The sequence below is a fragment of the Misgurnus anguillicaudatus genome, chromosome 15, assembly GCF_027580225.2.
Source record: "Misgurnus anguillicaudatus chromosome 15, ASM2758022v2, whole genome shotgun sequence".
In the NCBI taxonomy this organism is placed as follows: Eukaryota; Metazoa; Chordata; class Actinopteri; order Cypriniformes; family Cobitidae; genus Misgurnus; species Misgurnus anguillicaudatus.
The window spans coordinates 4,263,453-4,385,664 of NC_073351.2; the positions used below are offsets into that span (position 1 = coordinate 4,263,453).

The 122,212-nt window shown below is 36.9% G+C and overlaps 1 protein-coding gene and 1 long non-coding RNA gene across 3 annotated transcripts; one reads left to right on the forward strand and one right to left on the reverse strand.

The window, feature by feature from the left end:
• Nucleotides 1-16,289: 16,289 nt before the first annotated feature.
• On the reverse strand, nt 16,290-114,946 carry kiaa1549lb (KIAA1549-like b). Of its 2 annotated transcripts, XM_055174222.2 has the most exons (23): nt 114,441-114,946; nt 88,551-88,901; nt 82,661-83,089; nt 81,725-81,840; nt 78,506-78,725; nt 77,970-78,103; nt 75,736-75,904; nt 73,417-73,476; nt 73,010-73,161; nt 68,300-68,471; nt 62,260-62,423; nt 62,016-62,051; nt 58,790-58,980; nt 57,844-57,974; nt 53,709-53,833; nt 52,160-52,392; nt 47,409-47,541; nt 23,167-23,544; nt 22,542-22,639; nt 21,802-21,938; nt 18,652-18,803; nt 18,302-18,378; nt 16,517-16,657 (listed from the first exon to the last, which is right to left on the reverse strand). In XM_055174222.2, exons 1-22 carry the CDS (start codon nt 114,619-114,621, stop codon nt 18,349-18,351), a joined length of 3,792 nt encoding a protein of 1,263 aa, XP_055030197.2. In that variant the 5' UTR covers nt 114,622-114,946; the 3' UTR covers nt 16,517-16,657; nt 18,302-18,348. The 2 variants fall into 2 exon arrangements, with proteins under 2 accessions (XP_055030196.2, XP_055030197.2); XM_055174221.2 differs by lacking the exon at nt 18,302-18,378 and having other exon boundaries at nt 16,290-16,657; nt 114,441-114,944.
• Nucleotides 23,963-36,255, forward strand: LOC141349672 (uncharacterized). The gene is made up of 3 exons (XR_012357618.1): nt 23,963-24,182; nt 34,865-34,929; nt 35,241-36,255. It is a non-coding gene; the product is annotated as an uncharacterized lncRNA (long non-coding RNA).
• Nucleotides 114,947-122,212: the final 7,266 nt, after the last annotated feature.

Sequence of the window (122,212 nt, forward strand, 5' to 3'; positions counted from 1 at the left end):
TGTAGTGTTTTACATATATTGTCACACTTCACAAATCAAGTATTGCAAATAGCCATATATAAGAAGCAATATTTAATGAAAAATATGAAAGAATATACAGATTAAATAATAGGAAGTGTAATTTTTTTGTCATTTAAGGGGTATTTTTTACAAGAGTGTCACCGGTAAGCTGCCTGACCTTTCAGTCCTCCAAGTAGCCCCTTTGGTCACCACTATCAGGATGTCACATGTTTGGTGGATTCTGCCTTTGGCAAAGTTTAGTACATTTCACACTTTCTGTCTGTTTTTGTATATAAGCACTTCCTGTACACCTGTTCCTGGCTGAATATTATACACTAGTAAGCCCAGCCTGTTAGTTAGCCTGTTACCTGTCTGTACCTGTTTACCTGCATCCTGTTATCTGTTACCTGTTAATCTGTATCTGCCTGTGTTTGACCTGTGCCTGTTGTTGGATTTTGCCTGTGTTGCCACCTGCCCTGAACATTTGCATGTATTTGGAATACGATTGTGGATTTGCCCTACTGGATTTGTTTGCTGGCCCTTTTTTGGGATTTTACATCAATAAAACCTTTAGCACATGGATTCACCTCTCACTCGCTTTCTTTAAGCAACCCGTTACACTAGTTCTGTTAACCCTGTTTATTGTTATTTGTTGCGTTTGTTGTTCGCCCCATTGTGGGATTTGTTTTCCCCTGTCTGTCACTGTAAAATACAGTATTTTGTTACCCCCGCAGTCTGCATCTGGGTTCTGCTTGCAAATACCTGACACAAAAGAAAACTTAAATTTTACAGTTTTAACAAGTTGGTAGAGTTTATAGGTAAATTACATGATGATAGAAAGTGGATGGTTACCAGGTAGTTGCTTTACTGTTCCTAGAGTGTTTCCAACCCATCTAGACGAAATATCTCATATAAATCTACATTATATATCCTGTATTTTGAAATAGCAAACTCAAACCCCTTTTACACAGCATGATAAACCCAGAAAATTCCCATCACTGTAAAAAATGCAGCATGAAGTTAAAACAACTTGGTTTTGCAAGTCAATTCAACCTACTATTTTAAGTTTTGGCTTGTGAAAAGTTGACATTACTTATAAAATCAAGTTGAAATTGTTTAACTTATTTTTTTTTAAGTAAAAGTAACATAAAATATTTGTCAAAAATGCTGCATATTTTTTACTGTGTATATACTTGACAGCATGCCTCCTGTGTAAACGCAAACACTTTCCGTAATTGATTCTGGGATCGCTCCGTAAAGGGGAGAATTGCTGTAACATTTCCGGCATTGTGTGAACAAAAGGCAGACTAAAGGACTTAAAAAGGACTTAAGCAATGTTTTCCTCTGGTAAGTCTTTATAAAAATACATTTCTGTAGATATGGCTCTGGTCACTTTTTTAATGCAAGTCTAGACTATTTTCCCCCTTACAAATTAAAGAATGTCCATAGCATAAACAATGCACGAGTAACAAAGCAGAGATTAAGGGGTTAAGCAATAGTATAAGCTTATAGTATAAGCAATAGTTATGTATGCCTTATAGCAAGCAGATAATTAAATGAAAAAGTAAGTGCAATGAAAGTGGACACTTGCAAAATGGCTTCTCAAAAAAGCATGAGATGAAGACAAAAGTAACTTCTGTCCCCGAGGCGTCTTGTGCTGGTTTAATGCATTTAAATCCATTTGAGAAAATAGATTTCTTTAAAATTGCTTGAGCACTTTAATGTTTGTTTTTCTGACACTGCTGAGAAGACGCATTTGATAAATTGAGATAGCGTTTGAGAAATGTTTTATTTGTCTTTGTATCTGTTGTAATTATGTAAAGTGACAGAATAATATGATTGTACTGAGAAATTCAACAGATGTTTTCCTGCCCTGCAAGTAGTGCAACTGTCTTCACTTGGCAGTGACAAAGGACTACAGCATTTTAAATTAAATTTCCTCTGAAATCTCATTGTTTTAAGGAGCCTACTTTAAATACTTTGTCCTACTGTCTAAAAATAATCCCAAACACATTAAGGCCTAATGTGCAAGTTTTCTTTATTAGGCATTCTGTGACCTTTAATGAATGCTGGGTAAAAGATATCCCCTAGGAAGCATAAAAAATAACTTTAATATCCTGTTTAATAATAATAATAATATTTTTTATTTATTTAGAGCCTTTCAACACCCAAATTTTTTTTAGTTAGGTGTAATATGTAAACCAGTAAAAGGAGGATTTGTTCAGGGACATAGTCACATACATTTTTGCCTACAAATTAGCTTTCATTCTGCTTATACTGAATGACAAATAATGCTTTGTTTGCATATACTGCATACTATTTCAAAATATGACAAAATATACTGACACCTGAACTTAAAGCTGAACCTGTGTCTTCTGGCATCAGTGGTGTGTGGTTGTGAGAGAGATCTCTCCTTCAGAAGACTAAACATAGTGCTTGTGTATCTTCTCAATGTGTTATTCTCTCTCACCATTTAATTATTGAAAGAAAGTGATTACAAATCTCCTCTTTTACTTCACCACAGGGCCACACTAAACATGTCTGATATCCCAGCATGCACCACACTCTTCTCCCACCTCACCTCATTGTAACAACCCTCATGATGTTGGATAAAGAAGTGAACAACTTACAATGGTGATATCAGTAAACTACTAGTGGAGAAATGCACATAAAATCAGCCACAAATGATATTCTTTAAATACAGTGATGCCGGTAACGCGTTACTTAGTAACGCGTTACTCTAATTTTACCACTTTTTTTAGTAACGAGTAATCTAACGCGTTAATATTTCCAAACCAGTAATCAGATTAAAGTTACTTATCCAAGTCACTGTGTGTTACTATTTTTGAAATTTTCCTCAGTAAAATATATATTTTCTTGTATATTTCTTCTTGCGTCTCGGGAAGTGAAGTCAGGTGTGCGACAAGTCACGTTTTCAGTACGAGGACAACTCGGGTCACGTGTAAGCGACACAAATGTAAACAACGTACAATGGAGAGAGAAGAGAGATGCAGCTACAAAAACACTACGTCAATTAAAAAAAAAACAAAAAAACATTTGGAGTCGCGGCACGGCGCAGACAGTCAAACTAAGAGCAAGTCCCACCCGGTGATGCGAAGCAGTGAGCAGGAGTTCATCCACTACCCAAACAACAAAAGCTGGACTTCAGTGCAAAACCAGTAAGTGTGGGAGAGTTGAAGAACGAAAGTAACAAAGCGATTTTCTCCGAGCCCTGATAACATCTAAATCTCACTATGACAGCATATTAGCACATAACCTCTGAAAGAGTTGACAAATATCGCGTTATTTACTCACCGATTTCCATGTGTAGATCCAGAACTGTGTTTTCAACCATGATAAGTACATTCCAAAAGCGGTCTTTTTTTCTTACAACGCGTTGTTTTCTCGTTTCATGTGTTACAATACTGATAAATCTACAAGGTATTTACTATATAACATCCTGAAGACTTCTCAGTTTTTCAAAATAAAAGTAAGTCGAGTTTATAGAGTAAGTAGATCCTGTCGGGTCAAAAGTAACACTTGTTAGTTTTGTCCCGCTGCTAATACTGTGTATAATATGGTAAAAAAATTGATATTATTCTAATTTGATTTAATTTTATTTTCATAGTGTTCAAACTATTGAATTTTTTTAGTCTCAGCAATTTAAGTTTGTACTGTTGGTTGCTTTTGAAACATTTGATAAAACTGAAATTTAAAATAAAAATGTAATTTAATTATTTTTTTACAAAGATAAATGACAAAATAAGTTTGCAGTTACATATTAAAGAGGTCATAGTAATATATATTTAATAAAAACAAGTGTAACACAAAAATCTATCATGTTTTGTTGTGTTACTTTTGACCCACCTGTGTGTTACTTTCGTCCCTGCTGTCAAGGTCAAAAGTAACAATTCACTACTCTTGTTTAAAGTGAAATTATACAGAAGTCGTTTTACATTTGTTCAAAATTCCAGTTGGTTTTGATAGACCACACTTGTGAGTTATTGACCACAGCAAAAATATATCTCTGTCTAAAACATTAACTTTTAAAATTAATTTTTTCTGAAAATGGCCCCTGCTCACCCCTATTTATGTTTAGTGAAGTCAAGAAAGACTCATATATATATATTTTAGTTTTTTAAAACACAACAGTTCAACTTAAAATGTCAGGAGATACATTGTTGACATTACTGTTAAAAATGCACTTCCAAGTGAGTGTTGGCAAAACCGGTTGTCATTTTTAATGTTGAGGCAGTGGGGGTGTTGGCAGCTACTGGAATGTAACTAACAAAGTAACTTGTAATCTAACTTAGTTACTTTTAAAATCAAGTAATCTGTAAAGTAACTTAGTTACTTTTTAAAGGAGTAATCAGTAATCAGATTACTTTTTCAAAGTAACTGTGGCATCACTGTTTAAATGCTAGTTTCGTTTTTACCCCATTTGAAAGTGCAAGCACTGGGGCCGGTTGCCCCATGCAACTGGACTTTAAAAGTTGTGACATCCGAATATATTCATTATAAATCGTGAATGAAAAGTGAGATTCGAACGAATGTCTGTTAGTGAACTTATTTTATACACTATTTATATCGTAATTCGGTCAGAAATGTCAAGATTGTGAGATGAACAAATCGTTTTGGATTGAAAGGCTTGGATATTCCATTTCCTTGGACTTTTGGGGATTTTTGAACAATTTGTTTTGGACAATTTCACCGAAGCGGATTAAGGGAAGATTTTGAAGGTAAGTAAATATCCTTAATCGGCGCCGCCCGGTTCAGGTAACTAACAACTAGATTACAGTTTCATGACTGCTAAAAATCATATTATGCTTTTGTGTGCGCTTAATGGAAACCCGAAGGTCTAAGATTTACAACGATGCGCCGCATGACCGTATATTTTGAAGATTTAATGCTTCAAAGTTACAATGACGTAATGCAGCCTAACGTGCAAGAGAGGGGGTGTACCGTGTACGGCACAGTGTTCCTTATCAGGTTAAGATGAAAACATTGATAAATCCAGTTTGTTGATTACTGACTCACAAACAACTCTTGTTAATCATTCATTAACCCTTAACTGATAAAAGTAGAATGTTAAATTAAATTAGAATGAAGGAGTGCCAGCCACTGAATATCCAGAGAAATATAAGATGGACATTTTTATATATTAAGGGGTTTATTTTACATAATATTTGCAAATAGCAGCACAAACAACAACAGAACATAAGGATTCACACATCTATGAGAATCAGTATATTATGTACATCGAAATTAGGATTTCATTTCATTGAGGTTTAAGAGATCCTGAAGGTACTTCTATTGCTCAAGTGTAAGAGGAAATCACATTAAATACCTGAAGCATTTCCTTTATTGTTATACTGCATACACGTTTCCTGTGCTTGTGTTATAATACAGAGACTGATAAATATATGGTTGTTATACCAGCAACAATAAAACGTGTTTTCTAAAGCTCACATTCTGCCTCAAATAACTCAATTTACTGAGTGAACATCAGCAGCTCCAGAAAGAAATGTGGAAATGAACTAAAACAGCATCAGGCTCATGAATCAGTGAGCTGAACTCTAGAACCAAATGATTTCTATTGGTGAATAAATCATTCAGACTGATATTATCAATGGGATGCTCCTAGTCATTGAAATGACACAAACTAAAGATATAACAGTATGAATGTGCAGTATACATTCACATTATAAGCAACTTTGTCACTGTGTGTCGCTGGTCTCTTTCAATGAGGTTGTAAAGCTGCGTTCAGACTAGCAGTGACTAGCAGTAGCAGAGCGATGCAATCTCATTAATTTCAATGGAAGCTGTTCAACTTCCGGTTACATGAGCGACAGTAACCATTGGTGACCGGATGGGGTGTGTCCAGTTGCGCGACAAAGTTGAGAAATGTTTAACTTTATGCAAATTATGAGCGACATTCGGGAGCGATTACCAATGAGAACGAAGCAGGGGAGTTCACATCATCCGTTTCTCGTCAGTTACTGGAGTGGACGATACTCATTTGTTTATGACAACCAGATTTAGAAACGCCTCTTTTGAAAGAGACAGCGACAAAGTCATTTATAATGTGAACAACATGATCTCACAAAGTTCCGTGGGATAGTCACGGAATTTTGTGCTCATTTTTCCGTGGCATTCTCATGGATCTCCGCATTTTTCCGTGGCCCTGCTACGGACTGTCTTTTTTGTAGTTGCTCCCGAACCGTGTTGGGGGTAACGCATTACAAGTATCGTGCATTACGTCATAATATTACTTGTCTGAAGTAACGAGTAAAGTAACGCATTACTTTATAAATGTACAAATTAATATTTGAGTTACTTTTTTTTGTAAAAAGTAATGCGAATTACTTTTTAGTTTAACTAATTTGAAAAAAATAATGTACTGAATTAATCTGAACTTATACCACAGGCCTGTTGAATGCTTTATTCTGATTGTCTGAGAAATGTTCCATGGGTGTTGATTATTTTTCTGTAAACCGCACACCCAACCTGTCAAATGTCTTAAAATAGGCACCAGAGCAATGTTTGTGGTAACCGCGGTATAATATGAATAATTGACTCTGGTCCTTTAAATTATAAGAAATTAATGCACACCCGCAGTGTTGGCACTCTGTGTCGCGACTGAGTGGGAACAGTTATAGTCAGAAACGGAGATGGCAGGCCAGAGCTTGACATTTTTGCAACGGAAATATGCATGAAACTTCTCTGCATAAAAAACACCTGCAAAGTTTGAAAGAGATCAAGCCTCAGCCAAGTAAGAAAGAGTAATGCAAAAGTAACATAAGCATTACTTTCCATGAGAAGTAACTAAGTAACACAATTAGTTACTTTTTTGGGTAGTAACCTAATATTGTAATGTATTACTTTCAAAAGTAACTTTCCCCAACACTGCTCCCGAAAGTCGCTCACAATTTGCATAAAGTTAAATTTTTCTCAACCCCATCCAGTCGCCAATGGTCACTGTTGCTCATGTCCCCGGAAGTTGCCAAGCTTCCATTGAAATCAATGCGATCGCATCGCTCTGCTACTGCTAGTTGCTGCTAGTCTGAATGCAACTTAAGAGTTGACTTCCTGTGAACCCTTGCATGAAACCCTTGACCATGAACCTGTATCTGAAACTAAAGCTGTATGAAAAATCATTATCATATCATTAAGTTGTTGGCGATACACAGTGACAGCCTTATGTAGAACCAACAGTTTTACTTTCCAAATTATGCGTGACCTATGCCTGATGATGCAATCTCTTAAGCTAGCCATAGCATAGATTTTAGGCTAGCCAAAGCGACTACGCCAAACACAGCTGTGCACACACAGCATGCACTTATATCCAACGCCCTTAGAGGTGTAAAGTATATCTGGGAGTGTCTAAGCTCTTTATTATAAAATATATTAACATTTACGTAAGCAATAAGGTACGAGAGGCTGTGCTGTATCGTGAATAAGTAACGGCTGAAGGGCGTTGTTAGGCACGAAGCGGAGTGCCTGCAACCCCTTCAGCCGTTACTTATTCACGATACAGCACTTGCCTCGAGTACCTTATTGCTTTTATAAAACGGTTACTACACAATATTAAAGTAAAAAAAATATTAGTGCAACTTTCATGAAGTTAAATCAATAAAAGCATTCCTTCCGCTAGAAAAAATAGTCCCTGACTGCGAACAATAACATGAAAGCTCAAATAAAAACAACAAACTGTTCTCAAACTTTGTCTCATTATATGTTTATGTGTTGCTAAGGGCGCAGTGATATTAAATAGAACTGTTGGGTGAAGCGGTCATAGCAGTGTTTTATCGTGAATAAAGCACACCTATTGACCAATCAAAATCAAGGATTGGAACTAACCGTTTTATAAAATAGTAATAAAAACTTACACTGATTACTTATATAGTATTATTCTTATGGGCAATTCACATCATTTGTTTGCTGCATTAAAAAGTGGTGCTACCTTTGTACGGACTAAATTTACAAATAGTTTATTTATAGTTGTATATAACTGGGAAAAGAAAAAGCACTTCAGTATAGATAAAGATTACACATCATCTTTAAATATCACCTACTGCCATGAAAGTTAAACCACATGTCTCTCTTTTTCACTTTGTACAATGTGGCCATTCATCCTGATTTTGCAATTTGCTTGCTTTGTTTAAAAATCTGAAGCAGATTGTTGATTCTGATTTAATTTGGAGAAATCATTTAGAAATAAAAGCCACAAGTGCAGGTTAATTACTGCAAAAGCAAGAGGAAGGACAAAAGCCAGGAGACTGTCCAGGCAGAGAAACCATGAGAATAAACACATCAACCCTGCTGAAAACAAACACACAGTCTGCCCAATAAACTGCACAGCAGACATTGTAATATATCCAAGTTCATATCTTAGAGTAATTCATGAGAGCACTTTACATAAATAAATATCCTTTAACACCATCATGTACTCGTCTAGATAAAAGCTCGCTTTCTCTCTCTCAGACAGTGCAGCTTGTCTTTGCACATAATTCAACTAATTGAAAAGGCGATAAGACATACATTTAATGCTTTTATCCAAAGTGACTTATATCAATACATGTTCACCTGGGATGAAACCTATTGCCTTTGCATTGGTAACCCAGTGCACGACCAAATGAGCTACAGGAACACATCAACTGTAAGTGGCATGGAGAGAGCATTGAGAGGTGATCTGTATACATTCCTCATTCAGTCATACTCTAATGGGTCATGAATCACAGCACTTTGGTCAACCATATTTACTGTATTATGTTTATCATTAACATTGTTTTTGGACATATATCTATGTAAAGCCCATTAAATGATTATATTATTGAGTGCATAGATAGAAGTAACAATCTTATTTAAAGGTAGTTTAGTTGAAGAAGCAGCATCATTATCTGTAAAACAGAGGTTTATAATAGACACAGAGTCTTATTGTGAAATTTAATTAACAAAAGTGTTGTTTATACTGATGCATATCCAAGAAAACACATGATTTTCATACAATTTTGAAAACCAACTATGACATCTAGTGGCAATAGAGGTAAATGCATTAGTGAGTAACAGATACATATACCTAGAGAACTGATTATGTTGTGATTTTTGTAATTATGTAAACTACTTAATTGTGGTTTATGGAAACGGCCTTATTTTAGATTGAATTATTGCTACACTGAAAAAAATGATTCATTGAATCCAATCAACTTTTTTAAGGTAAGTGGCTGCAATCAATTTATTTAAGCTACATTTAAAAATTTATTTTACTTTACAAATCTTTTTTGTTCAAATGTAGCCCAAATAAATTGATTGCAACCACTTACCTTAAAAAAAAAATAATTGATTAAATTCAATGAATCATTTTTTTCAGTGTATGTGTATGAATGGATCTCATTAATCCAGACGACAATAAGTGTGGTGATCAGTTTGCTCAGATCTGTGAACACGTTGCCAAATTGAGAAAACTGAATATTATGTCAAATGCATTCTTGTTAAGTACCTTTTAATATGAAGCATATGTAAAAAATAGACTAATTCAAACTAATTTAAGATTAAGCAGGTGCTTATTCAAAGCTTACTTAAACTATGCATTAACAGTATGCACTCTTTATGTTATGGGACAGTAATGACCAGTCCAAATACTCACATCTTGCACTTGTCTACTTACATGATGCATTTCCTGTATTGGAGGACCATTTCAAACCAACTATTTCCATCTTAAATCAGCTAAGACCAGACAACCAGATTAGTCAAGCTTCCAGGCTGGTAAAGCTGGTTTTAGCTGGTGGGTGAAGTTCAGCTTGAACGTGTGTTCATTTTCAGCAGCAAAACTATTTGTTCTGTTTTTTTTTTGGGGGGGGGTGTTTGCAGATAATGCAGATAATTTTTTGAAGTCTAAAGCTCCAAAATTAAGCGCAGGATGGAATAATGATAGACCGTCCTATCCAGTGGCGGTCAGTGACTTCTTTTTTGGACGGCGCTTGATGCGAAGTTCGTCATAACATGTATGTAGCCGTCATGTGTGTGGTTCCTTTTTACAAAATATGTGTTCTGCTCTGCCCATCGAGAGATCCTGTGTGCATCACGTGTCTTGTCAAAATAAGTGCCTGCTGCAGATGCGTCCAAAGGGTTTATGATAAAAGAGACAGATACTCACATAATCTCATGCATAATCAGAGTTTAATGTTAAGTGAGTGTCTTGCGTTTATTTTGTGAACTTGAGCGTCTCTTTTATCATAAACGGTTTTGACGCGTGTGCAGCAGGCACTTATTTTGACAAAACACGCAACAAACACTTATTTTGAAAATGCAAGCAACACACATGACACTCTGAACACATATTTTGAATTTGCATCCCTCGGATGAGCAGTCACAATCCGCTCCTGTCCTATCATTATTAGTCTAATGAGATCGTCAGTTTTGCCAAATAAAAGTAGGTTAGAGCAAAGCACAACCTAACGCTTTTGGGCTTTGGCTCTATCATAAAAAAATATCAGTCAACACACACATCTCTGCTACAAATGAACACTTAGGGTGTATTCACACCTACCTTGTTTGGTTCGATTAAATCGAACTCAAGTTCGTTTCCCCCCTTGGTGCGGACCTTTTGGGCAGGTGTGAATACAGCAATCGAACTCTGGTGCGGACCAAACAACCGCACCGAGACCCAGCTGAAGAGGTGGTCTCGGTCCGGTTCCACACGAACTCTGGTACGGTTCGTTTAAGGTGTGAACATGTACCGACCTCGATTCGCACCAAATGTATTATATTATTGTTATTCTGCTAGTGGGAGACGCGCTATCAAGCAGTTTATGTCGTGCATATACTGTACAGCAATGATTTTGAATACCTTTATTGTAATAATAAACGTTTTATTTCTTTGCTTAACTTAGGTGAGTTTGTGCATGTTTTATATTGTTGTAGTTTTATATTCATTAAGAAATGCAAGCTAATCATTTGTTTCGAAAAATCTAAGGATCTTAAGATTTATTTATGTTATAAGGCGGGTACAATGGTTTCCGCCTATTCCTATTGTTTAATATAAGCGAGTAATTTAACTAATATAATGTTGTTCTGTTTTAATAAAAATAATAATAAACACATACTAAGCATTATGGAAAATTATGAGACGCGCTATCAAGGTACAGTGTTTTCCGTCTATTCTAATATTTAATATAAGCGAGTAATTTAACTAATTTAATGTTGTTCTGTTTTAATAAAAATAATAATAAACACATACTAAGCATTATGGAAAATTATGAGACGCGCTATCAAGCAGTTTATTTCGTGCATATACTGTAAGGCAATGATTTTGAATACCTTTATTGTAATAGCAGAATATTATGCATACAAACAGCGCATCTAAATCCGCGTAATTTAACTTTTTTCCGCAATCGCGGAACAAAACGCAAAATCAAAAGAAATATCTTGCCAACCTGCATTATTTATTTCATGGCAAAATAATATCAGTAATTTAAAATGTCTTATTATATTTTTTATAAAATTATCTAATATTCTTAGATACAGAGTAAGACAACTTGGTAAACATTTCTGGCTTTATTTTACTTCAATCTTTCTCCAGCACCCTGCACCCCATCACCAGCAACACCGCGCCGCACACATATAACAGTCAATCAAAATCTCCTGTGCACATTACTACATTTTTTTTTACGTTTTTAATTGTTATCTAGTATAATTAATTATTTTCATGAGGATACATACGTGAAAGGTCTTTGTGAGCTGCGTGTCGCATCTGCTGTCTCACATAAATTACAAAAACTGGGTGAAGCAATGTCATAATGCATTTCAATTAACTGTTTTAGTCCTTATATTAAGTTGTTGAAAATTTGGGACACAAAAGAAAGGCATCTGTCCACTACCATCTCATCTCAGCGTTAGCAAACTTGTGCATGCTGTCAGCGCGTGAAGACCGATCTTTTTCCTTTCAGGCTTTGAACTTGAATGGTCCGGTCACATACACGCATAATAATAAAACAAAAAATAAACACACATTATAGGGAAAATGTAGCTTTGGACTTGTGGCTATTGTGCATTACTGTAGGTAAGTAATTTTCAAACTTTTCAAGAAACAACCATAAAAAACAAGATTACGCAACGCACCTCTCTCAGTGTTGGCGATAAGGATTGATTCATATATTCTCATTATTATCAAGCATTTATAAAATATTTATGCGCCCTACGTGGTTAATTATTTTAATAACATTTTCCTTAAATCATCTTGGCAAACCACTGTATGACAGTTGTCTAGGTTAAATAAAAAACAAACAGTGTATCTGTATCTTGAGGTTGTATTTATTTTTCATATGTTCATTTTGTTTCTCTGTTCTTAATATATCACTGACTGTTTACTTATTATTTAATTACTTGAGAACTTCTCATTTAATATTTTACACGCATTGGTATCGTAATTGGAGAGAAAAATATCTATTTTTGTGCAAATTTCTAAACATTACTGCCACGCAATTACTGCATCGCAAAAATCACAGAAATAAATCGCGAAATCCTGGAGGGACTGAAATAATTGTGTTTGAACAATCTGAATAGCTATATTTGTATGAATAATGAAAGCCGCATATACAGCGCATCTCTCTATCTGTACGGCGCAAAAGCCTGATAACTTTATACCTGATACATCATCTGCACAGCGCAACTGTCAGAACATGCTGTCTATGCTGTCTTTGCAAAATATATATAATAATATAATATCGTTTAGATGAAATTAAATTGTGTGCTTCTCAATATAGTGTCGGTATTTTGGTTTACCTGCTGATAACACCAAATCAGTAACAGAACAAGTATTGCATTATGAATTATCTCTATTATTTTGCTCTTCCTGCTTTCCCCCACGTGATAATTTCTGTCCAATGAATGAATGACCTTAATACACATGTGGTTTTGTTTACATATTTTGGTTCACTTGAAAAAAGGGCAGTGTGAATGCGAACCGCACCAAAAAACAAAAAAATAAAAAACATTTGGTCCGGACCAAAGCAAGTGAACTAGCGGACTTTCCTGGTGTGAATACACCCTTAAAGTTTGTTTGTGGGACCTACTGAACAATTACACCGAAAGTGAGAGGAGTGAAAACGTCACAGCTTACCCCATAGATGGGGTTCATTTTAACAAACAGAGGGTTTGTTGTAACACCTGCTAGAAAACTTAGTTTAAACAAATAATTCAATAAAATTATATCTATGTATTAAAGGTGGATATTGTTTATATATCTGCCTATAATATCCTCACACTCATCCATCCATGATCCTTCATCTAAACATCCTTGTATAAGGCATCGATGCATATAAATAGATTTTTTTGAAAGGGTTAAGACAAAAAAATCATAATTGTGAGTTATTTCCTCTGATATTGTATTTACAGTTATCATTTGGATGAATAGTATTTACATTGTTTTCATTTTATTATCATTGTAAACCTGAGGCTTCATTGTAACACTGTGTGACAACTAACCCCGCTGTGTAAACATTTTTTCAATCCTAGTTATCAGTTACTATAGGCGTTGTTGACATGTTTCAAAATGATGTTATGTTTTAGGTAACAAGACAGTCATTAAAGTAATATAAGGTTGGATTTGGTGACTTACACACACAACTCAGAAATTGAAAAAAAAACATAAGATGAAAAATTTTTACTTCATGGCTCCAATAGACCCTTTCTTCAATATCTTAACAAACTTTTCACAAATTAACAGGAGATCTTCTGACAGTAAGACAAAAAGACCAAAAGCACAGATTGCTCAGTAGCCGTTTTACAATTAACCCTGCTTTAGTTTGTGCTCCGCTCATCCCTGCTTTTAACCACAATTTCTCATCTTGCACTACCCCTAGGTCGTGCTGCGTACCTTACGTATTGTGTAATTACGTTGAAAGGCACGCGTTCAGATCATTATAAACTGACACAAAGCCATTATTTAGTATCATTCCACATACAACATCTTCTGAAAGGTCTTTCTTCTCAACAATAGTTTCCCATACGTCATGTGTGATCTTTCGACATGATTGCGTAATATGCAAGGTCGCTTACATGCATCACACAGCTAGTGCAAGATGAGAAGTTAAAAAGTATATTTTTATTTTTTGTGCGAAAATGCTGATTGTTTTGCTAGATAAGACCCTTATGCCTCGGTTGGGATCTTGCATAGCCCTATGAAGCTGCATTGAAACTGCAATTTGGACCTTCAAATTTGACTTAATTGAAGTCCACATGGAGAAAAATCTGGGAATGTTTTCCTTAAGAAAACTTAATTTCTTTTCGACTGAAGAAAAACATACTCATGGGGATGAGTTATCAAGAAATTTGTAAGTGAAAGTGGAGTAATCATTTAAAATCTATTATTAATGAACCTTTTTATTTTATTTCTGCTTGGATTATTTCCAGTTAAAATTGAATTGAAAGTCAAAATCAGCTCAAACCATTTTCCAGTAATTTTATTAGAATATTTCCTTAATGCGTAAATCAATAAACCTCAAATATTCTTACCATGACAACAGTGACTTAACCACCATATAATGTTTCTGGAATTGTAACATCTGCCCGCAACTGACTTTTGATTTTTATTAGAGTTCATTCATTCAGTACTTTAAGTGTTTGTAAGAAAACTGTACAACTGTACATTAAAAACTTCAGGCTCCCTCAAAAGAAATATGAGAAAACACATGTGAAAATACTCTAACTGAGATTTAGATGGAAGTCTTTTTGTGAAGAAATTAGAAGTTGCACACAATCAAATATAAACTGTCAACACACTGATGCCTATTTTTTGTCATTTTGAGATTACATGTACAGTAACATGCTCAAGATCAGTGCTTATGTTTTGGCTGAACTAATGATGTGAGCAAATTTTAGTAATAATCAATCACTTTTGAAATACTCATTAAACATTTGAGTGATTTTTCAGAACTTGTATGTGACCAAAAATTAAGAGTAAAGTGCATTTTGAACAGTACAAGTCAAAGTCAAATCATTTATACAGAATTCATGCATAATCGACCGCCAGTCAGTCAAAACTTGCTTTAAAGTAAAAAGATCATTGGGTGTGAGTATATAAGACAGATGAGTCTATCTGAAATGCATTTATGTTACAATATTAAAAAAGCCCTTATGTCCAACAAACATTGAGTTAATATAAAAGAGCAAAAAGTCTGATTATTAGCCTTTAAAGGTGTCTAGCATTTAACTCCACCATGATGACAATGCGTTACATCGACATTAGCACCTTTTACAGAACATTGTTACAGGTTATTTAAGTTATTTAAACATAACACATTCCTTCTCCTATGCGAATTAATAAAGTTATGACATACAGTATATAAAATGATGGTTCCCATTCTAATATTTCTGACTGTTATAATATCAACCATCTTTTGTACCTAACAAGGTCAAATCATGAGCGCAGGAGCCCTCTGGTTTTACATCTTTAGGCATCTTTGTTTTGTGACTGTGTTGAATTTCTTTGAATTGAAATTCAGTACATTCTTTCTGTCATCCTTATTCAACATTTTGTAAAGTGAGCCAATAACTCATTCATTTAAATTAAAGGCAAGGCCGAGGGATTCAGCTCACACTTTTTATTCGATCAAACTGTCAGACTTTAGTGTCAAGTCAAGAGTGCGCTTACATGCACAGTCTTACGCCGACTATGCTTAATAAACTCATAATGTGTGTGGTCATGTAAACGCGTAATAAACGGCGTAGCACAGGTAGTTAGCAATGCATGTGAACACCTTAACCGCCTCTCGGAGTTTTGTTAATGTGCGCATGTCTTTGCATGTGAAAGATAAACGTCACACGCAGAAGCGCAAAGTAACACGTAAAGGTCTGTGCTCGACTCAGACATGAGAAGAGATACAACAGTATAACTTAGGACAGATTTCCCGCCGGCTTTTTGAACGACTATATGTACTATAGGCGGTGACATCACTGCCTGCGAGAAATCTGACAAATCTCCAAATTTCAGGTTTCTATAAAAAGCAGATTTTTGATAGTTATCTGCTTATTCTGTGCATGTTAACGCACTCATTTGGACACATCTTAAGCCTAAACATTGTATTGTGGCTTTGAAAGTATTGATGTTGCAAACTGTGTTTTTTTTCACATTTTAATGGGCTGCCTTGGAAATTTACTGAAAGTTTCTGTTTTAAATAATTACTTAAACACAACACAATTGACTGTCATATTGTCCCATTAAATAAAACCTTGAATTACATATATGTTATACTACAATGGCACAGAGCTAAAGAGAACCACACAAAATCTGTATAAACAGCAGACCGGCATTTAATTGAAGGAGTAAAGGATTCAATAAAATTTCATCAATAGAGAAGACATGTATGTGTTGATATCAGCTCTACACCTGGAACTCAAACATGTCCGCTTGCTTCTTGGCCAGTTTGGCCACTTCATCACGGATGGCTTTGATCAGAGCTGAAGTGGACAGACCGCTGAGGGGGGTGTCAGGACTGATCAGATCTCCAGACTCTGCTAGACTCTGCTGGGATGCTGAACAGGGTGGATGATCTGGACCGCCCTGTCCCGACGTAGCCTGGCGGTGGTGCCAAAGGAGAGGGCTGCCCTGAGGATAGTGGGGGTGAGGAAAGGCCTCTGCGTAACCCGGTAAGGGAATCTGAAAGAGAAGCCAGCAAACAGTTAACAAGAGTTATGCTAAAGACAAGCGTCCAAACTGTATTGTTTTCATAAGTGTTATGTTGCTGAGTCTCGATCTGTACTAAAGTAGGTCAACCTCTGCACTTAAAAAAGGAACTAATAGACAAATGCACAAGAACGACACACACAATAAGGTAAACTAAAACGGTTTAGAATCAATATCAAAACAAAAATGATGGAATTTGATTATTTGCATTAAACCATGAATTGTGAAATCATAAATACTTTGAACGAGGGCCAACTTGTGATTCAGGGTTGAGCAAAATTCAGACATTTCAATTGAATCAGCCACCCTCCACAAGATGCAGAATGGGAATGAAAAGAATAGGAAATTTATTGCATTGCAATTCAGAACAAAACAGAGGAATGTCATAGTTGTGATGATGACATGCAAAACATGCAAGTATTTCTGACCAATTTTGGCTATTTATTGCCTGATATGTAAGCTCTATACAGTCAAAATAATAAAGATATAACATATGGATATGCATTGTATAGATATACTTAATAATAATGTGTAAAGTATTCTGGGAAATTTGGGATTATGGGAAATCTTTGAAATGGCAGAATCTGACGGAGATTTTTCACATCACTGAGGTAAAAAATAATAATTGTTTTGCTGGAATAATTTCACTTCACTTTTCCACTGTTTAAATTATTCTTACTAAAATTCTAACTAAAATCTGCATTCTCACCTTAAAGGATTAGTCCATTTTCCAAAAAAAATCAAAATAATTTACTCAGCACCACGTCATCCAAAATTTTGATGTCTTTCTTTGTTCAGTCGAGAAGAAATTATGTTTTTTGAGAAAACATTCCAGAATTTTTCTCATTTTAATGAGCCTCAACACTTAAACTTTGAATGCAGTTTAAAATTGCAGTTTCAAACGACTCTAAACGATCCCAAACGAGGCGAAACGATTGTCATTTTGGCAATAAAAATATGCACTTTTATGTGGTTGTGGTTTAAAAGTGCATATTTTTTATATTTCTTGTAAAAAATGACAATCTTTCGCTAGAAAAGACCCTTATGCCTCGTTTGGGATCGTTTATGGCGTGGTGATGGCCACTTTGTGGTGATGACGCAGTGGATAAGACACACGCCTTTGGTGTAAGAGACCCGGGTTTGAATCCACTGTGACACACCATTGTGTCCCTGAGCAATACACTTAACCCCTAGTTGCTCCAGAGGTGTGCGACCTCTGACTTTTGCAATTGTAAGTCGCTTTGGATAAAAGCGTCAGCTAAATGAATAAGTAAGTAAGTTTAGAGTCATTTGAAACTTCGTTTTAAACTGTTAAGTGTTGGGGTCCATTAAAGTCCATTAAAATGAGAAAAATCCTGGAATGTTTTCCTCAAAAAACATAATTTCTTCTCGATTGAACAAAGAGAGACATCAACATTTTGAATGACATGGTGGTGAGTAAATTATCTGGATTTTTTTAAGAAAATGGACTTATCCTTTAAGTAAAATTTGGTTCAAATGAAAGAAAAACTTGTAATTGAAAGGCATTTTCAACTTGATTCTGAATGGTGCACAACCCTGAACATGTGACAGAGAGTAAAATTAAAAGTGTTCATTTGAAGAAATGTGCTCAACTACCCCGGATATTTGTTGTGTGTCCGCTCAACGTCAGCGATAAATTCAGTTCAGCAAATGGTTTCTAAATGACACTGGTTCTGCAAAAAGACACTGTGTGAAGGCATTTTGATTGAAACAGGGATATACAAGCAGGGATTAAAACAGATGAGTCTTGCGCCAAAGGCCAGGATGCCCCCACATTCAACACGATGTAGAGCATTCTGTTTGCCTTGGTTGCAGTCCACGAGGTTTATGCCATATTAAATTGCATAAAGGATTCATGCATTGCAACACTGGCATCTTGGGATGCAACCCAGATTGCAGAATTGGCCTCCTGATAGAGGACTGTATTGTATAAACGAGGTTCTTACAGATTCAGCCCACTGAGGTGGCACATCCTCGGGTTCAGGTGGGTAAGACATCCAGGACGGGCTGTGGTAGGAGGACGGTGGCGTAGAGATGAAATAGCCCGTGTACCCAGGACGAGTGGCTGGGATGGCATACACTGCTGTCATGGGATTTCCTGATGTAACAAATAAATCATGACAGTTTAGGATATACTTAAACTATATGACCATTTGACATGACATGAGCTTTTTCTTTGAGGATGGTAAAATTACATTATGTTGTCTCTTATATTATCGTTATTTAAAAAAAATTATATCAAAAATAATTTTACAGTCTAATACATGAACGCCCTTTATTTCCCAGTAGTTATAGGTAAAATGTGGATATTATCTGTAGATACAGATAATATTGTCATTTTACCTGTAACTACTAGAACTACAGATGTACTCAATGTTTTTCTGAAGTGAGATTGTCCTCATCATCAAATGTGACATGCATTTTTATCTTTATTTATATAATACTGTAATACTGTATTTAATATGTTGGTATTATCTAATGTGAAATAAATTTATTAAAAATATGTCGGATCAACAGAATTAAGAAACTCATACAAGTTTTGGATGAACTATCCCAATTTATGTTGCTTATGTTGCTTTCATGAAACTACATGTCATGTAAACTACAAGTTTTAGTTTATTGTTTTTAACTACTGAATGCACTCTAAAAATGCTGGGTTATTATCAACTTAAAGGGATAAACCTTGGGTTGTAATTTAACATGTGCTGGGTTCTTTTAACCCAAATGCTGGGTTGCTTTAACCCATTGTTGGATCAAATATAATAATTTTTGTGTTAATATTTTTTTTTTTAGATTTTTAGGAATGCAAAAGAATGAAAGTAATTATATAGCTGGTCAATAGGGGATGCCATTACGCTATCCAAGCTATTTAACCATATTAAAGGATAATTCCGGTATTTAACACTTTGAGTCTCATTTCTGGTTTGTTTTGGATGAACTACAGTGATGGACACAGAAATTTTGACAATGGGTCGAGTCTTGACTTTTCGACTCATTTAGAAGCGTCTCTTGACTGCTTCAGAATGGAAGTCAATGGCCATGCACAAACATGTCATTAAAACAACACTTAACGTTCATTTTCAAAACTGTACTACTCATCGAGTGGTTCGTGGTGTTCGTTGATGATTAAAAACAAATATATTGGCGCAATGTATGATTTCAATCCGTGTTATTTGCTATAGTGGAACTATTTTTTCAGATACCTCACAACCGTGTATATACTTCCGCTCTATATTTGAGTCTGAAGCATGAATGAACGTAGTCCAACAAACTGTAATAAAACGGTAGCATACTTTCAAAATCAAGTTTATTTATAACACTTACACCATCCAATATGTTTTTTTCATCTGCAGAACAATAAAGAAGATATTTTGCAGAAACCCCAGTGCTCCGTCATGCAAGTCAACAGATCCGCACACTTTAAGAGCTAAAGCATATATATCCAATACAACAGTAATCCCCCATAACTCCTTGTGACATATTGACGTCTTGTGAAGCAAATCAATCAGTTTTGCAAGAAACTGAACGTTATTTACAACACTATTAGCGTGAATGCCAAAGCAGGAAGCGCGCTTTACGTTCAAGGCGATCTCTTCCACACTGGTGCCGTTTGGTGGCTGTTTGCTATGGATGTTGGTCTGTCTGCGCCACCTATAGAGCGGGAGCGTGAAGCGCACTTCCTGCTTGGCAAAAGCTCTGCATTAACGCTGTAAAATATTTATATATATATTCGAATGTCAACCCACGGAACGAATATTCGAATATTCTGGTCCAGCCCTAAAAATATGGGAAAAATTTCTCCTGAGAGAAACCGAGCGAAAAAACTACAACCACATGTAAAAACAAACAGACCCTTTTCTGTTTCCCGGCGGCGGAGTGATATATCAGCGAGCAAACAGTCTTCCAAGAGAAGTCAATGGAATTTTACAAAATGCCAAATAAAACACGACAGAAACTGTATTTCGCTACACAACTTGTTTTTAATCATCAACGAACACAACGAACCACTCGGTGAGTAGCACAGTTTTGAAAATGAACGTTAAGTGTTGTTTTAATGACATGTTTGTGCATGGCCATTGACTTCCATTCTAAAGCAGTCAAGAGACGCTTCTAAACGAGTCAAAAACTCAAGACACGACCCATTGTCAAAATTTCAGTGTCCATCACTGTACTTCATCCAAAACAAACCAGAAATGAGACTCAAAGTGTTAAATACCGGAATTATCCTTTAAGCATAAGTAAATATAAAATTACTATGAAATAAAACAATGAAGTTGTACTATGCACCTGGTAGTCATGTTAGCATTTATCCAACTTTTTTTTCTTTTTGAATACATATATAGACTAAGTGCGGGCTAAATAAGTTTCAGGTGGCCCATAGCTGCTGTGTCTTTGATCGGCTTGTGTCTGATTTTCCACACAGCTTTCCAACTTTTCTTGATATTGTATCAGTTTTTGTTTTTATATGATTTCTTAGATACAATTAAACACATTAAACTGGTACTGTAAGAGATTATGTCTGTTGAAGCAGAACTACCAAGTTTCCATTTCAAGCCTTGTGAAATAATTTCTTTTTGTTTTCAAAATTAAATGTCTTTTTACTTTATTGGGTGCATGGACATAACCATTATCCCATTTTATACCACGGGGCTGTTGAATGCTTTATTCTGATTGGCTGAGAAATGTTCCATGGGTGTTAATTATTTTTCTGGAAACGGCACACCTTACCTTTAAAATGTCTTAAAAATGGGCACCAGAGCAATGTTTGTGATAACCGTGGTATAAGAGGAATAATTGACTCCGGTCTTTTGAATTATTCGAAAATAATGCACACTCCGCCTTGTATCGTGCCACATTACCACCTTAGGTGTGCATTATTTTCTTATAATTCAATGGCCGGTCGTCAATTATTCCTTACATAATCAGATGATGCCACACTGGCAGTCATGCCTTTTGTATTCCCAGTTTGCTATTTTAAAGCCCTGGCACATTATTACTAAAAGTAAACCCACTTCAAACTGAAATGTACTTATTAGTGGGAGGATTATTACATGCCTTGACAGCTGAATTTTTCCATTTGTATTATGCACACTGACCTGAGTGGTTGGAAATAGTTTCTGTAGTGACAGGTGGATGTGGCGCTCTGCTGTCTGGCATATAGGTGGCGCTGTCATGCTGACTCTGTGCTGAAGACTCAGAGCAGGGACCCTTTGGTCCAAGATCAGAGGAGGACCTGAGGAAAATGAGAACAGCTTCACAAATGCACTAATACAATTTGACCACCAGATGTAAGTATTGACACACTGTTAGAAAAAGAGCATTAAACACGCAGTTATTTCTTGTTAACCTATTTCCTATTGGAAATTAGGGACATCCTGAAGGGCTTGTGCTTTTTTTTAAAGAATGAATAGGTTAGCTTATATATCTATTATATAAAGCGAATGTATTAGAACAAAATGAGTGCAAAAAAATAGAAACTGGATATTTTAAATCTGTGTATATGCTAAGATTACATTTTGTCTAACTTCATGAGACACTAACCTATATTGTACAGCAGAGCTTCCCAAACGTCACCTGATGCTTTGCTGTACAATATATCATATAGTGCCTGCTGTAGAATAAAGTTACTAGTCGTGAATTAAAAGCCACATAGCTCCAGTCTTGTTTTCATAGTGTTTTTAAAGTTAAATGGGTTCATCTACGAAATATTCCTTAGAAAACACAATGAATAGGATAACAGGCATCATATTAAACAAGATATGGCTTTTCTCGCATGATAATGGTCCTAAAAAGAAGATAAAAAAATAGATCAAATAAAATGTTTGTGTGTTCTGACCGTCTCAGTGAGGGTTCAGGTGGAGGACCTGTTCTCGGAGGGATGGGTGGTGGAGGAGACCCTAAAGCCATGTCAGGAAGCTGAGTAAATCTGAACGCCTACAGAAAAATTACCACATTAGCACATAAACACAATATAAAACAAATATATATGTATATATATACAGTAGATATATGTACTAGTTAAATGACATGATGGGATGTAACCAAAATGCATAAATATTTTACAAGGTTTGCTACATAAAAAAACATAGTGATAAGACTGTCTGTAGATACAATGATGACCTACCATGTGCTAGGCTTAAAGTTAAAATATACAATATTGGACAATTATTAAACATTTATTATAAACCTGGCTGATGTCTTACTTAACACAAAACTATACAACTATACAATCTGATACATCATTTCATAATTGTAATGATAACGACAGGTAAGTCAAACGTATTACACTTTGAAGAAATATTACAAATACAAGCATACTTTGGAATAAGCATATATGAATTGCTTTCACCCTAGAGCAGGAATGTGTATTAACAAACACAATGTCTTTAATTTTGATTAAACTATTTTATTTCAAATAGTGTTTGTTGTAGCTTTAATGTGAATTGAGAATGCAACCGCACCTGTTTGGCCAGGCTGTACTGGTAAGGGTCTGGTCTATAGGCTGGCACCCATTGCAGGCCTCCCAGCCCTTGACTAGTGGTGCCGGGTGCGCTGGTTACCACCTCTGAGTATGGAACGACTGGACCCAGACCATAAGACCCCAGCGGTGGATGCTGATGGTGTGAGTGATGGTGTCTGCCGGAGGTGGAATGGCCAGCTGAAGCCAGACTAAAGGCTTCCTCCAACAGGAGGTGCATCTGTTGACGAACCTCATTGATAGAGGGCTGAGAACTCAGCGTGGATGTTTCAGATTGACCCTTGATCTGTCGACCACATCCATAATAATGGCGGCTGGCCAGACGGTCCACATCAGTCTCTGCGATAATCTCTGGCTCAGTCTGCAACATACAAACAAACAAAAAAACTGATGTTTAAGAGTTATTATTGCACTTTGAAGCTTACTGTTAACCAAATGCACAATTTAAAGCTCAAATGTGCAACATCTGCTGACCTGGCACCACCAGATAATGAAAAAAACTGTTCCACCCATCTTCAAACAGACTGACAACATCACCTCAAACATGCACCATTGGTTGAGCAAATGTTACTGTCCTATAGGCTTATTATAGGGAAAGCACTCAATAAATGATTTTCTTGTATTTTCTATGCATATGAAAAACCAGCATTCTTCAAAAGTCAGACTGGTTTGGGATGCCAAGCAGACGAGCAAATGAAGGCAGAATGTTTGTTTCTGCAACTTATTAAATGATCTAGAAGACAATCAAGCACTCTAAAAATGGCTGGGTTATTTTTTTTAACCCAAAATGCTGGGTTGAGTCTGTTGGGTTGTTTTGCTGGGTTATTTTTTTACATTTTAAACACTTTTTGGGTAGTTTCAGTTTTCTAGGTGTTGGGTTAAAACTGCTGGGTTATTATGTTGGGTTGTTTGAAGAGGCTCACGTGCTTCGCGCCCTTGATGTTTGAATGTGCTCAGCAACGGTCCACGTGAAAGGACACTGGAAGCAGTTGTTTCAAGGTAAGTTTATATGTTTTTGTGAACATTTCATGAATATAAACAAGATTATAACATTTTGCGAGACAGCAACGTGTTAATTTATAGAGACTAAGACGACGGGTGTAATTTGGAGGAATGACGACTGTTACCTCAGATCGCCATTTACACAAATTGACTCGAATAATCATTCTAAGATGTTTGATATGGCATATTAATAAAATTAATAAAATAGATGTTACAAAATCCCCATCTCACGTTTGATTACGTTAACTCATGACAATTTCTGTAAGCCTTTAACAAAGCGAGTCAAACCCGCGAGTCGACCTTCGCAACCCCACTTCAGCTTTTTGTGTCACACGCGCATAGTTTTCCCTTTCCCAGCTTAACAAGCGATAGCGACGCTGTTAAATTAAATTTAGCGACAAACGAGTTGCTTTCTTGTCATTCGATATGTAAAGACAGACCGCGAGGCGCGGGCACATGTTAACCGGCGGCGGAGGATCACGGAGCCGGCGGCGTCTACGCTGTCTGTCTAAGGCAGCACGTTCACTTCACCGTCGGTACGGCAGGTAACGCGTCGATAAATTAAAACGAAACCGCGTTTCCAAGAACCGGTGTCTTATATGTATATTGCTTGTTCCTCTCTTTTAAAATGAAACAACAATTTAAGTGTTTGGACATGAACTTGAAAACATATTCGTATTTGTCACCAAGACGGAGGCTGCGTGGAAGTGACTATCGGTTAACAAACATGTATATATGTTATATGAAATTAGATGTGTTATTGAGTCGTATTTAGTTACTATTTTTATTCATTAGGGTTTCGAGCACGAAGTGCTGAAAACCTATTGTATTTGTCTGTTTTATTAGGGTTTCGAGCACGAAGTGCTGAAAACCTATTGTATTTGTCTGTTTTATTATTATGTGGGTTTCGAGCACGAAGTGCTGAAAACCTATTGTATTTGTCTGTTTTATTATTATTATTTTTCCGCCTTAAAACGCATCGCCCAGCCCAAACCGTAAGTCGTAGAAACTTGCCACTTGGTCAACTGGTTGTATATTAGCAGGCTACTCAGATACAGTGAATCAGCCAAATCGGCCCATAGGTGGCGCTATAGCAATGCCCGACGCGTTGGGCATCATAACTCCTAAACCGGACATCAGACACTCAAGTGTTTGGTATCATTGTAATCACTGGCTCAAAACTTAAAAAATGTATATCTCCGATTTCATTTCCGGTATGCAAATTTTTTCGCTAATTTGCATAATATGCATTTCAAGCCAAAATGAACTAGTCCTAGGTTTTTCGCCCGATCGGAATCGTTCCAATGCAGGAGAAATCTGTGGAGTGAGTAGGTAAATAATTATCGAACAGAATTTGAAATTCCGCTTCAGGGTCACTAGGGGGCACCAAAACTCCATACAGGAAGTAGCCTATCGTCACTGAAATGGCTATAACTCGTGAACGGTTTGAGATATCTTAACGAGGTTTGGTACACATATGTACCAGCTCACTCCGGGATCACAGTAAAAAAGATGCGGATTTTGGCCACTAGGTGGCGCTGTAACAGGCTTGAGATCGAGAATAGCTATTACTACACAACCGTTAGCCCGATACACTTAATATTTTGTATTGTATGTCTTTGTGCAATGTACCATGAGGGTCTAGAAGGACATTGGCGTATCTTCAACAACATGGCTGTCGTCGGCCAATGAAGGTTGAAGACTGATTTGACAGGGTTAACAAAGGTCGATCGCAACGAAACGCACTGTGCTTCTTCGTGTACTGCTCCTGAAGGCCTGTAAGAATTTTGGTGTCATTTGGCCACTAGGGGGCGTAATACCGTATTTCGGTGCCTGTATCACGTGACGTTTGACGTACACAAACAAACATGACATCATATGATAGATCGGCTCATGACAAAAAACTTTGCCTCTGGAAGCGTTGCTGTCAATCAAACGGTTTGTGAGTTATTGGCGATAACGTTCAAACATACTTTTGCGAACTAGTCCTTGGTTTTTCGCCCGATCTGAACCTAACCTAGGCTGATTGATTCTGTGGAGTGTGACTATAAATAATTATCGAAAAAAATTTGAAATTTACATTCAATCACGCAAGGAGTGGCCAAAAACCAAACTGGGCGGAGCTTAAAACATTAAAACGGCCATAACTCGAGAGTCGTTTGAGATATCATCACGGGGTTTGAATCATATTTGTAGGCCATAGGTCTAAGGCCGTGATATAAAAAGCTCGCCGATCGGACACTAGATGGCGCTATAACGGGGAAAATGGCACTAAATACTGTGATTATGCAATGGTTACAACTTTCACGCCTATAATTTTATCTGTGGTCAAGAGATTTTCATGGGAGTTGTTTTTTTAGCATCCTGAATTGTTTCCGAGTCCTACGATACCAATCATGCCAGATTTCGCCTTACCGTTAGTTCTGCACAGCAAATATAGCGCTTACAAAACACGCGCGAATAACTCCGCGAGGGTTATTCCGATCGACTTGAAACGACCATAGGAAGAAATTAACTTTACCTTCTGAACAAAAAACTCTATTGGCGTTATGTTAAAATTTCCATCAGAAATTGCCAAAAATGGCAAAAAACGAAAAATTACATTCATTTTTTGTGTTTTCTACACATAAACGGTTATAACTCCGCTATGAAATGACATTTTTCTACCAGATTTGATATGCTGATGTCTGAGCAGAGTCTGAGGCAATACAAAGAAAATTGTTTGCCTACACCAGTAGTTGGCCTCATAATTGAACAAAACCTTTGACATTGAGTAAGCCTAATGGTCATACAATTGTCTCTTCACTAAACTAAAGTGAATAGCCGTGATACTAGCTACATGTAACACAGTCATGACCCGAGGTTACATGCACGAGTTGGACATAGCGCCACCTAGTGGTTATTTGTTATTTTCACTTAAAAATACTGCAACCTTACATCTAAAATCATGAGTCATCATAGATTGTGCCTTTCATGGCTTTGAGTATAATCATTAATGGATTGCAGTTCACTCCCTAGCAACCAATGAGAATACCCTAGCGACCATTTAGCAAGAGCTGTATCTCAGTATCAGAACATCTTAGAGACATGGGGTTCGGCTATGACGACAACTATGAACAAGTGTGTCTGGTAGCTTACTTTTCATCATTTATTTTGTACAATGCAGCAAATCTACTCAGGCATGCCCTTAAAGGTCATAAGATCCCAAATCGCTTGAACCCAAGCGAATGACTTCACATTAAGCTTGTGACATGTTTGTCCTATAGGTGCACGTGTGTTTAAGCATACATAGTCTGTATGAACTGTTTCTGACCATCTCTTTCGTTTTTGTGGATGCTGGATCAGCCTGGTCGACGACGTCTGACATCTTTGATGTGCTGTCCACTGTAAGTCTTTGCGGTCTGCTGCGCTGCTGTTTGTGTCGTATATGCACGTCCGCAGTCTGTTTGAACCATTGATGACCATACCACGACTCAATGGCCTTTTAGTTAAATAAACACAGCCATTTCTGAATTGTATGTTTCCGTATAAATCTAAATAACTTATTCTCGTTAACAAATTATCCTTATAACTTCACATTAAGGACATTACATGTTTGTCTTATAGGTGCACATGTGTGTAAGCATAAATAGTCTGTATGATCCGTTTTTGACCATCTCTTTCGTTTTTCTGGAGCGAGGTGGTCTATCATTCATCGTGTCTGTATTCGGGTGCAACTCCTCAGCCTGGTAATCGACGTCTGACGTTTTTGACGTGCTTTAATGCTCGAAACCCGGCAATTGCTGCTTGCAGCTATATTTATTATTTATTATTTTTCCACGCTAAAACGCATTGCCCAGCCCAAACCGTAAGTCGTAGAAACTTGCCACTTAGTCATCTGGTTGTATATTAGCAGGCTACTCAGATACAGTGAATCAGCCAAATCGGCCCATAGGTGGCGCTATAGCAATGCCCGACGCGTTTGGGCTCATAACTCCTAAACCGGACATCATACACTCAAGTGTTTGGTATCATTATAATCCCTGGCTCCAAACTTAAAAAATGTATATCTCCGATTTCATTTCCGGTATGCAAATTTTTTCGCTAATTTGCATAATATGCATTTCTAGCCAAAATGAACTAGTCCTAGGTTTTTCGCCCGATCGGAATCGTTCCAATGCAGGAGAAATCTGTGGAGTGAGTAGGTAAATAATTATCGAACAGAATTTGAAATTCCGCTTCAGGGTCACTAGGGGGCACCAAAACTCCATACAGGAAGTAGCCTATCGTCACTGAAATGGCTATAACTCGTGAACGGTTTGAGATATCTTAACGAGGTTTGGTACACATATGTACCAGCTCACTCCGGGATCACAGTAAAAAAGATGCGGATTTTGGCCACTAGGTGGCGCTGTAACAGGCTTGAGATCGGGAATGGCTATTACTACACAACCGTTAGCCCGATACACTTAATATTTTGCAGAGGTGGGACAAAGTCATTGTTATGCAAGTCACAAGTAAGTCTCAAGTCTTTGCTTTCGAGTCCCGAGTCAAGTCGAGTCAAAGACGAGGCAAGTCCCAAGTCGAGTCAGAAGTCAAAGCCAACAAGTCTCAAGTCGAGTCCAAAGTCCTACCATTTTACTTTCGAGTCATTTCAAGTCCTCTTACCACAGAAATAAAATGCGTGCTGTGGACAGGTGGAGGGAGGCCCCTATACTGCATTGCATTTGCAAAAGATCAAATTTGCCAAAAGTCTGTCAGTCATTTGTGCACGATAGGGACGCAGAATGATGCCACCATGGCTGAAAACTCGCTCCACTGGAGAACTAGGAGGGGGCACTGCCAAAACTCGGATGGCTACTTAAAAGAGTGAAGGAATAGTGCCCAGAACAAAAGGGCATTCTGTCCTTCTGCCATGTCAATGTAATGACTTAGCTGCAGTGGTGTAGTCTAGATTTTTGTTTTCCCTTCGACCCTTATGCTCAATCGTCCCAGCCCGACACCCCATATGCACCACTACACTCACAGATGCACACAGTATAGATATTCATGTAACAGAGCATTCTGAAAGTTTACTCATAAACACATAAACTGAATGTGTATGAACATGTCAGTTTATTATAAGAGAAAAAAAAGACTTTAATAGCCAATGGCATTTACAGCTGGGGAAACTGGACTGATTTTTTTTACTAGTTTAGTGTTAATTAACATCTAACTCAGGGCCAAAAGCTACTCAACTGTTAATTAAAATTAAATAAACTGTTTACAATCTTCAAACCATGGCTAAAACATGCATTGAAGGAGAAAAAAATCCACTCTTTCAATAGCTATATCTGACAACCATTGATAATATTACCATGTGTAATTTAATGGTGTAAATGTTTTTATTTAATACACATTTAAGATGACAATGAATTAACTCTAATTTGCATAGTCTTTGATATAAAAAGCTTATTTGCATATAATACAAGCATTGTCTAAAAATGAAAAATATTGTTACAAGATTATCATATTGCCTAATATTAGACACCCAAATCAAACAGAAGTTTAAGATCGTATACATCTTGAACGTAGATATATAAATGAACACAGAGAAGGAAAGTTTAACACATGCTGAAGGCAGCTAAAAACCATCAGGACATAAACACGGGCTTATTTTATTGCATTTGGAGCCTTACCTCCAGATAAAGTAATGAACTGGACTGATGATTTAAATGTTGTTGTTTACTCACATGTGCGTTGTTAATTCCGGATTTTATGTTGCAGCACTCGTTCACTTCATATGGAGTGTTTGTTTACAGTGTCGCGTGAGCAGCTACACTGCAGGTTTGACTTCATTTGGCGCTAAGCAGACCTCTTGGTGATGTCAAAGTACCGCGAGAGCGATTCAAAGCAGAGTTCTCCATGTGATAACTGGAATCACTCTCGCGGTACTTTGCTGTCATTCGCCTGTGGCGCCACATCGGTCTGCTCCCCAGTCACTTTCGCGCCGCAATAGTAATTTCATATGCCGATCAGATTGCGCAGTCGGCAGGAAGTCAAACACACCAAATATATAGCCTAATATGTATATGCATTTCAACCCGCTAAAGTAGCAAATGTAGCATGCTGGTCACCATCCTGTTACACATCCTCGCGCTATTTTTAGTGGGTATACGAAATTCCTTGACAATTCCTAGTGGGTATAAGGCGTGTACCTGCGTATCACGTAGACTACACCACTGCTGAGCTGTACTGCTGGTACGGTCCCAACATCCAAACCAATGTGGGACTACAGTACAGTGATTGGCTGTCGTGCAGGCAGCGCGCGTGCTCTCTGCATGCAGGTTGTGCACATTTTTTTTTTCACAGATGCAGATACACTGAGAGCCGCGCGCCCGTGTGAAAAAAAATTCCCCAGGTTTTCGTGTGAAGTAGCAAGTCTTCTCGAGTCATAAGGCGCAAGTCCAAGTGAAGTCACGAGTCATTGATGTTCAAGTCCAAGTCGAGTTGCAAGTCTTTGTACATTTTGTCGAGTCGAGTCTGAAGTCATCAAATTCATGACTCGAGTCTGACTCGAGTCCAAGTCACATGACTCGAGTCCACACCTCTGATATTTTGTATTGTATGTCTTTGTGCAATGTACCATAAGGGTCTAGAAGGACATTGGCGTATCTTCAAAAACATGGCCGTCGTCGGCCAATGAAGGTTGAGGACTGATTTGACAGGGTTAACAAAGGTCGATCGGAACGAAACGCACTGTGCTTCTTCGTGTACTGCTCCTGAAGGCCTGTAAGAATTTTGGTGTCATTTGGCCACTAGGGGGCGTAATACCGTATTTCGGTGCCTGTATCACGTGACGTTTGACGTACACAAACAAACATGACATCATATGATAGATCGGCTCATGACAAAAAACTTTGCCTCTGGAAGCGTTGCTGTCAATCAAACGGTTTGTGAGTTATTGGCGATAACGTTCAAACCTACTTTTGCGAACTAGTCCTTGGTTTTTCGCCCGATCTGAACCTAACCAAGGCTGATTGATTCTGTGGAGTGTGAATATAAATAATTATCAAAAAAAAATTGAAATTTACATTCAATCACGCAAGGAGTGGCCAAAAACCAAACTGGGCGGAGCTTAAAACATTAAAACGGCCATAACTCGAGAGTCGTTTGAGATATCATCACGGGGCTTGAATCATATTTGTAGGTCATCGGTCTTAGGCCGTGATATAAAAAGCTCGCCGATCGGACACTAGATGGCGCTATAACGGGGAAAATGGCACTAAATACTGTGATTATGCAATGGTTACAACTTTCACGCCTATAATTTTATCTGTGGTCAAGAGATTTTCATGGGAGTTGTTTTTTTTATCATCCTGAATTGTTTCCAAGTCCTACGATACCAAACATACCAGGTTTTGCCTTACGGTTAGTTCTGCACTGCAAAAACTGTGCTTACAAAACATGCGTAAATAACTCCGAGAGCGTTATTCCGATCGACTCGAAAACACCATAGGAAGAAATTAATTGTTCCTTCTGAACAAAAAACTCTATTGGCGTTATGTGAAAATTTCCATCAGAAATGGCCGAAAATTGCAAAAAACGAAAAATTACATTCATTTTTTGTGTTTTCTACACATAAATGGTTATAACTCCGCTATGAAATGACATTTTTTTACCAGATTTGATATGCTGATGTCTCAGCAGAGTCTGAGGCAATACAAAGAAAATTGTTTGCCTACACCAGTAGTTGGCCTCATAATTGAACAAAACCTTTGACATTGAGTAAGCCTAATGGTCATACAATTGTTTCTTCACTAAACTAAAGTGAATAGCCGTGATACTAGCTACATGTAACACAGTCATGACCCGAGGTTACATGCACGAGTTTGACATAGCGCCACCTAGTGGTTATTTGTTATTTTCACTTAAAAATACTGCAACCTTACATCTAAAATCATGAGTCATCATAGATTGTGCCTTTCATGGCTTTGAGTATAATCATTGGTGGATTGCAGTTCACTCCCTAGCAACCAATGATAATACCCTAGCAACCATTTAGCAAGAGCTGTATCTCAGTATCAGAACATCTTAGAGACATGGGGTTCGGCTATGACGACAACTATGAACAAGTGTGTCTGGTAGCTTACTTTTCATCATTTATTTTGTACAATGCCGCAAATCTACTCAGGCATGCCCTTAAAGGTCATAAGATCCCAAATCGCTTGAACCCAAGCGAATGACTTCACATTAAGCACGTGACATGTTTGTCCTATAGGTGCACGTGTGTTTAAGCATACATAGTCTGTATGAACTGTTTCTGACCATCTCTTTCGTTTTTGTGGATGCTGGATCAGCCTGGTCGACGACGTCTGACATCTTTGATGTGCTGTCCACTGTAAGTCTTTGCGGTCTGCTGCGCTGCTGTTTGTGTCGTATATGCACGTCCGCAGTCTGTTTGAACCATTGATGACCATACCACGACTCAATGGCCTTTTAGTTAAACTAAACACAGCCATTTCTGAATTGTATGTTTCCGTATAAATCTGAATAACTAATTCTCGTTAACAAATTATCCTTATAACTTCACATTAAGGACATTACATGTTTGTCTTATAGGTGCACATGTGTGTAAGCATAAATAGTCTGTATGATCCGCTTTTGACCATCTCTTTCGTTTTTCTGGAGCGAGGTGGTCTATCATTCATTGTGTCTGTATTCGGGTGCAACTCCTCAGCCTGGTAATCGACGTCTGACGTTTTTGACGTGCTTTAATGCTCGAAACCCGACAATTGCTGCTTGCAGCTATATTTATTATTATTTTTCCACGGTAAAACGCGTTGCCCAGCCCAAACCGTAAGTCGTAGAAACTTGCCACTTGGTCAACTGGTTGTATATTAGCAGGCTACTCAGATACAGTGAATCAGCCAAATCGGCCCATAGGTGGCGCTATAGCAATGCCCGACGCGTTGGTGCTCATAACTCCTAAACCGGACATCAGACAGTCAAGTGTTTGGTATCATTGTAATCCCTGGTTCCAAACTTAAAAAATGTATATCTCCGATTTTATTTCCGCCATAAAATTTTTTCTGTATTTTCGATTTTGTCGAAAAAAATAAAAACGAACTAGTCCTAGGTTTTTCGCTCGATCAGAATCGTTCCAGTGCTAAAATGTTCCTTGGAGTTCGAATATCAATAATTATTAAAAAAAAGTTGAATTTTCGACTCACGGTCGATATGTCAAGCCCAAACGTCTGAAGTGTGCGCAGCCAATTGGACTTTTTTGGCTATAACTGGGGACAGAAATGAAGTATCAACACGACACTTGGTATTTGTGATGACAGTCATGGCCTGAGGTTGCGTGCCTCGTTTCGTCACAGCGCCACCTAGTGGTCAGACAAATCATGTAAATGCTTATAACTTAGGCTGAGTTTGACGTATTTTCATGGGACTTTTTTACTAAGAGTTTTGAATTGTTGCCGAGTCCAACGATACCATACATGCCAGGTTTCGCCTTACGGTTAGCCCTGCACAGCAAAATAGCGCTTAAAAAACATGCGCGAATAACTCCGCGAGGGTTATTCCGATCGACTCGAAATAACCATAAGAAGAAATTAACTTGAACTTCTGAACAAAAAGTTCCATTGGTGTTATGTTAAAATTTCCATCAGAAATGGCCGAAAATTGCAAAAAACGAAAAATTACATTCATTTTTTGTGTTTTTTAGATATAAATGCTTATAACTCTGCAACGAAATGACATTTTTTCACCAAATTTGATACGCTGATGTCTGAGCAGAGTCTGAGGCAATACAAAAAAAATTGTATGCCTGCACCACTAGTTGGCCTCATAATTGAACAAAACCTTTGACATTGAGTAAGCTCAATGATCATACAACTGTTTCTTTACTAAACTAAAGTGAATAGCCGTGATTCTAGCTACAAGTAACACAGTCATGACCTGAGGTTGCATACACGAGTCTGTCATAGCGCCACCTAGTGGTTATTTGTTTTTTTTTTCACTTAAAAATACTGCAACCTTACATCTAAAATCATGAGTCATCATGGATAATGTCTTTCATGGCTTTGAGTATAATCATTGGTGGATTGCAATTCAGTCACTAGCAACCAATGAGAATACCCTAGCAACCATTTAACAAGAGCTGTATCTCTGTATCAGAACATCGTAGAGACATGAGGTTCGGCTCTTTTGACTCATTAACACTATTTTAACATTTTGTGACCCAAGTTTTACCACTGCAAGCACCACAAACATTTCCTTCAGTGTTCTGTTTGTCAATGTTCCGTGAGAAGAGAGGGAGACATTTCACTGAATGATAACACCTTTTTTGCTGACAACTTTGAACGTGTGTGTGGTAGCTGCGAATGACTTCACATTAAGGAAGTGACAATTTTGTCCTATAGGTGCACGCGTGTTTAAGCATACATAGTCTGTATGAACCGTTTCTGACCACCTCTTTTGTTTTTGTGGATGCTGGATCAGCCTGGTCGACGATGTCTGACGTCTTTGACGTGCATTAATGCTCGAAACCCGGTAAATGCTGCTTGCAGCTTTAATTTCATAATATTTTTGGGTTGTCTCCTGTGATTTCAAATTAATATTGACCAACCCCTGATCTGTGGCTGATACTGTATCAGAGATGTTATGTTTTTAGCAGAGATCAGATGTGATGTTGTTTTCCAATTCTTTTTTTTTAGAGTGTGCAGAGTTTTTATGTCCATCCATTGATGAGGCTAGCAAGACCTTCATACAACTTCAGCCAGTAAGTATAACATTTAATAATTCCTATTTAAAAAATATTAAGAATGTCTTAATTATCTGCTACATTTTAGTTCTGCAGCACTTTATTCTTTATAGTCAGATCATCCTATTTGTCAGTCTTATGCAAACTGACAACAGGCCATTGCATTTTTGGGAAAAAAATCTCACACGTGGTGGTAATGCGGCCAGGGATGCAAAAGAAAGCCTTGTAATTTTTATAAAATGTATAATTCACTTGGCCCACATGGTTTTCTGAATACTTAAATCTGATAATTCAGTTCAGACCACTAAAAGTTTTTTCCTCTTTTGTAGATTGCAACAAATGTGGTGGAATTTCTTCTCTGGACAGAATCCTCGAAACCCTTTCCTTTTGTCCTGGTCATGGGAAACATGCAGCAGATCTCTCAATCTTTTTTCTCAATCAGTCTCTCTGAATACGGAAGTGACTTAAACTGCAATTCGGCCAAGATGGCGACGGCACGCACCGCCTACTTAAAGCTTCAAAAATGCTCTTCACAAACGAATAGGTGACGTCACGGACACTACTTGCATATTTTTTACAGTCTCTGGTTAAAAGGCATTTTAAGTGCTTGAAAATAAATACCCCAGGCAATATGCTTCTATGGGAATTCCTGTAGTCTGTCATTTTTCAAATGGATGAATCCTCTCCTGTTCGATTCCTTTGTACATCTTTGTTAATAAATGAAGTATTTTTAGTCAAATACATTCCATTCTGTGAAACTTAAAACATTTGTTCTTTAAAAAAAACTTAACACATCTATGAATGATTTAACTTTTAATTTAACAATTACATTGTTTCTTTTCTTACACTGCTGTAGTTTTGTTTATGTACATTTCAGAATTTCATATATTGTAAAATTACAAATTCTGTCTTAAATTCAAACGAATTGATTCAACCTGTTAAATTGTTACTATAATGTGCATAATTTATGATATTTTATAAATATATTTATACTTGGGTCAGTAAGCAGTCCTTTAAATGATTTTGCAACTTACAACTGTAAAAATGCAAGAGTTTGTAGTTATTTTGCAGTCAAATAAACATTTATTTGCTGTTAACAAGGGTCTTGATTTACAATAAAGCACATGATAAAAATAACCCAGCAAGAATAACCCAAAACCCAGAATATTAATCCCATAAATGGTTAAAATGACTACATGTTGGGTTTTCTCAACAACCCAACCTGCTGGGTTAAAATGTGTTACCCAACGTGTTGGGTTACTTTAACCCAGCATGTGTTCTGTCCAATATTTACCCAGCGCTGGGTTGCCAATTGGGTTGTTTTTAACCCAACCATTTTTAGAGTGAGTGATTACAATCTCAATCAGTATAAGAGTATAACATAAGCAAACCAGGAATAATCCTAGAGATTATTTTTATCTTCTCTAGGTACAGGATATTGGCATGTCAAATTTATGAATCAGGACGTTTAAAATGGCTTCAATTTGTTATAGTTACAGCACTGTAAAAACATAAGACAAAGAAAATACAACAATGACAAAACAATAAAAAATAAAATTATAGTTCCAAGATTAATGTAAACATTTTATACATTAATCCAAATATTTAAAGGGGCCATGGTACAAGACTTTAAGATGTCAAATCATTCTTTGGTGTCCCCAAACACATATGTGAAGTTTCAGCTCAAAATACTATATAAATAATTTATTATAACATGTTAAATATGCCACTTTGTAGGTGTGTGCAAAAATATGCAGTTTTGGGTGTGTCCTTTAAAATGCTAATGAGCTGATAAAGTGCAAACACTGATCACAATGATGGTGGTTTGTTGAAATTGAAACTCAATTGTGCTGTGAATTATTTTCTCTATCTCATTAGGAGAGACAAATTTCAATGACCTATTTTTTCATGTGCTTGTAGAGAATGGTTTACCAAAACTAAGTTACTGGGTTGATCTTTTACACAGTTTCTAGGTTGATAGAAGCACTGGTACCAAATCATAGCACTTAAACATGGAAAAAGTCTGATTTTCATGCCATGGCCCTTACTGTGCATTCAGACCGCCACCGGCGAGAGTGTCAATAAAAGCTCTGGCTGCCCTGACAACGACGCTAAAGAAAAGTTGTAGTGAACGCTCTGACGCTCGAATGCATTCTCTGAACTCCTCTCAGGCGGAGGTTTCCGCCTTCCGATTGGTTGCCGGTGAACATTTCCGCCTTCCGATTGGTTGCCGCCGAACCGCGTCATATCTCATTACCATAAAGTTGAGCCGATTTCAACTCTCCTCGACGCTCACGCTGTACATGACGCGCCGCGCCGTTGCTCGCCGGAGCTCGCCGCCGGCTCTCATTGAAAATGAATGACACTTTGACGCTCTCGCCGGTTGCGGTCTGAATGCACAGTTATAAATAGCCCTGAAGTTGTTTTTTAAAATAAACACAATTTATTGGACAAGTTATGCTTGTTTTTATTTCAGAACTCAATTTTCTAAGATACTTTTGGGGTATTTTTAACCACCTATAATCTACATCTATATGGTGATTTTTAGGGGATATATAAAGTCAGGTCACCTCAGTAACCACAGGTCATTTAAACTACAGACATATTTACTAAATTATACAATCATAAGCTGTCGAAATACAATATATAGAATTTAAACCTAACAAACACAATATTTAATGAAGATTATTAAAGGTTGCGTTCTTCCTGATCCCATTTTTCAAACTTTAGATGTGTAATGTTGCTGTTAGAGCAGAACAAAGTTCACTGCCGGGCGATATATTTTCTTTAACAGAATTCGCCTTTCAAAGCCTACAGCGAATGGCCCGTTTGGACTACAGCCCTCTACTTCCTGCTTTAATGACATCACTAGAACAGTTTTTGACTAAACTACGCCCAAAGGAATACGTCAGTCGCCAGATTTGGCTATACAGATAAGTAAATTGTGTGAAAAATACTACGTTTTTTACATGTGAAATATGAACAAATGTTATATTGCGCACTGTAAACACAATCAAAGCTTCAAAAACACAGAAAGAACGGGACCTTCAAGGACTTGCTTTCAATGTCAAAATGAAAACGATTTGTTACAGGATTGTCAGAAAAAGATTAACCATTATTTAATCAGAATCCTTAAAGGAAAAATATATATCAAGTAATCTTTATATGGCATATGCCTTAATTAAGACCAACTTACAATTGATCAAGGTGTACAATTTATAATGGTGACTAAAAATACTGTAGCCTTGTAGAGTATAATAAAAAAAATCCTAAAATCCTCTGCAGATAAAATTTACTACACCAAAAACCCCTTCTGATCTTAAATGAGAAGTGTGCCTTGACAACACTCACTGTGGATGTTATAACCCAAATCTCATCATAAAATAGCAACGCTTTATGAAGCAGGTGTTCATTCTACTGTCTCTTTCATCCCAAATTACCGTTTCCATTTTAAACCTTTTCATAACTCGTCCTCTGAGCTTTCACTAGAGCAAGTGAATTCAGAAAGTGCTGGTAAAATAAAGTGACATAATGAGCTCTGATTATCAAGATAATTGTGTAACACTTATTTCCTAAATTACTACGTCCTTATATCTAAAACACACACATACACATAAAACAAACAACCATAAATGAACTGCATATTACTGGTGTGGTTCATTGAGAAACCATCCCTGTTGGTATAACAGTGTGAGAGAGAGAGAGGGGGGGGGGAAGACTGTCCACCGACTGATGTAAATCTTATTTTGCTCTCTCCCAGCCCATCACTCATTTTTTCCATATCATCCACTCTATATTTAAGAGTTTTTGGTCCTTAAAAACAATTTGCCAATAAAGCAAAAAAGATATGAATCATTATAAAGGGATAAATTACCCAAATTTTGCTCTGACGTTCTAACATCTCTTTCCTCTTGGTGTGTTGCGAGAGAGATGAGGCACTTACAGAAGATCTAGTGCAGCACACCACATAAATCTCTACTTTTTACAATAGGAATGAGCATCTGCAGTACTCTAGCCAATGGCAATGTAGTTATGCCATAAGCAATAGAACCAAAGCCATTTGTCATTCAGAGCCCAGAGATGAACAGACCTTAGCATAATTTATAAACACATACCTCAGTGAATTTCACTTAGTAACATTGGAGAAATAAATATGTACCATCAATTATGATTTCATGTTTTTTCAAGGTTCACATCTTTGGTAGACTCATTTTATTGTTTACACTTTAAATAGTAAATACCTGTTTTCACATGCATATTGTGTTGTTATTTGATATAATTAAAGGAACAGTATGTAGGATTGTGGCCAAAACTGGTATTGCAATCACAAAACTTGTGGCTAAAACTGGTACTGCAATCACACAACTGGTGGCCAATACACAAAATGACAACATAAACATCAGTTGAGGGCTGCAACTCCACTTTTTAAATGACAATATCCTGGCCAGACCACTGTTGTCAGTGATATAAGTATTTGAAATGAAAATGATTTCTTAAAGGATTAGTCCATTTTCTTAAAAGAAAAATCCAGACAATCCACTCACCACCATGTCACCCAAAATGTTGATGTCTTTCTTTGTTCAGTCCAGAAGAAATTATGTTTTTTGAGGAAAACATTGCAGGATTTTTCTCATTTTAATGGACTTCAACAGAGCCCAACATTCAATACTCAACTCAACACTCAACAGCCTTTCCAACGGAGTCCCAAAGGACCACAAACGATCCCAAACGAGGCACAAGGGTCCCATCCAGCGAAACGACCGTCATTTTTGACAAGAAAAATAAAAAATATCAATTTTTAAAGCACAACTTCTCGTCTAGATCCGGTCGTGATGCCCCAGCGTGACCCCACACAATACGTCATGACGTCAAGAGGTCACAGAGGATGAACGCGAAACTCCGCCCCAGTGTTTACAAGTGTGTTGAAAGAGGACCGTTCCTACGTTGTTGTATGTCAACTGATACTAATTAATATCTTTGTGTCAGTTTATTGTTTTACAATGGCCCGCAAATGTGCGTTTTATATATGAAGAGTTTCGTTGCAAAACGAGATAACCACCGTTTTTTTAATTGTTCAGAAATCTCGTTTTTTGCTTGTGCATTCCAATTAATATCAATGCAACTGCAGCTGGTTTGTTTTGATTTAAACCTTCATAACTTAAAAAATACAGATAAGTAGCACCATAAAACAAAATAACAACATCATAACATAAAAATAAACATGTTTTTACAAAAATTTTAAAAAATGGATTTATATCGATTTGCAACGAAACTCTTCATATGTAACACATGACCTCCCTACGTCACTACACATTTACGTTAGGTCGCGCTGGACCGGACCTAGACAAAAAGTTGTGGTTTAAAAGAGCATATTTTTTGTTTTTCTTGTCAAAAATGACAATCGTTTTGCTAGATAAGACCCTTATGCCTCGTTTGGGATCGTTTAGTCCTTTGAAATTCCATTGAAAAAAACTGTTAAGTGTTGAGTTAAGTATTAAATGTTGGGCTCTATTAAAGTCCATTAAAATGAGAAAAATCCTGCAATGTTTTCCTCAAAAAACACAAACTCCTCTCGAATGGACAAAGAAAGACACCAACATCCTGGATGACATGGTGGTGAGCAAATCATCTGGATTTTTCTTTTAAGAAAATGGACTAATCCTTTAATGTCTAGTGACATATCAGGGTCATTTTATGATTAATTGATATAAATTTCTTACATACTGTTCCTTTAATGTATGCTGGCTCCTTTAAGAGATCTTCATTTAAAGATGATGTCATCATTATCAGGCCATCAAGCCTTAATTCATCTGCTACATTTCATGTTCTTTTGAAGACATTCCCTGTGTCTCAATTCGTTCCCTAGCTCCCGAGCTCGTGAATCAGTATATCGTGTACACAGGTTCGGGCTTTGGTAAGGACACTAGCTCACTTGACATTGGGAGACTGTTCACTTATTTTTCTGTCACGTGGGTGCGTTGTAATCACTCACAGCTGTTACTCATCAACAACCGGCAAAACCAACATCTCTCTGACTTAATTTTAAACAGTTCATTGTGTAAAATGCTGTCATATCCGTGCATGAAATTGGGGGATATAATTAATTAATTTGAAATATATATATATATATATATATATATATATATATATATATATATATATATATATATATATATATATATATATATATATATATATATATATATATATATATATATTTTACAATTTTAAATAAATATTGTTATTTTAAATATTGAGTAGATTGTGGTCCCTTACTGTGTAGCGATGTGTGTTCTTATTTAAAACTAAAACAAACGTTTGTCTTTTTCAAAGTTTTGTCACATTTCATAAAGGACATATTGAGTTGGATCACGTGATTTTCGGATGGCGAGCTTCAAAAAGGTCACGTGATTTCTGGTAAGGGAATATAGGGACCATCGATGCTCAATGGTTTTTGAGTTGCATTGTGGGAATTTTAGGGAACGAACGTTCCAGTGCACTGAACGGATTTTGTGATTGAGACAGCCCTTAAAATGGCCGACTCCCTGATCAGTGCCCTGACTACTGAACAAGGGAGCTGATTGAGACATACCCATTGTTTGTATGTTAATTCATGTTAAAAAGTTATCTCACTATATTTGTCAGCTTTTTTATCTAAATTTGAAATCAAAAAGATTTACAGTACAAATGACATGTGTTTAAAGGGATAGTTCAGCCAAAAATTATATTAACCCCATGATTGACTCAGCCTCAACCCGTCCGAGATGAATATGTCCATCATTTTTCAGAAAAACACATTTTTAGTTATTTTAGAAAATGTCCTAGATCTTAAACAACTAAACATTGTAAACAACTATCATCTTTAACTATCATTAAAGAGTTCAAATTCATTGTATTATTCTTTTCTTATACTCTACTTTCAATCAGCTTTTAAACAAAGTGAATTGGATGTCTGCTTTCTGTGGTGATTGTAAAAGGAGTTATCCGTCTTTCAACTGATGAAAGCATATTAGAGTGGCAGATCACATATTCATTATAATTCAAACCATACTATTGTGCTTCTGTTTCCACAGTTGGCAAGCATGCAAACTGAGTCAGCTAACCATTTTATTTAAAAAAAGAAAAAAAAACTGTTTAGTGTTTAAGTGTGTGCTTGCTTCATTTGCTGATATGTTGTAATGCAACGGCATGTACATGTGGCCAGGGGCGATTCTAGGATTTTCATTATAGGGGGGCTTAGCCCCCAGTAAGGGTATGATTAAAAAAATATTATTATAAAACGGGCATTTCTGGTTCTTAATTCTGATTGGTTGAAACGCGTTCTAAGCCGTGATAAAATACACCGGTAACCTCACGGTTCAGACCACATTACATAAGTATCACTGCGCCACTGTTGCTGCGTACTGATTTATGAAAATAAACACCACACTCTTTAATCATATTTTTAATTTGTCTACAATTGCACAATTAATGGCGATATCCTGATAAATGTCAATAAATACTGTTGAGTCATCTCATCGATAAAGAGAAAACGTTGTCTGAACACTGAAAACAGTGTGTTTTCATCAGGCTCTGAATCTGATCTCTTACAAAAGTTCTTCACAAAAATGGAATTATCTCCGCTTTTAGCTAAAAAATTTGAGAGGTGATAAGAGAACAAATGAAGGTAGGATGAAATGTTTTTTTGTTTGTTTTTGTTTGAAAGCGGATGGTCTGTTCTTTCATTTGATATTTTATGTTTATTTAAAGAAGATAATTTTTCTGTAAGGCATTAAACTAAAACTGGATGGCAACTTAAAAAAATAATAATAAACGCTGACAGGGAAAGAGTTCAGCATGCTTCCAAGCATATTTGATCATCACTTCAACAGTTGCACAATATAAATGTTAAAGTATAAATTAGATGAATGCTGGTTTATAAAATGAACACCACAGTCTTAAATCATATTTTCATTGTGTCTTTGCTGCATCTCTGTTAGTTGGGAACTGCGCTCTGTTTCAGTCACACTTGATTCTGAGGAACTACTTTTTTTGGCGGAAGAGTAATATTTGTACTAATATAATTACAACTTATTTGTGTTTTATTTGATAAAATCCCGCTAACGTTATGCATATGAAGTAACCGTTTTATAAACGCAATAAACCCCTCGAAGCGTTGGGTTACCAGTGCATTTTATAACAGCTATGCGTCGTGCCTAACAACGCCCGTTAGCTGTTATAAAATGCACTGGTAACCCACTGCTTCTTGGGGTTTATTGCTTTATTTGACTAGGGTAGGGTTGTATACTACTAACCTTATTGCAACCCACTATTCCATTGTATTCCCTGTGTTTCATATATGGGACTAGAAATTTTTCAGCTGGGAATGGAGATTTTTATACAATGAAGACTTCCTGATTCATTATTCACTGTGCAAATACACGACACACGTTTCCAGTACAAACACATCATTTTACTGTTTGCATTTCTATGCTCACATAGAAACCTTAGATAAGCTTTTTATTTTTGACAAAATAAAATAAACTTTTAATCAGAAAGTAACATAAATGTGTGTGTTAACATAAATATAATCACAAACCGGATTTGCTAATCTTATAGTTTAATATTATTAGTTGATATAGCCACTGTGTTAATCTGGGAACAAATACAGATCTAAAATATAGAAAGGGGGACTGACCAACAAGTGATCTACCTTAATACTGAGTTGTCAAGATGCAGTATGATGTGGTTTTCAGGGCAGGGTTTAGATTAAGCCAGTTAAACTAGTTATATTAGGATGCTTATGTAGTTTTTACAAGCATACCTTACAAAAATAGTACAGGTGTGCATCTTGAGACAAAACAATGTGGCTGATGTATTTTATGTTAGTGCAAGCTACTTTTTGTTAAGAACTAAAACTCGAACAGGCGTTTTAGTCTTAAACTAGACTTAAGCCCTGTCTGGAAAACAGCCCCTATGTCTATACTGTAGGTGAACCATCAAAAACTTACTAGGAATACACAATGTATACTATCATATCACAGACAAATACACAGGTGGCTTACACTTTTTAAAAGGAAGGAGTTCAAATGTTGAAATATTAATATTTTAAATGAAACAAACATATTTAATATCTATACTTTACTCATATTATTAGAAAAAGTTATTTTAAAGAACTGCAAAAATAAGTTGAAATTGCCATAAAAAGCTTGATTTGCACTTTTGATCCAGTTTTCCCACAAAAAACAAGTTTTATAAAAGGATAAACTTCACAATCACCCAGTGCTTCGCTGCATGAAATTATCTGCCTGATGCGTTCAGAGCAACAACTGTACATAAAGAATGCATCACGCCAGCACATGACTTTAAAACCTGTAACGTTAATGAGCAATATATAGATGTTTGCTTTTAATGGTAACGTGACTGACCTGCTCCCTTCTTGGCAAATATTTCTGTGATTTTGCAGCATCTCGCTGCGTCTGTCTCTCTCTGCTTCTCCTTTGTGCTGCATATTTGTTAGATAAAGCCAAAAAGGCAGTGGGTTGCCGCCATTAGGTCATGTGGTGGCATTTTCGCACCGCGATTGACTGACTCGTAGATTTTAAAAAGTCCGTCATTCATTCATATCATATTATTTCACGGCAGGTCAGAACAGCCGCCAGGTCAAGATGGCCAGTCCGCCCTGGACACACCTTGTACTACTGATGTTCGCTCTGCTCGGCCCCCCTGCGGATTGAAAAACACGCTAAATCCATGCTGACTCAGATCAGGGGAGGAGCCGAAACTTGACGCAGCATGCCGCCTTTTCTAAAGAGTTTTTATAGGGGACTGAAGCGATCACAAATTAATGAATCAAATAATTTTTTTAGAGGGGCTGGGCAGAATTGAAGCCCCCCTAAAAAGGGCCTAGTGACGCCGCTGCATGTGGCATTGACAACAAGACCTGGTGTTAATGCCACATGTCAAATAACTCGATCGACCAGGAATTACCAACACAATGAGATCAATTGTATTCATCTAAAAAAGAGAGAACAATACAGCAATTCTCTTTCTAAATAAGAAGATTGCCAGCTGAACATGGCCCATGGCTGAAAGAAGTTGATGGATGTTTGTGGACAACTCATCTTTACACCAGAGATTAATACCATTAATCTCACGTCAGACTTGGTGCTCTGGTCCACATCCCTGCTGTCTACATTGTCAGTCCCATCGGGAGATTCAGTGGAGATGCATTGACATACAGAACTGCTAGCAGAGATACAACATTGATACTAAAGTAATATACTCTGTTCAGCTTTACAGCCACATCCTCCATCCAACTGTTAAAGGAGCTATGGATTAAGAGAAAGGCTCTATGAAGGACCCTTAACGCTGCAGCAAAGGCAGAAAAAAATAAAGAGGAAGAACTTTGTTACCTCAAAATTAGGATGATTTAGGCAAGTGCTCATTGACAAAAGGGATCACTGCATGTTGCCTTATGTTTTTGACTGGTTATCTTTTAACAGTATTTGTATTGAATAATATGTTTTGGTGAGACAATGGCAAAAACTACCTTAAACATGTGGATCTGTTTACGCGTCTTTTCTACCTGAAGTGCCCTTTGGAACTGCACGTAAGCACTGGCTTACTATACAATGGGACACTTAATGACTTATCTTGGTGTGAAGTGACTATTAAAACACGATGTGAGACATCACCACTGATATTTATAATTATACAACAGTTCTTTCTGGTTCTCGAATCTGATCGGCTAAGAGGCGTGCAATATTCTACTGATAACGGCACAGTAACCGCTTCACCATTTTGTATCATTCCGCCACCTAGTGAATGGAGGTCCTCTAAACAGGCTCATCTCTGAATGGAAAAACTGCAGACACACACAAACGCGCTGTTTTGAATCACTCTCTGTGTGTCTCATTAGTTCACTAGCTCATAAATCAGTCTGTGAATCCCCAATCGGAAGTTATTATTCCGTCAAAGGATGTTACGTTAAAGTTAATGGGAGTAATGTCTTGTCACATCGTGTGGACGATTAACACTTGGAAAAAGGAATGTAAACACTCATTTTTTTCTGGAGCTATATCTCTTATCAGAACGCGAAAACACAGTGGAACTGCAGGTAAGCCCCGCAGCTTTTAAATGTGGACATTGATCATTTATTTAATCGTGACGTGACTATTAAAACATGTTATGAGATATCGCCACTGATATATTTATAAGCAGCATGCAAAAACATCTCTCTGACACTTATAAAAAACAGTTTTATATAGTACTGACAAGAACAAAGTCTAATAATAACCGAGTGCTCGTATCGCGTTAAGATGAAATGGTAAACCAATAGTAACATTATAGAAGTATAGTTTTATTAACTTTTACCTCGCACCAAAACAATAACAACACAAAAGACACTAAATATGAATAAGAAAACAAGTAATAGTTTCATCATGACACCAAATACTGGTGATTTGATCTAATTTTTGACCATCAGGCCAACATGAGAGCCAGGGAATCCCTGTCAGAGATGTAGCCCAGAGAGGGGTAATAACACAGCGCATGGAAGGGTTGGAATACAATGATGGGTAGACAAAAGAAAAGAGTTCAACCATATGAAGACCCCCATTATTTTGCAAATAATCTTAATATTTTCTATTCAACATTTGATAATTATTTGAATGATGATTTGACTGTTAGTAAGGAATTAATGATGACCATGATCCAATCACAGCCTATGATCATACAGGAGATGGAGGCAGTCACAGTGCTTTCTAAAGGTAAACCGCATAAGGCAACTGGCCCAGTTGTCTGAAGGGGAAAGTCCTGAAAGAATGTGCATCCCAAATTGGACATGTGTGTACAAGGTTATTCCAAATCTTCCTGGACAATGGTTTTGTACCATTGGCCTGGAAAAATTCCATTATCATCCCGGTGCCGAAAATACCAAATGCAAAATGCTGTATTAATAATAGTGTCATGTCAGACTGCTTGGTTTTAGATACTGGGGTACAGCAGGGATGTGTACTGTCTCTAATACTCTTTTCAGTATACATCAACGAGTTGAAGCGCAATGACGATAACCTTACCCTTATAAAATATGCCAATGATATGGCATTGGTCTCATGTCAAAAAGATTTGCTCCTTATATTTTGAGTACATTGACAGTATTATTTGTTGGTTTGAGAGTAGTTTTTTGCATTTTAAAATTAAAAAGACAAAAGAGCTATGTCTGAGAAATCAATCGAAAAAAGTAGATACTGCTTCTAAATATAAACCAGTTGTCATAAAGGAAAAAAGTGTAGAGCAGGTCTCGAATTTTAAATGCTTGGGTACAATTATTGACGAGAAATTTGAAAATAATGTAGAGTACATCATCATCACAAAACTTTTGCAAGTTAAAGGTAGAATGTTTTCTTACTTGGCCACTAAACTCTGAGACTTTCTAGACTTGTCTATGATTAAAACACAGGTCAAAGCTGTTTATCTATTCAGGAAGGTAATGTATGGAAGAATTTGTATCTTACATCATAACCAACGTTGCGGATTCCTTTTCTGGGTCTTTCTCTCATGACCAGAAGATCCATCTCTGTTCCTCCAGGACTGGGACTGTTTAGAGACTGTCTGCTGCGATGTGAAGGCTGCCTCACCTGCGAGTCTCTGTAACCATGATCATCACACACAATTTATTACAGAAGTAGACAAATCGTTAAATATACAGTATATATTAAAAAAATATGCAGTTAATGGCTATGTGTGTGTGTGGGGGGGGGGGGCTGGTTATTAACAAATTGTCCCCACAAAGATAGAAATACCAGTAAATTATAACCTCGTGGGGACATTTGTGAGGTCCCCATTATGAAACAAGCTTATAAATCAAACAGAATGATATTTCTTGAAAATCTAAGGTAGCAGAAAGTTTTCTGTGATGGTTTGGGAATAGAATATACAGTTTGTACAGTATAAAAAACATTACGTCTATGGAATGACCCCACAAAACATGGAAATCAGAATGTGTGTGTGTATTTTCTTGTGTCCAATGTTGAGTTGCTATCTTTATTTGGCTATGTCTGTATGTCTATTCATCTATCTGTGCTGGTGTCTGAAGCATGTGCAAAATCGCACCACATCTATTGGCCAACAAGGTGATGTAGTGTGATGGATCATCAAAACCATTTTATAAAACGGGCAGTTCTGGTTCTTCGTTCTTCACACCACAGTCTTTAATCATATTTTTAATTTTGCACAATTAATGGCGATATCCAGGTGAATGTCAATAAATATTGTTGAGTCATCTCGTCGATAAAGAGAAAACGTTGTCTGAGGAGTTTATAACTCAAGTTCATACGTCCACTATTATCCACTGGGTGGCGATCTTACCCAATTTAAACACTGACGCATTCACTCAACACTGAAAACAGTGTGTTTTCATCAGGCTCTGAATCTGATCTCTTACAAAAGTTCTTCACAAAAATGGAATTATTTCCGCTTTTAGCTAAAAAATTTGAGAGGTGATAAGAGAACAAATGAAGGTATGATGAAACGGTTTTTTGTTTGTTTTTGTTTGAAAGCGGATGGTCTGTTCTTTCATTTGGTATTTTATGTTTATTTAAAGAAGATAATTTTTCTGCAAGGCATTAAACTAAAACTGGGTGGCAACTTTTGCACCTTGGCTTTCCAGACTGACCCAGGGTACTAGGGGAGTTGGAAAGAACCAGAGCGGACAGTGTGTTGACATGACAAAGGTAAACAGGTCAACTTTTGCTGTCCCAACCTCAGCCAGATCCACTTCATCAACTGGGAATGAAGTCACCATTGCCCTGGCCTTATCCCCTGTCTCGACATGATGTCTGCTTTCACGATCAGAATGATCTGGAGTATAAGCTGTTTTCAGGGTTTGCTGTGAGGATGTGAATGCAAAATGCCCTAGTGATTTATTTCTGACACTCCACCAGCACATTGTTGCACTACAGTTTTGGCAGAAGGTATTTTAACACTAGAAAGATGCACCATCATAACCTGCCACTGCATAATATTTGTCAACCAGTCATCATTTGTATAGGAAAATAAAACTGTTGGCTATAAAGTGATTCATTTATGCATTTTGACATTTTTTAAATGAGTGCATTTAAACATTCCTTGGAAACCTATGGCATTAGCATTGCTAGGTCCAGCTGAACCACAGCACTTTATATTCAGGAAAAGAAATACTCTTTCTCAGGCCTGGTTCCAGACACAAATCACCAAGGGTGCTTCTGAAATTATGCTAATGGGTGCTCATTAATGGCTCATTTAAATACTGTGTATGGCTCCAAACCATCACCCATCTGAAAATATTCCCAACAAACCAGATATGGTATTATCTATTGGGAAATGTATGTTTTAGCTATTACCAAAAACATTAAGGGCCCTGTCCGGCAAACCACCCCTATGTATCTCTGCAAAATAAAATATAAAATAAAAAATTAGCAATAGCATTTCAGAAACAAATTTTGCTATGAGAAAGAAATAAAACGAAAATGAACAACAGTGCTTTTATAAAAATACAAAGTCACTAAGTAGACAGCTTCATCTGATTTCATCATTCAAAGTCATGTGTCAAAGCAATAAGATGATCAGACTGTAGATCACAGAACAGAAGTTAGCGATTTTAGACACAAAAAAACTCCTAAAATAACAGATATAAATAGGTAAAAAAATAAATATAAATAGTTTTTGTGTCCGTAGCACAACTTTCTTTTGTGTCATTTTATATTTATTTTTTTCATTGTTTTTTCTTTTTTTTATTACTGTCGCTTGAGGTTAGGGTTAGATTTTGGGGTTTGGGTTAGAATGTAATTTTATGTATTGGTTTCTACATTTTGGTCTTCCGATTTTGAAACAATTTTTGCTTGATGTTGGGGTTAGAGTTGGGGTTTGGATGTCTGAAATGTAACAGAAAGTCATTCTAACCCCAATCTCAAGCCACAATGATAAAAAAATAGAATACTGTAAAAAAATAAGAAAGCAATACATAAAATAACATGAAAAAGAAAGTTGTGCTAGGGGACACAAAAAATATAGAAATCTGTGCTGAGTCACATGAAAAAAAGCAGAAAATCGTGTTCATGAACACACATAAGAAACCAAATATTTCGTGACTATACCTTGAGATTGGGGTGGAATATTACAAAAAAAAAAAAGGTAATACAGTAGACTACCACTCTGACTTTATTTAGTGCCAGCTACAAAATACATAGGGTGCTTATATACACCCAGACCCTGACTAACTATCTTCTCCATTTTCTGATCATTAAAACCAAATGAATGCCAGTTTATGGTAAGAACATAACAACATTGTCAGGATCACCATCTTCAGACATCACCATGGAAACAAACCTTTTTAAGTGTGATACAACATTATAAAGCAGTGTCTCTTGCAGAAGACATAGGTCTGCATCAGTTGGAATTAGAAAGAAATCAGACAAAATTAATGTGAATATTTGCATTTATAAAACTACTGCATTTGTGAGACTCTTACAGGCACCCTTGAGTGACATTTTGGGACACAACAAACAGCAGCGCAAAAACAGGATCCGCCCACTGGTAGCCGGAGGAAAGATCACGCTTCCATTACATGACTGCTAAGCTGGCTGAAGGTCTGACCATACTCCATGAAAGAAAACAAAGTCTAACCATGTATCAAGGAGCATGAATTAATCTCATGATCGCAGATTAGCCTACTTCACATACCCCACATTAAATATATATATTAAATATATATAATATTTATATTATATATAAATATTCCTATATGCATTACTATGCAGACATAATGTAAGGGTGAATTTTAAACCTGTCGTTTTCTCACATCTGATTTACTGTCTGTTATTGAAGCAAAATATCTAATGTTAACTGCAGTAACTTTCGTACAAGTTGTTCATGAAATCTTAAACTAACTTCAAAATAGCAGAGCTCAAAAATTAATTCATTATCTTTTATTATTTAATTAATTTAAATAACAGAGACTTCAACAAAGACTTCAGAATGTAAATAGTTTGGTGGATGGTGTTCAAAGGCTTTGATTTATCATAAATGAACATGGTCTTTACTGTGTGATTACCAGATACTTTTTAATATTTCTGAATATTTCTGATCACATCATATACAATATTATGGAATTCAACTGAAATAATCTGTACATCAGCTTTAGCTTCATGCTTGATTATAGATTGCTTATTAAAGCTGATAAAATCAGTGACAACATTGCTGCTTGATGTTAAGTGGCTGGTACTACTTATGTGCCGGGTAGCAGCACTTTTGACACCCCTGCTGAAGTGATGTCAAATCTGTCAGGGAAAATAAAAGTGTAGCTAATGTTCTGATAACATTGTGAGAATGTTTGTCCCATGAGCTTCTACTAAAACAACCTTTGTAAAGCCTTGTCTAATCAAGTCACTGTGTTTGCTAAAAGGACATTAAGACAAGTCTAATCAAATAGGTATATTAGAGATTAAAGTAATTGCTCAAAATGATATTCACAACATGAAGCAAATGTCTCCAGGTTTGACAAGACGCCAGTGAATAGATCCAGTAGTTGTCAAATATTTAAAGTGAAATAAAAATTTAAAGACAAGACATTTAGATGAGCTAATGAGATAGAGGCAGTACTAGATATCTGATCCACAATTATCTGTGACAGTCTTTAGTTTCTAGCACTACACTCCAGAGAAAAAAAATTGCAGACATTTCTGAGCACACAATATTTTCTATCATCCAGGCTAATGACTGTTAACAGCCAAGCTGACTGCATATTGATGATACTGGTGTTTCCCAAATGTTTCTAGTTTTGAGAAAACCAGGCACGCAGTCTAAATGAAAAATCATGAGGTACATTTTTAGTTTCTAAGATTTAGATTCCGCAAACTATCTTGTTGAAAAAGTTATATGTATAAAACGTTAAACAATTAATTCAATCAAGTGCATCCTCAAATTTGACTGTATAAGTACCATGGTATTACCATTTAAAGAATTAGTTAATTTTCTTTAAAAAAATATATTAATGTTTTTGAGGAAAACTTTTCCAGGATTTTTCTCATTTTAATGGACCCCAACACTTAACAGTTTTTTTCAACTGAGTTTCAAAGGACAAACTGCCCGCCCTACTGCAAGGGTGCATGATTATCACAATGTCAGCTTTCAACCTTATTTTTGTAGCATGTGATGATATTGTTCTTTGAAATACTGTAAGTGATACCTGGTTTGATGTTTTGTTGTGGCAGCTAGTGATGTCCCTTACCTTTTGTGATGCTTGACATATGTGGATCCCCTGTCGTCCTCCAGTTCTGGAGCTTTGTTTTGAGGGTGCGGAGGCCTGTCGTGATTATATTTGTGTTGCTGGCTCAACTCTTTGCTGCTGCTGCTTCTCGCCTCAGAAGAAGGGAAGTCATAGTAACCTTTCTTCTTCGCCTTCAGCCTCAGCTTATTCCTGTAGTGCTCAATGTCTGATTTCTGTTTCAGAGCCAAATTCACCTGAAAACACAAGAACATGGACTGGCCAATCACCTACTTAAAAATGTGATTGCGTACCTTACAAAAATATGCCTGAAATTAATTAATTTCCCGTAGGACAACTGAAATACTATAAGAAAAACTGTGTCAGGTCTCTTTGAAGCCCAAATCTGGCTAAGTAAGAGCATTGATGAGACATAATGAGAATGCATGCTTTTGTTAAAGGGACAGTAAGTAGGATTTTCCCCCATCTAGTGGTGAAATTGTATTTTGCATTCAAACGAACAGTGCTCTCTAGCGCCTCGCTTTTCCAAATGTGTGTTGCAACTATGGTAGCCGTTATGTACTCATTGATCTCCTTGTCCTTTTCAGCTAGTTCACATGTTCTAAATGAAAACGCATTGTAGAAACGTGTTGGTAGGCTAGTGCTTTGTGTCCCTCTCTGCTATTATAGTTTATCAATATGGCGGAACGACATGGAAGCCTCCTTGTACTTATTCGTTCAATTTAAGTAAAGAGAAGATATTCTAAGTTTAGAAAGAGAAGTCAGATCACTGGCCATTTGACACCAACAAGGACATATTTATGAATAAAGACATTGATTTTGATTAATAAAACACTTAAAACCCTACTTACTGTACAAACATATTTTGAACGAGAAAGTAAAAGGAATAATTGACCTAATAAAAATGAGCCCAAATAAGCTTTGTAATGGCATCTATCAAAAATGGCATCACGCTCGTAAGATGTAGGCCCAATCCCATTTCTCTGTCTTACCCCTTCCCCTATCCCAATTGGGCCTTACTCTCACATGAACATGCAAAACTAAGGGGTAGGGGTAAGGGGTAAGACAGAGAAATGGGATTTGGCTGTAAGATGATCACTCGTGACTAGGTGTTTCACCAAGAAGCATATGATTACTAGACACTAAACTTATGAGAACCAAGTATCGTCTTATGTACCGATGTGGAGCTGGCGTGCCTTTATTTTAAAACTTGATATGTTTACATGAATTCAAGCGCAATGTAAATGTGTTCAGCTGAAGAAAGAAATTCATTTACACTTAGGATTACGTCAATCAAAATATATCTTTCAAAGACATGATGTCACAAACCTGCAAAATGTTAGCGAATCCCTCATTTAGTTCTCCCTAAAAAGCACATGGTACCTTGAAAAAATGACTGCCTCTAGATGGACCAATAAACCCATGTGCACATTGAAGCAGGGAAATAATTTCAAGCTGTTCTAGCCAGTGCTTGCCATTTTTATGCCACATGCTTTGAATGGTCAGTGAATATATGGTACGCTAGGTTAGGTCTAGTACAGTTGTTTCTTACCTCTCCATTGAATGTGGCAGAGTCCTGACTTCGGTCGGATGACGCAGGGTGTGAATAGGTGGGCTGAGCTGTGATTGGTTTTATGGAAATAAGCTGAAGTGATCCAGAGGAACTATCATAATTATCTATCAAATACACAAACAAACATCATTCAGTAAAACTCAAAAGGCTAAATCTGTTTCAATTAGCACAATTTAGACAAATTTTCATCCTTATCATGTGACAGCTGCACTGGCATGCATTTATTTCACTTGTGCAGAGGATGAATTAAGGCCTATAGCTCCCGTTTCTTATTTTAAGGGATAATTCACAAAAATAGGTGATTTTGTCATCATTTACTCACCCTTAAGTTGTTTTTAAACTGTATGAGTTTCTTTATTGTGTTGAACAACGACTTCCATAGTAGGAAAAACAAATACAATGGAAGTCAATGGGTCCAGTCAACTGTGTGCTTACCATCATTAATCAAAATATCTTCTTTTGTGTTTAAAACAGAATAAAGAAACTCAAACAGGTTTAAGACAATATAAGGGTAAATGATGACAGTATTTTTATTTTGAGGTGAACTATCCTTTTAAAAAGAAAAAATGGCTTAAAATAACCACCAGAGCAATGTCTGTGGTAACCGTGATATAAGCAGAATAATTGACTCCGGTCCTTTGAATTATTTGAAAATAATGCACACTCTCGGTGTAAAGGCAGTACCAACTTGGGTGTGCATTATTTTCATATAATTCAACGTCGTTGTCAATTATTCCTTAAATAATATAGTCAAATATTAGTTCACACCAACAGTGTGATGTATGACAAACATACAAAGTGGCAGTTAGATTAAGAGATTTCATCTAGATTTATCTACGGGATTGCCTGTACAGTTCTTTTATTATGAATCTGAAGCAATGCTGCATTGTTATATAACTTTCTCTAAGCTTGCATGGAGGATTTTTGTGCATCTTCTTTATTAAACTCCATGTGATAATTTACACCTGACATAGTTATTAGTCTACACTGAAAATACCAGAACACATGAAAGGTTGTTTACCTCAAAATATTTCTGCTTTATGAAGTAAATCTTTAGACTGAAGAAAAATTATCACCACAGATTGAAGGTCAAATGTAACGTGCCAACTGGCCTTGAGCATATGGCAGCATATGGGTTATGTTGATATTATGACGGAGGTGTATGGTGTTTATCTGTGTGTGCATGTTGAGCTGAGAGGTCCAACACTGGTGAGGGTTTATGAGTGATCCAGGTGTATGTGTACTGCCAATTTATATGACCTCTGATAAAAAGGTTATAAACTGAATTCTGCCTGTAAATGCACCTGTGTGTTTCTTTTAGAATGTGCATTTATGTTAGTCAGAAAACACACTGCAACCCAACACAACATCCCACTGCACTCCAACACAACCTCACACTGCACCCCAACACAACAACACAACACACTGCACTCCAACACAACCTCACACTGCACCCCAACAAACATTATGGCACTGCACTACAACAGTGGTTCCCAACCTGGGGTCCGCGCCCCCCACAGGGGGGCGCCAGAGTTCACAGGGGGGGCGCGGGAGCAGATATGCTTTGAGGTGAATAAAGATGCATAAAATGTTTCACCAATAGTTTTATATAAAAATATATATTTTTAAAAAGCTTTTCAAAAATCATAATCTTACAATGCCAAGATAGTCAAAAAAATAACTTTTATATTAAATAATTATTTAAATTTTGCGCACACACATCGTCCAATCGTGTGCTTGTTGTCATCGTAACGGCAAAATCAAAAGGAAAATGGCAGAGAAACGTAAATGCGGGGATTCTTCCTCAGAGCTAAAGAAAAAGTTAAGACACTATGACAAAACCTACATAAATTTTGGTTTTATTGAAGGCCAAGACAAGTCTCGGCCAGAATGTGTCTTTTGTGGTGAAAAGCTGGCAAACGACAGCATGAAGCCAAGCAAAATGAAGAGACACCAGGAAACGAAACATCCAGAGACAATCGGCAAAGATAAGGAATTCTTGGAGAGAAAAAAAGAGATGGCTCTGTCAAAAAGATCGACAGACATCAGAAAAGTATTCGAAAGAGCAGGTAGTGATTTACAGAAGGCAACTAAAGTTTCATTTGAGTGTTCGCTGTTGATTGCCAAGGCAAAAAAAACGCATAATATTGGAGAGGAGTTAATCAAACCCGCCTGCATAAAAATAGTGGAGGGAATATGTGGCCCGCAAGCTGTTGAAAAAGTTAAATCGGTCCCACTTTCTAACAACACTGTTAAAGACCGAATTGATAAAATGGCAGAAAACTGCAAAAAACAGTTGCACGAAAAACTTAGAGAAGTCAAATTTGCTATACAGCTGGATGAAACGACCACAGTTGCGGGAGAATCTGTGCTTATCGTATATGTACAGTATGTGGACGGAGATGAGTTGAAACGGGACATTCTTATGTCTGCCAATTTACCCACAACAACTACAGGTCAGGATATTTTTATGGCTGTTGATTCTTACCTCACATCGTACAATCTGCCCTACACAAATATCGTCGCTTGCTGCACGGATGGAGCTGCCGCGATGATGGGTAGAAATAAGGGATTTAACAGCCGTTTGATGGAAAAGGCTCCAGACTGTGTTATTTTTCATTGTATGATACATCGCCAGGCACTCGCCAGTAAAAAACTGTCCAGAGACCTTGGTGACACACTGGCAACAGTTGTAAAAGTCGTAAATTTCATTAAATCTCGCCCTACCAATCAGAGATTATTTGCACAACTGTGTGAGGATGAAGCGCACCAAACTCTACTGCTACACACGGAGGTGCGCTGGCTTTCGCGTGGCAAAGTGCTTGTGCGCTTTCTAGAACTGCAGGATAAAATCCTGGAATTTCTGCAAAATCAAAACACACTTTTGGAGCAGCTGACGGATGCGTTCTGGATCAAAACCGCATACCTTGCGGACATATTCACTCTTTATAATGAGACCAACAAGAGACTGCAGGGCTCTGAGTCAAACATCTTGGAGTGCAAACAAGCAATTGATGCTTTTATACGCAAGCTGGAGTACAGGGCTGGAAAAATGTCACAGGGGCATTTACAACACTTTCCACTGCTGCTTCAACGTTCTGGGGGTACCGTAAGTGCATATTTGCGTGCCGAGTTTTGCCGTCACATGACTGCGCTACAGGAGGAATTAAAGTCCCGCTTTGCGGATGTTGACGCGTTATCCAAGGAGTCGTGGGTTATGGATCCCTTCACATCCAGGCTTGAAGATGTGGAATACCTTGGCTGTGAAGATGAGCTCGCTAAACTACAAACTGATTCTCTGTCAAAAAAGTACTTCCAACACAAACTCACACTGCACTCCAACACAACAACACACTGCACCTCAACACACAAACTGAACCCAAACACAAAATCATAGATGCTTGACAATATTCTGCACAACTCTTAACTTCTAGTGATATTGACTATTGTTTAAACACATCTGTACATTTCATATCTAAATGCAGAGGTGGACACTACTTGAGTTTCATTTTCCAAGCATCTGTGCCTTATCAGAGTGTTTGTCTTGGGAAAAAATACTTTACTAAAAAATTTTCACTACATTTTAAAGCATATAATCATACTGTGTATTCCTTTTATATTGTATATCAAAATTGATTTAATACCTAATTACATTAAAATCGTGTACTTTTACTTTTCTTGAGTAAAAGTACAAAAGTAAAAAAAATGACTAGATGTTTAATGTACTTACAGTAAATATTAATTATAAACCAAAAACTTGAAATTATGAAATGTAGGGGGGTAAAAGTTATTAATTTACTTTAATGTAGAAAGTAAAAATACTTAAGAAGTGTCCGCCTCTGTCTAAATGTCATTTAAATTTATAAATGTTTTGAATATTAAGATGTGTCTTTACAAAAAGTATGCCAATTACTGTATATCACCTAAAATTGTACTGCACATTGCACCTAAATTTACACCTAACAGTTAGCTTGATTTTTTTTCCTCTTTCAAATATTTAGACTGCACAATGGTATTTTCTTTTCTTAAAACATTAGGTCATTAGGTGCAAGATTTCCCAGCACAGCTGTCTGTTTGTGGCCTGACAGCAGAAGTGTGAAAGTACTTCTCTCACCATTACTCTTTCTCGTCTCCTCCTTTGTGAGTTTCTGCTGCGCTGTGGCTTTTTGCACAATCGAGCCCTTGCCTGAAACTTCCTTTACCGATTCGCTGCTGATGACAGAGCCTTCCTCACTCGGCAACCTACTGAAAGTAACCATAGCAACAAGGAGCAGCGGTGAGTCGGTGCGTGTGAAAAGATGATTATGTCATTTTCTTTGTCTGTTCTTTTATCACACAAAGAAATTCTGTGCTATGCTATGATTGAAGTTAATTACTATTCTGTAGCTAATCTGTATCTGTAAAATGACAACAGAGCTCAACGCTCACGCTTCATGCATGCCGCCCCAAAAGAAGGGCACCTTTTGTGGCAGGCAAATGTTGGGTGTTGTATTGTTGGGGACCCTGCGCCATCAAGCTACTGGGGTGCAAATAGCTGTGTTGTGTTTGTGTCCTTTGATACTCCTGTGAGCATCTATGCTTATTTTGTGATCTAAGTAAAACTTTAAGGTGTTGTAGGTTTTTTTAAAAAGTGTCAGGCCACATTTCAGAATCTCAGTACAGAAGTCTCTTTATATCTTTCTGTCTCAGTCCGATATCCCAAAAGAAGTCTGATTCCCCAAGCTGGTTCAGATCATATCCTCAGTGGCATGTGCTTCATGAGTTACTGATTACAAAGTTGAGCTTTTGTAAGAAGATGATGAAAAAAATGTCATATACAATTCTCAAGTACAGTATCTCAGTACCATAGAGATACAGTAAATGGTTTCAGCTCCAACAATTTTAGCAAGATCCATCTTGTATCAATCTATACTCCTTCATGTTACCAACTTAAGGCTATATTATGCTAATATAACCAATTGAAAATCATAGCAAAGAGACTGCTAAGATTCTTAGACATTGATTCCATCAAAATGCAACCTGTTAGAGTTACAACAAACATACAAGTGTGAAAAAAGTACCTTTTCCTCATCTCGCTGGTTAAGATCTTCTTGGATGCAGACCCATCCTGACGTATGACTTTATCTAAGGACAGTGAGGCATCTCGAATGGGATGGGGCAGAACCTTGGTCTCCTGGGTAACTGTGAGGGTCTTCTCATCTCCACCCTGCTGACCCAGGTGTTGCTTGGCATAGTCAAACCCCTGAACAGGCTACACAATAAACAAATATAACCTTATATGATTAAAAACAAAAAGATTATTCTTAGATGATAAAATACAGTTAATTTAGGATATACATGAGACAGTGTTTGCAGTTTACATGCTTTATTTTACAGGCATCCTTTTTGACCAATGTTATGTGGCTGTATAATGACAGATCCTCTCTGATGTGGTGATTACAGATATCAGATTCATCCGCGCGGGGCGAAGCACACAGTACGCACAGAACATTACTACGCAAATAACTGCAATTTTATATCTCAATCAGAGATGGTGATAGAGAGGCAAGAGTTACGGACTGCAGCTTTAGAGGGACACTCCATTTTTTATAAATATGCTCATTCAGCTCCCCTAGAGTTAAACATTAGATTTTTACCGTTTTGGAATCCATTCAGCTGATCTCCGGGTCTGGCGGTACCATTTTTAGCATAGCTTAGCATAATTCATTGAATCTGATTAGACCATTAGCATTGAGCTAAAAATAACCAAAGAGTTTCGATATTTTTCCTATTTAAAACTTGACTCTTCTGTAGTTACATTGTGTACTAAGACCGACGGAAAATTTATGATATTACACAGAGCCTGAAAATAGTCCTCTGCTATTGAAAGTGACCAAGGGGACTATTTTCGGGCAGTGCATAATTTCACTACGCCTGCTGCAGCCATGTTACAGCAGCAAAGTCCTTGATTATTACGCCAGAATGAGAGTATAGTTCCTAGCCATATCTGCCTAGAAAATCACAACTTTAATTTTCTGTCTGTCTTAGTACATGATGTAACTACAGAAGAGTCAAGTTTTAAATAGGAAAAATATCATAGCTCTTTGGTTATTTTTAGGCGTGATGCTAATGGTCTAATCAGATTCAATGGATTATGCTAAGCTATGCTAATAGTGGTACTGCCAGACCCAGAGATCAACTGAATGGATTCCAAAACGGTAAAATCAAATGTTTAACTCTAGGGGAGCTGGAAAATGAGCACATTTTCAAAAAAAAGTGGAGTGTCCCTTTAAGTTATAAAATTTTGAATTTGTAATATTGACAATTTTTGATAAAACGTTATTACAGCTTAACTGATTTAAATTTCAGCTGATCTATATATTTTATAGAAATGTAACACATAAATAATAATAATAATAATAATAATAATAATAATGTAGATGCCAATGAAACAAATGCCTCCAGTTTCATCTAATTACAATTCACTAAAAATAATTTGGTAAAAAATGGCAAATCCTCAGTTGCTGTATAACTGAAAACATGGAGGCAATTTGTAATGGCCAAATGCATTCTTGCCCGCAGTGGCGCTGTAATGAATGATAAACTATGTCAGGCTGCACTCTAAAAAAACGATTCGTTGGCTGAACAACCATAACTTATGAAAGTAATTGGATTAAACACAAAAAACTTAGTATTTATAACTTTTCAACCTCTACTTAACATATTTAGTATGTGTAACACAAAAATTTAAGTTACCAGGTGAACTTAAATGTATCCAAAAATAAAATAAAAAAACATAAGTAATGCTAACTATTGCATCAAAATTAAGTAAATCTAGCATAATATTTTAAGTAACTATAGAGCCACGTGATTTCCCATGATGCATTTCCATCCAAAAATTATGACATCTGTCGTAGCCATTTTGTGAAGCACATGCCCTGTAAAAAATCCAACTTCAAAATGTTCTTTTAACAAAAAACAAAGTTTTTCTTGTTGAAGGGCATCAGTTCATTAATTTGTGTTCACTAAATGAAATAAGCATAATCATCCTGCTAACAAATATCATTTGTTGACTGGAGTTTTAAGTTTTTGTCCAATTTGTTTAACAAACTTGCCAAATTGAGTAATCTGAACAAGCAATTAAAAAAACAATGGTCTGAATAGTTCCCAGCATGCATTGCGACACGTTCACTTCTTTGGTTAATATTTACTAAAAAAGATGACTGTTTTAATGTTTGCTGGGTTTATTTATGTTGATATGTTGTTAATGTTAGTTATATGTTGTATTTAGAGTTATTTTGAAAAAATGATGTTTGTTCATTGTTACCATGATTGAGAAGTGTGTGCTCAGTGTAGAGGGCAACACAGTGGGTTAGCGCGCATCATTGTTTCCTCACAGCAAAAAGGTCTCTGATTCAAGCAAGAGCTAAGTCAGACAAAGACTTTGTTCAGGAGACCTTTCTGTGTACACTCCCACAGTCCAAAACATGCAGATTAGCTGAATTGGGTATACTAAATTGCTCCAACTTCACTCTAAAATATGTGTTGGATTTACTTGAAATATATATGCACCATTTTTGCATCACACCCCCTAAGTAATCCCAACCTGGAATAATTTTACTTAAAATAAACAAGAAAATATGTGTTATATGAACTTAAATATTTGAGTTCATCGTCATTCTTTACTTAAAAATTTAAGTAAATAAAACACAGGTTTTCTTGTTAATTTTAAGTAAAACTATCAAAGTTGGGAATACTTAAAAAGTGTGATGCAAAAATGGTGCATATATATTTTAAGTAAATCCAACACATCATTTTTTAGAGTGTGGGTCATAAAACATCTCTATTATTATCCAGTAAGACAACATTCAACATATCTGCATTTATTTAAAGAGAAGGCTTCATGATGCACTCAAACATGCGTTTTTACTTTACAAATAGCTTTCTGTCCCTTCAATGGTCCTGTTAGCCTACTTTCAACAAAGTCATTAGAGAATTTCTGACCTTATTCCTAACAGACACAGTTTTTAGGAAAATGACCAGGGATTGTGAAACCTTAAAGAGGACACAAATACTTCATAAAAGCAATTCAGTTGTGCACTATACTCTAAGTTTCAGAAGCCATACGTGTACAGATAAACACATTGACCTTACTTGCTTAGAATGTTAACATATTCCTGTTAATGTATAGAAAATCATGAATATTTGTGCCGTGGCATGGTGCTACACTAGACAACATCCTAAACAGTGCATGTGCACATCAGGAGCCCAGAGCAGATGAGCAGGTGAAATGATTTGAATAACTACCTGAGGGTAATAACCCACGTCTCTCCAGTAAGCAGTCTAATGAGAGAAAACAGCATGAAGTCATCAATCATCTCTCATATGATCTCTCGGGATGCATTCCCAGAGGCAAAGCAAGCACAGCATGTGAGAGTTTAGGGACAAGCATTAATGCAGCCACTGTATAATATGCTGAGTTTATAAAATATACTGTAATGAGTTATAATGAGATTGATAAAGTCCACTATAGGAAATGTTGCCACTGTACCTTCATTCTAGGGTTGAAGCTGCCGATGGGATCGCTTTTGAAATCGCTCTTGTTTTTATGACAAAGCACCGTTGTGATGATAATGATGATGAGGGTCACAACACCGATGGGTGCCAGGACTGCAGCGAGGATCCACAGATTATTGGGTGGACTCTTTACCACAGCTGCACGGTGAGAAATAATGTTGGTCATATGAAACAGCTGTCATATTAAATCAAGGTTTAACAAGCTCAGATTTAATGAAATATTGTTTTGTTTCCTCTATTTAATAATTAAAACTGACCTAAACAACACGAACAACAGGAAGCATAACCTAAATAATACCCTTTTCGGTTGCACCCTATTTCACAGTACGTGTACTTACCTTGTACATATATGGTAAATAGGTTGTACTTACCGACAAATGTGTGGTACTTACTTTCAGGTATCTACATGGTAATTAATTGGTATCATTACTGTACTTACCAGTAGTACATACTGGGTAGTTATTATGTAGCTCTAGGTAAGTAGTGGGTAATAACAGATACATACTTATAGTGGAGGTATACTGTAACTAATGAAAAAACTTTACTGTACTTACAAATAAATGTACAATTTAAGTATTTAGTATTTACAGGCAAGTTAGGGTAAATGACAGGTATTTATAGTGTACATATATGATAATTAATATCAAACACTACTGTACTTACAAATTGTATATACATGATAAGTGTGTGGTACTTGTAGGCCAGGGTAAGTTAATGATCGGCACATATGGTGTATGTATACTGTAACTAACAAGAAACACTACTGTACTTACAAATTGTATATACACTATAAGTGTGTGGTACCTGCAGGCAAGGGTAAGTTATACTTATACCATACGTATATGATAACTAAGAACAAACATTACTGATGTGCCATTTTGGTACTCAGACTCAGTACCGTTGTCCTTTAAGCCAAGCATTAAATAACCGTATGGATTAACTACTGGGTAAATTCACTAGTACGTTCATGGTAACTGCATGGAAACAGGACTGTAAAATAAAGTGTTGCTTTTTACACAGTTATTACATAAGACCTACAACCAAAGATATAGCATCATATACATGTCACTGTGAGGCAAACCCAACTATTGACTGGCATTAACTACTGGGTACATTCACTAGTACACACTTATTGTGTATATACAATTTGTAAGTACAGAAGTGTTTGATATTAGTAATCATATATGTGTACACTATAAATACCTGTCATGTACCCTAACTTGCCTGTAAATACTAAATACTTAAATTGTATATTTATTTGTAAGTACAGTAAAGTTTCTCGTTAGTTACAGTATGCCTACACTATAAGTATGTATATGTTATTACCCACTACTTATCTAGAGTTACATAATAACTACCAAGTATGTACCACTGATAAGTAAAGTAATAATACCAGTTAATTACCAAGTAGATACCTAAAAGTAAGTACCACACATTTGTCGGTAAGTACAACTTTTTTTTCCATATATGTACAAGGTGAGTACACGTACTGTAAAATAAAGTGCTACCAACTTTTGTTTTGTAAAGTTTGAATGATTTTCCACATAAATCAGTTCTTTATATTGAATACTGTAACACATTTTTACCTTATTGAAAGGATTTGTAACAAGAATGAATCAGAAATGACAGTTTTTTTATAGACGCTAGGACACATTTCTCAATACTTAGGTCACTTTTGCAACACTCTTCACACAGTTAGCACATCAGAAGTCTATGTGGGCTAAACTGAGGATCAATTATCATTGTTTTGGCACAAAAATGCATTCAATGACTACATCTCTCAAATTTCATGAACTCTTTTCTCACTCAGACACAACGGGCTCTATCTTACACCCGGCGCAATGCAGCGCAATGCGCGACGCAAGTGTCTTTCGCTAGTTTCCACCCTAATTTTCACGTTTAGCGCCGCGTTGTTTAAATAGCAAATGCATTTGCGCCCCCTTTTGCGCCCATGGGCGTTCTGGTCTAAAAACGAGGTGTGTTCAGGCGCATTGTTGGCGTGTTGCTATTTTGAGGCAACTAAAATAGACTACGCCATTGACCAACAAAAACCTGGTCTAAAGTCTAAAGTCAATGGCGCAATGTGTTTTATGTTATTTAAAGAGCGCATTAGTAATATGCGCCTATAAACGGATGACAATGCAAGTTTGCTTATCACAAAGTACATGAATGCGCAGCAGCAAAAAAATGCTTTTAAATATAAAAAATTAAAGGATTGAATGTAAAAGATTATTATTGAATCTCTTGGACATAAATGAGGAGTAATTATGAGACGTTAGAAGGCGCAAAGAGCTGCTTCACCTGCAGCCTGGTAAGTAAATAAATGCTTTGCTTTAAACAAATGTATCTGTTTTTAAATATTTTTTTAAATGCTACCTCACGGATTTATTATATGATGACTCTGTAACTGTGGATATGGTGAGATGAGAAACATTTTTAAGTAATGCTTAAAAAAACTCTTTGCTAAAAAACCGCTGTCCAAAGTGCTGAAACGCGCATAGAGCCGTTTGTAAATTCTTTATCTCCTGTTTGTTACAAATAAAGTATTTTTAGAGTAAAAACCTTATCTTAAATACTTGTAAATTATTTTTTGATGATATTGGATAGCCATACATTTAAAGAAATTAAAAGCCTGTTTTTTTACTTCCATGACTAAAAGAAAACGGGTTTTAAAGGTTTTAATAAAAAAATAAACATTTCAATACAAGTGAAAAACAACACAACTATTTTACATTAATCTTAAACTGGGGATCTTTTTCCTCCACTTAGTTTTTCAGTTTACTAAGTCTGTCATCTAAATAGGGATTAGACATAGCGCCAGCACAACTTGCTTTTAAAGGGGATGAGAGCTGAGACTCTCATTGGTTTACTGCACGTTACGCCCAAAATACTCCCATTACAATAGGACCAACCCTTTTCGACCATGCGCTCGGCGCACAAACCATTTTTCCCGTCGTTAAATTAGCAAAAGTGGATTCGGACACGCCCATTTACACGTTGCGCTGTGCGCTTTAGACAATGCGCTTAGATCGTTAAAATAGGGCCCAACAACTGCCAAAACTCTTTATACATACAGGCCAATTTGCACATGCTTACATACTGTTTTCAGAACTGTTAAACTTATGTTCAAAACAATAACATAATACAAAACTGAAAAAGACAACAATTTGTACAGTAATATTTTAATAAAATATATTTTACATCTTAAAATTAAAGGCTATAAAAACAATTGGCCAAATGGAGAAGACTGAGCAGATCTGTATCAGTGGATGGTGTGTATACAAATTCTTGTATTTTGGAATTACTAAAAAAATAAACTACATAAAATATTGAGGTTTTCTGCATCATGTCTGATTCATCAGTAACATATATTGCAGTGAATTATAAACAGAGATGTGTCCTTGTTTTACACAAGAAAACATTGTATAATGCTATATGTTGTTAGTGTTTTTTAGGTCATTGTTTTGTGGGTGACAAAGTGTGTTTGTCGGATGTCAACCGTTGCTAGTGTTCTGGAAGAATGAGTTGATTTGAGACCTGAATAAAGTGTTTTCGTAGTTGTAGTGCATTTTAAATGTGAAATGAACCGCTTTGAAAGTTGGTTAGGAGAACTGTGTGAAAAGTTTTGCAAAAGTGACCTTAGTATTGAGAAATGTTTCCTAGCGTCTGTAAAAAACTGTAATCAAAATTTCTATCTTTTACTGTAATATAAATATAGTACTTGAAAATTACAGCCAAAATATGTCATCTCTGGCATGCATCTTGGAAAGACCTTCTCTGAACCACTCTTCTTTGATTCATATTTTCCAACAAATTCAGTTCCAAACTATGCCATTTTACTCATGGTAATAATAAGACTAAGGAAGAACACCTGGGGGGAATTTCAGCTAATATTGCAATTAGCTTGTAATGATTGTTTATTTTTATTTTCGGCTATAAAATTGACAATACTTTAAAATAATTATTGCATAAATGCTTGGAATTTGCCATCATCTGTTTTGAATGTGTTTTTAACTATTTTGAATGCAGTGTGTAAGCATTAGAAAAATGTGCTGAAAATACATAGTATTTTGAATGTTGTGGAGTATGAATGAGAAAATGGTTCCTGCATTTTGAAAAGTGTGGTCACTGAATGCTGAAAAATTTTCACAGTTTGGTCTGCACTGACTTCTGTTTCACTGACTGTTTTGAAAATGTGGTCTCAGTATTGAACAGCAACTGAAAAAAACCTGTAAATAATATGTGGTGTATTTTGAGCTGAAACTTCACAGAGACATACTAGGTACACCTAAGACTTATATTACATTTTGTAAAAATGGGCATAATATGTGTACTTTAAAGTTTTGTGAAACATTTTTTATTTTGTCAAAGCATACATACAGTATAGCAAATGTTCAGTTTTAGCAGAATATGACGGATGGTGTGTGTGTGTGTGTGTGCGTGTGTGTGCTGCTCAGTGTGCATTTGTCTGTGTATGCCTGTGGCAAGCAATGTGAGATTATGTTCTGATTGTTTTACCCTGCCTGTTTGTAATACTGCTATGAAAAATCAATCTTTCCTTTTCTCTCTCTCTCTCTCTCTCTCTCTCTCCCTCTAATAATAGCAAAGTTGCCCACTGTAGCTTTGCGTTTTCTTTTGCCTGCTACTAAATAAGATATTTGCATTTTGCTAAATCTGTAATCAGTCATTCTATAGGTGAATATTAATGGAATTTTTAAACTTTTTAGTTTTAAAATAATTGATTTAATAATTCATTTACAATCAGTACTTTTCTAGCTTAATTTAAAGGGGCCATGTCACAAGACTTTTTTAAGATGTCAAATAAGTCTGTGGTGCCCCAAGAGTACGTATGTGAAGTTCTAGCTCAAAATACCCCACAGATAATTTATTATAGCATGTTAAAATTGCCACTTTGTAGGTGTGAGCAAAAATATGCCGTTTTGGGGTCTGTCCTTTAAATGCAAATGAGCTGATCTCTGCGATAAATGGCAGTGCCGTGGTTGGATAGTGGGGATTAAGGGGTGATATTTTCTCATTCTGACATCACAAGGGGAGCCAAATTTCAGTGACCTATTTTTCACATGCTTGCAGAGAATGGTTTACCAAAACTAAGTAACTGTGTTGATTTTTTTCACATTGTCTAGGTTAATAGAAGCACTGGGGACCCAATTATAGCACTTAAACATAACAAAGTCATATTTTCATGATATGTCCCCTTTAACTTATTGAATTTATTTTATCAAACAGTTTTTAGGAGGCAGCATTAAATATATGCTTATGGAGGCAGCTGAATGACTTTATAATATAGTTATAAGGCTGCAACAACTAATTGATAATAATCAATAATGAACGTGCTTAAGAAAGATTAATCAATTAGTTTGGTCTGTGACGTTACTTGTCCACCACCTTATTGCAACAGCGTCACCTGCACAAAGTCAGGAGCATCTGCTCCAAACAAAGACATTAACAGTCTCATATTAAATAAAGAAATTAAACTTTTATTAAAAAACATTGCGCTTTTGTTTCCAGCATCGTCCCTGTTAAAACAAGGCTTAAGATGTTTGCGCTGTTTGGGGCAGATGCACCTGACTTTATAACTGTACAGCTCACACTGTTGCTATAGGGTGGGCAAGTGAAGTCACAGCACTGAAAAAACGATTCATTCAATTTACTCTATTTTTTAAGGTTAGTGGTCCCACTCAATTTATTTAAGCTACATTTAAACAAAAAAAATTGAAAAACAAAACAAAACACTTCTGTTTAAATGTAGCTTAAATAAATTGATTGCGAACAAACTAATCGAAAGTGACATTTATTGAACACTTTTTCATTATCGATTATTTGATTCATTGTTTAAGCCCTAAAGCACTACTAAAACTTCAGCTAAATCACAGTCATGTGGTTATATTTTTGTAAATAACTCAATCTTTATTGATTTGCATTATCCTGCACATAGCAACTATAAATTTGCTGATGTTAGGAAAATGTAAAGCTCAGGGAGAAAATCATTTAACCTTCAGCTTGCAGTTGGACAAAATATCCCAGCGTGAGCGCCATGGTCTGTGAATCCACTGTATTCAGGAGTTTGGCCGTGGCTGTGCCGGGCAGTGGGGTCCCATTTTGCTGGACGTAGTAGGTCATCTCAGCTGGGTTTTTTGGCCCATGCACACGCCTGATACTCACCATCTGAATTCAGGAAAACACAGCAAAATTGTCCTCTATATACCCTTTTACAGCTCACGTGATCAAATAGCCTGCGCGCGCATTTGGGCAACGGAAGTAGTGTTGTTCCCCATTGGTTCTAACGTGGTAGCAACTCAGAAAGTTTATAAAAACGGTCTCCCAGCATCAAATTGTCTGGTTGTTGCGTTTGGTTGCACAAATATAATATACTAATATACGTATATATGTATCTGCCAACTTTATTTTTGGCCATCTGCTAACGTCTTCTATCCACTCCACTATAGTACACGGATCTGGTAGCTGTGTTGAAAATGTTGAAAAAGTTATTTTTTAAAATAACTTACTTTTTGTGTTGCTTCACTGTTGATTCTTACAATACTTCCGTTGTCTAAATGCGCGCACATACGCTGCCACGTCATCATTGTGTACAAACAGTAAAAGGGTCTATAAACCACGTTGAGACCTTTTAATCAAAACAAACCAACTAGAAGAACTTTTCCCCTAAAGCAACACAGAAGGGATTTGACCAAGGATGAATAGCAGTTTTTGACTGTGCTGTGTGTGTTGCTTTAGTGCCCAGTGAATTTAACATAAATGATGCTGGACAGAATATGCATGGCACAATTTCTATTCTTGCAGGCCAGTTCTGGGTGATAGGTTATGAGGAATTATTGCAATCTGGCTAACTGTAATGGGACTGTACACAATCACCTCACTACTAAATCAGCAAATGTTAGCAAATGTAACTGTAGTCTGAACAAATTCCACATATACTCAACTGCAGAATTTAGCCAAAGTGCACATGAGCCCTACTTCTGATATTGTGCACTGTTGAATTAGATGAAGTATCTGTGTAAGGTATATGTGTGGATACAATATAAATGCATCCAACATACATCATGTTTTTATTGAAATATGATGTGTATATTCATTGACCTATGATGTAATAAATAACAACCGGGAAAATAATTTACTCAGATGTTGTTAAACGAGTACTATTTATTCATGATGAATACATTTCTTGGGACCTGTATCTCATAAACTTGAAAATAGATGCATGGTCACAGTTTTACTTGATTCATTTAATTCATTAGCTTTATGCATTTGGCAGCTCCTCATCTTCTGTGATCTCATTGGATAGATGTGTTTACCTAACGCATACCATATGAGTATTCATTGCATACTTTTTGCATGCTGTGGTTTTAGATACTACACATTTTTTACTATTATATAATATGGAAGTAGGTGATTTCGGATGCAGTGACTGCCTGTCATATATATAATTATACAACAGTTCTTTCTGGTTCTCGAATCTGATTGGCTAAGAGGCGTGCAATATTCTACTGATAACGGCACAGTAACCGCTTCACCTTTCGTATCATTCCGCCACCTAGTGAATGGAGGTCCTCTAAACAGGCTCATCTCTGAATGGAAAAACACAGACGCGCTGTTTTTAAACACTCTCCTTGTGTCTCATTAGTTCACTAGCTCATAAATCAGTCTGTGAATCCCCAATCGGAAGTTATTATTCCGTCAAAGATCAGCGCTCTTGAAAGTTACGTTAAAGTTAATGGGAGTAATGTCTTGTCACATCGTGTGGACGATTAACACTTGGAAAGAGGAATATAAACACTCGTTTTTTTCTGGAGCAATATCTCTTCTCAGAACGTGAAAACACAGTGGAACTGCAGGTTAGCACCGCAGCTTTTAAATGTGGACATTGATCATTTATTTAAACGCGACGTGACTATTAAAACATGTTATGAGATATCGCCACTGGTATATTTATAAGCAGCATGCAAAAACCTCTCTGACACGTATAAAAAACCTTTTATATAGTACTGACAAGAACGAAGTCTAATAATAACCGAGTGCTCATATCGCGTTAAGAATAAATGGGAAACCAATAGTAACATTATAGAAGTATAGTTTTATTAACTTTTACCTCACGCCAAAACAATAACAACACAAAAGACACTAAATATGAATAAAAAAACAAGTAATAGTTTGATCATGACACCAAATACTGCTGATTTGATCTAATTTTTGACCATCAGGCCAGCATGAGAGCCAGGGAATCCCTGTCAAAGATGTGGCCAAGAGAGGGCGGTGGTCAGCGGGGCGAGTAAACACTGACGTCCGCTCATGCTTTGGTTCTCATACGTACCGAATCTCACTAAGCAAACGTTCAAACAGGCGTTATCTTTACTAATCGACTGTAGATTTAAATATAATACATATACATTCTCAACTGAACTAATCTTAAAACTACACTTTGTGACCAAGAAATTGTAATATTTAAAAACGGCGAATCCGTCCATTGAGTTAATATGAGATTCAAAGCAGCCGAAAGTGTTACCTGTCATTCTGGCAGCCCTCAAATTCGTGGCGGAAGAAGTAGCTCTCAAACAAAGAGGCTTTTAAAATAACTCCGTTGTTGTTTTCTAGTTTTCATTTTTCAAACGTGTGCCGTCGAACTGTTGTATAAAAGCAATATCGCTCTCGGAGTCGTGTGATATAGCTCTATATCATCACGGCTGTGATTGCCTCCGGCACTCGGCCTACGGCCTCGTGCCTCTGGCCTAATCACAGCCGTGATGATATAGAGCTATATCACACGACTCCGAGAGCGATATTGCTAATTAGATTTTCCCAAACTCTGTAAACAAAGCTTTGATATGTGGCACCAATAGCGACCGGTGACTTCTTTTTTCGAGGGCACACAATGTGTGTGGTTCATAATTTCAAAATATGTGTTCGGCGCGTCATGTCGTGAAGTGATCATGTGTGCATCACGTGTCTTGTCAAAATAAGTGTCTGCTGCACACACGTCTAAAGGGTTTATGATAAAAGAGACGCTCGTGTTTGCCAGATACTCACATAATCTCATGCGTAATCACAGTTTACTGTTAAGGGAGTATCTTGCGTGTATTTTGTGAACGTGAGCGTCTCTTTTAACACGTGATGCACATGGTTCACATGATGCAACAAATGCATATTTTGAAAACATGAGCAACACACATGAGACTCCGAACACATATTTTGAATTTGCGCCACTCGGAAGAGAAGTCAGCTGCTGCCACTGTGTGGCACATTAAAGTGAAATAATAACTCCAAAATAAACTCCAGACAAATATCAAAATTAATCCATGATTTACTCACCCTCAAGCAATTTGAGATACATATGTCCATCATCTTTCAGACAAACACATTTGGAGTTATTTTAATAAATGTCCTTGCTCTTCCAAGCTTTTAAATGGCAGAAAACAGGGATCAGGGAAACTTTAAACACCAAAATAGTGCATTCATCCTTCACAAAAGTCATTCACACGGCTCCAATGGGTTAATAAAGGTCTTCTGTGGGTAATCAATGTAATTTTGTAAAAAAATCCATATTTCAAACTTTATAAACTAATAATAACTAGCTTCCTGTAACATCATCATCTTTAGCATTGTGAGATTTAGCATTGTGAACGTTGGCCGCCATATGGACGTTGCGCAATGACTCTCGTGAGTCCAAGATGGCGTTGTTACCAGAAGCTAGTTATTATAGTTTAGGAAGTTTAAAAATATTTTTCTTATGAAATCACATTGATTACTTTTTTGGGGTTTAAAGAGTTAGTCCCCGATTCATGTTATCTACCATTATGAAGGAAGGAAGACGAAGGACATTTACTAAAAAAACTCCAAATGTGTTTGTCTGAAAAATGATGGATATGTGTATCTCAATGACTTTGGCGAAATAAAGGCAGCTCTGGGAAATGCATTCGGATAGCTTTCATAGGCACCAAAATGGAATTCTGTATATATATATAAACATTTTTCTCCACCCATCACATTCACACGCCCGCACATAGAATTGTGGGACAAGATGATGAAGGTATCTCAAGAGACAGAAAGTAAACCAAACATGCCTTGATGCCTTCGAATGCTACCTCAGAATGCAGCATTTTAGAGATTTCGGACACAGCCTATGTTTACTTTAATGTGTTATCCATTTAAAATGCATTACTTTTGCTAATATTACTTCTGGAAACTAGTTGACCCTTGTAAAAGTAGACTTCTGTTGTTTTCGTTTAAAAACGTTACGATGATGACACAGAGGCTTCGACGGCTGCGTCACACATTAGTGCAACGTCACCAGCATGTGCTAGTGGTAAACAAATACCAGTACGCAAGTCATAGCAGCAAAAACACTGTGCGGGGATCATGCTGATTTTCTGACACTGTCAGAACGCTTTTTAAAGTGAAAGTGTTTTTTCTGTTAAACAGAGGTTTGTACACTAAATAGTTCACAAAGACTATAAATGTTATACCAACTTGTTTTAACACGTATGCTGAGGTATATATATTATTAAGCTCTCTTTTGCAGTAAAAACTCACACCAGGGGCACAGTTATACACACCAGTATAGACAATAATCATTTTCATTTTAAAACACCATTGACTAATGTGAACAGGACCTAACATTGCTAGCTGACACAGGTTTCAATAACCGACAGACTACTACAGTAAATAATATCCTAATTCCAGTAACACACCTGGACTGTGTAACTGCCCACTGTTGATGCCCTTTTAAAGCGAACGCCTTGTTGATGGGCCACCATAAGTAGCTCAGCTAAACGTTCCTCCATCAGACTGGCGAAGCTCTGGTACAGTCCCTCTAAAGATGAATTCTCCACATCCTGAAGAACTGTAAAGACATGGAGAGTACATTTTAAAGCCTGTTTTCGCTCCAAATAGCAGAGAAATTACTTTCAAAAATTGCTGGACCAAACATTTGTTGGACCAAAGTGACAAAGTGTGTGTAAGTCTTACGATATCATTGATTAAAACAAAACAGGTGGAGGATGGCAAAAATATGAACAAAACAAAAAGAAATGGCACTTATTTAATCTACTACACTATCTTATATACTGTCTTTTCGATAAATGGTTGGTGACATTACCTGTGATTACCCAGAATGGCCTTGTTTCCACTGAGGTGTTGAGGTTGTGGTACTCTAGAGCTGTAGAGGACATATAGCAAGAGGATAAGAGGAAGAACGAAAGACAGGCTGGAGAGAAAGAGAGTGAGAAAATAGACAAGACAGTCGCTTTGATCCTCGTCCTGAGGCTTAGCTTAGCTTAGCACATCAACTCTAGACACATTTCCCAAATTAAACTTATATTCAATTGCATATTGGTGGTGTGAATAAAGGCTCTGGCTGAAATCATGTCTTTCAAGCAGATTTCTGTAAAATCTGAACAGCTGTTGGATTACTTTACTTCACAGGGATGAGAGAATGTGTTAAAAATTCCAATGCAATTTCTCAATTTGTATTGAATTCACAATCAGGCAGGAAATTTCATTTTGAATTTACAGCAAGTAAAATCTTAACAGAATGTTATAGAATTAATACAGTACGTTTATTTCATTATAGGTTTCCCACCAAACACACAGAATTTCCAAATATCTTTGATATTACTGTATTTAAATTTGCTGATATGTTAGAAATAAAGTAGCCTAAAATAAAACAAACTAGCTGCATGAGAGTTGTAGCATTGTGTGTGTGATGCGTTGAATAATAACAGCGAAAACCACCTCGCAGTGCACATGAGCAGATGTGTGACAGTGAGAGGTGCGTGTGTGATATCTCACCTATTCATCGCATAAATATGTTTGCAAAATAGTTTTTAACACACTCACACAGGTGTATAAGGTTCCCCCCACTGTTAATTATTTTTCGTATAATTGGTGTTGATGTTGGTGCTGTGTCCTGGACAAGCAGATTTAGAGAATGAAAGGATGGATGCAAAAAATTGCATAGTAAATTACTTGCTTATGTGCATGTGTTTTGTGTGATATGTTCCTTGTTTAAACTAAAAAGCATGATTTTCTTTTCAATAGCCAGGCACCACTGAGCATTGCTATTTTTTGGCTTGGATTAAAAAGATACATGTGAAAAAATAGATTAGATTTGACAATTAATATAATTAACAAAATTTATCAAATACCCCTTATGACGTTGCTAAAAAGAACATCATTTTGTGTACTTGGCGTAATGCAGTGTGTTTACGTTATTTTTTCCAAATATTGTACATCATTGTAGCTCCTCTATGCCCCGCCTTTCTCAACGCTATTTATTTTCGTTTGTAAAGTTTTCAATTGACATTTCTCTTACAAAATCGCATTTATTACCCACAGAAGGCCTTTATTTATCCCCCTGGAGCTGTGTGGATTACTTTTGTGTTTGAAAGAAGTTTCAACCGTTATAAAGCTTGGAAGAGCTGAGCAGTGCCGGCCCGAGGATCTTAGGGGCCCTAAGCAGAATTTGTTTGGGGGCCCCATCACCAATTAAAAAATAAAGAAATTACAAACATTTATTAAAAGAACAAAGTTGCACATTAAGTAAGGGTTAAAATTAGCATTAGGTACAGAAATCAAATGAAATGTATCATAACATTCAAACGCATGTGCGTCTAGAAAGCTTCTTACTTTAGCGCCTTTTTGTGGTTAAATGGTTTAAAATCGCTTGAAATTTTAACATTTGCAAGCCTTTTAAACATGTGAAATGATAAACTTTCCGTATTAAATTTGCATATTAATCCGCAAATCGCATGCGACCTGAACTGTGGATCAACTGCGATCTGTCACACCACTAGCTCATGCTGAACAACTTAAACATACTGTAAATAATCATGCAAACATACCTTTATCTTGCTTTTTTTCTCCTCCTCTGTCCTTTTCTTCTTTATCTTTTCGGCACTAGAGGGATAAATACTTTTTTGTGACATGGCTTATCATTTATTACAGTTACGCACACTTGCACACCGAATTGTCAATGCACGCGAGGTGTCTATATTGCGAATGAGTCTCAAACGCTAGCTAGTTGTCTGCAAATCAGATTTTTTTTGTCTTGAATTATTCATTTATACATTCGTATTCATTCATTCATTCATTCATTTATATTACTTGTTTAAGTTATTTAATTGTAAAAAAAAATGATTGGGGGCCCCCTGGTGGCCACGGGGCCCCAAGCGGCCGCTTAGTTCGCTTATGCCTCGGGCCGGCCCTGGAGCTGAGGCATTTTCTAAAATAACAAAAAATGTGTTCGTCTGAAAATGATGGACATATGTATGGCTTGAGGGTAAGTAAATCATGTGGTAATTTACATTCCTTTTTAAACAAACTACCTCTTTAAGTTTTAGTGTGGGCCACAACAGTCAAGTCACTCAAAAAAACAAAGTTGTCATTAAATTCCTGTTTGTTGAATTGGAAAACTTACGTTCTGCAGTGATCAGTGGAGGGTAAAAGAGGAAATAGCCCACAAGTTCTGCTGTCAAACGACTGAGGAGGTTACTGGCCGTTGTGCCATTGAGAATGACACTTCCATTATGAACCACATATATCAGAGATACAGCAGGAGAACCTGAAGACTGAGATGCACTCAAGATCTATGAGAAAAAACACATCCGAAGAAAATATGTGAGAAGTTTTATTGCGCCTTATATTAACTTTATCTGCTGTTAAAGCTTGAAAAGGATTCATTCAAAATCAGTTTTTATTAATTTGAAAGGGTTTCATCTGCATATATAGAGATCATCCAATAAACGTCTGGTTTTGTGGATTTGATACAATGGCAATAATGTTTTACAACGGCACATTATTACCAGTGGCGGCCGGTGACTTCTTTTTTCGAGGACGCACGACGCGAAGTTCGTCACAACATGTATGTAGCTCGTCATGTGTGTGGTTCCTTTTTTCAAAATATGTGTTATTCGTGTCAAGTGATCATATGTGCATCACGTGTTATGTCAAAATAAGTGCCTGCTGCAGATGCGTCTAAAGCAGGGATGGGCAACTTCGGTCCTGGAGGGCCGGTGTCCTGCAGAGTTTAGCTCCAACCATAATTAATCACACCTGAAGCAGCCAATTAAGGTCTTACTAGGCATACTAGAAACTTTTAGGCAGGTGAGCTGAGGCAAGTTGGAGCTATAGAGACGCTCGCATTTGCCAGATACTCACATAATCTCATGCGTAATCACAGTTTACTGTTAAAGGCTCTCTAAGCGAATTCACGCATTTTAGACCATAACATTTTTTGTTACATACAGCAAACATCTCCTCACTATCTGCTTGCTGCCTGTCCGCTGATCAAACTGTAAAAAAAAACGCGATCTCTGTAGACAGCCCAGGCTCTACAAACTTCAAAATAAACACAGTGGCCAAACCTGCACCACAAAACAAAACAAAGTGTTCCAGCCAATAAACGCCAAGAGGGATTTGGGGGTTGGGTTTGGACGCGTTCTTAAAAGCACGGAAGGGAGGGGGAGGAGTTAACTACGCTCAGTTTGTTTGAAAACACATTTCAAAAATCAACACACAGATTCGCTTAGAACGCCTTTAAAGATTAATTAACTACCTTAACCAACTTTTTTTAGTTAATGATCTGTAAGAATGATGCTTTATCAGTGCTGTTCATTGATTTTAGCCAGTTTTTTGACATTTGGATATTAAGTGTTTCAATACTACAATATATGGTGTAAACGTCTGAGTGCTGCCCTCTTCAGGTTGAACGGTGGCTACTGCAGTTGAATTTTCCTATTGGATGTTGGGTCCAAAAAGTAACTCTTGACGTAAGCAGGTTCAAGCTCCCCACGCCCTTGTTACGATCTCACCACACACTTGGTACGAGCTTAGTTCGTCCCCTCTATCTCCGTTGGGATCTGCCCACTTTTCTTGCATTTTTCAAATATTGCCAGTGGGTGGAGTCAGGCTCTGACCAGGGGTTTAGTTACGCTTTAAGGGAGTGTCTTGTGTGTATTTTGTAAACGTGAGCGTTTCCTTTACGGTTTTGAAGTGTGTGCAGCAGGCACTTATTTTGACAAAACACGTGATGCACATGGTTCACATGACGCAAGAAACACATATTTTGAAAACACGAGCAACAAACATGACACTCTTATTTTGAATTTGCACCGCTCGGAAGAGCAACCACCAGCCCCCACTCATTCAAACACTTACTATGATACCCAAGAGTGTCAGCAAATTGATCAGTTAACGTTCATTTAACGTAACATAATTTGATTGTTTAAATAAATAAAACCCACGCTTACAAACTTTTTTAAGTGCAAATAAAACTGCAGATGCAAATCATTTTAATATTGTTTTTTGCGTTGGATTTTGGGAATTTTTAGGGAAGGAATGTTCCAGTTCACTGGACGGATTTGCGATTGAGACAGCCCTTAAAATGGCCGACTGCCTGATCAGTGCCCTGAATACAGCCTATGATTCAATTCACCCATCCTGATATTTATTACACAATGTCCTATTCTGTTCCACAGAAGAAAATTATGTGGTCTCAGATTGAAATGATGGTAAGTAAATGATGATGGCAAAAGTTTTATGTCTGCTAGTGACGTGCATGTTCAATAAAAGCATTTCCCAGAAACCTCACAAGAGAGGCAGATGTTGTAGAGTTATGGCTTAATAAAGGCTGAAAGTTATGGGCTGTCGCACCTGTACAGTGAGACTGCTGTAAGAGTTAAGCACCATGGCCTCTGCCTCAGCAAATGCATTCTCCAATCTCTGCTCCATCATCTGAGTAAATCTACAAGATCTGAGGTCATCCTCTGAACCAACAAACCTCAGCACTACAAACATACACAGACACAAAAGCACATAAAGAAACAGATTATTAAATTGATGAATGTCACATGCTGAGCACATTTTCTTATGTCTATAGTTCAAACATTCAGAAAACATTTTAGTGTATTGGTTTTGAGTATTTGGTGATATATTCTTATTTTATATGTGTACAGTGACAAATTCTGCAAAATACATTACTGGTTGATTTTGATATCATATGTGTTTTATATGACACACAGTTTTTTTTTACAGTAATTTAAAACAATTATTGTTTTTTATTTTCCTATATTTTGGTGTATTTGCTATTTCATTATTGTATATAGCAGTGATGTATCAGTATTGATTTTTCATTGTCTCGTGTTTTTCATTGTATGCAGTAATGGCAATAGTGGTGCTGTAAGTCTCACCTGTCTTTAGCATATATGAGATGGCAGGACTCGGCCTCCAGGGTGCTGCTGGGATGGGAATTGCCTGGACCAGAGGCACAAACTGTCGGATGTCCGCCATCAATCTCTTAATACCGTAGACATAAAGAGCCTCCACCACCACAGAAGCGGTGTACACCATCTCTCCACGGGTCACATAATAACCAACAGTCACGTTAGGCACGCTGGAAATGCTTTCCACCTGAGAGGCAAGGAAGACATTAACACTGTGTTTCATATTAACAAAATAAAAAGGAAAGTAATTCTTAATCTTCAATCTTTTTTAATTACTTACAATACAGCAATACATTTAGTCAGGGAAAGGGCAAAAGTGAAAACTTATTTCAAAATAATTGATTTCTATTCTGACTGAAGACCAGCACAATCCAGCACTGAAAGTCTTTGTGGTTTGACTGTGTTTATTGCGTTAGCAAATACCCATAAGTCCTTTCAGTATGACTATGTTATTAAGATGTGTTTCATTTACTCTCTGTGTAAATCTGAAACACTCACAGACTTTGGTTCAAAAAATGGTTTTAGAAATAAATTACTTAATGAATTACGTTCATTTCCATTGACTGAAACAAGATATACATGGCTGTGACATAGTTTTCATTACTGGATATACTATTCTTTATCCTTGTTTGCATCTTTTTTAGTCTTGCCCTTTTGGTCATTTTTTTTACATGAACAAGCAGCTAAAAGCTGCTACAAGCTAAAAATACACAATAACACAAAATCACTTCTGTTGTTCCTGCTAAAAAAAATCACTAAAGTTACTAATATGAAATTGCACTCACATCAAAGGATGATTTTACAATTTGGACACCCAGGCTGAAGCTTAAACATATGATAACTAAACTCCGCTTTCCTCCCACAGTCTAAAAACATGCAGATTATGTATGCCCCTCCCCTAATTTGTGTGGATTAACTTGTTTATGGATTAAAGGTACAATTTTGGAATTTTAGACTGATCTCTTGACAGAAATGCATAATCTACATAACTATATTATCAGTGGTGTATAAAGACTTTACATAATGAACTGTATTGTTTTTATTACCTTTGAATGAGACATTTTTATCTCCCTACACCGCACATCTCCTTTTATGGAAGACGTCATCATGTTTCTACAGTAGCCCTAAAAGGACAAACTAATCTACAGAGCGCATTTCATCCTTACATTGCCTCAGACTGTGGGTTCTCTTTGCGTTTCGAAATTGAGGTTGGTTACAATTTGTAATCTCACCACTAGTTGCCACTTAAAACCTTTAACCGGTTCTCACCTTGAATATAGACGGTTTCATCGGACGCATGTGATACACATCTGGATCCGAACCTTACTTCCGGTTTCGTTTTTTTAATGTTCTGACTAGTTGCTAAACTGATCTCTTGAACAAATGCCTCGTCGAAAATAACAAATGTTTTGGTTTCCTAGGTAATCTATATGTTGTTTTTTTTGCTTGTTATATAAATAAACTACGTTTAAAGTACTTTGTTGTTATTTATTCTTAGCGGAGTTTACCGGAAGTTACGTGCGGACCGCGACAGCCGCTTGTTTATGTTGTTACTGCTGAAAGGGTCTATAGCCATAGAAAATAAATACATAAATAGACAAATGGTTGTTAAGTACTCGCACATGCCTGTAGACTGAACACGTAATATGCATACACATGACCTCATTGCATGTCAGGGGCGGAGTGGGACCAAAAAATCTACTGGGAAATTTTTTATACCACCGGCCCTCTGTGGTAAAAAAAAAAAGGGTCTCGTATATAGTAAAACTAGGGTAATACAAATTGTAATCAATCTGCCAAAAAAATATATATATATTTTCATAATAATAATAAAATCAATTTTCTCATTCAATCAAATTTTTGTCATATAAAGTTTTAAAAGATAACAATGTTTTTCCACTGTTATTGCTTATTTATTTTAACGTGTTTTGCGCATTTACCTCAGAGTTTATATCAGTAACTTAATATTGCTGTTTTCTCCGGTAATAATAATACAATTTACATGCCAATCCTGCTTCCTTGTCTGTTTATTCATTTCATTATGCTGTTATGTTAAGTTATATGGGGGATATTTATTGCCATATGAGGCGTTCATTGCCGATATAGGCTTCTCTCGTCTAATATTCAAATCATATGCAGAATAATGTGTGCATCTTTGAATAACTGTAAGAATACAGTTCCTTTAAAAATTATTTTTGTCAAAGTTTTGAGAAATAATAATGTTGTGAGGATATTTATTGCCATATTGCAGTTGAATACTCTTGTCTATAATATGGAAATCACATAGTAGGAAATATATAATGTGATACTGCAAAGTTACCCTTCTAATTTTAATTTATGATATAGCCATATGGAGATAAACCTTTGCAAATTTGATCCGTTCATGTCCTGACCACCAGGCTAGAGATTTTAAACATCCTTAATTCACACTTACTACTAGTCTATCAAATAGTCTATCAGCGTGACGGATCTGACCGCATATGTACTGCAATAAACAGCCATGCGGCGGCTTTTTACATCAAAGGCCAACAGGCTATGCCATTTGGGGAGTTCAGGGGGTTCACTGATCCCCCTATTTTTTTTTTTAATCCTAAACATGGTTGGACCTGCCGAACAGGTTGACCACTTTTATATACTGTGTTGAGCAAAGAGGCTGCACAGTTTGACCAGCGGGTAGCGGTTGCCCATCAGGCCGCCAGACAGGGTTGCTAATATAACTCGCAATGTATAACTATTAACCGACTGCAGCCTCAAAACACTACCGGCCCACCGGGAAAAAGTCCCGACTCTCCAGAGGGCCACTCCGCTACTGTTGCATGTACATCTAAAAATATAGCTGAATCATCTGTGAAATATTTGTGGAGATAAAAGATCAACGTGATAATTTATTAATGCAATCAGGATAATTAAGCAGTAAAGAGACATGACACATTGAAATGCCTGGTAGAGCAATAGGCCAGTGCTCGATCTGAAATTGTAATAGGGTTATATACATACGGGAGCTTACCAACAGACGCCATTTTTTTTCAACCCGAAAAAATCAATATGATGATTTTTATGAATGTGCCAAACATCAGATTCTGCAGATTGCTTCATAAAGTACATCCAAAACTCTGATCATTAACTGTAAGTAAATGTTGGGTTCATATGTCGACTTTATAAATGCATGAATGATACATTATTTACCTTAGCTTGAAGCATGCTGTCATTTAAGGCTTTCTTCAGAGCATTAGTTAGTCCTCTAGGGAGATTCTGCTTCAGAATACTATCTAGACGACTTCTCCGTAACTGAATGGACAGCACTGTCATATACACACACACACAAAATAAAAGAAAGGGTTCACTGAGCTTTTCAAATTGTCCATCCACTGATAAGGTATTTTTCTTACTGTCAAATCATCAAATTTTTAAATATCTATAAGTGAAATCCAACTGAAGCAATAGATAATTTGACACTGTGAAAAACACCAACATGTCTTGCTGTTATAAAACCTGTTGCTGATCTCTTGGCCATTCAGATTTAAAGACCGGAAAAAAACTTAATGGCCTTTTATTTCTAAAGAGCCTTATCTCAGGTAAGATCACATGCAATAGCCATCAGGCCATCTTTTTTCTCACATTTGAATGAGTGGTGTAATATGATATCTGTTATATATTATGCATCCCTCAGTCTTAGAAACGTATATGTATGCGATTTCAGCAGGCTATTTTAATAAATTGTCTGCTTATAAAGAATCAAGGTCGTATAAGCCTTCACATGAAATGAAAGTATTTGTGATGCTCATCTATTTTTTGAAATGGTTTAAATGACTGTATACGTAGTTGTCATCATTTCGATCAACTTTCTATTTAGAAGCCAAATACAAACCCACTTAAAATTACTTGCACAGAAAGTATTGTTTATGCACATCTTACAAAAATAAAACAAATGCAATAATACCATGCATTCTTTATACTGAATGTCATAATTGTTCATTATGTCTCTACTGTCTGTACTAATATATTTAAGTATAAAAGTAAAATTGTGATAGTTCGCTGAAAATTATGATTAGCTTGGAAAATCTGATATTTACAGCAATTTACTGTAGTTAAGTTTTCTAATGTTGGCTTTAATATTTGAACCTGTTTTGATCCACATTCGGTCAGTGATGTTACATCTGAGCAGTGTGCTTTCAGCAGCAGGGGCTTCCGGTGGGCCTGCGGTGCTTCTCGACAGGGTTGTCTTTGTGCTTTGTGAGGTGGAAGAGGACAGGACTCGAGTGGTGGAATATCTGAAAGATGAAGATGTTTTGGTGTTTCGTTTGGCACTGGTTAAATGGGTGGTGCTGGTCAACTCTGTGGTTGTTAAAGAAGAGGTGCTGGTTGTTGCAACGGTATTGCTGGTAAATGTTGTGGGTTGAGATACGGTGAGCGTAGAGACTGCTGGTCGTTCTTGTTGTTTGTCTGCAGCTCTGTTGGGGATATTTATACTGGAATCACTGGCTTTAACCTGAACGTCTGCAGCTGTGGGTGCGGCCACCGGTGACATCAGCTCAGATATCCACTCAGACCCTGCAACCACAAAAATGATGAAGAATATAAAAGTATTATTTTAGATAATACTGATATTAAGGAACGAGACAGAGGATGATGAAAAGGATAAACTATTGAAAACTATTATTGCTGATAATAATGAAAATGCTTATAATGAAGACAATGAAGATAAAAAAGATGTTAAAAAAGATAAAGCTAGAAATTAAAATGAAACACAGTACCTACAATACACCTCTATTCAATTTAAATCTATTTACAGTGGTGTGAAAAAGTGTTGGCTCCTTTCCAGATTTTTTTTTTGCAACAAATTTAAATATTAATCAAAGATAACACAAGAAAACACAACAAGCAGTTTTTCATATGAAGATTTTTATTATGAAGGGAAAGCAAATCCAAAACATGGTCCAGTGTGGAAAAAGTGCTAGAAAAAGAAATAAAAACAGGGCAATAATAAAATAAGATTATTTATTTTTAAAGTATTTATTTTTCAAATAGGGGCTACATTTTTAATATATTTACGGTAGGAAATTCACAAAATATCTTTATGGAACATGACCTTTTCTTAAAGCAATAGTTTGGACAAAAATTTAAATTACCCTATGATTTACTCACCCTCAAGCCATCCAAGTTATATACTGTAAGTCCATCTTTCTTGATACAAACACATATTTAGATATTTTTGTAATGTCCTAGTTCTTCCAATCCTTATAACGGATAAATATATGGGCTAAGCAGCTTCGAGTCCAATGAATGTGCATCCATCCGTCACAAAATGTATCCACACCGCTCCAGGGGGGTTCAAACGGGCCTGCTGAGGGTAATCGTGCCATTTTTATATCCACACTCTAAAAACTATTGGGTTGAAAAGAACCCAAATTGGGTTGTTTTTAGCCCAACGGCTGGGTAAATATAGGACAGAACACATGCTGGGCTAACTTGACCCACAACAAGTTGGATTGTTAATTTTAACCCACCAAATAGGTTGTTTTTTTAACTCAAAGGATGGTTTTCTACTTTTCTACTTACTTATCAATCAAGCTAATCGCTAATGACCATAGCGGTGCATGTAATAACGTTTCACGTCATGTAAACTGGCCTGCTGCCACACATACAGTATTTGCTTTTTCTAGTAAACAGTAACGATTTTATAGAGAAATATATTGATACCAACCTTGTTTATCCACAAAAATCTGTACATGTAAAAACCCCAGCCCCTCCACATGAAGTGAATTCAGACAGCACAACATTTGATGCATCGCAGGAGGGTTGCATTCATTCAACTGTCAGGGAAAACGACCCAAATATTAACCCAATGAATGGCTTACACAAAACTACTCAAGACTGAGAAAATAACACAATTAGATGACCCAAAGGGCTCAACCCAGCGTAGGGCCCTATAATTTCCGCGATCACGGAATCACGGACGGAATCGCGGAATTGGCTAATTAACACGGAATCTAGTATAAACGCGGAATTTCGCGGAATTTTACATATTTTGAATAAAATTATGTTTTTGTGTGGGAGACGAACGTATGTCTGGGGGAAATGCAGACCGGGGGAAGTAAATCTGGGCGACACGCCCCCTCCCGTCGTTTCAGACCTCCTCCAAAACACTGAAACCAATGCAAACCATGGCGAAGCGGCTCTCCACGACTCAGCTTTCGTCAGCGAAAAAATTAAGAAATTCGACGCTAAGCACTTAGTTCCGAGCAGGTCTCACATGACTTTTATGTGACCGGAGAACTGTTAGTTTGGAAGTTTAGTCAACACTCTGTTCACGGTGAGCGCAAAGATACATGCACTCTCTCATCCATGTCTGTCTCACTGTACCTCGCTCATGCATCTGTCCGAAGTGGGAACACAAATCCTCATGTATTTGTTCAGTTTTATGCATTTCAAGCGAGCTGAGGCAAACTAACTATCCCTCGCATTTAAAATATAATCATCTGCATCATGGCGCCGCTCTCTGTCTCTCTTTCGCTCGCACGTGCAAAGAGCTGCGTGCTCATGCTGTCCTAAGTCAGATCACTATCCTGTGTATGTTTGTAAAGTTATATGCATTTCAAGCGATTGTGTATAAAATATGGATCGCGTTCCGCTGGATTGATGCACCACTGCGTTGACACCTTGTTGTAGCCTCCTGCAACAACACTAAAAAAAACAATGCATTGAATTGAGTTGTGTGTATGTGCGTGTGTAAATGCATCTTTTATAGTCATTAAGTAATTCTGTTATCCAGTTTTTCCCCCAAATCATTTACATTTTAATCATTAACATTAAAAGGCACACTCTTTTTATGACTAAAATAAAAGTAAAGGGTAAAAAATATAATTAACAAAAATTAAAGCGGATAAAATGGAATTTGCAAAAATTAAAACGGAGAAAACGGAATTTGGGAAAAAATAAAACGGAATTTGGGAAAAAATAAAACAGATTTTATAGGGCCCTACCAGCGTTTGGGTAGAAAAAATAACCTAGCATTTTTTAGAGTGCATATTAAAAACTTCATAAACAAGTGTAAGCACTTTTTGTAGTAAAGTATGACGAATGCGGAGGGCAGAAATTACTTTTGCAGAGTATGGATGCACATTCTTTAGACTTGAGGGAGCTGGACCTACAAGAATGTGTCCGTATGAAAAAGGATGAACATGTAAATGGCTTTAGGGTAAGCATATCATGGGGTCATTTTCATTTTTGGCCGAACTATCGCTTTAATATCCTAATGAATTTTGGCGTAAAGAAAAATCTATAATTTTTGACCCATACAATGTTTCGTTGGCCTTTGCTATATAAGCCTTTGAAGGCACAGTCATTAATATACTCAAACATGCTAATTTTCATATAAACTGAGCAATCTACATTGGCTCTCATTCCCCCACATCTACAGAAAGATTTCAGGAGACTGAAATGTGTGAAATTATGTAACTCTCTTCTGTCAGGTATTTTAAAGTGAGTGACTCAATCTGACACTACATAAAGAGAGCTGCTTGTGATCTAGACATCACACTCACGAAACATCTGATGTATAAGACACACAAAACTAAAAACATTTCAGAATTTTCCAAATAATCTGATGTTTTTGAATGGTCTGCCTGAAAACAATGTGCTTTAGACATAAGACAACCTGTTTTTGTTGAATGAACTCTCGGGTTTGATCTCTGCCTGTTCTATGATTCTGCCAACTGCAATATATATACTGCAGATGGATCCTACCAAGTCATCTGAGCCTTACAGAAGAATTCAACTCAGGCAGACCATGCCATGCAACACAAGCCACCATATTAGTTGAGCACCACCAGCAGCTGAACTAGGTTTCCGTCACCATGTACAAGGTCATGAGTTACCTTTGTTAGCAATCCTCCAATGACAGCATCCAAACCAGCCATGGTACAGCCCAATGCCACCACAGTAAAATAAGTTTCGGTGGACCTCTCTTACTGTTGATGTTATGTAAAAGAATGTGTTACCTGTGCTCTGACTACATCTTTAAAGCTTTTGTGCTTACAATCAAAGACTACTGTTATGTAATAGTCACTGTGTTTTTGTTATGTGAACGTAGAGTTTGTATTTGTGTCTGTTGTTTATTCTGTTCACTTTTAGCAGTCTTTACTTGGAACATTTTATCGATTACACCCTCAGGCTGGTATGTGGTACATTTCTCCCTGTGGCACCCACCCAGTGCTTTGCTTTACTGTAGGTGTCATCCAGCGTTCTCTTTTACCAGAGGCCACCCTCCTACTCACTTTTTGCAAAATACAAGAGGAGGACAAGGAGAGGGAGAAAGGCATCTTTGGGTTAGGTGGTCCCATAGAGTCTTGAATTGGTATCCTTGCTTTGTTTGGTCTAAGAGGTTTCTGGTTCAGTGGTCCAATCTTCAGTGGGAAGCGATCCCTGAATTACTGTTGATTCCCATCATGACTAAAAAAGTTCTTGATTTACATAAAACAAGTTCCCAGTTGCCTGATAGAGTCTTTTCTCCAGTATTCCCAATCACAGCTACAGTAGCAATGCTGTCTCTGAGTCTCCTGTGTTCCTAGTCACAGATAGGAATGACATTCCTATGCTCTTTGTTATGGCCAATCGTGAGTCATTGAAATAGCAAATAACGTCAAGTCAGGTGGACATCACCCGCAATCACATGACTCTTCTTAGCAGCGCAATTGATGACGATGGCTTCACTTAGTGAAGTAATGTTAAAGTTTTATGTCTCATTATAGAAATAAGGATTAAGATTAGTGTCTATGTTAGATTTAGGTTTAGGATTGGGTTAGGGGCTTTTAAGAAATTCTCCTCAAACTATTATTTCACACTTATTTGAGGGTTTAAAAATGGTTAGGGTTTGAGTTAAGGGTAGGTTGGGGTATCTTTGATTAAAACGTTGATCCAGGATCAACAAAAAATGTTGATCCAGGATCACATCTTACTTGGTGAAATCACGGCAAACTTGTAGGACCATTGCATATTGCGACGTTTTACTCCCTCTGTGGTTTTGGGTCAGTGTGTCAACCTTGAATTGTTTTGCAACATGTTTAGTGCAAATGCTGATATCGGATACAAGTCGCTTTTAAAAGATGTTGTCAAAAAAATCTCTTGTCTTCCATGTCTTGTCTAGGGGCAAACCAAACATTATGATCAGGAGAGTGCAGGTTGTTTAGTTATGATTTGAAGAACATTAGTGGTTTAGTAACATTTTGCAGATGTTAGTACTAGGGTTGCGCCAATAGACGATAGTATCAGACATATTGCCAATAGCAGGCTTTCATGAGGATAGTTGGCGATGGTTTTTATTATCATCGTTTCACATTAACATGCGCATTGCATGCTTTTCCTCACGAGAGAGTTTGTGGGCTTCATTTTGCGCGAAAGAGCTTGCAATACGCGCAGATTCCTTCTTGCACGCACCTGGACTTAATGGACACTTGCTCGGACCTGACTGTGTGCGGCATGAACTCATTCCAGCACCTGAATTTGTAATACGCAAGACTCTGACTCTTCCTCGCACATGAACTTGTAATACGCACGGCTTTGACATTTCCTTGCACTAGAGAGATTGTTAGCGTGCAGAGGGTTAAAACTAGCGAGTGTTTTTTCCCGCTCCCTGACACCGCCAGGAATTTAATGATGCGTTCAGATTAATGGCATCAGTTTTAAGAAGGTTGAGGTCATGACAGTGTTGCACTTGTTTCTTTTTCGTCCACCAATCAAGTGACATAAATTAGTAAATAAGAAATAAATAAATGAGTAAACTATTGCCCAGCCCCCCGATACTATCGTGTATCGGCGATCTCACAGCCTGACGATAGGACAATCTCAAAATGGGCATATCGCCCAACAATAGTTAGTAAATATATTTTGTCTAATGTTTGTTTTGTATAGTCTAGCCCCTTGATACATAACTGATGTCTTATAAGTCACAATCACATCAAGCTTTGGAATGTGTTCTCCGTAAAATCTTACAGTTGTATGTGGGAAAACCTACCTGAGATGAATGAACGGTTGCTGACCAGCTCAGATGATGACGGACGGCCAAATGATGATTCATTTGTCTCCAAAGATCTGTTTGAAAGCCATTGATGTGTTTCATTGGTACTTATAAAGGGACTCTCTGGAGTGACTTGTGATGGCTGTAGTTTCGGAAGCCTTTGCGTCGTGCCGGCCAGCAGAGTGAGTATAGAGGAAAATGCTGCTTGTTCTCTGTTACCCTTTGAGGAGCCTGTGGAATTGAATTGGACTACAGACAACGGATTTGTTTCCTTTACAAGGGAGGACGGTGAGGTGGCCACATCCAGAAATGACCCTGCTGACCCAGATGCCTCATTATTCTTGTCATCTGAAAAACAGAGTAGAATTAATGCAGGTATTTTGAGGGACATTGTTTCCCTTTTGCAATCACAGTGTATTTGTTTCATTTAAACTTTCCAGGCTGTAATTTCTTTTCCTGTTCAGAAATCATTTCTTTTCACAAAAGATTTTTTACGAATAAATGTTTTGAATCAAAACCAAAAATGGGTCTTGGGTCTATTCTTGAAGGGTCGTGGACAGCAGGCATGGCTAACTACAAATGCAAGCTTCATCCTCAAAAACCACGAACAATAGCAGGTAAAAGAAAAAACATTAATCTTAACTCAACATTTTAGACAAAGTATAAATCAAATGTATCACTTTAAGACTGAAGCTGAAAGATAAATGAAGCAGGTGCACATCAGATTGCTATGCTGACTGAACAGAAACTCTTCAAATGATTTTTACTGGCACACCTCCACAACGACTTGCTCACCAGTTCCTCCCTGTCGCTCTGATATCCTCAGTATCTGGAGGTCAGAATGATTCATTCATAGAAATCTGCAAGACCTAAATATTCACTGTAAGGTTCCTCCTGACTCCAGCAAAATGAATTTCCTAACATACTGTGTGCTGAATGGACAGGTTTCTGTGCAGCTGGGCAGTTCTGCTTCATGTCCTGGAGGGCTAGGTTTAACACATACCCCAATCAATCATGCCTGTCATGTTTAAGTTTTCATTAACCTGTTAGCTAGCACTTATATTTTTGAGCATTTTCTGAAAAACGACAACTCCAAACTAAAACATCTGCAGCTCTTAAACCCTATGGTCTATATTCATAATTCTGGTCTTGTTTGAAACTAGACACTTGACATATTGTTGCCTAATAGTCATAACAACTCAGAGTAGTAAAGAAACAGAGTAAAACAAGGTAAAATATACATTAAATGACTTCCGTTTTTCTTTAAATAACATTCACTTAGCAAAAAAGGTATGAAATGGTCATGTGAGACACCTGGGGACACCATATAGGTGAACTGAATGTCTGACCATGCTGTGATTCAAATTTGAGAATGATACTCCAAAAAATGTTGTTTCTGTGAGCTTTTATTTCAAAAAAGTCCAGGCGTCATTTCAGAAAAAGTGCACTTGGAAACTCCAAATATACACATGATAACAATATGACATGATTATAAAAAGAAAATGAGTCAGGACTACATATTACATTATGTATATCAATTCAGAACTTCTCTGCCCACCAAAGCACATAGAAAAAACTATTTCAGAAAAAAACATTTGCACATTATAACAAAATACTTGCTATTTTGAATATGGTCGCTCATGAATGCACTCCAGATTCCAGTCCTCCTGTGTCAGCTGAAGTCCTGTTTTACATCACATCACACAGACACACACACACACACACACACACACACACACACACACACACACACACACACACACACACACACACACACACACACACACACACACACACACACACAAAGCAAGAGAGGATTTTAGTTTGAGTCAAAAGTTAGAGACATACAACTATTTGTATGAGAAACTATGATGTAATATACATGAACATAATACACAAACACACACACATTACATGAATATATTTATTTATAATTACAAATGTCTTATGTTTGCCAAATAACCTATATTTCTCAGCTGGTAATACTCATATTTTCCACCACATATCTTATTTTCTAGTTTTTAGTTTGTATATTCTGTGCATTTGATTCATATAGCTATAAATATGATGCATTTATATAACATGTCATACAAAAACGAAACCATGTAAAACTCGTATATTAGTCATCTCCAGTGTTACTTTATAATCAAAACAGCTAACATGAAACAAGAAATGTAACGTAAATCAACAAAAGAATCCACTTACTTTATCCAAGCGAGCGCAGCTGAGCTCATGAAGGGCTGGTTATACTCGCGCTTTGGTCCGCAACGCAAGCCTCCGCGGATCGCGCGCGCGTCTCACCAAACGGACGAGGCGTTTATAGTTAACGCGCTCGCCGTTGCACTATTTTTTTAACCACCAGGCGGCGACGCGAGCAATAAAGTCAAAAACAAACACAAAGAAGAGGATAGAAGAAGTCGTTCGCTGGAACAACCCTAGTGCTTTTAACATTAGAGTTTGATATATATAAATATGAGAACATGAATAAAACAACAATCTTTTAAATATGTCTTTATTAAACATTATCATTTCATTAACGTTTTTACTAAACAAACAGTACAGACATCTTAAGGTTTATATTTTATTCCTCATCCAGTGGTTCATTCAATACAAATATAAGCCAAACATTCTGATTCATGTAAAATAATTCGTGTTTTAAACTGCAAAGTTTCCATACTTTACTTCCAGAGTGTCAGATAAATATATACATTGTTTTGCTTGGATTTATCAAAGAGATACGTCACAGGCTTGCCTGCTCGGACAGAATCGCCTCGAGTTCGGTCATTTTCGGATGCGGAGCCGCGCGGAAAGTTACAAAAAATGCCGTGCACAGCGCCACGCGAAATGGGGTCTCGCGCACCCAACGCGCGCGACCGCCCACTCCGCGTTGACGTCATTTTTGCCGCGCGCACCAACGCGCTCTTGCGGACGCGGCGACTATAAACTAGGCTTGATCCGGTCCATCTCTCCTCGACGACGCGCTTTGTTTACATCCAGTCTTGCATTGTTGAGCCGCGATCATGCTCTTTATCAACTTCTCCAAAACACTTTCAACACAAAAAAGTCATCTGTAGTCCACGATCCACAATGGAGATGTTATATCTAACATTTGAAGAGGTTTCTCAGCGGCTCCGGAGAGCTTAGCCGGCTGCTATGCTACCCAAACAAACAAACGCGCACGGAGGGGGCGTGGGCATTTCTCTCCATGCGCTTCTGTAGATTTGCGCAGAAGTACACTTTACTGACGTAAGTTGAATCCTTGTAATCGTTTCATGATTGGTTACTTCCTCTGTCAATCAAAGCTTTGCTCACTATGCATTGGCTGGCTTTGTTTTGGTGTAATCCAGTCAAAAGCCTATGGTGAGCTGAAGGACATCTATCTAGGCAAATCATTGGTCGCATGAGATTTTGAGTTGTCAAACCTTTTCTGATTGGACAAAACAGAAAAATAGGGCGGGATATTTATCTGAACAGTCTAACGAAGCAGGAAGAGATGGATTTTCACTGATAAAAATCGATATTTGATAGAAAATAAACATGATCGATCATACTTAGCGGACACGCGGATGTAAACAAAGGAGGATATTGCTGGATTTCTCACTATTTTTCATTGTTTTGGATTAAAACGTGGGATGCTTTTTGAAGAGTGGACCCTTACCTTGCAATGTACGTTGAAGTTTTTGGGAATTGTCAGAAATTGTCAGAACCATATGGCAAGCCATGTGAGTACCCACAAAATTTTTTATATGCATTCCGTCTGCATTTCATTTAATCTTTTCCACACCAGTGTATTGATTGCAAAAATAAGCTCAGAACATGAATTTGGAGTGTTTAAACTTTCAAATAATGCAAAGTTTATGATTGTTGATTGAATATTTGATGTTAAACAAAGTACAAAAACACGTAAAAACGCCCCCTAGGGCCCGCCGCCGGGCCGGTGCGTGTTAACAAGTTTAAGATCTTTCATCAGCCTATTCAAGTGTATTTGATTATAGTTGTTTGTCAACTGCAGCACCTGCGTTGAAAAGGTCAACATTACAGATTACTTTAAAGGAATAGTTTATTTTCTTAAAAGAAAAATCCAGATAATTTCCTCACCACCATGTCATCCAAAATGTTGATGTCTTTCTTTGTTCAGTCCAGAAGAAATTATGTTTTTTGAGGAAAACATTGCAGGATTTTTCTCATTTTAATGGACACCAACACTTAACATGTAACAGTTTTTTTTAATCAACGGAGTTTCAAAGGACTCTTAACGATCCCAAACGAGGCATAAGGGTCTTATCTAGCGAAACGATTGTCATTTTTTACAAGAAAAATAACAAATATACACTTTTAAACCACAATTTCTCATCTTCCTCCGGTCCTGAAAGTGTCAGCGTGACCTCACGCAACACGTCATGACGTCAAGAGGTTACAGAGGACGAACGCGAAACTCCGCCCCAGTGTTTACAAGTGTGTTGAAAGAGGACCGTTCCTACGTTGTTGTATGTGGAATGATACTAATTAATGTCTTTGTGTCAGTTTATTGTTTCAAATGGTCCGCAAATGTGCGTTTTATATATGGAACACGTGACCTCCCTACGTCACTACGCATTTACGTTAGGTCGTGCTGGACCAGACCTAGACGAAAAGTTGTGGCATTTTTTTTTTCTTGTCAAAAATGACAATTGTTTCACTAGGTAAGACCCTTATGTCTCGTTTTGGATCGTTTATAGTCCTTTGAAACTCCGTTGAAAAAAAAACTGTTACATGTTGAGTTAAGTGTTGGTGTCCATTAAAATGAGAAAAATCCTGCAATGTTTTCCTCAAAAAACATAATTTCTTCTCGACTGAACAAAGAAAGAAAGATTTTCACAAAAGTTTCACAAAATGCCTTCCTGGAAAATTTTCTTCTAAAAATATATAAACATACAAATATATTAAATGAAAGAACAGACCCTCTGCTTTCAAACAAACAATAACAAAATGGGGAAAAAATGCATGAACATTTTTGCAAAAAGCTGAAATAATTGCATTTTAGAGAAGGAATTTTGTTAGAGATCAGATTCAGATCGAGCGATTATCAAAACATCAACAGAGTGTACAATTAATAAAAAAAATTTGCTTCAGGTTTTTTTAGGGCTGTCAAAAGATTAATTGTGATTAATCGCATACAAAATAAACGTTTTTCCATAATTTATGTGTGTGTACTGTATGTAATTACATTTATATATACATAATATATACACACAGTACACAAATATTATGCAAACTCAACTTTTATTTTGTATGTGATTAATCGCGATTAATCTTTTGACAGGCCTAGTTTTTTTTATAAATTGGGTAAGAGTGGATAATCACGGTATTACAGATTATAATAAAAACTCATCAAGAGGAAAATGTTTTTTCATGCAAATGTTCTCTCTTAATTGACGAGATAACTCGTCAATGGCGGGGAATGAGTTAAAAGACATCTAGTAGCCATCCAAACACAACCCAGATATCTAGACTAAAACAAAACAAAATTTGGGTTGTCAGTAAAAACTGTATATCCCAAAAAATAAAATGAAATAAAATAAATTAAAAAAATGTCGACTTTGCTTACATAATGGATTATCAGACATTTCACAAGTTAATTTGGCTAGAAGTGGGTTACTCATAGCCGGACTATTTTGGGTCCTCTATACCACTTCTATAGTTAACCTAGAAGGTGAAATGACGGATATTCAGTGTGCACTTCTTCTTGATGGAAAACACTACGCTATTTATACTACAAAGTGGCATAGAATAGTCCATGAATATGTTGATTTGGGCACATGTTAAATTTCACCTAAGATTGTAAAAATGAAACATCTGTTCTTCATTAGTTAAAACACAACCAGCAAGGTTAGATGAGAAGTTAATGTTTGAGTTCTTTAAAACATCAGATCTTCATAGATGTGAGTTTCACAGTTTGTGTCACATCAGCACTGTTTTGCATGTCTTCCAGTGGCTTTGTGCAATGAGATTAAAGCATCAGTAAATCTTGCACTGTGCTCCCTTACTGCTTCAATCTGCCCACCGACAACATCAATCAAATAAAAGACCTAAGAAATAAACCTCACAGTCTTTCTACAAACAAAACTGAACACCACTTGCAACAAACAAATATTGGCATGAACATTGAAGAATATACTTTACATCATTATTCTTTATTAGTATACTGCAATGGAGATTAAAAGAGACTTCTGCTTACAGTATATTATTACATTTATATTTTTTGTGATTACACCCATTTGGTTTATCATAAACCAATTTCGTGCTTGGCAGCTTTAATCCTATCTGCACCTCAGTACTGACCTCACAGCATGCACCGTGTTGGCAGCAACTTTGTGCAAATCAAGCCAAAATGCAAGATGTTCAAGAGAAAAGACTGAAGGGCAACATGCAGGTATAGAGAATGTTCCTGTCGCTCAACTGCAAGAGCTTGTGGGTTGAATTGCCAGAGAACACAAATACTGACAAAAATATGTATAGCTTGTAATGCAATGTAAGCTGCTTTGGATAAAAGTGGCTGCTAGATGAATAAATGACAGGTTCAGTAATAAAACTCTTCTATGCAGCTGAATGGTTCTCAGAAAGATGGCAGCACATCTAATCAATCTTCCCTCCATAACAACGTGACCTATTTATTTCCATTCTGTCCTGGTTCATCTCAATGCATGTGCCATGGGGTTATTCCTACAGTACCCCCCTCCTGCCCCAGCACCACCTGCCTAGATCTGCTACATGGGTTCTCCATATTTCCTTGCATTCCTATCCTCTGTAATTATGTGCATGTTTAAGCAAAAGCCTTCACTCACACTAGCAGTAGCACCCTAGCAGATAAAGATAACCAAGCCAAAGCTTTTGTACATTCCTTCCCTTATAGAAATGCTAAAACTACATCATGGTTGAAGTCAACGATTTAAAGAATATTACAAAGGATTGTTTCAGAAGAAAAATGTGTGTATAGGTTATAATATAACAGGACTCAGGACCGGTTGCGAGTTACACAGTCAGCCCAGAATCCTCTTTTGTTCAGTTTGGTTACATCCACTGAAGAACCGTGAAGGTCATCTAGTGTCCCTCTGTCCTGTGAATCACACCCCAATGGCTAACACAGTTGTCAATATCCCTGTGGAGTAAGTGTATGTGTTTCTCTGCAGTTTATAACATACTAAGCAATGGATTTTCCACAGACAGTGTCTGCAGAGACACAGCACAAGAACAACAAATAACATAAGATGTCTCTTTAATATCTAGCTGTTTCTCTTAGTCAACAATACAGATAGGGAGCAAATGTAGATGCTTGCTGAAGTCTCCTGTTTCTCAGATTTTTATACTGAAAAAGACTTTACTGTAATTTCATGTCTTTTTTGTTAGTGAGTCTGTTAGCGAAATCTAAAATCTTTTTATATTTTTTGTCATGTTTCTAGGGTTGGATGGTATGACTAAAATAGTTAGGTCATGGTACTGAGCAATTCATTAGAAACAACTTTACACATATTATTCCAGCCTGGTCTCACTGTTAATACGTAGGAATAATACGCAACTTTCAAAAACACAAAATGTACATTTTGTACATTTAATTAGATGCTAAAGTGTAAATGTAGATGTATTTGTAACATTTATGCATAGCATTATTACGTTTTTACAGCTATAAAAACGTAAAACATTTACAAATCTTTTAAACGCTAAAGATTGCTGTGAATCCCGGTAGTATGAATGAGATTCGGACGTACTACATCCACCATGTTGCTACATCATGTGACATACGTCGTCATCACGTCATGTCATTCCAGCCGAATTCAGCTTACGCGTTGTCTTCTTCTTTGGGTAACTCCTCTCCTGGGGCATCGTGGGATAGTGAAGTGTCCATTGTATGCACACTGCAAAATCTAACCGGAAGTAGTAGGTCATCCGGGTACTTTTTGCATACTGTTTTTCGAATACTATGTATTCGGACATACTACTCGCCACGCCTACTGCTTTTCATGTACTATATAGTATGGAAGTAGGCGGTTTCGGACGCAGCAAATGTGTCGCAAAGCTTCTTGAGACGCAATATTCGAATTTAAATTGATAACGAACGTGAGATTTGACGTTTATGGTTGCTTAAGATCGCTGGATAAAGGACTGAATTTGGATCTGTTCCTCGCAATCGTATGAATTTTAAAGATGTGGATTACAGACGTATAAATAAAATCAACATTATTTAAGAATTTTTAAGTTTTGGTGTAATTGTTGCATAGGAAAAAAAATTTGTAAGGCAAACAAAATAAATATTACACAAATGTTATTCATTTTAAATGCTTTTACTAGCACTACTCCCTTGAAAGTTTACATCCATAAGCTCTGATCTGCGAAGGGATTAGGGCATAGGGATAATCACTTCCGATTGGGATTCACAGACTGATTCACGATCTAGGGAACTTATTGAGACGGAAAGTGTTTAAAACAGCATTTGAGCCTGTTAATGTGTGTCTGTGACCATCCACTCTGTTCCAGTCGAAGATGAGTGTTTGGCTAAAGTGTTTTAAGGCTATGTTTACATTAATGCATTTACCTTTTAAAACGCGTTACTTTTGCCACGTTTACGCCTTTCATTTACACTACACTACCGTTTTCGACCCTCATAAACGGAGTCGTTTGTAAACACTGCAGACCCTGTTTTAGTTTGAGAACTCAGACGTTGCTCTGAGTGTAAATGAACGTAGACGGAGTCTTCTGTAAATGAACAGCTGATGCTAACGTGACAGCGCATTATTTTAAAAGTAAAAATTATTTTGGAAACTAAATGGAGGTTTGCAACGGAGGTTTAACTTTTGCCAAAAATAGTAAACATCTACCAACCAGCTAGTATAAACGCTATATCGGATTGTTTTAACATGTATCCTTATAGATAATGTCTGTTTTGTATTTATGTTTCAGTATTGTTGAGTTTGAATATTGTTGTAATGTTGTTTATGTTTTGTTTAAATTTAGTTAGCTTATTACGAAAGACAGACTGTAATTTTAAACGGGTTGTAAAGGCCAATATGAAGGGAGAATTGTAATGGGCCAGACATTATTTTCGAGTTTAATTTAAGTTTTGTTTTCTACTTTAAAATGAATTTTGTTTCAGATAATTTGTCTCTTAATTTTAATAAATGTTTTGTTGATAAGTTTTGTGAATATAATTTAATAAAAACAAAATCAACGTCATATTAATATTTAATGCTCGTTTAGCCGATTGCGCTTTTTGCTATTTCTGTGTTGCTAGCGGAGGACGTGCACGGACCTCGCATACTTTTAAAAATTAACGTCATATAAATTTTTTATACTTTACACACACGCACTGAACAGACAGGTACGGGAAGATAAGTTATTTGGTGTTTTTCTGAAGAATACAGTCAGTTCGTATGAATTCACAGCATGAAATGGCTGAAGAGGAACTCCATACATTAAAGCAATAAGCATTTCTGTAAGCTAAAGCTATACTTCACCTCTTATTATGTTTGATTGAAGTTTGCATTTGCTGAAATGTATTTTTGCTTCAAGTTCGCTACTAGTACTGTTCACTTGAATGCTTCCTTTTTAAATCAACATTAACCTATTAATCATATTAATATGTTGTAGGGGGGAGCTGAAGACTTTCCCAAACACATTTTTATAAGTTAAAAAATAGTGTCTGTTGTAGTTGCCGGCAAAGGATCCAGGTATTAATTTTTGTCAATATCGCACACCCCTAGGCTGCATAAATGCTCAAATGTAAGCTATTATTAGAGTAATAAGTTATTTTACACTTTTATGTGCATGCCCAGTTACGTGATTGGTCATGTTTCATGCGTTTATGGTGGTGTATAGTGTGGATGAAGATTCTTTTTAAAATGCCAGTATAAACGAAGATCGTTTTCATTTTAAAATGACATTTTAAAACGCAACCGCTCTAATATAAACAGGGCCTAAGAAGCCTCCCTCACTAATTGTAAAATGACCAGTAGATGGTGGAATGATACAAATGGTCCGGTTACTGTTCTGATATCAGTAGAATATTGCACGGATCAGAAGAGCTCTTAGCCAATCAGAATCAAGAACCAGAAAGAACTGTTGTATAATATTATTAAGTCATGAACATTTCATTAGGTAAATGAGCATTAAATAACTAAGTAAAAAAACAACAATTGAAAACATGTTATGAACATGAAAAAATCTCAAATCTCTACGTCTGTATAGCTGTTAATACGTAAATTATAACGTATCAATCCTGTCAATACGTCAATATTATATGTTTCAGTGTGTATGAAACTGTAAGTAAATGGTACAACCACACTTTACATAAAAATCAAGGCTTTGAACCGGTTCACGGATCGAATACGTAACCAGAAACTTTAAAAAAATATATGTTCCGGAACATAAACGTTTATTTAAAATAACTGTAACCAGTTAATACCATTTTTTCCCCGTTCTTTGACAAGATTTCTGTGTAATACTCTGTGAAGTTCACTTCCGGTCGTCCGGTTGACTCATCGGAGAAATGAGAAGCTTTCCACCAGGATGTAGCCTACTCATCCCACGTCTCTAATGCTCAATCATAAGAGGTAAATATTGTAGCCTACCAAGTATCTCAAGATGTTTGTTTTTTAATACTAATTAGTGGTGTAACGGATCGCAGTTGATCCGTGATCCGTACAGATCATGACCCACGGTTCGGCTCACATGCGATTTGTGAATTAATACGCAAATTGGGTAAAAGTTGATCATTTGCACGTGTTTCAAAGGCTTGCAAATGTGAACACTTAAGTTGTTTTAAACAAATTATCCACAAAAAGGCGCTAAAGTGAGCAATTTTCTGTACGCACAGACGCACATGTGGTTGAATGTGTCCGGTCCAAACCAAATCTGATGATCCCTATGCATTTCAAAGATCACAACTCTTGATATATAAACTTGAGAGAGAGTTGCACTACTGTGTCTCATACTGTAGTCCATTAAATACATTTGGTGAATAAAGCACTGAAAAACAACGTAGTTTTCACTTTATGTGGAGCGACTGTTTATGCTGCATCTTCTTTCCGAAGCACCGTTTGGAATTCCTCCTCCGTCTGTGTGTGTGCGCGTGTTTAAATGCACTCAACAAATGAAGGCATGTCAGAATTACAGTTATGCTGCTTACATAATGTAGCCTTTTTAAATGTTTGATGTTTGAAAATTATGTAGACTAATAATTTAAGTTTAATGTCCTAATGATCAGGCGTCTTATTTGTATGTCCCACAGCTGACATGGAACGTTATTAAACGGTTCAGGAACTTTATTATTTGTTCTTACTGCTTCAGGAACGTCAATTTTAGGATTGAACCAAAAACCGGAAACCTTAAAATACTGTTTCTGTTCGGAACGAACCAATTGGGAAAAAAATTCTGGTTCAAAGCCCTGATAAAAATACACAAGTATTCTCATGAGATCATGTTGATTAATGTGATTATCAGCCAATTGTGTAGCAGCAGTGCAACACATCATGCACATAGAGGATCATCTGTTATTCACATCAACCATCAGAATGAGAAAAAAGTGATCTCAGTGCTTTAGACCATGACATTATTGTTGGTGTCAGATGGGATTGTTTAAGTATTCCTGCTGATCTGAGAGAAATCCCTTTATAGACTTTATATTTAAAATGCTGCCAATCTAAAATAAAACACCCAGCGGGAGGGCAACTGTGGATGGTAAAGCCCTGCTGATGTGAAAGGTCAACGGAGACTGTTCTCAAGCTTACAAAATCGCTATAATAACTTATCTAACATTAAAAACATATCTAACCTTAAGGCAGGTGAGATACAACAGCAGGAGACCCCGCAGGGTTCCACTTCTGTCAGCCAACAACAGAAAGCTCAGACATGTTCATAACAATCAATTATTAAATGACACAACCTTCGAATAAAGGCCACAATTTATTCAAAATGGTGTAGTATATAGATCTGTACAGGTTCACAGATTTCCACCATCACGTGGCCTTCACCATCATACCACCCCACCCTTAAGTTTAAATGAAACCGAACAGAGACCTCCATTAAGTCATAAGACCGTAAACTCTGCAATATAACTTCCCTTCAATAAATCTTTTTTCCACCTGCAAGCCTTTCTTCCTCACAGATCATTTACAGTATATCACTTCTGGGAGGCCAACGTGCTGGTGTGGAAATGAACTAATGAGAAGGTGTATCCCACATACTTTCATCTTCATTCAGCCCGACTCCCCCTGGAGTCTTGTGTCTCCAGAAACACTCGTACACCAAACGCCACAAACATAAATGTCAATTGCAGTAAAAAAGTGAGATCAGTGTTTCAGTCTGATCAGCTGTTTATTAAAAATGAAGCCCTGTGGACATGAGGTGCTTCATCCATGGCTGTCTATTCTCAAAATCACACTTTCAGCACAGACTCATAGGGCTGGAGGCAAGCTGAACTTAACTTCAATAACTGGCCCCTCCGAAAAAGACCTTGCTGTGGGGAACTCAGTTTTGGTGACCAACAGCTTTAAATCTACAATGAGTGCAGTTAACTAACCTAAGCAATGACCTCAGTTAAAATGATGTAAAAGTTAGATTATGCACAGCTGCTTCTGTATCGAATTCGGCGGCAACCGTTTGCTGACTTCACCCTGTAACCATTTACACGGTAATAATGTACTTTTCATATTTTTCGGATTCATATTCAAACCTTTTTTGAGACTTTACAATGAAATGTGTTTCCCATCCTGTCTGAAGATCTTGCAGACTCTGATTTAATATATAGTTTGAGGAATTTGGCAACTACAGCACATTGTAAACTCTTAAATAGAAACAAGAGATTTGCTTTATATCACGGTTGTCACACAATTCATTTTAAGGTGAACATTTCTCAAAGTTAGTTTATCATAACATTTAGTCACAAGAAATGCAAGAATCTGATGTTTACAACTTGCTGGTATGTGTAATTTGAGAGTTTACATGATTTGATTTAAAAAAAGGTAAAGATATACACTCACCAAAATGATTATTAGGAACACCATACTAATACTGTGTTTGACCCTCTTTCGCCTTCAGAACTGCCTTAATTCTACGTGGATTTGATTCAACAAGGTGCTGAAAGCATTCTTTAGAAATGTTGGCTCATATTGATAGGATAGCATCTTGCAGTTGATGGAGATTTGTGGATGCACATCCAGGGAACGAAGCTCCCGTTCCACCACATCCCAAAGATGCTCTATTGGGTTGAGATCTGGTGACTGTGGAGGCCATTTTAGTACAGTGAACTTATTGTCATGTTCAAGAAACCAATTTAAAAATGATGCGAGCTTTGTGACATGGTGCATTATCCTGCTGGAAGTAGCCATCAGAGGATGAGTAAATGGTGGTCATAAAGGGATGGACATGGTCAGAAACAATGCTCAGGTAGGCCGTGGCATTTAAACAATGCCCAATTGGCACTAAGGGGCCTACAGTGTGCCAAAAAAAAGAAAAATCCGCCACACCATTACAACACCACCACCAGCCTGCACAGTGGTAACAAGGCATGATTGATCCATGTTCTCATTCTGTTTACGCCAAATTCTGACTGACAGAAATCGAGACTCATCAGATCTTTAACTGTCCAATTTTGGTGAGCTCGTTCAAATTGTAGCCTCTTTTTCCTATTTGTAGTGGAGATGAGTGGTACCCGGTGGGGTCTTCTGCTGTTGTAGCCCATCCGCCTCAAGGTTGTGCGTGTTGTGGCTTCACAAATGCTTTGCTGCATACCTCGGTTGTAACGAGTGGTTATTTCAGTCAAAGTTGCTCTTCTATCAGCTTGAATCAGTCGGCTCATTCTTCTCTGACCTCTAGCATCAACAAGGCATTTTTGCCCACAGCACTTAATGAGAAATTGCATTAATGAGAAATTGAACAGGTGTTCCTAATAATCTTTTAGGTGAGTGTATAGTAATTTCCTATTAATAATATCATTTTAATTTAATATAAAATGCTTACATTTTAAAATATTCACACTATTTCTGAAACTTTTAAGTAAAGTAAGAATTAGCACAACCTTGAACCCATCAGAGAGCTGTTTCACACGGCACAACTGCACAGAATCTGTGCCACAGTACACTGACCTGAATAATATTAAACAAAACCAGCAGAACGTCAGCCTACTTTGCTACCTTGCCTTGAGTTTAAGTGAGAAGATGCCTGAAGCAGATGGATATCCTGTGAGAGTGATGGATATAAATGTGACCACTGCAAAATTTAACAACTAACCTGAATCTTAGCGTATATCTGCTGCTGCCAACAACATCGGCTTGACACTTCACAGTCACAGTGGCACTATATGACTGATATATGGGTTTTTATTTCAGATGCTTCCTCTTATTTAAAATATTCTTTCATTAAATATACAAATTTTCACACTCTACAAATATATTTTTATACATTAGGGACACATATTTTTTAAAAGTTTGTGACTGTAGGAGCCGATGGTGTAGTGGACGGTGCTCCGACACATTTCATTTTCATTTCATTTATTTGTTTATTTATACAGGGACAACGCACAACAACAGTGTTGTGCCAGTTAGCTATAGAACTAATTTGCATCTGCAGTCCCTGGGCAGGATGATGTTACAAAATTACAATATTAAAAAAACAAACAAACAATTTTTTTGTATTAGTTTTTAAACCCGTCTAAGAAGTCATTTGAAATTATCCCCCACCCCCTCCAAACTAGAGTTCCCCCAGTGAATTTCTGCCATTTCCAGACCTGGGGCCTCATTTATAAAATGCTGCTGCTTAAGATAATTTATCAAAAATGCATACGTGTGATTCATAAACCGAACTTGCGCACAGAAAATGTACGTACCCCTTTCTTTTGGATGTGAAATTTATAAATCGCAAATGATCTTGAACTTTGTGCGCAGCTGAGCAGTTTGAGACCTCCGCCTAATTAATGTCATAGATAAATAAAATAGCACTTTCAATGTTTATACCCAATTTCGAGCAGCAAGAATGGCTTATATTGCCAAAAACCTGCAGCAATCGGACTAGCAAAAGTGCGTACGTCTGCTCAGACCCTGACGTGGCGCTAATCACTTTTCCGCGTCAAAGACAGTTTAAATATGGACTTTGCCGTGGGTTTTTGTGTATGGATACTTTACGATCAAATCTGTGCGTACACGCTTTATAAATGAGGCCCCAGGATATTAAAGGAACAGTATGTAGGATTGTGGCCAAAACTGGTATTGCAATCACAAAACTTGTGGCTAAAACTGGTACTGCAATCACACAACTGGTGGCCAATACACAACATGACAACATGAACATCAGTTGAGGGCTGAAACTCTACTTTTTAAATAACAATATCCTGGCCGGACCACTGTTGTGAGTGATATAAGGGTTTCAAATGAAAATGATTTCTTAATGTCTAGTGACATATCAGGGCCATTTTATGATTAATTGATATACATTTTTTACATACTCTTCCTTTAAATATAATGCTGTCTTTCATTATTGAGTGAACTATTCCTTTAACTCAAGTCACACCACTAACACACTACTAAAACATCATCTAAAACAGCATTAACATTAGGGACATCTAAGCAAATATATGCAATAATCAGTTTTGTGTTTACTGATTTATGATGCTCACATTCATTTGAAGACATTCATTTGGTGGCTGGTGTGACATTCATGTGAAGTCACAATGCTGGACTGTTCTACATACTGTAAGTAAAGTGTGAAAAGCAGATAAAAATGTGTGAAATGCAATGAATCTTGAATATCGAGAATATGTGCTATCACGGGCTGTACCGAATGTAGAGTAATTGTGTAGGAGGAGAAAATGATAAGGAAATAAGCGGATTCACTGTATATTGAGTGTCTGTCTCATGCAGTACATGACCACTTTCCCCAATAATTGTAATTAATGTTACCACAAATGCTCAACCATAAGGACATTGTACATAAATTATACTTTGTCAGAAAAAAATATGGTCAAAAAATCATCCCCAGCTGTCACTGGGCACATTTATACAGATATGTACAGATATTTACAGTTTTCATTTGGTACCAGATGCACCTCTGAGGTACTTATATGAACTCTTTATGTGCATGTGTACTTTTTTAAAGGGTACCAAACCAGTGAAAGATAGGGACCTTTTTTCTGTGTAGCAATGCTATGTGTTGCACATAAAACTGGAAAGTAATTTAGTATATAAAAACAGTTGTCAGAGTTGCGATTGGCTGATGTGCTGTACAAGACTGGTAAAATTAGTATCCTTTGCAGGATTTCAGTGTTTTGTTTGAGTACCATAAGTAAGGAATAATTGACGACGGGCCATTGAATTGTAAGAAAATAGTGCACACCAAGGTGGTAATGCGGCACGACGCGAAGCGGAGTGCTGTTACGCCACAGGTGTGCATTGTTTTCAAGTGGTTCAGGGGACCGGAGTCAATTATTCCGCTTATACCACGGTTACCACAAACATTGCTCTGGTGCCTATTTTAAAGACATTTGAAAAATTAGGTGTGCGGTTTACAGAAAAATAATCAACACCCATAGAACATTTCTCAGCCAATCAGAATGCAGCATTCAACAGACCCGTGGTATAATAGCAAATAAATGGAATAAAACAGAACAGTTCACTTTACATGGTGTATAAAGACAAACAAAAGCCGCAAGCAAAAACTGAGACGTTGAAATGATGACTAATTATAGACCTTATATAGTCCGGCTATGAGCAACCTACTTCTACCCTAAATAACCTTGAATTTGGTTACATGCCATTTTGCCAAAATAACTTGAAAATGTTTGATATTCCAACATGTAAGCAAAGTCAACAGTTGTTCAGGGTGTTCCTTTAATTTTTTCTTAACGTTTACGTATCGTCTATTCTTGGGCTACGGTAGACGTCTATTAGACTTTCACAGACAGCACGAATGTAGCCTTGTTTTAGTCAAAATTGCATGCAGGGTAGTTTCTTGTCATGATGCTTGTCGATGTAAGCTGTTTTTTTTTTGGCCAGGGAAAACTAATATGTGGACTAAACAAATGCAGATAGACAGAAGTCTGATAACATTGTTTTAGCGTTTTTCAAATTATTAAATAAAATCTAATTAATAATTAATTAAATACTTTTTTATTTTAATAATTTGGTAATTGTCATGGATCACAAGTACAAAATATGAATTTCTTATAGAGCTGAAAATCCTGATTTTCTGTTGTCCTCATTAGTCAGTCTCAATTCTTGCATCTAACATCTTGCAAAACATGAAAAAAACTACAAAATTATTAAAATAATACAAATTTGACAAAAGCTGAAAAAATAATGACTTTGGAAATCAAATGTACCTGCACTCATATAATCACCAAAGAGCTTTATAGAGGTGGTCACCAAAAAACTGTAGTTGTATGGAAGTGCTGCATATCCATTCCTTTTGTTTCAATAACAACATACACATTTAAAACATAAAGGTAAGAAAACAGACCTGTCAGATTATGTGTGTATAATTCTGTAATACAAAGTGCTTGACACAACTGCAATACATATCCTGAAGGCACGGATTGTATGTTTCTGTGAGCAGATCACCAGCCAGTGACAGTACATGATGCCAACAAATCATGTTTCCTCTTGTCTTATGCCTCCTGCCAACAAATGCATTATTTTGCAGAGGTTCAACTGAAGGCCTATCATATACAAGAGAGATCAGGGTTTTACTGGCCAAATCCCATTTAATAAAATAATAAACCATGGCAAAGGATGACACTAAGAAAAACTGATACTGTATGCCTCCATCTGCATCTGTAGCACGCAAACGCCTCCGCTGAATCAGACCTCATTGATTTCAACAGAACAACAGAGACGCTTGCATTTCATCTAATCCCATGAAGATTTGCTGCCTGCCCCTGAAAGCAATTAAAACTTCATGTATGAACTTTACTGAGGATTTCCCCAATCAGTCCATTTCTAAACTACATATGAGCACATTAAGGAAAATGGTACATGGGAATAAAACTCCATAATCTCTTTAAATGATTGCAAATTATCCTGTTTCTCAATGACTAACTACATGAAACTGATGGTATGTTAATGAAAACCTGCCTTTAAATATGTTTATCACTCAATCTAAAACAGCACAACTACAATCCACAGTCCATGCACTGACTGATGTGTATTTCACTAAATAATAATAATAATTAGACCAGTCTATTAGAGTTAGACGTTATAACACATGGATTGTAAAAAAGCTCCCTAAACTGCAATGTAGACCAGACTTTATGCCAACATTCACTACTTCCACCCCTCATGTCTTGTTTTGTTAAAGTCACATGCGCTTTATTAAGCCACAAATCCCCAAGTTATACAACCATCCTCCTACAACAATAATATAGATGTATTAATAATAATAATAATAATAGATTTTATTTATAAAGCACTTTTCATTCCAAGGAATCTCAAAGTGCTACAGTTAAAAATATATACCACAATGCAAATAAAGTCTAACAATAAAGTGCTACAATTAAAAATTAGAACCACAATACAAGTAATAGAATAATCAACTTAAAAAAGCCTTTCTAAAAAGATATGTCTTCAGATCTGCTTTAAAAGAGTCCAGGCTCTGTACTGTTCTCAGTGAAATGGGGAGGTTGTTCCATAGCCGAGGCGCAGCTGAGCAGAAAGCTCTGTCACCCATGGTTCGGAGCCTAGTAGTGGGAGTTTGAAGAAGTTGGCACCCAGATGATCTGAGGGTACGAGTAGAGGATTTCACAGTGATAAGCTCTTGCAGATATAGTGGTGCTTGTCCGGTGATGCACTGATGTGTGAGCAGAAGAATTTTGTAATCGATCCGGGATGAAACAGGAAGCCAGTGGAGTGAGTATAGGATAGGGGTTATATGTTCATATTTACGGACTCTCATAAGGACTCTGGCAGCGCTGTTTTGAATGTATTGCAGCTTTTGGATGTTCCTGCCAGAAATCCCTGTGAGGAGTCCATTGCAGTAGTCCAGCCTTGAGGAGATAAAGGCATGGACAAGTTTCTCTGCATCCGGAAGGGTTAAAAGGGGACGGAGTTTTGAAATGTTACGAAGGTGATGAAAAGAAGTCTTACAGATGTATTTTACGTGGTCAGTAAATGTTAGTTGTGGATCAAACCTGACACCTAGGTTTGTAATCGTGGAGGAAAGGGTAATGATCTGGCCATCAAAAGTGAACTGGGATATAGGTGAAGAGCGGATTTGGTGTGAAGTACCAACAAGTAGTGCCTCTGTTTTACTGGGATTTAGCTGGAGGAAGTTGCTGTTCATCCATGACTTTATCTCCTCAAGGCACGTGGTGAGTCTTGACAAGGCAATGGAGGGACTTGGGGCAGTTTTAATATAAAGTTGCGTGTCGTCAGCGTAGCAGTGAAAGGACATTCCATGTCTGCTGATGACACGACCGAGGGGAAGCATGTATAGGATGAATAAGATGGGGCCAAGAACCGACCCCTGTGGAGCACCACATGTGACAGGGAGCCGTCTGGACTTGCATCCTCCCAGAATAACACTTTCAGTCCTGCCAGAAAGATAAGACTGGAACCACCGTAATGCTGTGCCCGATAATCCTGCGGTGTCTTGGAGGCGGCCCAGGAGGATGTTATGGTCTACGGTGTCAAAGGCCGCTGTTAGGTCGAGAAGAATAAGCAGTGATGGTGATCCTGAATCAGCTGCCATCAAAAGGTCATTTACCACCCGGAGTAAAGCTGTTTCAGTACTGTGGCCTGAGCGGAAGCCTGATTGAAATGTCTCAAAAAGGTTGTTGTGTTTGAGATAGTTATTGAGCTGAGAGGCGGCTACCTTCTCCAGAACCTTTGACAAGAAGGTGAGGTTGGAGATTGGCCTGTAATTTGCAAGGACCGCGGATCAGAGGTTGGTTTCTTTAGTACTGGGCAAATGATAGCAGATTTAAGGGCAGATGGGACATGACCAGTTTTAAAGGAGAGATTCACAAGGTTGGTGATGATTGGGCTAACAGCAGGAATAATTGACTTGAGTAGAACAGTTGGGATGGGATCTAAGGAGCAGGTAGATGACTTCATTTTTCTTATGGTTTCCTCAATGTTACTCTGCTGAACCTCAGCGAAGTCTGTGAGGGATGGTGATCTCATTGGCGAAGAGTTTAAAACCAAAGGAGACAAGAGAGATGAGCCAGAAACTGAACAGCGTATGTTATTAACTTTGGATCTAAAAAAGTCCATAAAGCTATTGCATCGCTCCTCTGTGGGGTCAATGGATAAGGATGTTTGAGGTTTCAGAAGATGGTTTATTGTGGAAAAAAGCTGCTTTGAGTTACCAGAGTTTGTATTTATAAGATTTGAGTAGAATTTAGAGCGTGCATCCTTCAAAGACTTAAAATAAGTCTTTTGATGATCACGGAATGCAAGCTTGTGGACAGTTAAACTGGATACGGCCCTCAGTTTTCATTTTCCGTAAATCCTGTGTGAACCAGGGAGCAGAATGTTTAAAGTTGACTTCTCGTGTCCTGATAGGGGCATGGAGGTCGAAGACACTACTCAGTGCTGTATTGTAGTATGTTGTCAGTTCATCTACAGTTGCAGAGGCTGGGCAGCTGATTTGTTGAAGGTCTTCAATGATAGAGGTAGGATCAATTTGTTGCCAGTTCCTGAATGATATTTGGCGTTTGGGTCTGTTTGTTGGCAGCATACAAGATAAGGCCATAGAGACCGACTTGTGGTCAAATACACCCAGGTCATCTATCTCCAGGTTGTTTATAGGGGCATCAGAAATGACCAGATCTAGAGTGTGGCCCTTGGTGTGTGTGGGAGCCTTAACATGTTGCTGGAGACCAAGGCAGTCAAGCAAGCTCAGGAACTCTGTTGCTAAGTGACAGGAAGGGTTGTCAATATGGATGTTAAAATCACCAAGAATGACAATTCTGGTTGACATAGAGCAAAATGTTGTAAGTCATGTATTTCATGAAGAAATGAGGCGTGAGGTTTGGGTGGGCGGTATATGAGAAGCACTGTCATGGAGTATGGAGGTTTACATTTAAAGGCTAAACATTCCATGGAAGTAAGGTCAGGTAATGACAGGGGAGATAGTTTTAGTTCAGCCCGATGGATAACGGCCAAACCACCCCCGCGTCCAGTACTGCGGGCTTTCTCCATGTAGGTATAGCCCTGGGGGCAGGCTTCATTGAGGACTGAGTAGTCCCCAATTTTGTGCCAAGTTTCAACTAAACACATGAAATCTACTTTTTTTATTCAAAATGTGATCATGGATGAGAAAGGATTTATTGTTAAGAGATTGTGAATTAAATAATTCCATAGTAGCAGGAGACATAGCTGAAGTCTCTGGAAGTCTCTGCAAACTTCGTAATACACTGTAATCCATTCCATGTTTTACATTTCTCCCAGCACTAGAGGCTCTCAGAGGGTGGGGGAGGGATAGAGGGCAACTACGTATTCCAGATCCGACAGTGTACTGATGACGTCGCAAGGATGCGACACGTGCAGGTGAAGAGCAGATGGTGGGAATGTTTATGGTGTCACTCGAGGAATAAACAAACTTTCTCCGTGTACTTCTGTGGATATAACGTGATCGACGCAGAAGTCCAAGCTGTCTGATGGTTGTAATACAAGGTGGAGCAGTGATCCTATTGAGACTCAGCAGTTGAGAGGTGGAATATTTCAACATCATGCCGGACACTTGTGACATTAGCGCGTTGCTAAGCGCGGCCAATCCTCCGACAATTTCAGGCAGCCTAAGCACACCAGTCGGTAGAGACAGTAGTAACTTTATATTCCAAGACGTTGGCTCACAAACAGCGGGACAGAGATGATTTGCAGGCACTGGAAGCGATGACAGCAAGACGGCAGCAGACCGCAAACGGTAGGCAAGTTGCAAGGCTTCTTTCAGAGGTTTAAAAAGCTAGTCTAATAATCTTTTGAATTGAGATCAAAAGATAAAAGTGCACACTATGTAAAAAGTTCATTTAAAATATTTAAAATGATAAAATCCGTGACGGAGAAGCGGCGAACAAACAGCGCCAGCGTCCTCTCCCCACTATCCCCACTTCTGTTGCTGTTTTACACGGCTGATTCAGTCAGTTAATCCCCATTAAGAGAAAGGACAAGGTTAGAATTTAAAGAGGGGCGTTATACATTAGGACTTAGGGTTACACTGATGTCTTGGGAATGATAAACATCCCTACACCACAGGCCAAGCCATGCAGTGGATCCTGATTTAGCTTTGAGCGAGAGACAGTCTGCAGAGAGATACGGAAACTGGGTCTTATGAGGTTTGGTCCATTTTCAGCATCAGACATACAGATCATTTGCTTTCTAGGAAACAGCCTTCAATAAGCTCAAATAGCAACAATAAGGTCAGAATCATGCACTGAAGGCATTTGTATGCAGATGCATTTGCTGTTAAACATAATATGTGAAGACACATAAAGCTTTATATTAGGCAAATGTTGCGACCAAATTATTTACAAGTTATAAATTAACTAGTGGTTACTCTAGTATGAACTTTATGTCCTGACTTAAGTGACATTCTGTAAGTCAGGTGAAGAAGTGTTCGCTGACACAACAGCTCTGAATTAGCAGCTACAGTCCTGTAGCTGTCTAGTTATTAAAGGGGGCTTAGCAATGCCAATGATTGTTTAACACCTTTGTTTAACTGTTTAAGGAAATGGCACTAAATAAAATTCTCTGTTATTTTGTTTAAAGAGCACCTATTGTCCGATTCAAGATTTTACATGTCCTTTGGTGTGTAAGTGTTTATTAGTACATGTTAACAATATGCAAAAGGTACAAACCCCAAAGTAAACAATGATGCAATTTATCGTCTCCAACGTAAATCTCTTTTCTTGAACAAACACACGGATTGTAGACAGTTTTGTGAGCGAATCTTTCAAACATGGTAAGGAGCATCACTAGTCTGAATACCTCTGACGTCAGCAGGAAATATCACAACGTGCATATTTGCTGGCCAATCAGAGACACAGAGCTTTCCAGATCGATGAGTTTGCACAAAATCAGAGCGTTTGAAGAAGGCAGGGGTATCTGGAGCTACAAAAATGTATGGTATGTGAAAAATAATGTGTTTTTTGAACCATAAACCACGCGAACACATTTGTATTATACCAAAATGCACAAATGATGTTATTTTTAGCAATGAAATAGATGCACTTTATCAAATCTGTATTTGTTTATCATTAGGATTGTTCAAATTAAAACTCATTTAAACGTCATCAAGCTGCATACATCAAACATATGTGGGTATTTCCCAGAATTCAGGCCTATTTATGTCCCCAGGGTGTAGCTATTAAAAACTAATCAAATCTAATCAATTTGAGCACCATAGTATAAACAAAAACAAGCCTAGACTTTTTTATGGCTGCTGTTACTAATAATTTTATCACATTTTATTGGTGTTTTGTGGTACAATATCAGTGTTTTGGTGTTGTCCTTCATCAGAGTTTTCACATGTTGTGCCATATCTCAAACATTATTTATCACAAATTAACAAAAAAAATATATGTATATGAATTAAATGTTACTTGAACAAATAAACTGGAGCACATGGATTTCAAGCTGCAAGAATGATGCTTTGATGTCCAGAAAAGTAAGTAAATCTACTCCTTATTCTTTGTGTTGGGCATGTACACTTATTATGCGTCATTACCATATGTGTTGTATTTCTGTATTTTTGAAATATTTTTATCACATTAATAGTTAAAATGATGTACATTACATGTAGAAAGCTAGCTACACTTGCTTAGTCATCATCTTAGCTAGTAGGGCTAGTTTTTTTTAACAAAAATGTCATTACCAGCACAGTCATTACCAGTACATACATATTTTGCCAATAAATTATGTATAAATTACAAAAGCATCCTACAATTATACATTTCTGACAATGTATTAGAAAGTTTTGATATATGGCATTCACTTAAAATAAGCTTAGATTCCAAGTCAGGGTAGATTGATGAATCAAAAATTTAGATACGTAAATGACTATAATTCATCTTGCAAGTAAAAATCTCATTAAGTTCAAGATCAATTAGATTCCATGTGAAACCACAAAATGTTTTAAAAGCCCTGATTTATCATTTAAGTTTTATTTTTACATATATTCGATGATGTGATGGTAATGACACATTTACTTGACATAGTTAAGAAAATAGCAAAAAAAATCATATATTCCCTTATCGTATGGTCTCAACCAAGCTCATAACATCGCTCCTGACTTAAGGACTGATAATTTTATGTATACCAATTAGTCAAATTTGGAAATTTAATTTCCAAAATTGCAGCAACCCAAAATACCCATGTAGGATATACATTTAACCCTAATAAGTTATCTCATCAATTAAGAGAAAATGTTTCCCTGACAAGTTTTTACGGCCATCCATATTTCCGCTATTATCCACTAGGTGGCGTCTTTTACCCAACTTATAAAACACTGCAGCATCCATGGATTCAAAAATAGTAAAAACTCTGTGTATGTTTTGATCATCATTCTGAATCTGATTGCTAACAAAAGTCCTTTACAAAAATACAAATATCTCAGCTTTTTGCTCAAAACTTTGTATTTTTGAAGAAACCTACCCATATTTGAGAGGTGATAAAAAGAGAACAAATGAAGATGGTTGAAACATAAGTTTTTGTTTGTTTTTGTTTGTTTGTTTGTTTAAAAGCAGAGGGTCTGATCTTTCATGAAATATATTGCATGTTTATATATTTAAAGAAGAACATTTTCTGGAAGGCATTAAACATTAATGCTGGCATTGGCTGGCAACTTTTCTTTTAAACCGCTGGCGAGGAAAAAGTAAATAATATGCAGTATGCAATAGTATTATTATTTCTTTATGGTTTGACATTATATTGGAAAGAATAATTAGTATTCCAGTAAACAGCATAATGACATTAAATGCACATATACTGTCGGACTTTTATCATTTTTGAACAAACATTAGATTATAAGGATACATCTTTGTGCTATAAATGTTTGGTTTGAAAGAATCAGGCTTATTCAAACAGGTCAAACTAAATCAGTGACCCAGTTAAAGCATTTCTCCACTGGACTGACCACACACACACACACACACAAACACACACACACACACACACACACGCACACACACACACAGGACCTCTGCAGATGCTCCTACAGCATTTTCAGGACACAAACTCTCCAAGCAACCTCAGCATCTCCAGTCATGTGCTGTTTTAAGCTCTTTTGCATCGGCTGATTTATGAAGGTGTATAATGAAGTCTGCTTAACACAAGATTAGAGCCACTTTGAGACATGGATATGTGCAGTTGCTTCATGCATTAATATTGTGGTGCTGTATGAACAAAAGAGAGCTGCAGAGCTGCGGTTTTCATCAGCACGCGCCTACACACACTCGACTGCAATATTGCTGTGGACCCTCGATCACTTCATCACATTACATCACTCTCTCTGTTCAACACTATAAGTAAAGCACAACTTCATTTCTCATCTGGATCATAAAACGACCTTACAAAGCTAGAGGTATGCAATCAATTCATTCAAACTTATTGTCAAAAGCACTGACATGTTTACATGGCCTATTTCTTAAACAGATGCACAAAAGCAAACTGTTAAAACACCTGAAAGTAAGATTGTCGATTTAAAACTTTAGTCCTTAAAAATGACATTCTGATGCTAAAGTTTCATCTGCTTTATTTTTAATAGGAAGATGTAAATCGTTCACAGACTTGTCGATGTAGCTATTCTCGGTGAACGTGATCATCAGTAAGTGATGCACGAGGCAGCGTTACTTCATTCATAGATGTAAAAAGGCTTAAGAAAATCTGTTCCTGCAGTATTTTAACCCGCATCACAGCTGAGATGTCACCTTACCCTCGGCAGCCTGTGCGGTGTGTAATAAAAGTAGGAATAATCCTAAAGATGAGAGTTTGGCGCTCCGCATCCCTCCAGACGCGCGTGTCCACGAGCATCTCCTCCTCTTGTCGCCGGAGCGCAGGATGCTGCAGATCAATCTGTAACAACACCTCCAGCTTCCCTCTACACGACCAGCCATTTGTGTTTCCAGTGGCCCGGTCTCGGTACTGGACCAGACATCTGTTCAGAGCCGTGAGTCACCGGGGCGCGTGGAGAGCTGCGTGCGTGGAAATGCCCACAGTCCACCCATCACTGCGACACGAGCCACGCGAACGGGTTTATGTGTGGCTCGGAACCCTCGTAACAGGCCATAGTATTGAAGGATCACATGTATGTCTTTGTTCTGATGTTCAATAAAGCTGTCTTGTGAAAAAGTGCACGCATGCAGGGACGTGGGCGCTGTAGTTTTAGTCATGTGCAAGCTCTAGCGGTGAGAGAAGCGCACTACACTCAAACATACTGTGAATAAAGAAAAGCAGCCACTAAGAATACAGAAATGATATGAACTCATTCACTAAATGCACTTAAATCCTATATTTACATTTGTGTTATGCCATAGTTTTGAATCATAAATGTGGAAGAAAGCACTAATAAAGAATAAGAGACATTAAATGTTTGAACACTATAGCGTATATTACTGTACAACACTTGTTCTTATTGTTTACAGAGGCAATATCTCAACAGCAAGAAATGCTTAAAACAGTCCTTCTGCTATTCGTTATTTTTTTCTGAATTGCTAAAACACTAAACCCATTCTCTTAATCAAATTCCCAGTGGCCTTAAACAATTTGTCAAATCATTTAGTCTTTGGCAAAAACTTAAACAAGTTTGGTAGAAACATTATGCAAAACTCTAAACATAAAATTCTCACCCACTTAAACACATTGTGATGTTAAGTATGTCACAAAAGTGAGTACACCCCTTACATTTCAGCATATATTTTAGTATATGTTTTCAACCTACACTACCATAGAAATGAAATATGGATATATTTTAAAATGGTCAATGTGCTGCTTGTATAGCAGTATAGATTTACTGTTCTCTGAAAATAACTTAACATACAGCTATTTGTGCCAAAATAGCTGGCAACAAAAGTGAGTACACCTTAAGTGATAATAGATTGATATTGTTTAACCATGCAAAGCCACATGTCCTATTCATCATGTTTTATCTGCTTGACAGGACCATACAAAATGTGCACTGCAAAAAATTATTTTCAAGAAAAATATCTAAAAACTCTTAAATTATAGTAAGTCTAGTTTTTAGACCAAAAATATCAAATTTTGTGCATAAAACAAGCAAAAAAAAAATCCGCCAATGGGGTAAGGAATTTTTTTCTTGAATTTCTCTTGAATTTAGTGTTTAAGAAATATGTTCAAGATTTTTTTTTTGCTTATCCCATTGGCAGATCTTCCGCTTGCCCCATTCACAAAATCACTTAAATTTGATATTTTTGGTCTAAAACTAGACCTATTTTCCTGAGTCGCTTTGCTCATCAAGAAAAAGCATCCCTATTTAATAATATTTAGATATTTTTACAGAAACCAAGACAAAAATACTAAGAAAATGTTTTCTTGAAAATCATTTTTTGCAGTGTTTATTGTATAAGAATGAGCAAAATGACCTAAGAAAAAGTTTTTAGACAAAAAATATAAAATTTAAGTACATTTGTGCTTAAAACAAGCAAAAATATCTGCCAATGGGGTGAAATATTAAGTGTTTTCAAGTAAACTTATTTTACAATTATTTTTCTTACACTGCAACAAAATGACTTTTTACTTAGTATTTTTGTCTTGTTTTCAGTACAAATATCTAAAAATTCTAGAATTAAGATGTATTTTCTTGATGAGCAAAATGACCTAAGAAAATAAGTGTAGTTTTAGACAAAAAATATTCAATTTAAGTGTAGTTGTGCTTAATGCAAGCAAATAAATCTACCAAAGCAAATAAATCTGACAAATTTTCTTGAACTAAGTGTTTAAGAAAAAAGTTAACTTATTTCAAGATTTTTTTCTTACCCCATTGGCAGATATTTTTGCTTTTGTTAAGCCCAAATTCACTTAAATGTTATATTTGTTTGTCTTAAAACTAGATTTATTTTCTTAGGTAATTTTGCTCATCAAGAAAATACATCTTGATGTAAGAACTTTTAGATATTTTTACTGAAAACAAGACAAAAATTCTAAGTAGGAAAGTTTTTTTGCAGTGTATGTGTTATTAAGTGTTAAAATAAAACACAAGTTGTGTTAAAAGTAACACAAAATGTGTTGTTCGAATAATAACAGAGATGCGTGTATTCTGGGACAATGCATTTAGGGGTGATTTTTCGGACAGGGATTAGCATAAACCAGGACTGTCTAGACCTTAGTTTAATTAGGAAATATAACTAGTTTTAACAAACATGCCTTACTAAAAACATTATTTGTGTGCATTTTGAGGCAAAACAGAGGGCACTGATTGAAGTTGTTTTCAGTTTAGGCAGCTCTTACATTTATTTTAGTCTAGGACTAGTCTAATCCCTCTCCGGGAACCTGACCCTTAGTGTGTTGTCCCTAAATTAACACTGATTGTGTAAGTGGACAATGGTTTTAAGAAATGTCAAGCAATTGTGAGAAACTGTAATATAAATTTGTATTCATGTATGAAAGGACTTGTTTACAAAAAAGTTCAAATGAGATCCCAGATCAAGTTTTTTTTATTCATAAAAAAAGTTGGGAAAATGTTTTTAATTCTTGTTTCACAAGTTCACATTAACATGTAATCAATATGGTAATGTGATAATAAAGCATATTTGGCGTTTAGCCCAAACCCAGAGTACTCCCCTCTTTAACTGGGATAGATATGAGAGTGAGGCAATGGGGTGGTTGCAAAAAAAAAAGGACAGAGTTGAGGGAGAGACCGCTTTGCGCTAATTGGTTGGATTACATGACCATGCTCCTCCCAAAGTTAGTTAAATAAATGTTATGTGTATTATTTATCAGTTGCAATATAGATAAAAAAAATTAATGTGTGTTACCTTAACATTATGCTGTTGCACTGATTTCATGATTGTTCAATTATATAATTTAATTACAGTTAATTCAGTTTTTACATAACACAGTTAATGCTTAATGAGTTTATGGTTAATGGCAGATGAATCTGTTAGGATACTTGTTTTAGTACCACATGTCTCGTAACCAAACTCCTAAAAAAAAAAAAAAAATTTTTACTGAAAATAAAATCTTTGTGGATACAAAGTTTGAATCTTAAGATATAACTTTCAAGTTTTGGGTACCGAAATAATATTAGAAATGACTGCAAAGATTGTTATTATTCTATATTTTTATATGCAAAGTGAACCTTACTGCTACTAATAAAATCTTATTCACTCACCAAAAGTCACCTGTAAATTGTGTTTAATGTGACTAAGTAGAGAAGGCTTGGTCACATCTTTATTCACTGAGAACTAGAGAGGAAACACCATTTACACTCCGTGAAGACATTATATCCAAAGGGTTACATGTTCCCAGTCCTCATACTGTTAAATATTACACAGTGCAAGTGCTATGTGACAAACTAGTGTAGCGTCAATCGAAACAAATGCGTAAATCAAACAAGCAAATAAAACAAAATGTTAAACAAAGTCACAGAGTACATACATCACAACAGTTAATAACAACTTCAAATTAAACAAACATGAAACTTGCAGTGAAATAACATTGACACATGGTGAAATATATTGTTAAACCATATGGGTTTATCTACAGTATGAGTAGAGCAAGGTCAATTAAAAACATAACAGGACGCCATAATTATAAAAATTTCGATTAGTGCAGATTAAACAATTCCCATGATAAAGCAATAATAATAATAATAATAATAATATGCATTAAACGTGCCATTAACATTAATTTAATGTTGTGATGGCATTTGTTTATTGAATGAAGTTATAATTTCAACAGATATTATCCAATTCATTGAAATATAAAGATACAATAAATATTTAACTTGTGATGTGGTATTCAGGTTAAATGCTGGTGAATGTCATTTCACAGGGATCAAAACTTTTGTTAAATGGCAATCAACATTAACAAATCAAGAAACTTTACAACTTTTCTTTTTTTACATTCTCTACTTTAGGAAAATGAACGTCAATAAATGCCATTAAATGTGACCCCGCCAAAATTGCAAAGTGAGTTTTTATTCCCAATATCTGAGTCAAGGCACACACAGCGTTGTTCACACTGTTCACAAATACAAGGAACTTAACACATGAACAGAATATACCAGCTGACATCATTGTCATAGTTTAAAATTACATGTCAATGACATACGGTCATATCATAACACAGCCTTATGGTTACCGAGCGTTTAGTAAGTGCTCAGTGGCTTTGGGCAATGGGATCAATTGTCATATCAATAAATACTGATACTGTAAATGTTTTCTTCATCATCTGTATCACCAAAACACAGCAGTGAAGGTTTTCTCAATAACAGCCATTTATATCGATGAAGTCAAATCAATTCTGCAAGCTATTACAAGTCAAAAACACAGATAAACAGGTAAACATACAAAAATGAAGTTACACTGATACATCCATTAATATGCAGTGATGAGCCAAAAAGGTTAATGAAGATACAATACTGATTTAAAATGAAAACCTCAATGTCCATTAGTAGCAATACAGCAGTTACAACGACACTTCAAACATGGAAGCGAAGAATATTACTCGAAATCAAAAGCCACTTCTAGTATAGGATATTAGAGAGAGAGAGAGACCCATACAAATGAACCAATGCAGATATGAACCAATCCAATTTCACAGCTATTTGAAGTGACAATCAATACATAGCAGCTTATCTATGATACATTCAACTTATTATGTGTCCAAAAAGCTATTTTTTTTTTTAATACAAAGTTTGAAATTTACCCCGTGACTATATTTACTACAGTATACGTGAGGTCTATGCAGAGAAAGTAGCTACCTTGCTTAGAAAATGTCTCCGTTTTAACATCTAGTGAGCTGTCTTGCTGTCTACGGCCTACATAAGGTCCTTACTCGGGATTAATTCAGAAAGCCATACAAAAGGCACATCGCATGCTTTTGAAATGCATGAGACTTCACTCAACTGATTTTAATGTATCGCATGTTAAAATGCTAACAATGCAATACTCAAAATAATCACACAGCACACATATGCTATATAAAATTTAACTATATTATATTAACAAACTATATTTTTTCTCAACCCGTCCAGAATATATTAACTAATTACATACATAATCGACAATCTCCCATTTTATCCATCATCCTGCATTTGCTTCACTTATGAGGTGGCAATGCATTCTGGGATTGCCTTATGCCTGAATGTACAATTTAATTTATAATTTAAAATATTTTAGGAGGCAGCTGTGAGGTTTTCTAAGGAGTGTGCCTATGATGCCTTAAAATGGTACTTACAAATAGTGATATATTGCAGTGGCCGATACATCTACTGAGCCCCTAAGGTGACAGTAAAAAAAAATCTAAAGTTTAGTTTTATGTGCTTATGTGAAACCGTCATGTGCAGAATTTTTTTAAAGTTTAGTTTTGCACGCGAAACTACAGAGTTCGCACGCGAAACTACAGAGTTCGCATGCAAAACTTAATTTTTATTAAATGTTTTGCTAATATTAAAAAGTGAAAAAAGTGAAAGTTGGATATACTTAATTTATTAATGTATTACTAGTAATAAGCTGCGTGTATATTTTAGCGGCATCTAATGGTGAGATTGCAAAATGCAACCAACGGCTCAGTTCACAGCTCAACCGAAATGCATAGAGAAGCTACGATAGCGACGATATGAGACTACGTAGTGACGAAACGCCTCTGTAGAGCAGATTCTCCGTTTAGCTACTGTAGAAACAATACGGCGACTTCCACGTAAGGAGACCCGCGGTGTATGTAGATAAAAACGGCTCTAAAAACGAATCTAAGGTAATAAAAACAATACAGTTCATTATGTAAGGTCTTTTTACAGCATTATGCTGCGTTCAGACCAAATGCGAATAGAGCGTCTGGCGTGAATGATTTCAATGTTAAATCAATGTAAAGACGCATTTACGCACGTCTGGAGGTCTCGCAACGCAAATGAGGCGTTAAGCGCGGCTGACGCAAATTGAGCATTGCTGCGGCAAACGCGCGTTTTGAAAAATCGGAACTTTGGCGGAAAATCGCACCGCGTTAATCAATCAGGAACTTGCTCTAGTAGTGACGTGAGCAAAAGTCGCAAAAGCCCCTCCCATAACGTGAATTATTGCGTGAATATCTCGAATGACTAGAAATTCACTCGTGGCTTTCACGCCCAAATGAAGCGAGTAAACTCAAAATGTTCAAGCATCTAAAAACGCGCAAATAGCTCATCTTTCACACTAAACGCGGTAGAGGCGGTAATCCACATAAGATGATATACTGGGAAATATTAGACACAATAAATGTTAATTTAGTTTCACCTGTGCTCTGTTTCTCTCTCATTTACTACAATTAAATTTGTGTTATATCAGCCTCATATCAGCTGATGACTTGCTTTCTCAATATTGGCATCGGCCATCAACGGTCGACCACTACTTACAAAGGCAGCTCACTAGGTTTTATAACAGGAGCAGATGAGTTACAGTCTTTGGTGATGCACTAACAACTTCATTTAAAAGACGAAAACACAACAAATCAAGCAGAACAAATTGAAAACTGAAATGCACGTGGCATCATATATATATACACATACATAGATATATTTATTTCTCCCTGACGGAATGTATAAAATGCAGTTAACACCTACATTAACACATACATATTTCAACAGTATAATTAAGAAGAACAGTTAAATCAGTTCACACATGCATATTAAATGAGGATTGCACACCTTGTCAAGCTTCAGCACTAAATAAACCACTTCAATATGTGTGTATATATAAATTTATACTCGTATGCGTGTGTCTATACACCAAATACTGCATTGGTCTACTCAGGCGAAGTCGAATCCTTTAACCTGAATTAAAGACCGATTTGCATTCATGTCATAATCTAGTCGAAGCCATGGCCACCGCACAACACACGCACACAACTAAAACACACAGACCAAAAGAAAAACAAACCTTTACTATTTAGATTGTATTGCAGTAACAGTACAAATACTGTTAGTATCGTAGATTTTTCTGAATAGTAGCAGTATTCAATGAATTCATTACACGACTAGGTAATTTAAAAGTAACCAAAAAATAAGAAAACGATAAAACAAACAGCAAAAGCATGCCGTCCTCCGATCGCTCGGGTAATGAAATATAACTCACTACATCTCAAATATACAGTGGATGAAAAAATAAGCACTGCGGCACACTGATGCCTGTCTATTCATGAAATAATACACCTGTGTGTAAATACATTACACATACACACACTTAAAGAACACACAAACTGAATCCGCAGTCCGGGACACTTTATACACACACACACACACACACACAGAGAGAGAGAAAGTGTGATAGTGTCGAGTTAACACGAACAACTGCCGAAATATATAAGGCACTATGGCTGGGACAACAATGCGGCGAACCTCTGGGCTTTCCTATCAACATGCAACACATGCAGAGAGTGACGAACGACCCTTTAGGTGAAAAACACCACAGACAAAGAAAAGTACAAACACTCGGAAACAGCAGGTGGACAGTCGGGAACACTACATCAGGCTCTCTTTACGAAGATGTGTCTTAT

Bases quoted from the DNA above. Each gene is read 5' to 3' on its own strand.
- kiaa1549lb (XM_055174221.2), bottom strand. From the start codon at position 114,621: ATGGCTGGTCGTGTAGAGGGAAGCTGGAGGTGTTGTTACAGATTGATC. The intron at 78,726-81,724 runs GTAAATAATGTA...CTTGCCTCTCAG, and splicing joins ACAGCATGCTTCAAGCTAAG to GTGGAAAGCATTTCCAGCGT. The intron at 52,393-53,708 runs GTAAGAAACAAC...TTGTGTTTTCAG, and splicing joins CTGCCACATTCAATGGAGAG to GTGAATTTGGCTCTGAAACA.